This window comes from Gordionus sp. m RMFG-2023, chromosome 4, assembly GCF_954871325.1.
Source record: "Gordionus sp. m RMFG-2023 chromosome 4, tfGorSpeb1-WG-v2, whole genome shotgun sequence".
In the NCBI taxonomy this organism is placed as follows: domain Eukaryota; kingdom Metazoa; phylum Nematomorpha; class Gordioida; order Chordodea; family Parachordodidae; genus Gordionus; species Gordionus sp. m RMFG-2023.
The window spans coordinates 12944732-13077362 of NC_088778.1; the positions used below are offsets into that span (position 1 = coordinate 12944732).

General features: G+C 26.8%; 4 protein-coding genes and 1 long non-coding RNA gene across 9 annotated transcripts; 1 reads left to right on the forward strand and 4 right to left on the reverse strand.

The window, feature by feature from the left end:
* Window positions 1-7072: 7072 nt before the first annotated feature.
* LOC135927772 (malate dehydrogenase, cytoplasmic-like) lies at window positions 7073-9112 on the reverse strand. Its single transcript, XM_065463946.1, has 6 exons — window positions 9081-9112; window positions 8844-9036; window positions 8211-8386; window positions 7856-8158; window positions 7523-7636; window positions 7073-7463 (listed from the first exon to the last, which is right to left on the reverse strand). The coding sequence occupies exons 1-6, from the start codon at window positions 9081-9083 to the stop codon at window positions 7248-7250; spliced, it is 1005 nt and encodes a 334-aa protein (XP_065320018.1). The 5' UTR covers window positions 9084-9112; the 3' UTR covers window positions 7073-7247.
* Window positions 9113-14241: 5129 nt separating this feature from the next.
* On the reverse strand, window positions 14242-30278 carry LOC135927994 (uncharacterized). The gene is made up of 10 exons (XM_065464289.1): window positions 30113-30278; window positions 29826-29906; window positions 29682-29785; window positions 29483-29637; window positions 26734-26823; window positions 15533-15619; window positions 15318-15472; window positions 14948-15181; window positions 14510-14700; window positions 14242-14458 (listed from the first exon to the last, which is right to left on the reverse strand). Exons 1-10 carry the CDS (start codon window positions 30225-30227, stop codon window positions 14300-14302), a joined length of 1371 nt encoding a protein of 456 aa, XP_065320361.1. The 5' UTR covers window positions 30228-30278; the 3' UTR covers window positions 14242-14299.
* Window positions 30279-42235: 11957 nt separating this feature from the next.
* Window positions 42236-50778, reverse strand: LOC135928896 (uncharacterized). The gene is made up of 7 exons (XM_065465351.1): window positions 50682-50778; window positions 44224-44279; window positions 43892-44036; window positions 42654-42752; window positions 42569-42603; window positions 42496-42523; window positions 42236-42443 (listed from the first exon to the last, which is right to left on the reverse strand). The coding sequence occupies exons 1-7, from the start codon at window positions 50734-50736 to the stop codon at window positions 42313-42315; spliced, it is 549 nt and encodes a 182-aa protein (XP_065321423.1). The 5' UTR covers window positions 50737-50778; the 3' UTR covers window positions 42236-42312.
* Window positions 50779-82497: 31719 nt separating this feature from the next.
* LOC135929148 (uncharacterized) lies at window positions 82498-94363 on the reverse strand. Its single transcript, XR_010572495.1, has 3 exons — window positions 94248-94363; window positions 82617-82704; window positions 82498-82551 (listed from the first exon to the last, which is right to left on the reverse strand). It is a non-coding gene; the product is annotated as an uncharacterized LOC135929148 (long non-coding RNA).
* Window positions 94364-103379: 9016 nt separating this feature from the next.
* On the forward strand, window positions 103380-123599 carry LOC135928178 (BTB/POZ domain-containing protein KCTD12-like). 5 transcript variants are annotated; one of them, XM_065464550.1, is made up of 5 exons: window positions 103397-103492; window positions 103759-104033; window positions 104106-104374; window positions 104426-104563; window positions 123216-123589. In XM_065464550.1, exons 2-5 carry the CDS (start codon window positions 103760-103762, stop codon window positions 123468-123470), a joined length of 936 nt encoding a protein of 311 aa, XP_065320622.1. In that variant the 5' UTR covers window positions 103397-103492; window position 103759; the 3' UTR covers window positions 123471-123589. The 5 variants fall into 5 exon arrangements, with proteins under 5 accessions (XP_065320623.1, XP_065320622.1, XP_065320621.1 ...); XM_065464551.1 differs by having other exon boundaries at window positions 103380-103492; window positions 103772-104374; window positions 123216-123583; XM_065464549.1 differs by having other exon boundaries at window positions 103759-104371; window positions 123216-123599.
* Window positions 123600-132631: the final 9032 nt, after the last annotated feature.

Below are 132631 nucleotides of genomic sequence, written 5' to 3' on the forward strand. Positions count from 1 at the left end.
AGCGCATTTTTAGCCTGATGAGGATTGCCTGGAAAAAGGAGAGAAATCGGATTGCTTTAACAACATTAGAGGCCGAGCTAATGATTAAAGCCAGGAATTTTATAAATATCTCAATAACGACGGTAAACATTTAGTTCTATTATTTAAATCTCAAATAAAATATAATTAAGTTTTAGCAATGGCGCCATAAAATTTATTGTCAATTTTAAGTGTAAAGATGAACACATCTGCAGCATAATTTTGTGAATCTTTGTTAAGATTCTTCTGATTGCAGCTACACATTAACAGTAAGTAGTAGATTTATGAAATCATTCCTAAATATACCTCTGCCATTCATTATTTAAAAAAATTTTCAAAATATTAGGACAGCTTTTATAATCTTTATTTAGAAATATTTTTTTAAAGGTTTATAAAATTTTAAAATTCCGATGGCGGGTATTAGGAACATATTGCAACCAACATTGTGCTGACTCAATTCTGTAAATACACTCTGTTTTTACCAAACTGAGGCATTATCAAATCAGAAAGCTGACATACAATTTATTGTTAATCTCGAATCTGCTATATTTACCATTATATGGTTAGCTATGTCTTTGGATCTTTCACTATTTGAGGGGAAAAAATTTAATAGTTTAATTGAAACGACCTTAATTTTGATGAAATAGCGGAGGATCAAGGGAAATATTCCCTTATTAGATCATCTGTTAGAATTGCATATGTATGCCCTAGTTTTCATTTATATTAGAGTCGTTAAATATTATGGGAAATGATTCTACCAACATTGTGATGATAAGTATCTCTGTGAATGTTGTACTACAAGATAAGTGATTACAATTGCCGCAATTGTAGTTTCATCTGTATTATTTCTTATTTTTGGAGTACCTTATTATGTATTTAAAGTGATACGTGATAATTAAGCGCCTATCCCTATAATGTTATACACAGACACGTTAGATTTCCAATTGCGGTCGTTTTATGGGACATTTGCATAAAATATATTTTTAATTGTAAAATTAAAATCTTAGTTTTTATATTTCTACCGCAATTTTTATTCTCACGCATAATACCAAATTTCTCACGCAATTTGAAAATTTTGACGTCTCCCCCATCAGCGGGAGACTCCTGCAATTTTTTATTTTACACGCAGACATCTCTCTCCCGCAAAACTTCCGCAATTGGAAATCTCTCGCAAAAATCTACCGCAATTTTTTAATTTCTCTCGCAATTTTTTTTTTTAGTATTTTAACATTTTTAATATATAAATAATAATTTTGAGAGACATTAATTAATGATTTTTATATTTTAAAAATAAATTTTAAATATTTATTCGAAAAACATGTCTAGTTTGTAAATTTCTTTTTATCCTGTTATAATCCAAAAATATATATACATCATTTCATTAATATAAGTTAGTACAGGGGAGTATATCGTATATCAACATCGATTGCAATACAAAAATATTCTCCATAATAATATGGTCGAATTTTTTCCCCATATTTAATGACTCCAATATAAGTGCAAACCTAACTTGTGGTAGAACACAAATGAGCAAGACTCTCACAAGTATTTTAGTACCTGAATCCTAGAGGTCAATTCTAGACGATTTAAAAGATGGGCATCCATATGCAATTCTAACAGATGTATCTAATAAGGGAAATATTAAAACATTTCATCTTCGCTATTTCACAAGAATAAGAACATTTCAATAAAACTGTTAAAAAAATTTTCCTCGGATAGTGAAAAATCTAACGATGTAGCTAACCACATAAAGTAAATATAGCTGATTCAGGGTTAACAATGAATTACATGTCAGCTATCTGCGCTGATAATTCCTATGTAAATTTTGGCAAAAACCAAAGTGTATTTACCGAATTCAGGCAGCACAATAATGAATTATTACCAATTGGCTGTATATGCCATATACAACATGATTCTTGCAAGAAGGCAATGAATTTACTATCTGTGAATGTCGAAATAATTATGATGAAATGTTTTAACGAATTTAGTTCATCAACTAAAAGAGTTAATTAATTAAAAGAGTTGGTGGAGTGGTCTGACTTGGAATGGTGTGAGTTGTTGCGATATATACCTATCAGGTGGTTATCATTAATACCTGCATCGATAAAATTTTAAAATTTTACAAACCCTTAAAAAAATACTTTTCTTAAATAAAGATTTTAAAAGCTGTCCTAAAATTTTGAAAAATTTTTTCGAGTATGAAATGGCAGAAGCATATTTGGGATTCGTTTCACATGTAGGAAATCTACTTGCAATCAGAAAATTTTTTATTAAAAAAGGTTCACAAAATCATGCTACAGCTCTGTTCATCTCTACAGTTAAAAATTGATAATAAATTTTATGGCGTATTGCTAAAAATATTATATTAAAATGTTCAAATAATAATCTAATTTTACATTTTTAAATGAATCAGATATTTTTATTAATTTTAGAATATTTACAATCAAAATTTGATTTTAATAAATATTATGACCTTGGAACAGAAACCATCAATTTATGGTTTTTGTAATTTAATAAATATATAAAAATACCAAAACACATTGATGTCTTGTTTGAGGAGATTGTAATACTCTCTATTTTTTATGATTAGCCTGAATACTTAAAGTTAGATGGTCTAAAAGCAAAGGAGAAATGGGTTGAGTTTTTTCGTAATAACAATAAATGCTTGGAAAAAATATACGATATGTCTTCTCTTTACCTCATTCTAATGCTTCATCCGAGCGCATTTTTAGATGAGGACTGCCTGGAAAAAGGAGAGAAATCAAATTGCTTTAACAACATTAGAGGCCGAGCTAATGGTTAAACAAATTTATCCAGGAATTTTAGAAATATCTCAAATAACGACGGTAAACGTTTAGTTCCATTATTTAAATCTTAAATAAAATATAATTAACATTATAACTATTTAATTTTCCATATTTTTTTTATATTTTATAAAATCTTATTATAATATAAATATATTTTTTACATAGTAAAAATAGAGAGCATTACAATCTCCTCAAACAAGACATCAATGTCTATAGGTATTTTTAAAATATTTGAACATTTTAATATAGTTTTATCAATGGCGCCATAAAATTTATTGTCAATTTTAACTGTAAAGGTGAACACATCTGCAGCATAATTTTGTGAATCTTTGCTAAGATTCTTCTAATTGCAACTGCACATTAACAGCATGTAGTAGATTTCCTACATGTGAAATCAATCCTAAATATACCTCTGCATTCATTATTGAAAAATTTTTCAAAATGTTAGGACAGCTTTTTAATCTTTATTTAAGAAATATTTTGTTAAAGGTTTATAAAATTTTAAGATTCCATCGATGGCGGGTATTAGGAACATATCGCAACCAACATTGTACTGACTCAATTCTGTATATACACTCTGGTTTTTTCCAAATTCACTGTGGCATTATCAGATCAGAAAGCTGACATGGAATTTATTGATAATCCCGAATCTGATATATTAACCAATATATGGAAAACTATGTCTTTGGATTTTTCACTATTTACAGCCCGGCCCGGATTTTTTTTTCAAAAATTCGGCAATTTCGAGAATGGGCAGGCGGGCGGGTTAAAAAATTTGAAACTATGGGAGGGTGGGTGGGTTAAGAAATTAAAAATTTTTGTTCAAAAACAAACTAAAGAAAAATCATAATTAATTTAATGATCAATATTAATATTTCTTTTTTTATAGTATCAATCGTTTTTTTAAGTGTAGAACACTTTACTAGTTTTTCTACATCTTTATCTAATTCTTCCCATATATATATAATGTCTCGTAATGGATTTCATGATTTAATACCCAGATGTCCCGTATGCAATATATGTAAAACTCTTTTTTGAAATGAGTACGGAATGATTAATCTGCCATTCCAAAATAAAATACCGTCATCATTTTCTATTTCATCTATTCTTGTTCTAAAAGCTTGTAATTCTGGTGCTTGATTTTGTAAATTTGTACCATTTATTAATATTTTTTACTTTCTTAAAATTGGATCTTTTGCGGTTTCCTCTAAGTTTTTTTCTTGATAAAGTTAATGTGTCATAAGTAAGATTTCTTATATTTTTTACTGTTTTATTTTCGCTTGTTATTATATCATCATTTTTCTCTAATGGGTTTCGCTATAAAGCATCTTCAATTATATTATTAGCACCATTCTTGTACATTATATCATAATCTTATGCAGATAATTTATAAGCCCAACGTAATAATCTTTGGTTTGTTAATGAGCTTAAATCTCTGCTATTACCAGGTTTGTGGTCTGTTCGTATTTTAAATTTTGGTCCATACAAATAGTTATGAAATTTTTCTACGCCGTTTATTATTGCTTTTGCTTCTTTGTCTATTTTAGAATAATTCTTTTCAGCGTCTTGTAAAATTCTTGAGGCGTAAGCTATTGGAAATTCGTTACCATTATCATATTTTTGCATGAGTACAGCTCCAAATCCTTGGTTAGGTGCATCTGTTTCTAATATTAACTCGAGGTCCGGTTTATAAAACTGTATAGTTTTTGTTCTGTTACTATTCTGAATAGCATGAAAATGATTACAAAAATAGCATGGTGTTTTATTTTGGAATGGCAGATTAATCATTTAGTACTCACTTCAAATAAGAGTTTTGCATATATTGCATACGGGACATCCGGATCTCACTTGAGGAAGAGGATATACTTCAAACGGATATCCTACTTTGGTGGAAACGACAAGAGATTTGCCAAAGCTATCAAAAATAGCAAGAAAAATATGGCACTTGAGCGAGGATTTAGCATTGCTGGAAGGTTTTCAGAACAAAGAACGTGTTTGAATCCAGAAAAATGTCGATTAATTATTATTTCTGCATTATAATTATATATAATATCAATTTTATATTTATATTTTTTACATAAATATTCTATTTGATCAAATAAATTGTCCATAATTTAAATTGATTATTTTTTTAATTAAATTTATTGCCTAAATTATAAACTTTTTGTAGAGGTATAATGCTAAAATAATTTAATTAAATGCTTAAATAATTAAAAGAATGGCCATAATTAAATTTTATAAGCGGACTTGGGTTAAAAAATAATGGGCGGGAGGGTAAAAAATTTTAACTAATGGGCGGGCGAGCAGGTAAGGAATTTTAGATATTTTTCTGAAAACTATGGGCGGGCTGGGCGAGCGGGTTAAAATTTTTTAAAAACATTGAGTGGTCGGGCTTTTGGTCCAAAAACCCCCCCAATTCAGACCTCTAGTATGTATGATCAATTGCGAGAAAAAATTAGTGAAAATTTTTTTTTGAGGGAGAATTATGAAAATTGATTTTGTGAAAAGAAGTTTAGTTAACCCCCCCCCCCCCCCCCATTTATTCTTAAATACTTAAATAATAACAAATTTAGTAACGTTTTGTAATATTTTTCAAAGAAAATACATGTTCGCATTTTTTTAGGTATGGCGATTAAAGGTGTGAACCCCGGGTCTCGTGATCAGAGCAGGTTTAGTCAAGTTTTAGACCCCAACTCCGGACTTGTGGGTTACACAACTAACCAATTAACAAAACTTAATCCTTTTTTAAAATTTAAATAGTTTTTAAATCAAGAAATTTATTTATACGTATAATTTTAGATTTACAAATCAATCTTCTTACTTTCAAATTTAAATGTTATGTAATTAAAGTGTGCTCTCCCCCTTCTGTTGTGATTTAATCTTGACATGGATACTACCCATTTTAAACATTGCATTTAAAATTTAATTTTCTTTGCTTTTGGGAAAACGGGTGAAATCATATTTTTATTCACGTCGATGTTATATTCTTCCATGCAAATCAAATCTAAGAACTTTTTTTAATCTCGTTAGCTTTTCCCAACGATAACATCCTCAACAGTTATCTGTACTTTGGTATTAAAAATGTTAAAATTTTATGAATATTTTTTAATAAATAACAAATAAAAGTAAATACTTTTTAACCGGTCCGCTTGCAATTTTTAATATTTAGCTAGCCCGCCCAACACTTTTCTATGGTACATCTTCACTGAAATTTTAATTTAACATGTTTACAATACCATATATACTTTACCAGTGTGCTTCAAAAAAGTTCAAAAAATAAATATTATGTATGACAATTGTCACATTTCTTATTCACTGAAATTTTAACTTAACATGTTTACAATAAATATTTTTACCTATTTGCTTTGAAAAAATTCAAAAAAGTTCAAAAATAACGATTATACAATTGTCACTTTTATCTTCACTGAAATTTTAATTTAACATGTTTACAATATATATTTACCAAGTTTGCTTTTAAAAAATCAAAAAAATTGAAAAATAAATATTATTACAATTGTCACTTTTCTATGGTATTCACTGAAATTTTAACTTAACATGTTTACAATAAATATTTTTACCCATTTTTTTTAAAAAAATTCAAAATAGTTCACAAATAACGATTATGACAATTATCACTTTTCTATGGTACATCCTAATTTAAATTTTAATTTAACATGTATATTTTTGCCCATTTGATCCAAAAAAATTAAGAAAACAAAAAAATTAAAAATAACGAATACGATATTTGTGACTTTTCTATGGTTTATTTTCTCTGATATCCCAAGTAGTTGGAAGAACTAGACAAATTAAGTGGCCAGGTAGGCTCAAAAATTTGATTTAGTCGAGTAAATTAGTCGAGTAAATTAGTCGATTAAGCAAGTAGACTAAATGGGTCGACTAAATAGATCAACTTAGTCAGCTAATTTAGTCGTTTTTGTAGACTAAATCTAATTAACAACACTATTCTCAATCATAAAATTTATTCTTTATCCCATAATTTGACAAAAGAGAATCTTGAAAATATTTTAATTGTCTATAACTCAATATTATTTTAAATAATAATGATTTTTTTTTATTAAATGTACTAATTCAAAAAGTTTGTGACAAAAGGTTTGAACCAGTTTTTGAAGGTTCAAACTAGTTTATTTATTTCATAAACCAAATCTTATAAAAAAATTATTTTCAATGTTCAGATTGAAAAATGTTATGTAAGCAAAGTTATTTCTATAACATTTATTCAATGGGATAAAAAAAGAAAAATATTTTTTTTAAATATAATTTTAATCAAATATATTTATTAAATATTTAAATAAAATGTTTTAATGATTGTTTCTTTGACACCTAATCACAATTATCAGAACCACAGCAAAATATAATTTATGTATAAGTGCAATCATTAATTTTGAGTTTTATTAAAAGTTATCAATCTTTAATAAAAGACAAAGCATCATTTCTTTCTTCCATAAGCTCTTTAGCAGACAAATCCATTTTACCATGAGAAAATTCTGTTATAGGCAACCCATCAACTATTTTCCAATGTTTATTTTCATCTATTGTCACAGGGAAACTGTAACATATTCCTTTGGGTATAGAATAATGATCACCATCTGACAATACAGCCATTGACACTATTACCCCCTTGAGATTGAATCAATAAAAATAGTTTAAAAAATATATAGTATTTTATTTTGTGCTACCTTTTTAGTTCCAAACCACCAATCTCTCATGTGATCACAAGCTGCCTTGGCAGCAGACATTGCACTTGATAATTTTCTTGCACTAATAATAGCTGCACCTCTTTGTTGAACCAACTATTTCAAGTTATAAAATAAATAATTAAACTTTAAATGTATTTACAAAGTATGATAAAATTTAATTAAATAGTGGAAGATAATTTTTTATGGGAAAACCCCTCATTTTTTTCTGAGTGGGAGGTTTATTTGCAATATATTTTTAAAATATTATTAGGAGAATTATTTTCTATGATTCTAAAATTACAATAATATTAAAAACCAATTCATAAATTATACCTTAATAAAATCATTCTCAATCCAATTTGATTGATCTTTCAATGCCTCTCTAGCAGGTTGATAGGCTTCACCTAATAATATTTCTGCCGAATCAATACAAGGGTACTGAGTTGAGGAGTGATTTCCCCAAATTACAACATTTTTAACTTGAGAAGCCAGGATATTAAGTTTGCCAGATACAAATGCAGTAGCTCTATTTTGATCAAGACGTGTCATTGCTGTAAAATTTTCCTTAGGTATTGAAGGAGCAAACTTTGCACATATCATAGCATTAGTGTTTGCTGGATTACCAACTACTAATATCTATAGTGTAATTAACAAATTTTAATATATAACTTTATATAATAAAACTAACCTTAACATTTTTTTTTGCATATTTATCTAATGCTACACCTTGTGATTGAAAAATTTTGCCATTTATTTTTAACAATTCTTTTCTTTCCATCCCTTCTTTTCTTGGCATAGATCCTACAAGAAAGGCTACATCAATATCTTTAAATGCTGCTTCTTCCAAATCAGTAGCTATCAACTCTAAAAATAATTTTTTAAAGGAATAATTATAGCAGTACTTCAATGTGCATATTTTAAATGAAAATGATCAGCTAATCAATATATAATATCATAGGTGTAAGAGGGGTGTGGTACAGAAATGTGCTTGTTTTTGTAAATATCATTTTACGCTAATAAGAAATTCACCTTATACACCCAACACTCATGTTATAGAATTTATATAATATATATAAACAATAATTTGAAAGAAAATTTAGCAAAAGGTAATAATTTTTCAAAATAAGATTAAATATAAATTTTCCGAAATAAGTATTTTAAAAAAGTGACAAATAAATATTGTTTTGATAAAAATGTAACATAGCCAAAGGTAAAATTTATGGGGAAAAACTGCCTTCCCTCCTAGTAAAATTATGGCTATCCCTTCATATATTAGATATAAATTAATAAAAATTAACAATTCAACTTAATGGCTTAATACCTTTAATATTAGGAAAAGCACAATCTTGTAATTCCATTAAAACTCCATTCAGGACACTCATCATAGGTTTAATATCAAGCATTACTAAATCGAGGGTTTGATTCGATCCAAAAACATCCCCTTTAGCAATTGAATACAATAGTGAATACGCTATTTGACCAGCTGCACCTGTTACTAATACTCTTATGCTAGTCTATATAAATATGTAGTAAACGTGTAAACTACTTCAAAAACTACCATGTGGTCAATTTGAATAGATGCAATAATCAAAAAAGTGATGTGAACAAGTTTTTGATGCCAATCATAATAAATATTATGGATTAAACGGTATCGTCCCTCTAGTTCGTATTTTTTTAATAGGTGTTTTGTCATATTGCTAAAACCTAAAAAATTTCCAATTGATTCCCAAAATTTCCAATAGATTCCCAAAGTTAATTAATTTTATAAATTCCCAAATATATTGTTAGTTAATTTAATAGATTTCCAAATATATTGTTAGTTAATTTAATAGATTCCCAAATATATTGTTAGTTAATTTAATAGATTCCCAAATATATTGTTAGTTAATTAAATAGATTCCCAAATATATTGTTAGTTAATTTAATAGATTCCTATAATATATTGTTAGTTAATTTAATAGATAAAGATATTGTTAGTTAATTGAAGTAACTATGAAGATTCAAGAGGTTAGAGAGAAATCAGAACAAATATCAAAGCTTATATATTTAGAAATTAAAGTATATATCATTTAATTTACATATAATAATTTATTTTTTAAGAAAACTAAACAAAATAAAGATTGTATATTTTATGGAGGATATGATTATGTGTTCCAAATATCTGGAAAGAAAGCAATCTATTACACCTGTAGAAGAATGAGGAGGAAGAGCTAAACTTACTGTTACATACATAGTATGATATCAGGGGCGTCACTAGCCTTTACAATCTCAGGGGGCTCAACTAAAAAATTTTTATGAGGTGTAAAGTGTTATGAATTATTATTCTCGGAATTGATGTCATTTATCGATATTTAGAATTGTTATTATTTTTATTTTTTTATCGATTTTTTTTGAATTGTTACTATTTTTGATCGATTCTCGGAATTGTATTTATTTTTATTTTAATATATTTATCAATTTTTTCCAATTTTTACATTTTTTCAAAAAATATATAAGAACAATTATTTTGATTATTATAGTTGTTGGATTATTATAGAAATAAAGATGAAAATGAAAAATAAAGTTATACGTTAGAAAAATAAAATAAATTTAACATTGACGAAATTTAACACAAAGCCCTCCATATTAGTGTTGTTAAATGGCTCGTTTTGAGCCGATTTTTAAAAACGGCTCATCTATATTTTTTCCAGAAAAATATTACGCAAGTTTGAAGATTTTGCCCATAGAAGGAACAAAGGTCTAGGCATATATTGTCGAAATCTCGAGGCTTAGGCAATATTTTTCTGGCTAAAATATTGAGTTAGCCGTTTTAAAAAATCGGCTCAAAATTAGCCGTTTAACAACACTACCCCATACTCTCTAACATGCGGGCCTTCGGCTAGGTTTTATATTAATATATTATACTTTTTTAAATTTTGCTCACTATGAACAATTATTCTGAATTTCATATTTTGTCATTTATTATTTATGCATACAAAATAAACAGGCATATAAATAATTAAAACAATACAAGACATTTCTAAAAATAATATCTTTTAATACAAAATCTATTTGTTACAGTATAAAATATTTTCGATTGCTGATATAAAATTATTTGCATATAAAGAATTACAAGTGATAAAAAAAATGTTAATTAATTCATACATATGCCTCAATTGATAATGGTTTTTAAAAACCCATATAATAATATAACTCTTAGCAACTTACATTGTCATTAAACTAAAATAACTCTCTGCTACCATTTTAGACAATGTTTTATAGAATGGACTAATAAGGAAAAATTTATAGGCTAACCAAATTATAAATTCTTGAAGAAGAGATTATAAACGACCAATCTAAATCATAAAACTCTATGGTGGTTAGAGCCTATTCTTATATGATATGATAGCTAGATAAGTTATTGAGAAAATTATTGTGAGATATTAAATTTTTAAAATATTATCTTTCATTTTTAAAAATTTATAAAAGACTACACATTTGACCATTATTGCTTATCTAAAATATGCAATCATATGCTCTCAGCAGCTGTAGTAATAATCTTAATTTACATTGCCACACAAATTGTGGTTAATTTGCAGTCATAAACATGATGTTAACCCATAGAATTTATTATGTTAAATGAATTGATAAAACAAAAACACTAAAAATCTTTATAAGAAATTATGTAAATATATTGAAACCTTAAGTTATTTACACCGCAAGGATGCCATATTAGAAATGAAACATTTTAAACAGAGTGATATGATGAAGCAATTAAGATTTTATATATTATTGTCTCATCACCTCAAGTTGTTAAATTATATCTTAAAATGTAATAATATCAAAAATATACTCGTATAAAAAATTTAACTCGAAACCTTTTTTCAAATAAGAAAAAAATAGCTTTCCTAAAAACATGTAAAAAAAGAGAAGAAAAGATATCTAATTAATTATATCCATTGTGGGATGAATAACAAGATGTTTAATCTTTAATAATATTTTCAAATTTAAATAGATGACGTTAAAGAATTGAATGCAAATTGTTACTTATTATTATATTTTTTATCAAAAGCATTTATTAGTAAAATTTATCTGTAATATATTATATAACTGTCAAATACGTCTGCAAAAGTGACATTTTACCTAATATTTTATAACAAATTATATACTAAAGAATTATAAACTATATGTCTACGTTTTTATAAAGAAATCTACTATACTTATTTGAACCTTGAAAATATTTTTAGAAAGAGTCATGGTAGTTAAATTTATAAAAGAATATAGCTGATTAGCAGGCGTGTACGCAGCGGGAGGGGGGGGGGGCAAGCCAAAAAATGCAGATGCCAGATTATATTTTTCAAAAATTTTATTGTTAATATTAATTTACATTTGTTAACATTTATTCCTATCTCACATATATATTTAATTATATTTATTTATCACATTCATCTACTAGTTATTTTATCAATTAATTTCGATTTCAAGTTTTCCTTGTGGTAATTTACCTATTATTTTCAAATTTTAGTGGCGTATTATTTATCTAAATTATAGTCTAATAATAATTATCTCTGAAACTCCTTGTCCAACAGGGAGAAAGAAATTGCAAGTTTGTCCAACGAGATCGTCTCCACTAGTAACAGCTTTTATGGAGTTAGAAGAGCCGATTATTAATACTATTACTGAAATGGCTTGAAAAAAATATTTCCCCAGAAGCAAGTATTGGATTCAATACCTATTTCAAAATATTTTTCTCATTAGAATGTATTATTTAATTATACAACTATTTTATGTAACACTTTTCAAAAACATGACATTGACTTGATTAAGAAGAAATGAATAGCAGAGAGCATTTTATTAGAACTCAAGGAAATTAGAGCTAATGTTGATGAAGAATTTCATATTTTATATGTTATTGTTGAGTCAAAATCAGAGCTATACGTGTTTAATATTTGTTCCACTCGACTTGCAGCAAGCAAGCTCATCGTCAAAACATTAATATAGGATCAGTAGAAGAGTATTAAAAAACAAATGTCCCCTCTCTTAGATACATTTATAACCCAAATAAATGAATGGTTTTTAATTAATCATGCAGCACTTACAAATTCGCAGATATTACTTCCACAAAAGCCTTTCCAACCTTTTTCAGATGGTGATAGAAAATAAAAAAAATATTTGCTAGATTTTTATCATGGAGATGTTAAAATATCTTAAGATGCCTTATTAGCTGAATAACTATGATTAAAAGATTAACTAAGGTTGATACAGTCCCCAAAAATGCTATGGATGCGTTGCATTACAAACACATTTTAGATTTTATTCCCAATGTATTAAAATGATTATATATATTAGCAAATAGCAACTCTTCCCATTAATAAACTAATGAGAACCTTCTCTTTTTTAAGAAAAATAACAGAGCCATGCAAAGGTACCATTTGCAGGGCACGGTCCAGATTTTTTTTTTAAATTTTTGTCGGGATAGGTTTATTTTAAAAAAATTTTCAGGCCCGACCTGGCTTTTTTGAATTTAAAAAAATTAAAACACCGTCTGGCAAGGGGGCTGGTCCTGCAAGTCTCTGAAAAACATACCTATGAAATACAACTTCTGAAAGTAGATTGAATGATTTGGATCTTTTGAATATTCATAGGCATATAGATAATTGAAAAATTAGCTCAAAACATACAAAATATAATTATTCCTAAGAAACTTTTTGTGTTTTATTTCCAACATTTAAATTTTTTATACTTTATATATTTTAAAGGCTCAAAAAATTCAAATTTTAATTTTGGGTCATTTAAGTGATTCATATCTTGGTTATATCATTTTATAATTGACATTTATTTTATAGTTTTTCAATGCTGGTTTATATATATAATTTTTTTTATAATTCACATTAATTTAAAATTGTGTATTAGAAAAGTTATTAGTCCTAATAAATTTGTGTTTAGTATTTTTAATTAAAAATAATATTTCTTAAAAAATTTTATCCCCCCCCCCCCAGACCAAATTCCCGCGTACGCGCCTGCTGATTAGTGATTTTGAACTAGGCTAATTACAATATGAAATTTGTTATTTTAAATTAATAAATGTTTATATTTATTTAATTAGGGTTATATAATAATTTAAATAGTAAAAGTCAATTAAGCTTCAACTGTTAATGCTAAATTAATATTTAGTGAGTGATATTGATATTCTATTCTTAACATAGAATTTGCTTGCAAGCTGACATAGTGAAAATATATTAACTTATATGTATTAATCTAATTTAATAATAAAAATAGTATTCATTTAATAAAAATTTAGATAGTCTTATTAATTTTTAAATAATAAAATTAAATCTATAATATATTACGTAATAGAATTATAAAAAAATCGTTCAGGGGGCAATCAAACAATTTATTTTTAGTTCAAGAGGATATTAAGGAGCTATTAAAAAAAATTTTTTGCTTCAGGAGGTTATTCAAATTTTTCAGGGGGCTCAAGCCCCTGCGCTCCCCTCCCTAGTGACGCTACTGTATGACATCAGAGATAAAAAGGCTTATTGTGGCTCCAAAAAATGGTTAGCTTTAAAAATGGTAGGATCCTTAAGAATATCGGAGATAAAAGGGCATATTGTTTGGCAAGACAAAATTAGCTTCAAAAAATAAGAATCCTTAAGAATAGATATATAAATTTATTTAAATATAAAAATATACTATATATTGTACTTTCAATATGATAAAAATAGTGAACAATATATAGTTTTCTATTGAATTAATATATTCCAATAATTAATGCATTAATGATATAAGATCTATTTATTATTCTTCTTTTTCACAAGATTGATCATCACCTTTATCCGACAAAAGAGGAATCACAACTTCATTCCAGTTATCAGCCCAATAAGTTTTATTGGATTCAATATACTTTTTAAGCCATTTAAGTTTTGTTGATGCATTAGGAAATCCCCGTAATAAATCCTAAAATAGTAATTTTAAATTTGATTTAAAGTAAATATATATGTCTAAAACGGTTAATTGAACAAAAAGGTCCTCTTTATTAGTAAATAACATTCCATTTTCTCCAGGTGTAACTAATTCCAATATAGTTGGGTAATAATAAGCTAAGACGGGTAAATTGCAACCGTACATATCTAAAATCTTCATCGGTAAATCTAGACCACTCGAAGAGTTATGTAAGCATACCCCTAAATCGGAGGAGGCTTTCGTTTTTTAAAATTTGAATTAATTGAATTATTTTATATTAGGTTAGGTTCAAACTTGATGTTTTGCTCCTAATGTATTAAGATACAATTATCTTAACTGATTTATTTATTCAAATTTTTTAGGTGCAGAAATTGTTATTTGAAAACTTTTTTACACTTATTTTACATATAATAAATTTCCTCATTCTACTTGATCCATAGTTTGAGTAATTTACTAGAGTTTGAAAGTAGCCTTATAAATTACTTAAAAGTGTGAGGTAATCCGATGAATCTAACCATATAAAACGAAATGTAATAAATTCGTAATTTTTGTTTGTTATCATAGATTCGTAGTATTCTCGGAGAGGACCCCTGCCAGTTAAAACGCATACAATCATAGGATAACTGTTAGAAGATGATGGAACATTGGTTTGAACCGATTTTAATTTTAGCTCGTACATATCCATAGCATGTATTAAATATGAAAAATCTTCGTCCTCTAATCGAATGTATAAACGTTATTTAAATATAATTATAATATATTAGATTAATTAGTAAGATATTTTAGAGTTAATAAATGAATGGACACTAGCATTTTTTTAAAATTATTTGCAAATATAGGTTTATCAAAATACCTGTCCAACTAGAGCTGCTTATAATTAATGCTGGGCGATCACGCTTGTACTCGGTTATAATTGATTCATCTTCTTTAACAGTTTGGAAGGTAAATAGAGTTTCGGTCACTGAGATATTAGATACGTTGGAGCTTTTATGAATTAAGTCTATAGGACTTTAACATGAACGAGATGAATAAATTATGTTATAAAAAGAAAAGTAATAAAGTGATTACAATAATTTAAGGAAAAGTGTATGCTTGTCTTCTATCGAAATTGGCGCTGAGAAAAACATTTGAGGAAAATCGTATAAAATTTTAGCGCTTTAGAATAATTATTTTTTTTAATTTAAAAAAAAATATAATAATATATACAAAGATTAATGCCGATTTTAGCTTAAAATTAAAAATGTTTTATTTTGTTCAGGATATTTTGAACACATCTATGTTAGTTTGTTCTGGGTTAGAAATTAATATCAGTTTGATCTAGTTAAGTTTTTATACTTTTTTAAAATGTGCTAATATATATTTTTAATTGAATCATAATTTTAATAACTATTGATTATTTTTATTAGTATTTTCCATATGATTTATTAATTTATTTTATAATCAATATATCAGGTAATTAATTATATAATAACATTAAAACCAAATATATTTTTAAATACTAGTAATAGGAGAGGCCAGGGATAATTGACGCAAGGGGTTTATCGGTTCAACGGATTTCATTTTAAAAAGTAACGATTATAAATTAAATTTGTTCTAAAATAGAATTCTATGATAAAATAATTTATATTATTTAGTTATTTAAATTTTTATTTGTTATGACATGTTTTTGATGTGAAAATTACAAACATGACAAAATGGACAATATATGAAAGTTAAAACTCTATTTTAAAATTTCGGAAAGTTTCAGATTGATATGTAAGGCTTAAACATATGTTAAGATAAGATCATATTAGTAATATTACAACCATTGGGGTTAGAGAATCGTTGCTGGTCGGCGCAATCAATCCATTAATTTTTATAATATTATTATGGTACTACTCATATATATAAAAATTCTAAAGAAGCAATAATATTGTATGAAAATGATATGTCATCAAGAAAAGTAACATCTATTACAGTTAAATATAATATTTTATAAATTTAATATATAAAATGATAATTATTATCTAAATAAATCAAATAATATGTCAATCACAATATATATTTATATATATCACATTCACAATATATATTTATATATATCACATTCACAATATATATTTATATATATCACATTTACAATATACATATTTATATATATCACAATATATATAAGATTTGAGTTTGTTAGATATTTATTTAGGTCTGATATTATATTAAAATTGAAATGTCATGAAGTAAAACTTTTCATGGTTAAGAAGCTACTTCTATTAAAACAGCAGAATAAAAAATCAAGAAAACACATTGTTAAGATATTAATAACAGATGTTTGTATAATATGTAAACTGAACTATAAAATTTTCATAATTTTGAAAATTGGTTTCAATGCAGAATGTATAAAGGTTGGACGCATACTTGCCATGGGTTTGGGGCTACTAGGTACAAAAAATTATTTTAAACTTTTTTCGAAGAACTATTAAATATTTAAATAATACAGTGTATATTTATAGGTAAGTATTTAAGGTGTAGATTGGTATTTTGCAAGATCTTATGATCATTATTTTTGGAGCTATGATGATTTTAACAAAAATTGTGACTAGCCCTGGTTTTCCCTTTCATATAAAATAGTAAAAAAAAAATCAATGATTTAATATAATAAATTTAAATTTTTATGAGTCCACTTATCTTAAAAAATAAATCATTCAATAACAAATTTTATCAATTAACAAAATATTTTGATATTAAATTTATAATATTACGATAAAATCCTCATTCCAATGATAATTTAAGAAATCTTCTTAACTACTTTCTTAAGAATGTCAAGAATCCGTCTGAGGTATTAAATATAAATATAATATAAAACTAAATCAAATACCGTAAATTAATTCGGTAGTGGCGCCGATTTTATAAATGTAAAAATCTTTTTATTTATAATAACTTAAGTTTTCTTTAACATATTCCAAAAAGATGTATATATATTTTAGATTCACGACTTGTCACCCTATTAAACACCCTTCTCCCCATAAAGCAAAATGACTATTTTATATAACTAGTTACATATTTACTCATCTAACCTTTCCCAAACCAAATAAAAGTTATAATTATAAAAAAGGATCTTAAATGATAAAACTTTAAATAAAGATAATGATTTCTATAAAATTATATTGTTTCATCTTTTTAACTCCTCCCCCCCCCCCCTCTCCTTCAAAAAATAAATAATTATATATGTTTTTAAACGGAAGATAACATGTGAAAAAATAAATGCTTCGGATTCTCTCTTTATGATCAATAAACTGTTCTCATTGAGTTTATGGATAATATTCATTGAAGTCTGTCTATGGGTAAGTGCTCCCTTAAATTCATACTTTAGTAAAATCTTTCAATAGGTTGTTATTTAATGAAGCGTTATTGGAGGAAGATGAGAATGTAGGAATGATGGAAATATCAGCATTAACTTCAACGGGAGAATATGCGGAGATATCCATAATCAGTCTCCACAATTTTAAATTACATCGGTCATTTAGACCTTTAACTAAATTGCGTGTTATATCAGACAAATGGGTGGAGTTTTAATAACCATATGCGGCAAAATATTAGTAGAGGCGGTTATCAGTAATTATCTAAAAGGTTAGTTCTGTGGATGGTTAAAGATACTATCGTCATGGGATGGGAATGGATCAAAGAATGGATTGATAATATTGATTGGGGAAAGGTTTTTAATAATGTTGTTTTGTGAACAAAGTTCCGTTTTTTTGTAAAAAATGATGAACAACCTTCCTTTTATTTTTAAAACTTTGAACGTGAACGCGTTTTTTTTGATGAACGCATTTGTTTTTTATGTTCGTTCAATTATAAAATATTTTTATTCATTTGAATATAAAAAATATTAATCTAAATTTTTTAAGAAAAATGAGTTATTTTTTAATTAACTGTTTCCTTTATCATATTTGAATTTTTTTAACCAGCCACTATTTCAGTCCTATAGTATAGTTTAGCGTAAGCATGGAAGTTGATATTACATCATCCATCTGATTCTGAAAATTCAAGATTAGATTAATTAACATTACTGTAGTAATATAATAAATATTAATCTTTTTGTACATTGTTTGCTGCTATAAGTTAATATAATGAAAAATTTATATATTAACTTTCTTTTTGTTAAATAATAATATATACTAAATTGATTAAACATATATATATATGAAAAATAATATACGAAAGATTACTTTTTGAATCATCACGCTTTTTTTAAATATAATTCAATCTTGATTATTTGTTTTACTAAATAAATTGTTGTTCACGTTTAATTCTTATACCAAGCATTATAGTTGTACTGAGCGAATCCCTAACTTAAATTACAAAAATTACCATGGCCCAAATATAACAAATGGGGTTATTAAATTAATGATTATTTTAATAGATACATAAAGTAAAAATCATTAAATATTATATATACAGATATAAAATAGTTAATATCTTTAAAAAAAATTTATTTTTAGTGTGATTATTTGAAATTTCGCTATTATTTTTAAGTTTCTACAAAGGGATTTACATTTTAATAGTTGAACATAGTGTTGTTAATCGACTGAGTCGAGTCGACTGAGTCGAAAACTGAGTCAAGTTTTGGGTGAAAAAAATCGACCCAAACTGACTTGAGTTATAAACTCAGGTCATGAACTCAAGTCGACTCAAGTTATGAACTCAAGTCATCAACTCAAGTTCATAAAATATTCGTCCTCTAGTATTTTATGGACTTGAGTCGTCGACTAGAGGACGAATATTTTATGAACTTGAGTCGTCGACTAGAGGACGAATATTTCAGATCTATTATTAATTTTGATAGTTTTTGTATTTTACTACTTTCGACTTCCAACTTGAGTCGTGACTCGTGAATATAATTATATAGTTAGTTAAGTCGACTAGAGGACGAATATTTTTATAAACTTGAGTCGTCGATTAGAGGACGAATATTTCAAATTAGATATTATTATTTAAGATATTTGTTGTTATTTACTTTTTAATTTAGACCTCCAACTTGAGTTGTGAATACAAAATATATAGTTGTCGACTAGAGGACGAATAGTTCTCTGAACTTGAGTCTAGTGTTCTTAATTTGCTTGTAAAATTTACGATCCTTTTATATGCTCAGGCCGACCCTAGGTCCAGACTCGGGGTTCAGACCCGAGGTCGTGTCGTGTAACGATTTAATGAACAAGTTGATAATTAAATATTTTTTTATTGTAATAATAATAATCACTGATAGAGGGCGGGTCTAGGTCTTGGGGGGGTCAGGAATAATTTATCATAACAAAATATCGATATATGGGTTCTTTAGATTGAAAGTATTCATTTTTTATTATTGTATATATTTTTTATTATAATAAAATTTTGAAAATAAATATATTTGTACTCGTAACCCCAATGTTAATATTCTTGGTCATACTCGGGAAAAATTTGTCCATAAAAAATTGAAGTGCTATAAAAAATGGACAAAGCAATTTTTCTAAAATGTTTTAACGTAATTTTATTCTTTACATATATTTATAAGGTAAAAATTAATATTTAAGAAAAAAATCATTTTGTTTTTAATTAATGCGAAATTTAAAAAAATGAAAATTTAAGTTTATGAAAAACATACGGGGTATCTATTATCCTTTCACGTTTTATTTTTAGATTTTTGAATTTTTTTTATATATAGGTGTTAATTCTAAGTAAATAAATATAAATAAATCGTCAAATATGTTAAATTAATTAGGGTTCATCTATATCACGTATATCACCTGGAACTGGAAGTACTTGTTGTCACTTAAATCTGTCATATAATTAAAAAAATAAGTCAATCATAAACATCTTTATATTGTCATTAGTGGTAGTCCTAGACAAACTAGTGACTTCTAATTTGCCCATCAGATTCGATATAAAATGGCATCTTTAACAAAAATAAAATGTTAAAAATTTTTTAAAAAAAGTTATATCTAAAATCATTTATTTTTATAAATAAAATCGAAATCCATATTTTTTTAATATTAATAATTAATTAATAAACATTCTGCCATATTGTTATTTTTTGCGCATTCTGTTTATAAAAGTGTGCGATAATCTCTTCAGAATCTGTTTTTAGTGAATTTGGTGATATTGACTTGACACATCGCCGTAAACGTAAACTGATTTCTGATAAATAAGTAAATTTTGGTATTTCTAATAAGAAATCTTCGATTTATTAATGTTAAATATTGTTTAAAATATTTATTCTAATTTCATAATATATTTGTTTATTATTTATTATATATATAGATTAATGTTACTTATTACTTATATAAAAGTTATTTAACAATAAAAATATTTATATACTTTTAGAATTGCAATAGAATTGAATATAAACTATAACTGATCATTATAATATATTTAAATAAATGACATAAAAATTAGAAATGATATCGGATCGGTAATTGGTCGATATCAATTTAATATCGGGAATATCGGATCGGGCCTCCAAAAAGTGATATCGGTACATACCTACTTAAAACCCAAATTTATTAGTTATACCTTTAAAACCCGTGATGATCCTGGATAGTTGACATCCCTTTAAAAATTATGACATATATAATATTGGGAATATAACTTTAATATAATAAAGAAAAACTTTTTATTGGCCATTATTTCATCACAAATTATAAATTTACATTTCTTTTTATTATTTATACATGCATGAATGACGTTGAATTTTCATATTGGTCCACATTTAATTACAATATCAATATGTGTTAAAATAAAATTTTACTTTTTTATTTTTTTTCCGTCATGCATGGGTTACTCTTTTTGAATATTTACTGATATTTTTATTTTACCATAAAAATTTTTGATCAAAAGAAAGTCCCCAAAAATGGTAAGAAAATGAGAATAAAAAAAAAGCTTTATTAATTTAGAATGAATAAGATAAGAATAAGATTTAATTTAAGATTAGAAAATGAAATTTTTTTTTTTACTTTTCATTTATCCGAGCCCCAGGTGTAATTCATAGGTGGGTCTGAACCCCAAGTCTGAACCGCGGGTCTGGACCCCGGGTCTGAACTCCAGGTCTGGACCCCGGGTCTGTGCTCGGGGTTCGTGCTCAGAGCTTGTTTGGTCGATTATATAGACCCAAACCCCGGGTCTGGGTTTTACACAACCAACCAATTAACAACACTAGCATTATGTCTAGATTTAATAGTATCGCTATGTCCTATCATAGTTCAGAATTAAGTACAAACTTTCTGGCCAGATTTGTTTAATTTTATCGCTATTTTAAACACGTATATTTATTTTTTTCTTTTTATTTTATATATGTATCTACAAGTACATTTGATATTATTAAAATATTTTAATAGTTATTAACCATTAATGACTAAATAAAATAATTACCTAAAAGAGGTACTATAAATATACTTAATATATATTAAATACAGATGAGGAGGAATGCTAAAGAAGATCCACCCGTCATCTCTAGTTTTGATTATTATCACATGTCTGTCTTATATAAAATTCAAAATATGGTTGAGATATAATTTCAAAATATTCAGATACCTGCAAAATATATTATTATTTGAGAATTTTATTCAATCAAAAAAATGTAAATAAGAATTTTTTTGAGTATTCAATCAAAAAATGTTAATAAGAATTTATTTGATCAAGTAAAATGAGGAATAAGTTAATGAAGTAAATAATTGGTATTCATGATTCAAGTTGGAAGTCTTAAAATAAAATGTAAATAACAGATCAAATATCTTAATAATTAATTTAAAATATTCGTCCTCTAGTCGACACAAATTGACGACTCAAGTTGAAATTTTTAAGTACAAAATGTAAATAATAGAATCTTAAATAATAACATTTGATTTGAACTATTCGTTCTCTAATCTACTCAACTATATAATTTGTATTCACGACTCAACTGGAAGTCTAAAGTAAAAAATGTAAAAACAAAAAATATCTTAATTAATAATATTAAAAATATTCGTCCTCTAGTCGACTCATGTTCAAAGAACTTTTCTTCCTCTAGTCGACTCAACTTCAACTATATAATTCTTATTCACGTCAAGACTCAAGTTGGAAGTCTAAAGTAAAAAAATATAAAAACAAAAAATATTTTCATAATAACTAATTTGGAATATTCATCATCTAGTCGACTAATTTATATAATTCTTCTCAGTTTTCACAATTCAAATTAGAAGTCTAAAGTAAAAAAATGTAAAAAGCAGAAAAAATATTTTAAATAAATTAATAATTAATTTGAAATATTCGTCCTCTAATCGACTTAAATTGACGACTCAAGTTCAGAGAACTATTCGTCCTCTAATCGACTTAAATTGACGACTCAAGTTCAGAGAACTATTCGTCCTCTAGTCAATAACTATATATTTTGTATTCACAACTCAAGTTTGGGGTTTAAAGTAAAAAGTAAATAACAACAAATATCTTAAATAATAACTAATTTGAAATATTCGTCCTCTAGTTAACTCAAGTTCATAGAACTATTGGTCCTCTAGTCGACTCAATTATTTAATTATATTCACGAGTCACGACTCAAGTTGGAAGTCGAAAAAAATACAAAAACTATCTTAATTAATAATAATAAATCTGAAATATTCGTCCTCTAGTCGACTCAAGTTGACAACTCAAGTTCACAACTTGGGTCGACTTGAGTTCACGACTTGGGTCGACTTGAGTTCACGACTCGAGTCGACTTGAGCTCACGACTCGAGTCGACTTGAGCTCACGACTCGAGTCGACTTAAGTTCACGACTCGAGTTCACGACTTGAGTTTGAGTTAGTCGACATATTCGACTAACGACTCGAGACTCTGAGTCGGAGTCGGATGAACTCGACTTTTTAACAACACTAATTATATGGTATTTATTTATTTATTTTAATAAAATATTAAATTAAATTTAAAAAAAATTAATTCATAAAGTTTTGAACATGAACGCGTTCCTTTTCTTGAAAGTGAACGTGTTCTATTTCTGTCAATAAACGTTGAATGAGTTCGATTTTTTTAGAAATGTTTACAGCACTAGTTTTTAGCAATAATAGGAATATTCCCATTATTCCGGTATTATCATCTTCTTCCTATAAAGATTATGCTGATATTCCCATCAATCCGACATTATCATCTTCCTCCGATAACGTTCCACTAAATAAAAACCTATATAGGTCCATCAATGGCTATAACTTGAAGTATGATAAAATAATTACACCTAAAGATAGCAGTAAAGGTAGAACAAATCGGGGCGAACATGTTTGTAGTTTTAAAGAAATCTTTTATTTTAAGATTTATAATTCGGAGATTTTTTAATTATAGATTATTTGGATGCAAATAGCTGTAAAAAATTATTCTGTTGAGGGGGGAGGGGTTTCTAAGAGGGTGGCATGTCGTAGATTTAAAATATTTACATCATTTTGGTATAATATTTAAATTTGCTAAAGTTAAGTGGCGCTGATTTTATAAAATGTACAAATCAATTGTTTTTAATATTTTAAATGTTTTAAGTTAAATTTTACCGACGTTATAAATATTTTCATTTATAATAGTTTAAGTTTTTTAGGGAGTTGTGCCGAATTAACTTCCGGTATTGATTTAGTTTTAATTTTTTAACTTTCCCATATGGAATTCTCGAAATCTCAAATAAGTTAAAAAGATTTTTTAAATTATCATTTGGAATGAGGATTTTTATCATAATATTAAACATTTGATCTCAAAAAATTTTGCTAAATGATAAATTTATTATTAAATGATTAATTATTTAAGGTCTATATATGTGGGCTCGTAAAAATTTAGGTTAATTATTTGTAGATACTTAAAAATTATTTTACTATTTTCAATGATATAATAAAAGTATCTATAATTATATTTGGTTTTATTGTCATAATATAATTGCCTAGTTTATTGATTATAAAATGAATAATCTTATGGAAAGTAACAATACAAAATTATGAATATGGTTATAAAAAAGATGTATATTGGATTCCATATCTAATAAAATTACTTTAAAAATAAAAACCAAATAAAAACTTAGGAAAATAGGTTGAATTTCTTTATTTTATTATAAAACATTAATAAGAAATAACAACTAACTAACATACGTATATATAACCCCTAGAAATTTAGAACTATGCAGTGGCGTAGACAAGTGGGGGGGGGGCCCTCATAACCTCCGAAAATTTTTTTCTTATTGCGAATAATTTTATTTAAAAATGGTTTCAATTTATAAATAAAATTATATAAGATATGAAAATGAAATATATTTAAAAAAACATAAGAATTTTCAATTTTAAATGTTAACATGGTTTAAAAATATATATTAAAAATTATATATAAAATATTAAATAACAATAAAATTATATTGTAAATTTTTTCTAGCATAGTTAAATTAGATATTTATAAATTTAATAATAAAATTAATATTGTTAAACTAATTAGATTTTAAAAATTTTAATTAATTTTTTATAATTTTTAAATAAAAGAAAAATCATTTAATTTGGTAAATATAATGATAAAGGTGATAACTAATATGTTTGGGATTAAAAAATTTAAAAATAGAGTAGTTTCTAGATAGTCCAATCGCTTAAATTATGATGCATCTACGATTAAGAATTTTTATAAAATAAATATTTTTATTCCCCTTATTGATACATTTTTATTTCAATTAAAGGAAAGATTTATTAGTCACAATTTTATTTTAAACAGCTTTTATTTTCTTTTGCCGGTTGAGTCTGAATACACTTGAAAAGCGAGAGGATATTAAGACTCAGATTTTATTCTGATGAATTATCAAGATCGTATGTTAAGTTACTTTGTGATGTCGAATTTTGGTATACAAATTTTGACAGAATAGAGTACTCTTTGAGACCAAAAAATGCTTTGCAGGACCTTTCCATGTGTAAACTTTAATTTCCTACCCAATATCAAAAAATTGCTATTTATTTTAGCTACCTTACCGATTAGCACCTGCACTAATGAAATGTCTTTTTAAACTTTGAAAAGGTTAAAAACCTATTTAAGAAATAGGACCGGTGAAAGCCGTTTAAATGGATTCGCAATATTAAATATTTATAAGGGGATTATTCTAGATAAAAATTTAATTCTAGATAAATTAGTCAAATCTCAGAGAAAAATAGACCTCTCTTTATAAATTAAAATCATAAAATTGCAATATTATTATAATATATTCTTAGTCATAAAATTTTTATATTCAAAACCGAATGAATTCTTAGTCATACTATTTATATTTTTAATAAAAATATTGTATTTGCAATAAGAATTAGTTGCATCAAGCCTAATTTTTCAAGCCCGGCCCAGCCCGAAATTGTTTTAAAAAATTTTTGCCGGCCCGGCCCGAACTTTTAAAAAAAAAGTTTTGTCTGCCTGGCCCGAATTTATTTAAATATAGAAATTCATTTATACATTTACTCAAAATAAAAGATATATGTTATATGCCGTCTACTTTTTATAAATAAAATCAAATATTTTTATTTTACATAAAAATGTTAACATAAAATTAATATATTTAGATATTTTAAAAATTTCCAAAACTCAACACAACCCAGCCGAAATTTTTAAAAAAATATTAGGCCCGACCCAGCCCCAACTCGATTTTCCTACTTTTGCAGATCTCTAATAAGAATTATTTATGTTTTTTAATATACTCATTTGTATTAATTATAATTGTTAAATTAGATTTTTTTAAATACAAGTGCAAGAATTACTCATATTTTATTGTAATTTTATTTTTTTTAAATATAGTTATTTAGAATAATTTTTTAATATAATCTGTATAAAATTTCTACCATTTGAAATTTATTTTATTGTATATTATCATTAAAATAAATACATAGTTAAATAAAGGGGTGTTATTTATACTAAAGTATTTTAATAATAAATAAAATCTAATGCAAAAATTTTATTAAAATAATTACTTTCATAGATAAAGATATATTGAGTGATCATAAAAAATGGGAGGTTTGGAGGGCGATATTTTTCTTCTTTCTATACCAAATGGATTGAATTAATTTACAATTGACTAAACATTGATAAAATTTTCAGAATTATGCTTTTTGGCAAAAATTTAGTTACTAATATTTTTTCACCCCCCCCCCCCCCCCCCCATGGATCAATCCTGGCTACGCATAAAATAAAATACCCGGTATATGACTTATAATAAAATTTTGAGTTGAATCTACGTTGGAAATATGCAAATCAATTTTATATCGTTTTATTTATGAAAATTAAATTTTATAAAAGATTTATAAATTACTTGATATTATAATTTTCTATTAAGTCCATTTTCAAGGCATTTGATACACATAAATTGTAATCAGTCCATAAGCCCATTTTGATTTCTAGGCTAGATAAAAAATTGTAATATCATTATAATTAATTATTATTAAATGTAGGTTTATATGTCATAGGGGATAAGAAATTAAGTGTAATCCAATATTTCACTAGAGGTAAGGAGTAGCTAAAAATATTCAGAATTAAATCGAACCGTGAACGGTAAAGACCAAACTGAACCGATCACCACAATATAAAGACCGACAGGACTGTGGCCAGAACCGATTTTTATTTTGGTTTTACACATCTGTATAATATAATTATTAAACTAAAAATTCCGTTCATTTGTAAATATCAAAATAAGATAAAATCTGATAACTAACATAGCAGTAACAATCATTGGCTTGAGGGAGGGAAGGGGGGTTCTTGGCATAAAATAAAAATTATTAATTTTCATATTATTATACCCTAAGGTAATTTTATAAAAATCAAATGTATCTAGTTTCTAAAGCATTTATTGGCAGTAGCACTTATTTATAACAAAGGTAAAAAATTAAACTTTTTTTAAAAAAAAATCATTGTATGAGAAGCCCATAAATAAAAAAACTTAGACTTTAAGCACTCCCTTAATAAAAAGTTAGTGAAAATCAGCTTCACTAAGACCAAATTGATAATTTCAATTAAATAATTATGATAGACTGTATCCTCTTGCTTTATAATCTATTTCGCTTCTTTTTTTATAAGTCATCTGCTTGGAAATAATGGTAACAAGGAACTGAACTGATTCAGATTTAATTAGTTAACTATATAAAAAATTTGGCCCAGACTGAACCAAAGATAGAACCTAACCTATTGCAAAGACCAAACTATCGTTTCGGCATTACCCGTGGTGCAGAGAAAGACCATTAAATTCCCCTAATAAGGAGGAATCGTTAAAATTTAAATCATTTATAGTGCCATATTTGTTAAATTTTAAAGACTTGATTTTGCCGGAATTGCATGCCACAAATTGAAATTTCAGACTTCGCAGTGAAATTTTGAATCAATATTGATAACTCTCCATAAATATATTGTTAATAAATAAATAAAGTTAACCCCAAAATTTCATGAAAAAGTTGTCTAAAATTGATAGGGTAAGACCCTATACATAATATGGGGAACAATTCTGGTAAAATTAGGTTTATCAAAATCGAATAACTAAACTCCAAAATGATTTAAATATTCTACCAAACCCTCGATCATGATTAAGGCAAAAAAAAGGATAAATTAGTCTCTATTTATGCATATTATAATAGGATAAATCGCGGGTTCCTTAACCTATTAATATTTTCGTAGGTCTTGGTTAGTTCTATTATTATAATTATCACAAATAAAGCAAAATAATCATGGCTTCTAATGGGTCAATTTTTTTTGCGTTAATCAGTCCTGCCTACGATTACGACACATTTAATACATTTATAGTATTTCATATGTAATAAATATTTTTTATATTGTTGTTTTAGATAATTGAGTTTTAATTAGAACTTGACTTTAGGATCTAAAATCCAAGCTTTTAAAGGCTATTTTTAAGGTAACGCACTAAATCGGGTATAATTTCAAAAAATAGTTATTGACTGAAAACTGATCCAAAAAACCAACCAGAACATTGGTTGACAATCAATATACACTATTTTTTTTTCAAGTATTGCTATTTTATTTAGAAATAGTATACTATCGTGATTGCTATTTTTTGGTATACTAATATATATTTTTTAACTAGCACACCACCACTAAGTTTTTTTAAAGTAAAAAGTTAATCTTTAATATAGATACCACTTAATAAAACTAACATTTGCACGTTATTTATTCTTTGTTACAAATAAAATCATTTATAAATTATGACCACTCCCTACCCAATTCTAGAGTGTCAATTATTTAGTATAAATTTTATACTTAATAATCCTTCAAAACTAATGTAGTAATTGAGTTATATTAAATTTTATAATAAATTTTAATATAAAATTATAATAATTTTCAGGAACATTGGTCAAATTTTTATCCCTTCCTGGAAAAGTACTAGAGTCTAGACCTAGATTTCCAAAGAAATTTTCCAATGTAAAAAGGTCCTCTTATGAAATTAGTGAAGATTCCTGGTTTTGGCCCAAAATGTGATATAAAATATTTTTAATACAAATGTTAAGCAAAAACAAAAATAATATTGCCCTTTAAATTATTGTCTCTGAAATTTTGAAATTTGTTCAGAGAGGCGAAAAAATAATTTAAATTTCTATTTATTATAATAGAATTTTTGCACCTAAAAAAACACTTTGTATTGTTATTAAGCATGGGATATGAACTTTTGGCATAATACTAGATATTCCTATGTCATGATAAACTCATTACAAAAAATGTTTTGTGGCCATGCCCATAATATTTTAAGCCCTACACAAAAAATAATTAAACACAAGCTGCCCACTAGAATTTTTTTTAGCCCAGAATTATTTTTATTTTTTGTGAAGAAATAATCATAAATTTGAGGGTGGCCAACAAAAAAATATTTGCTTAACCTGAATTTTTATCGTCCCAGACTATATATATCTTTATTTTATAGTGAAGCCAATATTTTTGAGCTTGAATATACTAAATTTTTAGTTATAATTTATTCCAAATAAAATATTATTAACTCTTAATATTTTTAATACTAATCATATTTTAAGGCTAGATAAAATTAAATAATTTTATGTTTTTATTACCATTTATATAACTTATATAAATATAAATGTGTAGGATATTTTAAAGCAAATATAGTATGACCATAATTATGCCAATCCAAGATGATTTTACAATGCTTCCAATAAAATTTTGTATACAATTTTATAATAGGTAATACAAAAATGGCAGGAGGATTCTAAAGTAATATATTTAGTAAATAATTTGAAAAACATAATCTACTTGAATAAAAATAATATCCGGATTTTTTATTTTAGAGAGAATAATAAATACATTTACAATTGTCCATAGGAAATTTAAAATGAGTAATATCACATAAAATAAATCTATAAAAAAAGTTAGATATATAATGTTATATTTTATGACTCAGTTCAAGATTTGGAAATCTTCTTAGTGAATATACATGTATTAAGGAATTATTTGAAATTTCTTTATATGGAGAGGACTCTAAAAATAGTATAAATTAATTTATCATTAATATTAGTGTTATTTGAAAACCTCCAAGATTTTAGCCTAAAAAATATTACCTAAGCCTTTGGATTTTGCTAAAATGATGTATTAACGAAATCTAGAGGTTTAAATAATGATTTTTTAAAAAAAATCTTGATTTTATTGTCTAAAAATTATTTAAATTGAGGTACTAATTAATATACTTGCATGACAAATAAAATCAACATGGTAGCCTATTTCAGCTAAAGAAAGAGCGTGAAACTGCATCCGTGGACTTTGACTAATTTCACCAAGAACTATAACGCAGGCTTTTTTCATATTTCTTAAACGTAAAAACAGCTGATTTTGGATAACTAATTTAAATGCCAAATGCAAATTCTAGGTTAATGTTAATTACTGACCAGTCTAAACATACTTGCCAGCTCTGCTGTAACTTGATAAAACGAGACCAGACATGGGAAAAATATTCTAACAGAAGTATTTCGTTAAAAGCTTTTTTAAATTTTAAGATTTCTTTCAAAATACATAGGTTAGGCACCATACATAACTTATCACTATAAAAAATTTTAAACTACACTAAAAATTTTGCATAAATTCTTAAATAAAATTATTATTTTTATAGTTTATATAGGATAGTTCCTCCTACAGTATATTGATACTAATCAAATAAAAGAAAAATTATAAATTTAAGCTTATATTTATCAGCGGATACTTTTAAACATATTTAAACCAATACCAATACGAATCTAAAACACCGTGGAAAAATATATTCGATACTTATATACATATTTTTCAATACATTTCAGATATACATTTTTTTAAAATTTTTTTTAATAATAATTAACAAATACATATATCTATATTAAAAAACAAAATATGTAATAAATTTTCCAAAATATTATTGCCAAATACTATTATTTGTTTCTAAAATACCTTTAGGAACATTTTAAATCTTGATCAATAAAAAAAATTACCTGTTAATTGACTTTTATTGTAATGTTATCCATAATAATTGGTTTAAGTGGTAAAGGCAGACAGTCAAAACCAACCCCGCGATTTTGATAAAAATTACTATGGCATAATGTTAATACATTTATAATTGCGAATTGGTTAACGAAATATAGGATAATTGCGAAATTTTTTAGGTTCCATTTATATGACAATAACGTTGACTAACCCTAACCCTTACCCTACCCTAATTTAATCGGATAAGTGAGAAAATAAAAAAAATTTTATCGAAAAAAATTATTCGTGATTTATTATGCATGAACTGCACCTTTAACTCTTTTAATATTAAAATGGTAATTATAATATAATATAATAATGTTAAAATTATTTTTAAAATAAAACATCATTCCAAACGTTAACCCTCAAGCAAAAGGGAGAAATCATTGAAAAATTAAGCACTACTTCAAAAACACAAATAGCGTTAAATTATAAATGTCATGTTCAGATTGGAAGCTAATAAAGCAAGTAGGCTCACAATTTCTAAGGATAAACCTCCTGCAACAAAATGAGTGGAATAAGTTGTTACCTAAAGATAGAAGCAGCTTTATTGGTTTGGTTTATTCAAATGCGAAGTAAAAATTGCAATCCAAATAGGCCAGTGATTTTAGAAAAAGTTATGTTTTTTAGCCAAACATTCAATGAAGGTAATTATAAGTTTCTATAAATATTTATAGAATTATGTTGATATTTCATGTTTTTAACAATAATAAAAAAAAGAAAAACAATTAAATAATAATATTTACAAAATAAGAATCTTAATTTTACCATAAAGTAACCTATGATTGTTTAATTTAATAGTTTGTTTTTAATATTATTAACACTGCGAACGAGTAGTGTTGTTAAAAGGCCCGATTTGGGTCGATTTTTCAAAACGGCTCGATTAAGATTTTAGTTAAAATACCATTATGCAAGCATCGAGATTTGGCAAATAAATGCCTAAGCATTTCTGCCAGCTATGTGCAAAATCTTTAGGCTTACGTAATATTATTTTGGTTAAAATATTTATCGGGCCATTTTTTAATATCGAATCGGGCTTTTTAACAACACTAAGAACGACTGTTAAGATGATTAACACTGTAAAATTTTTGTAATATCATATATAAAAGAGGATGAATAGTGATAAGGACAGCATAAAATGTTATTCATATATTAACTCGCGCGAAATATATATATAAATATGATGCTCCATATTATTATAATATAATAAAATTAATGATGAATCTTATAAAACATATAAATATTCAGACGTTATATATGATTATTAAATAAAGAATCAAATGATGATTCTAATAAAATGTATCTATATACACTATACTTCTCACCAACACATCATGGAGGTAAAGCTATGTGTGCTACTTCCGCGTCTTCGCGTAATCCTTATCTCAAAATTGATCTTGATTTTGTATGTTACATGCATTCTCTATAACGCTTTTATCTGAATATAATTCTTTAACGATGGATGCCTCGAACAATTCCACCTATAAGACCGAATTTGTCAAAGGGAATTTCCCAAATTTAGTAGCGATGACAGTGCCTTAGGGAAATTGCAAAGCTTCTTCGATACAAGCAAGATTTCCAACGGGAAAAAGGCTCTTTGTTTCTTCGAAGTTTATTTGATAATGAGTTAAACAACATTGGAGAAATCTGTACGGAAGCAGATCTCCTGGGCCCTATCGCTCTTCTTTGCAAATTGAAGTATCAACATCCTTCAAGGACCGAGAATGCTAAGCTCTCTGTATACTACGCCGCCACGCAAGGCAACGAGGATACATTCACAGTATGGATCACACGCGTAGCCAGACTTAAAAAAGAATGCAAATTCGATGGCATTCAACGCATTATCGAGAAGGTGAGAGTTGCTCCGATTTCCGAAGATATTAGGAGAGCGGTCAGGAACTCTATGATGATAGAAGATATTTACAATCTAGGTCTAGATGAAGACATCAGGAAATGACATCAAGGGCGTGTTGAAAGTAGAAGCCATACATTTGGATGAATCACCTGTGGAATACAATAATCACATGGGCAGAGCTAAAAATAGCAACGAGACCATAAAACCCATACAGAACTCTAATGCACATGGTAAATCTCTTGTAAAATATAATGCTTTCACCAAGAAACCCCAGCACATGTATGACAAACTCCAAGAACAACATTTCGATGGACGCTACGATAATTACCGCGAAAAACGCTTCGATGAACGTTACGATATACGCTATGACAACTGCCGCCCACAAACGATTTGACGGACGCCACGACAACTACCGCGACAAACGTTTCGATAAACGCTACGATATTCGTCAGGATAACCGCAACCGTTTCGACAATCACTACGACGATCAATACAAAAATCGCCAACTGGCGATTGTTGTACTGGTACAACATCCATGACAACCACCACGACTATCGTTGTGACCATCGTCAAAGCCTTGATCAACGCGATGATTGCCATAGAGGCGATTAACCGAACCATCTATCCACGTACGGTCAGCATAGACATGACCCTCAAAATAGTAATGGTTTTCCGAAATATTCGCCGAGGTCCAATCATTACAATAATGACAATTATACCAATTAGTGATCTGCATCGGGCCTAATTTTTTAAGCCTGGCCCAGAAATTTTTTTTAAAAAGTTTTGCCGGCCCGGCCCGAATCAGAAATTTTTTAAAAAAGTTTTGCCGGTCCGCCCGAACCCGAAATTTTTTTAAAAAAATTTACCGGCCCCGCTGGAATTTATTTAAATATAGAAATTAATTTTTATAATTACTCAAAATAAAAGACATATGTTATATGTCGTATAGTTTCAATAAATAAAATCAAATATTTTTATTTTACATAAAAATCAATATAAAATTGATAAATTTAGATATAATTAAAAAAATTCCCAAAATCCGACCCGACCCGGCCAACCCAATTATTTTAAATAGAATTAGACCCGATTCCGGCCCGAATCCTATTCGAGCCGGGCCTAACTTTGCAGATCTCTAATACCAATAACAGATCTTATGATTATAAAGATCGTGATTGTCAATCGAACACCAACTATACTATGAACATCCAAGAAATCGATGATGAGGACGTCATAAACACCGATGTTAAAGAGTACAATCTTCAGAATCTGGAGATGAACAATTTGGAGGTCAGCGACACCAGATATAATGCGTACAACATCATGATAATGCGTACAACATCATGGTGAGCATTAACGATATACCCACGTTGATGCATGTGGACACCGGCACTAGGTACAAGATATTACCGAGGCACACAACTAAGGTTGTATTAGGCTGACAGTGTACGACGGCAGCGCTATCAAAATCATAGGCATAGTAAATGTTAACCTGATGTTTGAAGGAATCACACAAACGCTGGAGACTATAGTGGTAGATAGTGATAAGTGCTCCCTGTTAGGACGTGTATGGCTCCACGCTTTCAATAATATATTAAAAACGTTTATTGTGGGTAATGTAGATGATCATCTCGAGAAGATGATTTCGACTATGAAAAATGACCTTTAGGCAACCCCTTCCAACAAACTCAAAATGATCAGGCAAGTGAAAATATACTTGAAGCATATGGCGGTATCTAGAATCATATCCCCTAGAGAGCGCCATATGCCAGGATTGACGCAATGAGTCGTGGGTTGGACGTCTGGACAAAAGATAACATCATAGAAGCTGTATCTCAGGCAGATGGGCAAGTCCACTAACACCTGTTATCAAGAGAGACGGCACCAGGAGGGTGTGCCCTGACAAAAAATACCATAAACCCTGTTCTAAAGATAAACTATTATAGATACCCCTTATAGCGCACAAGCTATATGATTGAGAAGTTAGCTATGGGCAGAAAATTTACCAAAATAAAATTATAAGCAAACTTTTCTGCAGATTCCTACATATGAGGACTCCAAGGATTTACTCACGTTCTCTACCCACAAATGCTACCAAGCTACCGTTCGTTTTAAAAAGAAAACCATATCATGAGCATGAATGGCATAACGTGATGTAGATAGAGAAAGAGGCTTATTGAAAAACACCGTGACAGGTTCTAGGGAACGCTCGACCTATCAGAATCAAACAACCTAAGCATATAGAAAACGTTATCATGAACGTCAATGGTGTTTTCTACTAACATGTCCAAGGAAAACTAGATTTCTTTGGTGGGAGGAATGTGGATATGTCACGTTTTTAACAATAATAAAAAAAGAAAAAGAAATAAATAATAATATTTTAAAAAAGAATATTAATTTTACCATAAAGTAACCTGTGATTGTTTAATTTAATAGTTTGTTTTAAAATTTTATTAACACTGCGAGCGACTGTTAAGATGATTAACACTGAAATGATTGTTTTTTATTTTCATATTGTTGCATAATATATTATTTAATTTAATCGATATTCACAAAATAATATATTATTGTATTTTTATTTACGAAGCCTTTAGCCACAATTGATTGAACACAAATTGATTTACGATAGATATATTTATCCGGATTTTGTGTAAAAAGAATATATATAATTGAGAAAACGAATTTAATTGTATTATAAAAAGAACATATAATTTTTACGTTAAAAAAATGAACGATTTTCTTTATATGATAATTAATTTTGTTCATTATGTTTTATTAATAAATAAAGAAACCAGACTTACAGATTATCTACTACTTATTCTTTTTAGCGCGATTATTCTTTAGATTCTTATTCTACTACTTATTAATTTTTAGCGCAATTATTCTTTATTTGCGTCACATATGAAACTAATATCATATATAAAGGAGAATGAATAGTGATAAGGACAGCATAAAATGTGATTCATTTATTAACTCAGGCGAAATATATATATAAAAATGAGATGCTCCAAATTATTATAATACAATGAAATTAATGATGAATCTAATAAAACATTTTTATATCTAGACGTTATATATGATTATTATATAAAGAATCAAATGATGAATCTAATAAAAGATATCTATATACACCATACTTCTCACCAATTTTTCAAATTATAAGTTATAGGCATTCCTACTAACAGCTGGTCACAGAGAATTAGGTAAAGACAGAATATAAATTTTCATAATGTTTGCAATGAAAAAGGGAGTGCAGATATTATTATTGCAAATGAATGAAGCAAAAATACACTCCCATCTCTATTAAAGATTATCAAAGGAGTAATATTTAAAATTGTGATGAGACAGGACTATAATAGCAAGCATTACCAAACATTGGAATTTTATGTAATATAGGATGATCAGGATATTTTTAATCAATAAGATTAGAATTGGAAGGTTTAATTTACTTCAAAAATTAATTAATCTTATTTTTTATTAATGGCTATGAAAGCTCTGAGAATGACAAAGGGCATCTAGAGATATCTGATCATTCAATTACAGAAAATCAGGCTATTAATAGTTATTATACTTTTCTTGATTATGCCTATTATCATCTAAGGGACTAAAATTAACTAAGAAAGCTAGAGAATATAGTAGAAAAAGAATTATTTACTACACAATCTAGCCAAACTCTTAGCACGAAATATTTTTATTAAATCTTACATTATTTTATAATAAATGTTTGCATGTATAAAAAAATAAGCTCAAATAAAATATTATGTTAACAAAGTATTAATAAACTTTTATTCCAGCATGGCCTGTATACTTTTACATTTATAATATTAGAATTCATAAGTTTATTTTAAAAAGATTAGTTTACTTTTTAGAGGGTAATAAAAGCTCTGAAATGGTTAAGGGAATCTATAGATTTGATAATTTATAAAAAAATCAAGCTATTTATGGATAAACCTTCTTTAAATAGGCACAGGATAATCCAAGGGAACAGGATTCACTATGAAAGCTAGAAAATATAATAAAAATAATTAACCATCAAGTCTGATAACTCTTATCACAAAATATTCTTTATAAGTAGCAAAAAAATTATCTTTATTATATAATCATATTATGAATCCAGTAAAATAATTTTAAATCAAATATCATGTGAATTAAAACAAAACACTTTTAATAAACTTAAATTTTCAGGTCTGGCCTGCTTTTTAATATTTCTAATTGGCCACTAGATATTTTAAATAAATCAACAAATATTAAAGAAAATAAATTGAACATCTTTATTATCAAAGGTGGTATTTATAAAAATTATTGTTTGAATTTCGAATAATCCTTATATTTAAAATTCTTGATATTTACGTTGGAAAAATCAAATTCATATGTTTAAACATACTAGATAAATTTTTAAAATTTATGTTTTTTATTCGTTTTAAAACTTATTCATATTTAAATATAAAGTTATTACATTAAATAAAAATTGTATTTATTACAAAGTTTGATGGTTTATATGCTTAAATAAATATAGATGATAAATATTTTTATAAAAAACACAAACTGATTTTTAATAAATAAATTATTGATTTTTAATCGTATAATTGCCAATTTTAAAATATTTTGGTCGCAGGCTTTCGCAATTAAACAATTTTGGCTGTATAGTTAAAAAGCCCCATGTGGTTAAAAACGTCCCGATTAAGATTATAACCAAAATAATCTTGTGTAAGTCTTATTTTGTTCACAGATGGCTGAAAGGTGTGGGTTTCTACTTGCCAAATCTTGAGGCTTACATAATATAATTTTGGTTAAAATCATAATCCAGCCGTATTTAAAAATCGACCCAAATCGGGCTTTTTAACACCACTTGGTAAAGGATTATTCAGTATCTATTGAATGATATAGAAATGACTATTTTGTAATAGTATTTTATTTTATAAATTTAAGATCAATATAATAAATTTTTTTATAAAATGAAATGCATAATTACTTGATAATAAAAGTTTTGGCTAATTTTTTATCGATTCACTGATGTGGACAGCTTATTAACCTCTGATTTCTTATATATTCATAGTTTTTATTCTATATTTTAATTTTTTTTGTTTTAAGAACATAGATTTTACTAATAAAGACTTATCTTTTTTATTTTTATATTTTTTTTTGAGGGGGGGGGGGTTGTTGGTTGAGCAATAAAAATTGCTTTCTGATTAAATACCGAATAAAAATTTATTTCTTTCTTTCTTTGGTAATTTTAGCAAAGCATTACTTAGAATAATTTTTAAATTTTAGAGAAAATAGTTATGCGGATTTTATACAATTAAATATTTATTAAAAATTCAATTATACCCATAGTCATCTCCTAGATAATTTTTAAAAATAGGAGTTATTTTATAATCCCTATCTAAAATATTTTTATTGACCGAAACAGTTTCCTCCATGAGAGAAAATATTTTCTTGGGCGCCACTCCTAAATTTACTATCATTTTTTACTCCTATCTCCCCCCCCCCTAGGTACCTACCTAATACCTTTTGAAATATATATGGAGGACCCCCCTCCATTCGTTCATGTGAAGACTGGACAGACTAAATATTAATGTTATCAAAGATGAAGAGTAGTTAAGGAACAAAAGATCATAAGGTAACCCGAAAGCTAAATGGCGAGTCACATCCTAAAAGAAAATAAAATATTAGCGGCGATTCTAGTTTATATTCCAAGTACAAAAAATTTATGATCAAGTTTAGATACACCATTAATAAATGATATCGAATATTTTAAATGCAATTTACTGTTTTTCTTGATCATTGTCATCCACAATTAATATATGAAATTAAATTAATTTACATTTCTCTTAAAGAAATGTCGACAAAATGTGGAAGTGGCTTATACTTTTTAATTTATGAAAGAAATTTTCTTCGAATTCATGACATTTTTTTAAAATTAGGTTTGAATCTATTTGTTATACTTATAACTAGTCCCTACCTCCTTAACCTTTTATTTTTACAATCTTTATAATAAAGTGGTTTTCATGCATATTAAACAATCATCATGCCATAGGCGTAACCAGGATTTTGCTAGGGGGAGGGGTTCCCCCATAAATTTAATTGGAGGTCTTTAGGTCGATTTATTGTATTGGCTATGTTATATTTTAATAAAAATAATTTTGAATTTTTATGTTTTTTCTATAACTTTTTTTCTAAAAATTTTAAATTAAAGTCCTTATTTAAAAATTTATTAATTTTTACTAATTTTTCTTTCTAATTCTTGTTTATAATAATATATTATATACATTTTGGAAGGAGAGGAGGGTGGGGGTGTAGGGGAAAATTTTTTATTGGTTTAAAATGAGAACAGACAAATTTTAAAAGGGAGAATTTCCCTTCCCCCTTTCCCTTCCCTTCCTGGTTACGGCTATGCTTAGCCTACATTAAAAATTTTAAAAATCAAAAATTTTAAAAATCAAAAATTTTAAAAATCAAAAATATTTATAGTTCAAGATGGTCTAGATAGAAAATTGCAAAAGAAACAGTGACAAAGTATTAGAGACAGGGACTCGGAACAAAGACCTACTCATGCTCCTGTTCCATACCCTTCTGGCAAAAATATGTTCCATTGTTCTATTCCTGATTTAGAAACGTTCCCAAACGTGCTTCTGAAACTAATCTAATTATATTAATATATAATTATTTTAATTATTATATCAAAGTGCATCTACAAAAATACAAATCGAATACTGGGATTATTATTTGTATTCGTAAGAATGATAAAAACACTATTCTATTTAATTCGTAGAATATTCGATTTGATTAGAAAATTTTTTAAAAATATTTTTAAAAATGAAAAAATTAGAGTATGAAATAATCTTAAAATTTTTTTTTAAAATAAATATTTAAATATATTTTTTTAAAAAATTTGTGATTTCATCTTGAAAGATTCCTTATGCATGAAAATTAGAAAATATTTAATTATAAAAGTTTTTTTACTAAATATATTAGAAATTTTAGGTAAAATTTGATCAAAAATCTTTTTCCTTTATAAAACCTTCAAAGAGTTTCGCTCAAAAATATTCACTCAAACTCTATAAAAAAGTCATTTTAAAATTCGATGATATGCATTATTTTTAAGTTTTTTAATTCATCTTCGACCCCCCTCCCCCCCCCTCCCCCCCAAAAAAAAAATACCGTAATTAATAAAACATTTAGAGAATTTTTAGATTATTCTTCTGATTCTGATGAAGCGTCAGCATCTACCAATGAAAGGTGTGAGAATGAACTAAAAAGTTCATCGGCCATAAAACAAATAACAATCAAGATAGTTTCAAGTTTTAACAGCAAAAAATTCCTTTTATTCGGCTTCCAGTAAAAAGTATCTTATTAGAGGAAAGACCAACGCAATTTAAATGTAAAAAATTATGGACATTCTTCTTTTTTTAAATAAAAATTTGAATAAATGTTAATCATTTTGTTTTTTATTTATATGGAATTATAGAAATAAATAAGCAGAATTATAATAATTTAATAAATAAAAAATAGAAAGGTAAGATAGAATAAATTCAAAAAGTAGAAATAGCAGAGTTGTTAACGCTACTTTTTAAAAGTAGCTAGCTCCCGCTACCTTCTCAGAAGTATTTACTCCCGCTCCCGCTACTACATTTTTAAAATGAGCTAGCTCCCGCTCCAAATAATGGAGTGCCACTCCATAATCGCTCCTTTGATTTTCATTTTTTTAGAAGATATACGAAACAAAATCATATTTTTTATCAAAAAGTTTTATTTATATTAAATGATCTATCAAAATATTTATAATCTTTTATTAGCTTTTATAAGTAATAAATTTTCTAAATTAGAATCTATCAAACATCCACGCCTCTCCCCTAAGACCAGTTTTGCAATATAGGCGCTCCACAGTAGCACTAGAGGGAAGCGGGGCATTGTATTTTATAAAGATATTTTTTAATTCAGGGAATTTATCAAAAATAGTAATTTTGGTAACATTATTTAAAAAATATTTGTCCAATATATTATCTTCCTGAGATGGATTTCATGGAATCGAAAAAAATCTTCCAAATCATTTTGTATTTAAAAGAAAATTTATTTACTTTTAGATGCTTTTTTAGATTGAAACTGCTCACTTTTGAAAATGAAATAGTTTTATTTAAACATAAAAGGCATTTTGCCCTTAAATTTGTTTGATCATTTGGATCAATATCTTTTAGAAGTTTAAAATATTTTTTGTATGATGGAAATGGTAATTACATTTCTTTTTCTAGATCTCTAAATCCATAATATCTAAAACTATTTTTTATTATATATTTATAAAATGAATATTAATATGACTTACAAGATTTTCCAAAAAATTTTCAACATAAAAAAAAACTTGATGTTTAATATTTAAGATGATCAGATGAAAAACCAATATAAAACTCGGCTCAACATTTAATAATGGATAAATTTAAATAATATAAAATTTCATTTTTATGAATTTTAATTAACAAATATTATTAATAATTAAAAAATTATTTAATTTATACATTAAATTTAAAGAAGCGGTGGAGCGGCGCTCCTCCACTCCAGCTCTAAAAGGAGCTAGCTCCCGTTCCTTATTTTTAAAAAGGAGGTGTTTTTTAAAAAATGTAGCGACTCTCTAGAAGCGCCGCTGCTGTAGTGCCGCTCCTTAAAAATTCCGAAGAATAGTAGTAATCAAGTTTTGAGAAATTTAATAAGAAATTAAAAATATGTGAATTTTTATTAGGCTATTTCTAATATATACCAATAATTCTTACAAGTGTACACTATAAGTTTTTGTATACACAATGTTTCTGTTATTTTTATAATTAACCTACAGTATAGAAGTTCTTTAATATATTTTAAAATGTATAAATCAGATAAAAATAATATTAGAAATGTAATAAATTTAATTAGAATTTTAATATTATTTTTCGGAACAGTCCGAAACTGTATGTTTCATTGATCCTTGATTGTAGATATTTCATCTTAGGAATTTGTACTTACACTAAATACCCCCCCCCCCCTGTCCCGTCCCCTTTCCTAAGCATTCTTAAAAAAAATCTAGTTATTTCTAAATAATTTATTATTAGTGTAGCCAAAGAAATTAATTTCTAACAAAATAAATAACTAATATTGGAGCTGCATAGTGTATACATCTATTTCTTACTGCTCCCTAACAAACATGAGACAATTTTTGCCTCAGTAGAAAAGCCACAAGTTATTATTCTAGTTCACCACCCTCCAACCACATCATTATTTACATTATACCTAATGTGTTCCACCATAAATATCTTAAATATATCTACAAGAATTAATCCGAAGGCATTAATAGTATTGATTGAAGATATTTGCTCTTATTTCGAAATCTGGTCAGATATAAATATAAATGCTCATAATAACTGTCTATATTATTGATATTTTTTTTACATAAACTTTATTCTGTCACGCATTAATAAAATTGGGATTAAATTAAGGGGATTTTGTTTTAATAAATAAGATTGTGTTATTCAGTAAGTATGCGTTAAAAATATTTTTTAAAAAAACAATGAATAAATAATTTCATTTTTTATTTAGATGTTTAGGTAATTTAATTAGATACAGTCTTTTGCCTTTATCCCATTTTGCAGAATACTTGTTATAATTTTCATTATGAAGTATTTTTGGTAAATACATCTTCTTATTTTTTATACCTATAATATACAATACAAGAAGGTTTTCATGTATGTTAAAAGTTTAAGTTACCAATATTAAAATTTTCTGCATCTTTGAACTAGTGGGTGAATAATAAAAATGTGATATTAAATATAAATTATACTCTATAAAGGTCTGATGGCGAATCACAACGACTATCTTTTTGAATCAAATAATTGTAAATATAATAATTTAAATAATATTTATACCTATTCGCTCTTTTAATGCCAACCATACATCGCAATTATTTCTCATGTAAGTTATCAATCTTTTATAAACTTCGGCGTCATTTATTTCTAAAGCAATATCTAAATTAAAAAAGCATATTTAATTTATAGAATAAATAGCAGAGGCATTATAGACCCCCTCATGGCATTAGAATTCGCAAACCAAATTTTTACAGGCCCCAATAGGTCTCAAATTATGGGTAGAACCTTATAGGTTCTTTTGTCGTTAGTAGCAGGGGTCCTCAATATTTTTCATTATTACGCCTCTGATAGATAAAAATGATTAGAGGTGTAAAATAATAATATATTATATGTAATATTAAGGCTAAGCACCTTATTTTTTATAAAGCATTCTAAACCCTATGGTCCATATTATATGTTTTTATATTCTTTAAGTATTAATTTTCCCAAATCGACAAAAGAATGATAATTTAGATACCTTATTTAACAAGAATGCTAATTTAAATCTATACAAGCAAATCTGAAAAATATCTTATAGGCACTATAATACTTGATCATAATATATATTATTATACAACAAGAAATACTATATAATGATAGAACAATTATTTATAACGTTTTTTTTTAAAATTTGAATTGATCTTACAGATAATTTTTAACTGTGATTTATACTTTCGATTTCATATTTTTAAAAATTTTCAAGGTCTTTTAGTACTGCAAATCTATTTATGTTTCGCAATAAATATATAAACTCATAGATTAAAAAGATACCTGGTATAGCTTAGCTAAAGAAGATACTTTGACATTTATATTTTTAAATAAAAGAACATTTACTAATCGAGCTTTTATATTTATTTCACATTAATTTAACATCGAGAACATAAAATACAACCTATAAGAAATCACTTAGTTATGACTGAATCAAATTCTTTTATAGGGAAATATTATGTAGGTAACTTCTGATTTTAGGCACAAATTAAAACTATTCTCCTTTACCAAGACAAGACATATAATAAAAAATATGGGAATTTTTATTATATCATCACTTGAGTACTGGAATACTGAATCCAAAGCTTTTTAACTATAGAATCTATTAGATTTTAAATCTTATATAAAAATTCAAATAATTTGTTGAAAACTTTGTTTATTTTTTAATTTTTTATTAATTAACTTTTATTCTATCAAAAACAGCGCAAACAACTTTGTTATTGTTCATTGTGAATTAAAACACTCCAATATTCAATCGATCATTTTTAAACCTCTGATATCATCATCTTGATCACCATATTTCTTGTCTTGGTTTAACATCTCTATGATTTTATTCTTCGGGTAGTTTACTTGTAAAGATGGTAAAAAAAGTCTCCTAACTTTTCTTGATAGTACCTTACTTCCATAATATTGATTCTATAATTTATTTGACAACAAATGTTTATTCATTAATAACTAGTAATTAATAATTCTACTTATAATTGATTTTTTAAAGAATCAAGGCTATTCAGTATATATTAAATAATAATAATCAGTGACATAATATAATTGAGTAAATTAAAAATGATTTATGTTCTATGGTGTCAAAACTATTAAAATTTACCTTAAAATCAGATTCCATTTTCTCTTCTTCTGATCCTAGGTTCTTATAAAGTCTACCTAATATAAAACAATATTTTGTTTATATATTTATATTGAGATAAAAAGAGCAGTTTGAAGCCCCCCCCCCACCCTCTAATAATATATAAACTTTAATCTAGAGTTAAATATAATTAAGAAAACACTTAGATTAAGTAATAAAAATGACGTTTAATGATTTTGAGGAAGAATGAATTGGATCTTAATTTTTTAGTTTCGGAAGCCATGATAATGATAATTATATTTATTGTTTAATGAATCTTCTTCCCGAATGCAATGCAAATATACAAGTTAGTGCACACTCATTAATAATATAAAAAAAAACTATCATTGAATTTATTATATTATTTATCAAAGGAGGAAAAAAATCAGGATTTTAAATTATTTATGAGTCTTTATTTTTACTATTATTATGAAATTATTTATTTTAAAATGTTAGTTTTAATTCAAATTTTAAATAAATATCAATCATTTGATAATTCACAGTATATGATTAATATTATATATTTTTTATAAACGAGGGAGTGTGGACTAAATACTTTTAGAAAAAAAAGCTTAACTTTAATACTATATAATATTTCCGGCATAATCTGCTTATAATGTTCCTAGATTTAATTCAAAATTCTAACATTTCGAATTGCTAATTTTGTTAGCTTTCCTTTATCTTTCTAGAGGTAGCTTAACCTTAAAAGAGTTAAATTTTAACCCAACTCTTTTTATTCGCTTTAATTGGATATCTATATTAAATTATATTATAAAAGGTATATTCTGACTTCCCATCCCAAACCTCTAAGCCAATGACTATATTACCTTCTACCAAATCAAAATTCGCAAAATAAAAATGAGCAACCCCGCCCCCCCCCTGCAATTATTTTCTCATTATCTACCAGAGTTGTTAAACCATACTTAAAAGTAGAGCGCTATCGCTAGTTATCAAAAAAGTAGTGCGCTACCGCTATCGCTACCCATAAAATAAAGTAGCGCGCTATTAACTAATATTTTTTAAAAGTAGCCTTGGTTACTTTTTAGTGTTGTATTTTTTGCTTTTAATGTAATTGCATAGTATATATAATTTATTAAAATCTAAAATTTATAAATATTTAAACAGTTAGTTTTGATTATAAAAAAATTTATGTAAAAAGACTATAATTTATTAATAAAAATTACTATTTATGGAATATTCTTTTTTTATTTTTGTTGCATTTTGATAATAAAATCATTTCTAATTCTATACTATCAACCTCGAGTCTAGAGCGACGATTATAAAGTATAAATTTCGTCTTACTAAATAATTTCTCAACACTAGCACTTGAGGGAATGGCAGTATTTGATTTTATAAACATATTTTTAATATAAAAAGATTTATCAAAAATACTCATTTGAGTATTTTTAGATTTAAAAAACGCGTTTAGGAGTTCCTATTATATTAGTATCCTTTATTTCAGAAAAATTATCAGTGGAAGTCGTTTTTTGGTTCTAACTAGGACATCTTTATCTGCTATCTCAACCATTAGTGTCTGGCGACAAAAAATTGTTGTACCAGGGAATAGAGTTTTAATCATCATGGTAAATAATGGATTATCAACCTATGACATTGGCTGATTTGTATCAATTATAAAATCGACAATAACTTTATCAGCCAGTTTCTGAGAAATATTGGTATGCAATATTATTAATCAATTTCGCTTGAATTTAATTCGTCTTTTTGGAAGTAGTCTCCTCTATACCAAAATTATTAAGATGTTTTTCTATCTCTTTAAAACTGTTGGCATGAACATTCTTAAATTGATACTACTAAAATTTTAAAATGACTACCTTTAAGTGTTTTTTGAGAGATGCTAGATTTATTTGAGGATATATTTTTTTACAGTTTGAACAAATAAATTTGTAGTCACCTTTTGTTTTTACATTAATTTTAAAATATTTTTCAAATTTTGGAAATGGAAAATTTGTATTATTGTTATCAAGAACATTTTCTTCCAGGGTAACTTCCTTTTCATTAATATCATATTTATCTGACTCACTTACATCGATTTGAATATTCATTTGCCATGACATTTTAAATAATTTGCACCAGATGATTTAGGTTTATAATACAAATTGAAAATATAAATTTTAATTTCAAAATTAAGTAATGAATTATAATTAATTATGATATTATATATAAATTTTCATGTTTATAATTACATTCATTATATTTTTAAAGTAGCGTACCTTCAAAAAAGGAGCACGCTAAAAAAATAAATAATAACGCGCTAATAGCTATCGCTCCAAAAAGAATAGAGCGCTACTTTAACAACTCTGCTACCTACCTGCAATTTTATTTTAATGACGATAGTGTCTTTACAATTCCATATCACCCCCCCCCCCCCCCTCAATTCTAATGGGAACCTTTATTTTATAAAACTCCTAATATACTAAATTTCATTATCCTTAAAATTTGGAAGATTTTTAATATTTAGAACTTAATATAATTTAAAAAACATAGAACAATATGCTTCATAGCAAACTATTTATTCAAGTTATCATTAAAATCTTTAATTCGCATAATAATATAATTCCTTAATAACTTCACCTATAGTACTGCACAAATTGAACTTTTCAACTCAGCGAGCCGGTCGTTATAATTTTAGTGCAAAAATTGGTTCGCTTAATTATGACACTTGTTTAAAAACGTAAGCTTGACTAATATTAACGCATATAGTTAAGAACAAATGTGACGGATCTTATAGCAAAAAATAAATATATATACTTTTCCACAAAATTCGACCTAGAATGACAGATATAATCGAATTAATAAATATATTTACCAAAATATTACATTGTTCAAATTTCAAATGTTTATAAAATTTAACATTTAATTCCAATTCTAGTTATAGAAAAAAGGTATACCTTAAATATATTTTAATTCCTGCCCATTCCTATAACATTAATATTGATAATTTATCAGATATATAGGAACTAAAAAGGGAGACGCCTATCATTGGCAAATACAATTATAATGGATAAACAATTTCAAAGCTCTCTTAAATTGTTAACTAGCGAGATGCGAACAAAAGTATTATTGTTTAGACTTATCAAAAGTAAAATAAAATAATAAAATAATCATATATATTTAATTAAGATAGATTTCATTTGACAATACATTTTCCCTTAATTAGCAACATAATATTATATAATTGTATAATAGTATTGCTTATTGTTTGCTTTTTAGATATAATATTTGATATTTTTATTCGGAATATTATAATATTTATATATTAAACTAAATTCTTCCAATCAAATTTTTTTAAATGGTGGTGACTCAATACCTTTAATACAAAAGTAAATAAAATTTATTCACACTATTTTATTATAGAAATAAAATATTTATAAGAAATCTTCTATTATGATATTTAATTTATTTTTGATTGTTTTTACTACTTATATATGTAGCTAAGCTATTTAAAATAACTAGAAATGAAAATTTAATTTTTTTAAAGTATATTTATTTATATATAAAATTATGATCATAGTGTGTAATGTAATATATTTTTGCATTGTTTGTCATTAACTATTTAATTTTAGCCTATATATCACAAATATTTTATTAATTCTGCAACTGCGAGGCAAAGGATCATTTAAAATCTTTGTATTATAATATGAAATTTATTAAGTGGCGTCCTCGATCCACTTAAATTTATTAAGCAAAAACTTGAATTTTTATCTTGTATCTTTTAGTTTGAAAATGTTTGAGGTTAATGTCAAAAAGATACAAAATAAAAATAAATTAAGTTGTGATAAACAAATCTAAGTAGGATTCAACATTAGTGTTGTTTAAGTAAGTAGTTACATTAACTTCGATTGGAATGTAACTTGAAAAATAGCCATATAATATCCATTAGCTAAATTTAAATATAATAATTTTTTAAATAAATTCAATTAGATTAAAAATCGACTCTGTATGCATACTTTTCTTAAATATCCTGTCCAAGACCAGAATTGAATAACTAAAACAATTTAAAATTAGTGTTTATCAAATATAAGCCCACCTTTTAGATACCAATTTTGAAAATTTTTTTTGTTAAAGTTTGATAAAATTTATTAAGTTTAAATTTTTATGAAAGATTATTTTTTCGGTGCAAATTAATATTATATGATATTTCTTTTCTGTGCAATTATTTTGTTGATTAATAAATTGTATATACATTCAAATTCCTGATTAAATTTGTAAATAGCAAAATTAATTTGCGTAAAAGAATTATATTGAAAAGAATAAGTTATATAAATAATATATGAATAACTTGATGTAACTAGTTACTTTTACGACTTAATTATAGTTATAAATTACTTTAGAAATTCATTATATATCTCAATTTTTATATCAAACTAATTTATTACTATTTAAGGAGACTATTATCTAATGTATTACATTTTTTTTGAATTAATTTATTTTGAATTTATTTTTGATCAACCAATTCCGATCCGGCAAACCAATTCTGATCCGGCCAGACTAATTCCGATAAGAGTCAGTTGTCTATTAAAATTTATTTATAAAAGTTATTATTATATTTTGCTATCTCCCAGATTTGAACCTAAGAACTTTTGTTTCGGAGACGAAGGCTGATTGTGCTATCAAGCTCATTGTAATTTAAAATGGGAATTTTATATTATATTTTAAACAAAACTAAGAAAAAAATTTGGCCATTAATCATATAAAATTATTTATATAGAATGTCGGATAGCTGATTCTGAATTATGTTTTTCTGGAACAAGACTTATGCGAATGATTTAGATGATGACCCAAGCTAAGATATGAATGAAACCCTATATTCAGATGGGCAATGGGAAAAAAGCCTTTGGAAAATCTTAAGGAAAAACTTAGGAATAAAAAACTGCGGAAAAAAATCTCAAGGAAAAAATAGCGAGAGAAAATAAAAAAAAATACGGAAAAAAATCGAAAGGGGAAAAAAAGAATAAAAAACTGAAAAAAAATCTCTATTATTAAAATAAAAAACTTTTAAATAAATTAAAGAAAACATTTTTAAGGTAACTATTAGTTGATAAATTTAAATTGAATAAATGAAGAATACAGATTTTATTAAAAATCTGGTATTATTGCCAACACTTAAGAGTAATTCCAGAATGTTTACAGGCCATCTGAAAACAGATATGCTCGACAATTATCCTAGAATTATTTATATATTTAGATTACATTTTATCATATATAAGAGCTGAATTTAAAAGAAACTATTATTAAAAAAAATAATTTAACATTGTCCACTTATTTTTTAAACATTTATCTCATCAGATATAGTGATATCCAAATATAATGTAGTCATTTTACAAATTTATTTTAAAAATAGTATTATTTGTTGAAGTATTTTCTTTTTAATAATACAGATTTTTTTCCACAATTTTTTATTATTAGGTTTTCTACAGTTTTTTATTTTTAATTTTTTTCCTTGAGTTTTATTATCCTTAGTTTTTTTCTGTCAGTTTTTTTTTCTTTAAGGGTTTTTTTACCAGAGTTTCTTTTATTCCTAATTCTTTTTTTCTGCAGTTTGTTTCCCTTGAAATCTCTTTGAGTAGTTTTTTCCTTTTTTTCCGCAGTTTTAAGTCTAACTTTTTTCACAAGTTTTTTTTCCCTCTATTCATTCAGATGCTGCAACATCTTTACAATTAATATTCCATTCTTATTATGATAGCTAGGTCATGCCGATTTTAATAAAAAGAATAGCACTCCAAATAATTTATGCAAATATAAAAAAAAATCTAAAAAACAAGGCACAAATTTGTTTAGGCTGCTAGAATAACTTTTTCTAGGTAATTTTTTATTTAATATGGAATTTTGTTTAAATACCAGAGTATCTTTTTTCCAGTAGTTATCTTTCAAGTATCTCCAACGTTTTAGCCGAAGTAAGAAATTTAAATATAAATTATTTATCAAACTATTTTATGGAAATTGCTTCTGCTTCTCCTTTAACAAATATCCTGGAGAAAAATACCATAGACAATTCTATGGACAACTTTAGGATTTTAACGATGCTACAAATGTTATTTCAATAATAGATGATTATGAGGAAAAGGTTATGCCGTAAAAAATGTTTGTGTTTAAATAAAGATTATTTCTTTTTACCATAACAGGATATACCAATTTTTCGATTGTTAAGTAAGGAGGACTATATATTGATAAAAATGGTATAACCCATTATAAAATGCTGGTTATATTACGGGGGATTCATTTTATATGATAATTTTAAATTCTCTTGATTAGATTCCTTAGCAGTTTGTATTTAATCAAATATTAGAAGTTAAAAAAGGAGGACATCGGCCTAATTTTAATAATTTAAATTTTTTGGAAGAATATAATTTTTTTTGAAATGCTTTTATAAAAATATTCACTAGTTTTAATAACATAGTTAATAGCTTGATACAATATACCTTGAGTTCCAAGGATAAAGAACATTAGAATGAGGAATTTTATAATGTTGTCCATACTATATAAAAAAAATCTCAATTACTTAATTTTAAAAATTTATAAAATTATAATTTTTAAAAATAATCTATATGCAATATATATTCGTCGGCATATAAACTTCATTAAATATGTATAATATGTCTTAATACCGTCAGAATTAAAATTGTATATTATAAATTATTGATTATTTGAAATTATAATTTAAGCTATTTTAAATATTGCGATCTCTACACATCTCACAGAATAGCTTGTCAGTGAGCCTTTATTACAGAAATTAATTATAAATGAATTATGAGACTCCATTTTTTTTTGTAAAAATATGCTTAATATTTAATTTTATTATGGTAAATTAAATCATTACCATTGACCGCTATATTTGGATCATTTAATAACTACCTTGATTTGGTTGAAAATGTTTTATCTAAAATTGGATATCGTCTCATGATTAAATATTATAAAGCAGTGACATCGCTATAACTTATTTTTTTTTCACATCCAAGGGGGAAATTTTTTTTGAATTTATGCATTCTTAATTATATTTTTCTAGGATATAAAATATTTGAAGTATTGCTCTAATTAAATATAAATGTTCCACTTTTGTAAATGTATAAATTGTTTATGGATAGTTTTTTTAGCAGTCATGAGCGAGTAGTAGATTAATTATAAGATGAAAAAGCTTTAAGAAAAAAATTTTAAGATTATTTAAACTAAAATCGAGATTAGAAGCAAGTGATAAATCTGCAAAAAAGACACTTGCCCAGCATGATTCAACTTAAAACCTTTTTGAATATTTCTAAAGAAAAATAATTTGGACCAACTATGAGTTGGAGCATTACTAAGTGAAAATATATATTTCTTATGAAGATAATTCATGCTGATACTACCTAAAAAATAATCCATTCGAGTGAAGAAATGTAGATTGAAAAATAATTTTATATTGCATTAGTTCACATAATCAATAAATATAAAATGTTTCTTAATCCAACAATGATTAAATAGCGTAAAGGTCAAATATTATATTTTTATTAGTGTTTGCAACGGTTCGATCCCACCGTTAAGTCAATTGAGACCGACCGTGGGGCCATCGGTCCAGTCCGTCAGGTCCCATCTAAAAATTTTTTATTAAGCTACAAAAGTTTTATTTTGTATTAAATTTATTAATAAAAAATGTTAAATTACCAATATTTTAATTATATCATCAAATCATTTTTATTGTATTATACAATACAAATGCCTAATATTTCAAAAGAATATTAAAATACAAATTTATTGAATATAATTTAAATCATTTTGATTTACATATTTAATTAGTTTTTTTTGATATATATAATGCGATAGATATTTGGTTATAAAATATAAATAAATATTTTAATTATTCTTCTAAAAAAATCAAAAATTATTCTATTTTTTATCCATGATTCAAGTGTCATTATAAATTGAACAGATTCATTCTATTTCGTTTTTTTGTTATTATATCATTAGCTTTAGAAAAGATCCGTTCATATGCTACAGATGTAGCCTGCTGTGGGAAATAGTCCATTGCTATTTTGGTTAGAATTGAAAATCGATATTGATTCCCTTCCCACCAATCTAGTATTTTAGAATTGATCGGATATAAAATATCAGATAAATAGCTTTGGATTTCATTTAAATCATCTTTCTCAGCTTTCTCTGCTGATGTCCCGGTTCCCATGAGCCTATCCCTGGCTATTTTCTTATTTCTATTCTTTTTTTTGAATTTAAACCAATATATCATACAAGTAATAGAAAATATTATTCAAACCAATAGCAATATTTTAGACCTATTCCAATAATATTTTGTTAATCTTGGGTTTTTAATAATGGTTCCCAGCCCTAATCATAACTATAAGTATGTTTATTTGATTAAGTTTTTAAAATTTTGAGCTCCATTTATATGCATAATTTACTTGTGCTTGAAGAATTGGAAAATATTTGTAGACATATTTTACATGTTTTTCCAGTATTATCTTCTTTTTTTTTGTATAATTCTTTAACATTTTATGTAAAGAATTTGATGGATTTTTTTCATTTACATCAATAGTCATTCTTTCACCCCCTGAAGAGTGTGGTAGTTCAATAGTTTTATCAACTTCTATGATTTCAATTCTTATTTCTAAAAATAAAAATATAATACTACCTATCCTACTAAATTAAATTACGTGACGACAAATGAATTGAATGAAACGAAAGAATATAAAAATTAAAAGATGAATGAGATATTATAAAGTGTTAGGCATTAAATAATTATGTTTTATGTATTCATGTACATGTACATTTACTAAAAAGCAATTCATAGTATAGTAAACTTTTATCTTCTTTAATCGGTCGTCGGTCGGACCGGACCATCGAATCGTGTTGTCGGACCGAACTGTTCGGTGGGACCTAAGAGTCTGATAAGACCGCCTTGGAGGGACCAATGCAAACACTAATTTTTATAATCATAAAATAGCTATATATGGGTTAAACAAGCATTATTTATATAATTTGGGATAGTATTATAAATAATTTAATAACCAAAATTAGCAATACCTTAAATATGATAATACTATATATTATATAGATTTACTAAAATATTTTTGATATATAGAAATATATTAACATGAAGAAATAATGTGTAACATAAATTTATAATATAGATTTTAATATAAATAACCAGAGAGTTGCTTCTTAATAGCACAATTACTTAAAAATGAGATCTTCATTAAATTTACCTAGCCTATATAAAAAGAAAATAAAAAAATTAATTCAAAATATGAAATCATTTAGTGTCACGTCATAATAAAATTCGAAATAATAATATATAATTGATCACGTGACATAAATCAACATTTAATATGTAATCGGTCACGTGATTTAAAGTAACATTTGAATCTGGATAAAATATATATGGTTGCGCTCACGCATCTAGAGCCAGAATATTTTTATATGTATAAGATATTTATTATATAGACAAAATTTCCAAAGGCAATACGTATTAGAAAGGAAATAAATATTTAAAAATATGAAACGTGGCAAATGTGGAGGAATAACAAATCCTAAAAAAGAGGGGCATTTGCGGTCTGTGGCAAGAATAATATAACTGTAACATTTTGATGTTTTTCTAAGGATTGAGTGATTAGAACCGTTGTCAAATAAAGAAAGGTTAGAACTAAAATGATACTAAATCAGACTAATATCCTCGATTATATATACTTTTATATAATATTCGTCAAATAAGAAAGGTTAGAACTAAAATGATACTAAATCTTTATTAAATAATAAGATAAAAACATAATCAAAATAAATTAATATAAATTAAAATTAAAAATTAAAGATTAAAAAAAATTAAGTTCGTAAAATCATAATTTAATCCTTTATTCAAAATTATAACATTATCAAATTAACAAAATTATAAAAGTCAAAATAATAAAAAAGATTACTAAAAAAAATAAAATAAAATACAAAAAAGTTAATAATTATAAAAGATCTTTCTTGTATGGTAAAAATTGGCCTTTTTATACTTTTTCCAATTTTCTTTATCACTAATATTCATAACTATTCAAATATAATATTTTTATCACGCGTTATAACAATAAATCCAAAAGAATTCTTTATGCAAATTAAATATAAAGTACAAATTTAACTAATCTAAAATTTACAACAATAACAAAAGATCATATCAGATAAGGAACTCTCCAGGTGTCTCCAGGTGATTTGATTAATAATCTCTAGAGATTGGGAAATAATAATGAGGCACTATAACTTCTAAAATAAATGTACTAGCTATTCAATGGGATTACTACTAGTGATCTGCATCGGGCCTAATTTTTCAAGCCCGGCCCGGCCCGAAATTTTTTTTAAAAAAGTTTTGGCGGCCCGGCCCTAATCCGAATATTTTTTAAAAAAATTTACCGACCCGACCCGGCCCGAATTTATTTAAATATAGAAATTAATTTTTTTTAATTACTCAAAATAAAAGACATATGTTATATGTCGTTTAATTTCGATAAATAAAATCAGATATTTTTATTTTACATAAAAAATTCAATATAAAATTGATAAATTTAGATATATTTGAAAAAATTTCTAAGATCCGACCCGACCCGGCTCAATTATTTTAAATAGAATTAGGCCCTCGGGCCGGGTATGGGTCGGACCTAACTTTGCAGATCTCTAATTACTACATCGATGCCAAACCTTCAATATTTTGCCACGATATCTATAAAAAGATCAGTCCTCCTAAGAACACAGCCATGGCAGTCATTCGTTAGAAATAAAGGAAGTAAGACAGGATGAAAAGCTGTGATAAAACTTATGACTAATAAGCTGCCGGCAGTTATAATGTATTTAAACTTTTTGGATTTCCATAAACACTAACGTTTGAAAATGCTAGTAGTTACATCAAACAGTTCCAAAAAACTTAAGAATTTCCTTGCCGACCGGCCATGGATAAATAAATACCCTATGTTGTCCAATAAAAACTGATCCCAACAACGAAATTGTTTCCAGATACAAAGGACAGTTTATAAAAAATATACACTCGATTAAGATGGATTTACCGTTAATCTTCGGGAAAGTAAAGGGGAAATTAAAATTTGTGTCGATTTTGAAATTACTCTAAAACTAGTCTTTTATCACAATCAAATTCCTGTGTTAGGTAATTTTAAAATATACATGATCATAGATCTTAACTAGACTTATTGCCAACATCGAAAAATATCTGATGATTGCCTAACTTCGGGTAGTCCAATGCACCTCCATATCCAACATTTCTTACAGGATTCTGTTGTTTTAGGTTTTACCATCGAAAAATTTGGGATTCATCCAATCTAGAAAGTTCAAAACAATTGTCAAGCGTTTAGGTTTGATTAATCATTATGAACGATTTATATTCCTTATCTTAATTGTAATGATATCACAGAACTGTAGCATCGGTTGACTTGCGTTAAATTACCTTACTAATAAGCTACCGAGGAATAGATAATTAAACGTTTTAATCGGTTGAAGAAACTTCGATATCTCATCCTAGGATACCTATGAGCCAGTTACGAGTTTAAAATGGGTTTTTTGAATAAATACTAAGAATGAGAAAGCACAAAATGTTTCTCGTTAGGATTTAGATAAAAACTATGCACTAATTGACAAGAAGGCGTGTGCTCAAGTCGTTTGAATGTTGGAGAAAAACGCGATCAGGTGAATAAGCATTTTCACGAATGCATAAAGCAGATTACCTATATGAGGCCCAGACCAAAACCATGTCCTAACAGGCTACCTCAATTAACACCTCGGATATTCAATTCTGCTAGAAATCTTCACAAAGTCAACCTGATTTGATATCCAAAGTTGATAGGTATTTGCAGAGTTTTTAAAATTAGATATACATATTTTGTTCCATATAAATACATTTCTATAAAAATATCTGTATCTAGATATATTTTTAGCTGTATGTGGTGTATCTATTGATACATTTTGATACAGTATATTTTAATTTTAATTATATTGTAAATTTTTATAATTTTATTATATTTATTAAATATTTGTCATAGTTTATTTCTTTCTAATTCAATATATGTCTTATTTTACACAATGGATAAAGAAAATATGGTACAATTATCTTATAAATATTACAAATTTTTTGATGGCTTATATTAGTGATACTGATAAGAAGCACTCAACACAGCATCGTCAAATTTTGGAACCTAATTGGACTGACTTCAAATGCCAGAAAGAAATGACATAGTTATTAGTATAAACTTTTAAAGTTTCCAAGTGATATTAACCATAGTAAGAATCAAAATATATATTTATTTTTTTCAACACCTATTAGAAAATATGAATAAGGATAGAAAATTTGACACCCATAAAACTTTGACTGACTTTTCTAAAAATGTGTATGGTGATTTTACTATATTTAAAGATTATCCTAATATTAAGGTGTTATCCATAAATATAGCATTATCCTAACTTCCAGCGCACCAGCTGAAATTAATAGTGTGGTTACAAGTCTTTTTAAAGGTGGGTGTCTCGCGAAAAAAACATCAAGATTGTTTTACTGGTAAAATTTAATATAAAAAAATGTTCTATTTACAATTTGAGTTTCAACAATAGATTTTAAATTTTGGCATTATGCACAATTTACATGATGGGGAATTGTATCTGTATCTAGATATATTTTTAGATTATGTATCTGTCTCTAGGTACATTTTAAGCAATGTATATGGGTATTTCCTTCGATTTAACAAACTGTTGATAGGACTAAACATCGTTGAATGGAATAATCGTGGGAAAAGGTGTATTACTAGTGTCCCAAGTATGACGATGACGTAAAGAATCATATAAAGAACGTGGGTTTGCCAAACAGTGGAAAGTGGTATTAGATTCTTAAACGGAAATATAATAATCCTGATTAAATATGTAAATTAATTATTTCAATTTACATATTTCATTTTAATATAAAAAGTTTCAATATACGATTGAATATGAAGAATTTTATATCTATGTTCATTTATTTCTAATAAAAATTTATTCCAGAGCAATTAATTATTAAAGGTACCTTTTTCAGTTTAAAATTATTTTACCACTTTCCTCTTGGAAATATTAATAAAATAATGTAATAAAAAATTGCTATAAAAATTGCATATTAACCTATCCATCCATCAAGGATGAATGGTGGTACTACAGTTGTCGGATTTTTAACAAATTCATGTAGATTATCCAATACAAACGTAGGCTAACTAAATATATCCCTCACCACGCTTTTTACTTTATTAAAAACACTTCCTTTATTATTCAAAACCAGAGATCAGTATAATTGTGTATACTTAGACTTCCTATCAAATCTTAAAAATCCAATAAAAGCTAGTTTGAAGCGATCTTAAACATTAAATTTACCTTTTAATTATGAATGCAAGTTACCTTTTTCCCAAATCAGGGCATCCCATATTAATAGGGGCCTTCATCTCCTCAAATATTTAATAAACCAAATTTATACAAACCAGAATGTCCAGAAAGCCATCGCAATTAGCTACTTAACACTCTCCGAGACACATCTAGCCCAATTAGCACTAATAAAAAGATTCCGAGTTTCTACTTGCTGCATGTTTTGAATTTTTTTTATTGAACCGGAAATTTCAGTAACCAACCTATTTATATTACATTGACAATATAAATAATATGATCTGTAGTCTATGCAATTCCCATGTAAACAGTAAAAGACATTATCCATTTCCAAGTATATCAAAAGTAGACACTTATTCTTTATTCATAAAGAAATTTGGGCTAAGAGGTTTGATGCACAATTTGACAAGAAACAAATAAATACACAATTTTGGACCCATAAAGATCATTTCATAGGCATAGATTCCTAGATTATTGGAACCCGTGGTAACACTAAAGGCCTGCAGGAAACAAATTTTTTTCCACCCGTAGAAAGAAAAAAAAATTTTCTAAACGAACCGTCCTGAATTTATTTTAAAAATAAATTCCTGACCCAATGGGACTCGAAAACCAAAGTATAAAAAATATTTTTATTTTTTAGTATATGTTATAAAAAATAATCTAAAAATGAACAAAATTTTAAAATAATATATAATCAAACCATGATTTATAAGTATCGCTGAAAATAATATCAAAGATATTATTAAACCAAACCAAACCCGACCCACCCGAAAAAATTTATGGATCCGATCCAATCCTAGATAAAGATTAATTACAATATCCCATATCAACCCACAGTTGGGTCCTTAAACTGGGGTTTTGGGCTAGTTTGGTTTTGCAGACACTTATTATGTTAGATAATAAAAGACCCAATCGTATTAATTTACGTCTAAGGACATCATTTAATTTTGGATTCATAAAACGCTAATAGTGAGTCACCAAAGATATATATCCTAGTTTAAAAACTATGAATTTCTTATCGATTGTTACAAACTATTCAGTCAGTACCGTAACTAAGGGACAGGGGTTCGAACCTTGAAAAAATTGAGGAACCCCCTGAATTTTTAAAAAATACCTTAAAAAAGTAATTTTGAAATTATTTCCCTAAAAAAAGAAGTTATTATGAGATTATACCTGAATAGACTGAATCAATTGCGGCTGCCTAATAATCTAAACATAACAAATATTCTCAATTAGATAACACATTTTTTTATCCTTCCCTTACTACCACCATAGGGAACATCGGTGAAGAAGTGATCCTCTTTTTAAAAACGTTAGGTATAGCTAACAACAATCACTGGAAATCCCAAAGAAAATTTATACCTTAGACATTTCTTGAGATATGCAGGTCAAATTTTATATTCATCCTCGATTCTATGCCGGACAATATTTAAAATATATCTTTCTAATCTCCTGTTTTTTTTTTAAATTTTAGTCATATAATTTTTAAAACACATATATTTATTGAAAATAATTTTTTCTATTATAAGGCCATTTCCAGACAGAACGTTATTTCAAAGCGGTTTTGGGTAATATTTCTAGCGATTTTTTTTTATTTCCAAAAAAGGATACTAACTTGACAAATTAATTTTTTTTATATAATATTATATTTTTAAAAAAAACTCCGGAGCCCCATTTTAAGACGCCATTTAATGAATATTTAAATCAAACCAGTTTGTTTTCTATTTCCGATTAAAAAAATGGGAATCTGGATTGTTTTTTTTAAATATAATATTATATAACAAAAATTAATTTGTCAAGTTAGTATCCTTTATTTGGAAATAAAAAAAAAAGAATACTGGAAAAATTACCCAGCTTTGAAAAAACGTTCTGTCTGGAAATGGCCTAATAAATTTTTTAATATATTTTTTTAAATTATGCTATTTTTCGAAAGAATTTAAGTTGAGCTATAGCTCCTTCGTAATTGTAATGGTTAGGGACGCCACTGCAATTACCTTAAGGAACTTTAGAAAAAAGTTACTCTATTTTTTAAAATATCAGGAAATATATTAACCATCATACGTGAGACTCGACAATAATTTTTTACCCTTAAAGAAAAAAATTAAAGTTAAAATCAGGGCGTCGAAGTAAAATTTTTAGCCAGGTTCGGTTCGGGTTCATAGCCTCAAAATTGTAACCGGTTTTGTTTAAATTGAGTTCAGTCAATGTTCGGGATATGTTAAGTGTTTCAGAAGCCTCAATCAATTCTTAAAAGTCAATTAAAATTTTTAAATTTCAATAAAAAATTATTTTTAATTTTAAGGCCTCATTTATAGTGATAAAATGTCGCGATGTTTTTCCAGCGATGCATAATTTAATATGAAGCTATTTAACTGATGTATTTTGTAAGTTGTTGATATATAATATTTAATTTAAACTATACTGAATTAAAATACATTACACAATAACAATGTCATAAAATTTATATTATTATTTATTGAACTAAAAATAAAATATTCATATTTACTATTGATAAAAAAATTAAGTAAATTTCTTAAATTTAATTAATATCACTCATAAGTTGGAAGAAAGAAGAAACCAAATCGTTGATAAAATATTATTAATATATATCTAGAAAATTATGGATTAGTGGAATTATATGATATGAAAATCTAAAATTGTATAATTGAAGCAGAGGTCTTAAATTTAAATTCTCGGGGGAAGTTTTATTGTGAAGCGCATAACTTTCTCCTATATATTTTTTTTAAATTTACTTATTATATATATATTTATTCAATTGTGTATATATATTTTTTTTAAATTTGTCAAATTTTTTGAATAATTTAATATTATAATTAATTTTTTTATATGATATCAATATTTGATAAATTTTAATAAAAATTTTAATTTATAAAAGAAATTAGCATTGATCCGCGAATCCGATTCAAAAATGCCAGGTTCACAAGGAGTTTGAAAACGGAATCGGGGTGGCAAGGAATTTGGAAACAGTTTCAGGTTTAATTTCCCCAAAAATGTCATCTAAACCTGGTTAACACCTTTGGACTTCGATGCCCTTCTTCAAATATAATTGCATTTCTATTCACGAATCGGGTTTTACCTACATAATAAATATATTTTTCCAATGATAGCTTTTGTTTTTTCCGTGTTGCACCAATATTTAAAATATGATTTGTATACTTACTAATTTACAAAAATGTTTTTTCAGTCAATAATTCAATTTTGAATCGCGATTTAAAAATCTATGTGTTTATTTTTCGCCGATTCAAAATATTATTGGACATATTTCTTTTCGGTTTATTTAATTAATATAGAAGTAGTTAAAATCTCATTATATTTTAGATCGAGCTACTAAAAAATTGATATGAATCTTATATTAAGACGCAGTTCTATATATAAAGTTTGTAAAACTTTTGAAGCACTAATCTAAAGCTTAGGTCAATATAAAATGCTTAACTAGCAGGCGCGCACGCAGGAATTTGGTATGATGGGGGGGGGGGGATAATTAAATTTTTTTAAGATAAAATTATTATTTAAAAATATCAAGCATAAATTTATTAGGACTAATAACTATTTCTAAAACACAATTGCAAAATTAATATGAATTATAAAAAATTAAATATATAACCGGCATATAAAAAACTATATAATAAATGTGAATTACAAAAAATTAAATATATAACCGGCACATAAAATACTATAAAATAAATGTGAATTAAAAAATATTAAGTGGATATAACCAGTATATGAATCACTATAAAATAAATGACCCAAAATAGAAATTTAAATTTTTTGAGCCTTTTAAGATGACTAAGATTTTCATCATCATTAAGTTTAAAAAAAATTCATATGTCCATAATTATTATTTGACTAGTAATTTGAAAATTATCTATAATATATATAAAAGCCTTGTCACATTGTTACCGTCACGCTGTCACAGTCACACTTTCATCTATAATATATATATTTAAAAAATCGTTAATTTTGAAAAGTGCCTGTGGCCCAATCGACAAGAACGTCGCTTACAAATCTAATAGATTTAGGTTCGAATCCCGGCAAAGGTTTTTTCTTCTTAATCTGGCAAAATGATTTTTTTTCTTCTTAATCTGGCAAAATTAATCAAATAGAAGGTACGATTCAAAGTATGTAGCTACTTTAAAATTCTAACTATTAAATAGGTATTCTGATATTTTTAAATTTTTTACATTCTTTTTAAAAATCACCATAGAACATATTAAACATTCATTCATCTTCCATTACCACAAAACAAATAAGAACCAACTGATACATCATCATATATATACTAGAACTAACAACTGAACTGATATATTCATATTAGAACTAACTGATACATCATCACATATATACTAGAACTAACAACTGAACTGATATATTATAGATATTCTTACACATAGTTTTTAACCGCTCCTTTGATTTTCATTTTTTTAGAAGGTACACGAAACAAAATCATATTTTTGAAAGGATTTTAAGATTATCTCTAAGGCATATCTTAAATTTTTTGATTTAATTATTATTTTATTATATTTTTAGATTCCTGCACAAGATACCATTCAACAAAAAGATACTGAAAATCAACAATCAAATTGTAGTACTGAAAATCAAGAGCAATGTATTATTGTTTCAAGATCTTTAACAGTAAATTTTGGTTTCAAATTTAGACATAACTGATACATTATCATAAATACACTAGAACTAACAATTGAACCTGATATATTCATTCATCTAAGAACTAACTGATACATCATCATATATATATTAGACAGTCAATATTTGTTATGAATTCAAATTCAACTTATATTTATTCAAATTATATTTTTATTTTTGTTACAATTTTATTTTATATGTTAACCTTTTTAATATTATGTCTAATTTTAGTTTGTAAAAAAAATATATATAGTCGATTAAAAAAGAGAAAAGTTAGTTAATAAAATATATTTTTACTTACTCGCACGTTTATCATGATTCTCTTCATGGTGCTCCCAGTTTGGCAAAAAAAACTCGCCTTATGGAAATTTTTTTTTTTTTAAATAAAATTTTTTTCCTCTCTGTAAATATGAATAATTATAAAACGATACAAATAAATTCTATATAAAAAAAAAAGGTGAAATCATTTTGATATTATTTCCATCATGTTTGCTTTTAAACTCATCAATTTTCCTTATGAAATTTCCATTTACGATATATTGTTCAATTTGACTTATAACTGTGATGTACACTACTCTAGAATACTGGGTAGTGAGGATGTTTTGTTTGAGTTCGCGAACCTCAAAAATATGATAAATTGTTTTAAATCATTAAATGGCAAATATTACGTGTATAAGGAATCAGAATTTATTCAATTAAATTGTATGTTTGTTAAAATATGAAATGTTATAATTTCCAATACATATGATTTACTAATAAAATATGGAAATAAAACCTGAATTAATATACAAAATTCCTAAATTAGTTGGACCACTTACTGAGATTTACTTAGACAGAATATTAAGTTATTTTTCGAACAGCACATTATCCGACTTTATTAAAATAAATACTTTGCTTAATAATTTATCAGACGAGGTCTTTGACAACATTAAATCAATTTGTTCCGATACCGACATACTAGATCTTAAAATTGTTACTAAAAAGTTAACTTATCTTTTACCTGTGCAAGATAAAAACATTTTAATAAATAATTATAGAGGTAGTGACAATAATCAGAGAAAGCAAATACAATATAACAATAAGTCAAATAATTATAGAGGTAGCGACAACAATAATAGAAAGCAAATACAATACAACAATGATTACAATATGAATATTGAAAAAATTATTGAAGAGAAAGTTGACTCTACAAAGAACAAAAATGATAACGATTTCAATGTTAACAACTTATCTGGCGACATGCTCAATGACAATGATAGTGCATTTATGACTACTTTAAAAGTGAACGATATTGTTACATGTATGCAAGTCGATACAGGCTCCAAACATACTATTATACCTCATGGTCTGGCTAAAAAACTTGGTATTAGAGATGTTAAGAAATCCGAGTTACAACTTACCGCTTATGACGGAAATTTAATCAAAATCATCAGCATCACTCAAGTTAAAGTGACGTATGTAGGTATCTCAAATTATTTACAAGCGGTAGTCGTTGAATCAAGAAAAAATGCCTTGTTGGGACGTACATGGATCAATGCTTTCAAAAACATTTTAAATAAATTTATAGCAAATGTTGACACTAATTACGAAGATGAAATAAAAAAATTGATTAAAGAGTGTGAATCTAAATTAACTAATGAGCCAATCAACAAAGCAAGTGTCAAGTTACATTTAAGAAGAGATGCCCAACCTAAAATTATACCGCCTAGACGTATTCCTTATTCAAAAATTGATCTTGTTAGCAATGAACTTAAAAAATGGATACATAATAAAATTATTGAGCCGGTGAAGGATGTCCGATGGGCAAGTCCTGTTACCGCTGTCTACAAAGATGATGGGAGCATTAGGCTTTGTGCTGATTTTAAGGACACTGTAAACTCAGTTCTAGAAGATTTCAGATACCCTCTACCACGAATCAATGATCTAATAGCTAAACTTTCAGAAGGAAAGAAATTTACGAAGATTGACTTTAAAAATGCTTTCTTACAGATACCAATTGATAAAAGTTGCAGAAATATTTTAACCATATCTACGCACAAGGGATATTACCAATTTACTAGACTTCCTTTTGGGCTTAAGACCTCATCTGCAATTTTTCAACAGATCATGGATCAAATCTTCGGTGATATGGATGATGTCATATTTTATATTGTTGATTTACTTATAACTGGAAAAAACGATGAAGCCCACCTTAACAACATAAAAAAGTGTTTGATAGAATATCATCGTTTGGGCTAATACCTAACTTCAATAAAAGTGTGTATATTTAAAAACAAAGTGAGGTTCCTGGGTCATGATATTGACGCTAAGGGGATTGATGCTAATCACGACAAAATTGAAGCAATAATTAATATGCCAGAACCAAAATCAGCTGCTGAATTATCAACATTTCTGGGAATGGCTGGCTACTATATAAAATTTTTGAACAATTTTGCAGAGATTGCCGATCCTCTATATAAGATTGTCAATAAAGAAAAATGGGCTTGGAACCTTGAACACTCTAAAAGTTTTAATGATCTTAAGAAGTTGATTAGTCTTCCACCTGCTTTGACATATTTTAACCCTGAATTACCTATAGGGATAGCCACTGACGCATCGAAATGTGGTTTAGGAGCTGTACTATTTCATACTGAAAAAGATGGTAAAGAAAAACCTATAGCTTTCGCGTCAAGAACTTTATTAAAATCCGAAATGAACTATACCAATATTGAGCGTGAGGCTCTCGCCATTATGTTCGCTATAAGGAGGTTCCAGGATTACTTAATCGGCACAAAATTTACAATTATTACTGACCATAAACCTCTAGTTCACATCTTTACCAAGGGTCTTAAGGATAATAGCACCATGTCCTTGAGACTCCAGAAGTGGAATATTACATTAGGAGGATATGATTTTAATATAAAGTATAAAGCCAGTAAATATAACGTTGTTCCTGATTATCTCTCGAGATTACCACAAGAATGTCATGATGAAACTATTGAAAATATCACTATAATAAATGAATATGGGGATTTACCTATTAATTTTAATCAAATTCGTGACGGAACTTTGAAAGATATGGAATTAAAACAAGTTATAGATGATATTAAAAATAACAGGCCTATAATGAATAATATTTATAAAAACATTGAATTGGAATTAAGTATAATTAAGGATTGTCTATACAAAAGCAACAGAATCATAATTCCGTCTTCTATGAGAAAAAATATACTACAGTCATTACATGAAGGTCACTTGGGAGCAGGAAAAATCAAATCCTTAGCCAAAGATTACATGTGGTGGCCTGGTATAAATAATGAAATAGTAATGGAAGTGAAAAGTTGTGACGATTGTAACATATATCATGATAATCCTATAAAGATACAAAAACCATGGGTTTCGGCAACCAAACCGTTTGAAAGGATACATATAGATTACGCGGGTCCGTTTTTCACAAAAAATTGGTTGATAATAGTCGATGCCTACAGCAAATTTCCAATTATTATTCCTGTTAAAAATATTACGACTGATGTTACTTTAAAAGAAATCTTTAAAACTATTACACTATATGGAATACCTGAAACTATAGTTACTGATAACGGCACTAACTTTACGAGTAACGATTTTGAAAAATTTTGCAACAATTTCGGTATTAAACATGTGCTCACATCTGCTTATCACCAGCAATTCAATGGCCAGGTAGAACGCATGGTGAGAACGTTCAAAACACTATATGAAAAGGAATATTAAAATTGACCTAGATATCGCACTTGGCAAATTTTTATTTAATTACAGAAATACGCGTAATGAAACTACAGGAGTTACACCATCTCAGATAATGTTTAATCGAGATATTAGAATTAAATGGGACTTATAAAACCGTTGGAGGAGAAGGAGAATAAAATAAACGTTACTTTACCACGAAATAGAACCTTTAACGTAGGAGATTTAGTTTGGTACAAAGTACAAGGTGATGATAAATGGTGCAAAGGTATGATCACACATAAAGAAAGTGACATGATGTTCCAAATTAAGACAGAGAAAGGTATTTTGAGGAGACATTTAGATCAAATAAGAATTAGAAACTGTTTTAACACAATTGTTAACTATGACTCTAAGGATTCTTTTAAGGAGGGAAGTGTGGACAAAAATATAAAAATTACTGATAATAACGATATAACACCTATTTCTAGACCTGTGCGAATTAAACAAAAACCTGTTTATTTAAAAGACTACATAACTTAAAATATAAAATAAATATTAAATTGCATAAAGTAAATTAAATATTAAAACGCTTACACTAAAACGCAAAAAAATTAAAACGCTAAAAATTTTATATAACAATTTTATTGATTTATCATTCTTCGTTTATTCTTATATCCAATATGATGAACTGTTATTTCTTATTATTGGTAACTTACTGATGATAATAACAATTTTGAAAAATGATAATAATAACAACTGAGTGTGACAAGCAAGCTAATATGACAAAGTAACGATTTATAAGGACAACTTACGATAAGGATATCAAGCTTGCGATTTAAACAAACCAACGTGCAAAATCGATTTAAACAAACCAACGATTTGAGACAAGCCAACGATATGATGATTTGTGAAACAACTTGATGAACAAACTAACTACATAATTATAGTGTGAAGGCTTTTTAGAAGAAGGAGAATGTTAAGAATTCAAATTCAACTCATATTTATTCAAATTATATTTTTATTTTTGTTACAATTTTATTTTATATGTTAACCTTTTTAATATTATAGTCTAATTTTAGTTTGTAAAAAATATATATATAGACGATTAAAAAAGAGAAAAGTTAGTTAATAAAATATATTTTTACTTACTCGCACGTTTATCATGATTCTCTCTAATATTATAACATACAACTCCTTGGATTTTTCTTCTATGGGGGCTAAAAATGTTAATTTACAAAAATAAGTTATGCATAACCTTTAATTGTAAATAAGTTAAAATTCAAACCATTAAATAGGTATTCTTATATTAAATTTTAGATGCAGGAAGGTCCTGTTTTATTCTACATTTTCATAATTAATACATATATATTAAATAAGTTTTTTTTACCATAAAACCATTACTATCTTATATATTATAGATATTCTTACTATTTAATAGGTATAATTTTTAAATTTTAATAACTTACCAGCCCCAGGAGAAAGCCAGACAGAGACAGAAACTTTGTCGAAGCAAGAAAAGGCAAAAGCAAAGTCTTATTTCATTAATATCAAAGTGTAGTAGTACTGAAAATCAAGATCAATGTAGTATTGCTTCAACATCCTTAATAGTAAATTTTATAGACTCTTTATTTTTTATTATATAAACTGTTTATGTTTACAAGTCTGTCCTGATAAAAAAATCCAAGACCTAAATTCATTTCTTATTTTGATTTTATTTTTAGTTTTTTAAGGATATCTCTAAGCAATGGAAGTTAAATTTTTTAATTTAATTACTATTTTATTATATTTTTAGATTCCTGCACAAGATACCATTCAACAAAAAGATATTGAAAATCAACAATCAAATTGTAGTACTGAAAGTCAGAAGCAATGTATTATTGCTTCAACATCCTTAACAGTAAATTTTTATTATTTTTATATATAACAGTTCCTTGGATTTATCTTCTATGGGGGCTAAAATGATAATTTACAAAAATAAGTTATGCATAACTTTTAATGTTAAATCTACGGAACTGTTGTATGTTACAATAATGATTGTCTATCTATGAATGTTAATCTTTTAAAAAATAATTTAGACAATCATTATTATAAGATACAACTCCTAAGATTTTTCTTCTATGGGGGCTAAATGATAATTTTCAAAAATAAGTTATGCATAACTTTTTAGTGAATAAGTTATGCATAACTTTTTAGTGAATAAGTTATGCATAACTTTTTAGTGAATAAGTTATGCATAAATTTTTAGTGTATATAAGTTAAAATTCAAACTATTTAATAGATATATATTTAAAAATTTTAATAACATATCAGCATAAGGAGAAAGCCAGACGGAGACAGGAACTTTGTCAAAACAAGAAAAGACAAGAGCAAAATCTTATTGCATCAATATCAAAATGTAGTAGTACTGAAAATCAAGATCAAGGTAATATTGCTTAACATCTTTAACAGTAAATTTTATTATCTCTTTATTTTTTATTATATAAACTTGTTTCAAGTTTGTCCTGATAAAAAAAACCAAGACCTAAATAAATTTCTTATTTTCAATATATTTTAATGCTTTTCATTTCTGATCATGGAAAATTAAAAAATTGCTGCCATGAAGATCATGTTTTATTGTCTTCTCTACATTTTACATAATTAATACATATATATTAAATAAGTTTTTTTACCATAAAAATCATCATATATATACTAGAACTAACTGATATATTATAGATATTCTTACTATTTAATAGGTATATATTTTTAAATTTTAATAACATAGCAGCCCCAGGAGAAAGCCAGACGGAGACAGAAACTTTATCGAAGCAAGAAAAGGCAAGAACAAAGTCTTATTGCATCAACATCAAAGTGTAGTAGTACTGAAAATCAAGATCAGTGTAATATGCTTCAACATCCTTAATAGTAAATTTTATAGATGTTTACAAGTCTGTCCTGATAAAAAAACCAAGAAAATTTCTTATTTTGATTATATTTTTAAATGCTTAATAATTTTTTTCTGAAAAACCATTTCATAGAAAATTTAAAAATTGTTGCCATGAAGGTCCTGTTTTATTGCCTTCTCTACAATATCCAGATTTTTTTAAAGATTTGCTTTCAAATTTGGATAATCCTTATTATAAAAATTTCTCTCATAATATTCGTTCATACAACAATTCCTTGGCTTTTGCTTCGATGGGGGCTAAAAATGATAATTTATTAAATAAAGGTCCATACTGTTTTAGGGTTTATGGTCAAATTTATCATCGAACTTCACATTTATATCCTCCTAATGGAGTTTCCCCAAAATATACACAATTATATGTTCTTGAAACATCTCAGACTAATGTAAATAGTTTACTTTTAAAAGAAAATTCAGCCTGTGATATTCATTTGTTAGAAAAAACTTGATATTTTAATTCGTTAAATAAATCCTTATGCTATTAGCTTTAAAACATTAAGTGAGGTTGAGAAGTCCGAAGAAATGAAGGTTCAGTTAGAAAACCGTCCTATATCAAAGGTAAATATGATTTTTCGCCGTGATCGTGACAATGATAGAAGAAGATTTAATATTCCTACTATTTATAAAGCAATGATTTTTAACAACGATGATGGAGAAACACCTTTTCAACGTGATGTTAAAATTTATCCACGAAATGATGATTCCAATTTAGTTATCTTAAATATTCTTGGCCCAAATTTAGATCCTATGGTGTATCCTTAACTATTTCCTTATGGTGATCATGGATGGCATACTGATACTATTTAATTAATTTTGCCAGATTAAGTAAAAAAAAATCTTTACTGGGATTCGAACCCAATATAGCCTACTAACCATTTTAACAGAGAATTGATATTTAGATTTTCACATCAATGTTTAAATTATCAAATATTTCTTACAATAAAGATTTTATTGAAGAATGGATATATTTGAATTTTATACAATTATATATCTTTTAATAAGGAAATTTTTATGCATAAGTAAATATTTGCATTTATATGATTACTAACTGATAGTTTAACAAAAATTAGAATTTTCTCCTTAATTTGATGATGGATGAATTAAATTAAAAGCCATACTTTATGAATTATCACTTTTATGAAATAACTTAGGTCTGTAATTTTGCAACTTGGTAAATCAATGGAATTTTTATTATGGAAGCAGATTTTGGTTTTGTTATTTAATACAACTCAATTGCCATTAGCATAGCTGATACTAAAATTTTGCCATTATTGGTTTCGTATAGGATATTCCATGTTATTCATGCAACTTTCAACTACCTCTTTTATCTTTTCTGAAGATGCCTTTTTATATGCATTCCATAGTTTTGTATATTTTCATCACTTCATAATTGTTGAATGTAAGTTATTCATATAACTTATTATAAAATTTTTGATTAAATGTATAACCTTTTTGTTTTACTTATATATAATTTGACTATGATTAAATGAACCTCCTATTATTTGTTAACTTAGAATAATCTTTTTATTTTTTAATTTAATAACAAGGTCTTAAATTTAATTTTATATTTTGTACCTAAGTAATAAATCATATATTATTTGGAGAAGTGGTTGTCTGTTTAAAATTTAAATTAGGATGAACATTTTTAACTAATTTATAAAAGGCATGGTACTTTATTATGTATTCATGAATTTCATAAATATGCCAGGAGTTAAACAGTAGGGGTGGTAAATCAGATATATCCCCTGCATTTGATAATAAATTATTTTGAAAAATTTTCTCAATAATATAGAATGGCAAAAAAATGTACATATAGGAAGACAGATTTAATTCTTATAAACCCCTTACATTGGACCTATTTTTCTGGATTCAAGGAAAAAATTAATTATTATGGGTTTCGCTGGGCTTGGGAAATATTTTCCACAATTAATATGGGCTTGGACCTGGCTTGGGAAAAAATTTTCATTATTATAATCATATGCTTAAAATTTTTTTAATTTTAATTATGGGTTAGACATTGGCCTGAAATTTTTTTTGAAGACATGGCCAGGCCTGATCAAAAAACCAAGGCTCATGCTCAAAAAAATAGTACATTCACTCTTAGTCTTAATGGGTTGGCCTTGGTCTAAATTAGGGGTGAGCGGGGTTAAAAAGAATAAAAAATAGAGATGATTTTTAGAGATTACCTATCACCAGGCTGGGAACAAATTTTGAAAATTATTATGGGTTGGGCTGGACTTAGAAAATATTTTTATAAATTATTTTGGGCTGGACTTGGGGAAAATTATTCAAAATTATTATAAGCTTGGACGCCTGGGAATTTTTTTATTATTAACTAAGGGTCAGACAGTGGCCTAAAATAAATTTTTTTGCAGGCTTTTCTGATTCCCCGTCATTCTTGACGGGTTATCAGCTAGTAGATTGATAAAACGGCAACGTAATTAATTGATAAAATAACTCAGTAAATGAATGTGATAAATAAATATAATTAAATATATATTTAAAAAGAAAGAGATAGGAATTAATATCATAAAACATAAATTAATATAAACAATAATATTATAATATTTTTGAAAAATATATCCGGCATCTGCATTTTTTGACTTGGGGGAAGGATTTGTCCCCTGCCCCCCCCCCCCACACACTGCGTATACGCCTGTTAACTAGTAAACACTAGTTTAATGCGTCAATTCGTTTGGTAAACAGTATAATTAAAAAAGTTATTAGTAAAATAATATTTTTAAAATTGGTATCAAGATTCAAGATAGAACGAAAAATATAGAAGCACTAAAAATAATTAGAATAAGAAATTGAATAAACAAAAAAATACATAAAAAAATTACTATCATCATTATAAAATAAATCAACTTTTTATCATATTTTTAAATATGAGACTCGATGTCGCTGGTGGTGGTATTGATACTTTGTTATTTTTTCCTTATCTTTATTTGCACGTTGGTCATAGACTGCCCAAAGGTGAGTGTACGTGAATTATATAAGGCCCATCCTCCATATAATTATGCCAAATTTTTTACTTAAGGATACCAACAAACTTTGTAACCCAGATATGAAGTATATGAGGAGAACTACACCCGAGCCATATATGTTAGTAGTGAGTATTAGAGGTCTGCATTGGGCGGGTTTTTGGACCAAAAGCCCGCCTACCCTAGTTTAAAAAAATTAACCCGCCAGCCCAACCCGCCCATAGTTTTCAAAAAAATATATATCCACCCGCCCACTATTTATAAAAAATTTTAACCCAAGTCCACTTATAAAATTTAATAATGGCCATTCTTTCAATTTTTTAAGCATCTAGTAAAAATATTTCAGCATTACACCTCTACAAAAAGTTTATAATTTAGGAAATTAATTTAAGCATAAAAAAAAAATTCAATTTAAATTGAACAATTTATTAGATCAAATATAATATTTATGAAATAAATATAAAATTAATATTATAAATAAGTAATTATAATGCAAAAATAATATTGAATCGACATTTTCTGGATTCAAACACGTTCTTCTTTGTTCTAAAAACCTTTCAGCAATGCTAAATCCTTGTTTAGAAGAAGCACTAGTTGCAGGAATTGCCAATTTGCTAATCTTGATAGCTTTGGCAAATCTCTTGTCGTTTCCACCAAAGTAGGATATCCGTCTGAAGTATATCCTCTTCCTCAAGTGAGATCCGGATGTCCCGTATGCAATATATATAAAACTCTTTTTTGAAGTGAGTACGAAGATTAATCTGCTATTCCAAAATAAAATACCGTGTTATTTTCGTAATCGTTTCATGCTATAAATACTATACAGTTTTTTAACCAGACCTCGAGTTACTATTAGACACAGATGCATCTAACCAAGGATTTGGAGCTGTATTCATGCAAAAATATGATAATGGTAACGAATTTCCAATAGCTTACACCTCAAGAACTTTAGAAGACGTTGAAAAGAATTATTCTACAATAGACAAAGAAGCAAAAGCAATAATAAACGGTTTAGAAAAATCTCATAACTATTTGTATGGACGAAAATTTAAAATTTGAACAGACTACAAACCTTTAATAAAGATATATGGTAATAACAGAGATTTAAGCTCATTAACAAACCAAAGATTATTACGTTGGGCTTATAAATTATCTTCATATGATTATAATATAATGTACAAAAATTAATAATATAATTGCAATCGCGAAACCCAATAAAGAAAAATGATGATAGAATAACAAATGAAAATAAAACAGTGAAATATATAAGAAATCTTACTTATGACACATTAACTCTATCAAGAAAAGAAATGGTACAAATATACAAAATCAAGCACCAGTATTACAAGCTTTTAGAACAAGAATAGATGAAATAGAAAATGGTGACGGTATTTTATTTTGGAATGGTAGATTAATCATTCCGTACTCACTTCAAAAAAGGGTTTTGCATATATTGCATACGGGACATCCACGATATTACATCAATGAAATCCATTACGAGACATTATATATGGTGGGAAAAATTAGATAAAGATGTCGAAAAACTAGTAACGTGTTCTTCACTTAAAAAAACGATTGGTACAATAAAAAAAGAAATATTGTTATTAATCATTTAATTAATTATGATTTTTCATTAGTTTGTTTTTGAACAAAAATTTTAAATTTCCTTAACCCGCCCGCCATTGTTTAAAATTCTTTACCCACCCACCCGCCCGCCCATAGTTTCAAATTTTTTTTAACCCGCCCGCCCGCTTGCCCATTCTCAAAAAATTTTTTACCCGCCCATCCGCCCGCCAACTTAGATGGGCGGGTGTGGGCGGGCGGGCCGAAACCCCGCCCAATGCAGACCTCTAGTGAGTATATCAAAGGGAAATATAATATAAGAATAACATACAAAAAAAGTAATCAAAAGCCTCTTGTAACATTTTTGAAAAATGTGATACCAAATAAGATTGATTGGTTACGATGAAATTGAAAATGAATACAATAGATAATTTTTACTCTCAAGCGCTAATTTTAATAATAAAGTAACACTATATTATGTGCGCTTTTACACTTGAAAATAGAAAAGATTAAACATCCCATGAATTATGGCATCTTTAGGAAGCATCCCTTTTTGTTAATTTTTTTGAAATAATTTAATAAGTTTTTTTAAATGTTAAATTGTTAATAAAAAATTAAATATGCCTATAATATTATTTATCAGAAGATTTTTACATGCATCTTTTTAAATAGAAGAGGAATAAGTTGATTTTATGGTTTTAACTATTTAAAAAAAAGAGCAAATTTTCGTCTAGATATCAAGATAAAAGTATTGATTTTACCCTATTATACTTCCTTTTTTTATTTTACTTTTGCAAACCTTCTAAAGTTAACTCCAATGATTTATTTCATTTATAACCATTTTAATTTCAAATAACTTTTAAAAACTATAGTATTTCACTTTTTAAAAGTGTGCCTATATTTATTTTGTCTAAAATATTTTATATAAAACCAACCATATCGTTGAAAAATTTTTCTTCGTAAATTAGACAAAATATTTAATCTTACCTCTTCTTTATATTATCAAATCGTTTTTAATTGGAAATTTTTTATTGCGAACACTGCAATTATCAAAACTCATTAAACTCTCTTAAAAGGAGAGTCCTTAATGATAAGTATACTAGTTTCTTTAAATTTAAAAAAAGTAACAATAAGTGAGGAATATTTTTAAAATATAAAATTGATTCAAAGAACCACTTTAGTTTAAATTTCATTGCTATAAACTTAAGCTATTGGACTAATTTTCCATATTTTATATATAAATAATAAATTGTTTAGTGTTTCATACAATCAAATTATAGTGCCGCGCATAAATTCTTGTAGGGTGTGGACGAGGATGCCCTTAACCCCCCACCCCCATCTCCCCTAAAGATCGGAAAACGCTTTGCAATTTTTTTCCCCAAAAAATCTCACTTTATACCTTAAAATAACATAGGTAATTCTATTATATATTTTTTTTTTTTTAAATTTATATTATTTTATTTATATTATAATTTCAAGTTTTACAATAAACCACTTATTAATACAATCCTATAAGACATAGATAAAAAGTACAATATTGTTTACAATTTTTAAATATTATATTAAATTATATATAAATAAATTATTCATTACGCGATTAAAATAGTATAAAATATATTCTAATCATCATGTGAGATGAGGCTGCCAATGAAGCTGATGTAATTGGCCCTGTGAATTGCTATTGCGAGTCTTTGTCTTAAGAAGAAGCCTTCGCGAGGTTCATCTGTTAGTTTGCGGAATAGCAATCCAAGTTCCTTGAAGAAAGAAAGAGCACGATTTCCAAAGGTAGTCAAGGTAGTGGAAATAATGGGAATGAATAAGTGATCTTGGGATATCTCTGAATATTTTGCAATTTTTAGAAGCTCCTTGTTCTCCAGAATGTTAAGGAATTGATTGGAAGGAGCCAATGGATCAATACAAGAGTAATCCCAGACCAAGAATTGACCTCGCTTCCAGGGAATTTGAGAGATCCCGTCAGGGCGTTTCCCATCAGATCTGAAAAGACCAGAGGGTTCGAGAATAGAAGGAATTTGAGCGGTTCTCAGAGCTCTAAGAATTATAGAATTGCAATTGTTATGTCTAACGATGCGGCCTTTACATGAACGACAATGTAGACTATGCCTTCCATTACTCAAAACAGCAGAACTGCAGCCGGCACAGATGTGGGGTTGGGTTACTAAGCAATTTAAACGGATGTATTATTATATATATAATATTTAAGGAGTTAACAAAGGAAAAGTGACATGGATTGTTATGGTTGTGTTTTTTCAAAAAATGGAGTTAAAATTAGGATTAATCGAACAAATTTAATATCATAGCTCATTTTTCTTTATAATAAAAAAATCGAAAGAGTTGTTAACAACTTTTCTAGGGATCTTGTCGCAAAAATTGTTTTTGGTGTTTATATGAAGTCTGTTTGTGGAACTGCAATTCAATTTATTTAATTAAGAAGTTGTTAAATTAATTTTAAATCTTTATTAACAAGTTTATCACAAAAAATATTGAATGAATTTATAACACGTTTCTTGTAAAAAAATTATAGTTCAATTTATAATAGAAGATATATTAAATTATTATTTTAATTTACATATTCAAAATAAAATAATTATAATATTATGCATAATTAGCGTGCATGAATAATTCTAGCAAAATATTTTATATAATAAATGGACTACCCTAAAACAATCTTAAAATTATGTAAATTAAAAATATATAAATAATTTGATTCATTCAAAACGTATTTTTATTTTAATACCTTTTCCCTAAAGGAGAACTTCCTTAGTTAGTCTGGTTGTCTTTGATAGTAACCATAGTAATCAAGCGAATTGTCTCGTCTTGTTGGGTAGTAACGCTTCTGTTTTCGAACGACGCATTCAGGCAAAATCTTATCAAGTGATTTCTCTTACAAGCTCAGCATTTTAATTAACATTGTCTTAATAAGGTTCCTTTCTTTCTGTCTGTTTAATTTCGATTTTTTTCTTGAGCTCGGTGTCCCTCTTATCGTCTCCTAAATAATCTCGTCATGAATTCTGACCGCTTATTCCCTTATCATATTTATTATATTTCTGGACTCCGTTAAAGCATAGATTTTTCTAACCTCAATTTTTATCACTTTATTGCACAATAAAATCGGACGCCGTCTTCAAATATAATTAGACAGCATACTCTTTCCCATTCTTCCCCTTTTCTCTTTCATTTTATTTCCATTCTAACATATTTTTAATTTATTTTTCTCCATCAAAACAACAACCGAAATACATATTTATCTTCCTTACTATGGGTATCTCACACTGTTAAACACCAATTATAATATTTTTTCTTTTCATTACTCTTTCGTGGATCTCAAACATTGACAACAATCGCAGTATATTTTTCTTTTCCTCACCCTCGGGGATGCCATGCGCCGTAACAATCGAAATATATATTTCTTTTCATCACCTTTTAGAGAATCACATGTGTTAACTACTGAAATATATATTTCTTTTCATAATCCATTTTGGGATCTCTAGGCTTTTGATTATCCTTCTATTTTTACCTCCACTTTATATATTTCCATATTTTTTATGTCACTATTCCTTTCATCCAACCTTCAAAAACCAGTGCCCATACTAACCTACCTGTTCGAAATAATTTTCACAAATTCTCTGCTACTTTTGCTTCATTTTTTTTAAAAAAATTCAAATATCATCTCTCTTTTCTTTCAGAGAATATCTCGGATGGAAATATTTCCATGATTATTTTAGTATTGTTGTAACTTAACATTAACAGCAAACATTTACCTTCCCTAAATTTCTCTTACTTCAACTAGTTTTAGTATGGCTACCTACAATTCTCTGATAGTGCGATGGCGAAACTAAATGTAGAATATTCCATCTTTCCTAAAAGTTCTTCCTTTAAAAGCAAGATCTCCATCCGATACCAGGATTATTATTAAACCATATTTAAAACAAAAATCTTTAATCTTGTTTAAAGCTACTTTAGCAGATAAACCTGACATTCTTTGGAAGTCTATCCATTTAGAACTACCATAAAACCTTCTCTCTTCTCATGCTCTTGAAAAAACATATATGTAGCGTTTCGCCCGGAATATTGGTTTTAGTCTATTTATTTTCCTTACTCCTAACTACTTCTCAATTTCTTTATTCAAATTGAGACACCAAACATATTCTCATGTCTTATTTTTCAACTTTCTAAGCTTTGATAACCTTCATACATTGATGTCAAAATCTTATTCCTCTCAGAATCCGGAATTACTAGTCGTAATACTCTCATTAAAAAGTTTTCCTCGCATTTTGTTCTCCTAGCTTAGTTCAAAATTTGTTTTACCATAATATTATATCTACATCTTGGTCCAGCAGATCTAATATATTAATCCTGAGCTCTTTTTCTTCGTTTTCTATTTAAACGAAGTTTTGATAATACATCTGAATTTTTTTTTACCTGTCTAAATCTGATTTAACAATTTGAAGACCTTATTATCTTTCTTAAACAGGTAAACTAATGGCTTCTAATGATGGGTGTTCGACCCAAATCTACGTCCTATTAAGTATTCTATGCATTTAGTCAAACCATATTTTCCCGCTTAAGCTTCCTTTTCAATTGTAGATTAATTTTCCTCAGCATTAGTAAATTGTTTAGATAAGAATAATGTAGATCTTAAAATATCATCGAATATAATTGTAGTAAAGATTCTTTTATTCCTTTATTAGATGCATACACGACCAATGCGATATCTAAAGCCTTATTAAAACAATCAGAACGGACTTCTTTACGATTATCTTCTTTAATATATATTTTGTGTTTCTTACCATTCAAATCTAATATTTTTACTTAAAAATTATACATTGGTGTAGCTACCTTTGCGAATTTTGACTATAAAACTATGGTAAAAGTTACCCGCATCTAAAAAAGCCTATAATTCTATTTTATTAATCGGTACTATCATGCTAGTAATCCTAATATTCTTCATAATGGTAGTAATCCCTTACATTAATCACGTAATATATAATTGCTTCTTTTACTCCAAAAACACCCTTTTACATATTCACTAGCAGACTCTTTCACACCTAAAAATTTAATTAACCGCATATTGTGTTTTTCTTTGACTGATAACAATACATCATTTAAATAAGACATTGTGTCACTTAATTCTTAAAAATAACAGACATAGTTTGAAAATATAGTACTTTTAACCCAAAAGACAATTTCCACAACTAAAACAAACGTCTATGCGTTGTAATAGTTCATTCCTCAATGGCCTTCTCATTCACTTTAATTTGCAGGTAGGGGTTAGAAAAGTTTAATTTAGAAAATAGTTGATCCTTTCAAATTACCCAGCATCTACCCTGAATGCTTTATTATCATATAATCCATAGGGATACTCCGCACACATCAAGCTACCATTATTCTTTCTCATCGGTATCACTGGTGTTGCCTATTACTATGATCAATTAGCCTTATACTTACCTTTAATCATTTATCTAACCCTCTGTCTATCTCTTCTATTCACTGCAATGGCGATTTTCTAATATACCAAGAAGTCATTAATAGATAAAAAAATATTTGCTCATTTAAGCCAATTAGAAATTGAACCCGTGCAACTTCCACTACTGTGGTAGATGTATGTTTTATTTCTTGATTCTTCTAGATATGCATCCACATTAATTAAGGAATCCAAATCACAGTTCTGACAGAATATGTTATCCGTTTTTTAGGATATAACCTGATTAATGAATTTTTCTATATATGTTCAAATTTTTATGATTATAATAAATTTTTCAAATGATCTATTAATAAACTATTTAAAACAATTCAATTTTAGCCGTGGATCTATCTTATTGCATAATATTTTAATTTAATAATATATATTTTGATTGTTTTTAGAAAACTTTAATTCGTGTATACTAGTGATCTGAGACAAATAAAATTCTGGTTTTAATGAAAATTATTTGTCGTTTGATAAATTAAAACAAGTGATAGGTATGGCTTTGTGGTTTTAGATCTGAACTGTTGGGACGCAGCACTGGCCCATTTTTTTTTGAAGGAAACCTCTAAAATGTGCCACTTCCTGGGCGCTAAGGAAAAGAGCTAGAGTTGAAATGTTAAAGTATGTTAAGGCATAACTTAAAATGGTTTAATAAAAATTAATGGCTGTTTAGTAAATTGCTATACAATTAGGCCTAAAACGAATTATTTGTTATTTGATATTCGATTGGATTCAATTCGATTCGATTCGTATTTTACGAATACGAATAACACAATTATTCGATTCGAAATTTCGAATCGAATATGAATAATGAGGAAAATTATTCGTATTATTCGAAATTATTCGAAATTATTTATATATAAATATTCGTAATTATTCGCAAATATCCATCAGTGCGATTGAGAAAATATAAACTTATTATAACTTAACAAATATTCACACTATAATATCAACAATACTGGATCCTAGACTAAAAATGGAATTTTTTGAGCAACTACCAACTACATATAACATAGGCACGACAAATCTATTAGAAAAATTTAAAGATGTATATAATGATTACAAAATATAATATCAAATCAACATCAGTTAACCCAATACGAACATGGATAGAATTTTTAAACAAAATAACATCGCATCAGTATGTGAGGTGGAGACATATCTTAACGAAATAAGAATCAGTTCTAATAAGAGTCCCTTAGAATGGTGGAGATTGCATGGGGATCGTTTTCCTGTGTTGTCGAAAATGGCAACTGATATATTGTCAATTCAGGGATCTTTGGCTTCATGTGAGCGGTTGTTCTCAATAGGAACAAATATGATAATGAAAAATAGAATGTCTTTGAAAGAGGAAACTATTAGAAAGACTTTATGATTAAAAAATTGGATATTATCAAATTCGGATTTACTATAATTTTATATTTTTGTGTATTATTTTCTATTTTTATAAAATGAGATTATTGTACATTAGCGCAATTATTCGATTCGATTCGTTTTTTTGTAGGCCTATATACAATGTCCCAGGTTACCAATATCATTACCCCTTTAAGTCTCTATCACATAAAAAAATATCAATACTACAAGTGCCAGAAAAAATATATACTATAGTTTAAAAATTACTAATATTTGCAAATAAATCAAAGAATTTTGAATATCTTACAAATTACAAAAATTTTACTACTGATTCAAATAATATGAAAGAAATTTAAATTTATTATTCGCCAATCTTGTTATTATAATTCACAAATGAATAATTTGTTTTTCATATATTCGTAAATTTTATATTGAATCAAATTTAGCAGATTACAATTAGAATTTAACCAAAATTTATAATTACTAAGGAATAACTCGTGACTTAGGTAGAGATTTGCAAACTCGGCTTATACCTGGCCTAAGGCGGCCCAATTTTTAGGGCTTAGAATTTTTAAAAAAATATCGGGCTGGGCCTTAATTTTTAAATGTAATATCATTCAATATTGTGAAATAAATTGATATATTTTAAAAATTTTGAAAGAAATAACCAACATTTATTATTTGTAAAATATTTTTTCTACAATGAAAAAAAAAATTTAGTTTTTCTACATTAAAATAAATCCGGGTCGGGCCAGCAAATAATTTTTCTCGGGTTATATTTTTCGGAACAAATAAAAAAAAATTGATTCGGGATGACCGGGCTGGGATTGTAAAATTAGACCTTATGCAGGCACTAATTTGAATATATCGATAAACCACCTATTATACTATACATAATTAATTAAAAGCAGGGGCATGCTGTTACAGAAAATATCATATTTTGGAGAAACAAAGGAATAAAAAGGAAACATTATTTTAAAAATTTTTCGGGATTATCTTCCGAAAGTTCTAGAAAGGTTTCCAGTTCCCCGATTTTTCGAGTTTTTAAAACATTCCAGCTTCTCGAAAAGTTTTGAATATGAAAATATAAAAATAGCAGAAAGGAGCAACTGGAATGTAGAATTAAAAAAATCGTCTTGAACAGGGTCTCCAATTAAATAAATATACGCTTTTGAATTCTTTTATAGTTTTTTTTTGTTCTACCACTCTGTAATATTATGAAATTTTCAAATTAGTCCTTCTCTTAAAGATCTGCAAAAATTCGGGCCAATTTTTTAAAAAGAAATCGGGTTCAGGCTGGGCCGGGCCTAATATTTTTTTTAAAAATTCGAACCGGGCTTTGGAAATTTTATTTAATATATCTAAATTTATCAATTTTATGTTGAATTTTTAATGTAAAATAAAAATATTTGATTTTATTTATAGAAACTAGAAGCCATATAACATATATCATTTATTTTGAGTAATTATAAAAATTAATTTCTATATTTAAATAATATTGGGCCGGGCTGAACCGGGCTGGTAAATTATTTTAAAAAAATTTCGGGTCGGGCCGGCAAAAATTTTAAAAAAATATTTCGGGTTCGGGTCGGGCCGGCAAAATTTTTTAAAAACATTTCGGACCGGGTCGGGCTTGAAAAATTAAGCCCGATGCAGATCACTACTTTCTCTACCAAAATCCTAGCACAAACCTTGTTTTGTTATAAAATTAAAATGCTTACTGATCAATTCTGGGTCAGAATAACATAAGAGATTTGTAACATAATGACTTTATGTCTGACACAATTATAATTATGCAATGGTAAAGTTTAAAAGAGACATCAAAGGAATGAAAGTGAAATTTAATTTAATTAAAAATAATTGGCAAAAATATGGTCTACAAAAACTAGGAAAATACATAAATATAAAATCTAGTGACGGTAGTTCTTTTAAAAAAAAGATTCTAAGCTTTTTTTTTAAATAACATCTTTCTTACTAGATTTTTTTTAAAAAGGATCAATACCAAAAATATTTTTTTATGATACCAATAAAATTTTATTAAATAATAAATATTTTAATGGAATTTAAATTAGTTGATTTTGGTTTATTATCTGATAATCAATTATAAAAGAAACAATTCTTCTTTTCTTTTTTCATAGAAGGGTTGGAAAATTTTTCATTTCTAAATACTTATCTAAAATTCTTCATGATAGATATCTAGGCTTGAGGAACCATTACTTCTACTTATACCATGATCTTGAGACCACAAATATGGCACCTAGGAACTTTTAAATTATTAATGCAAAAAATATTTAAAAAATGATATGGAAATTTTTTTATTTCTAAATACTTGTCCAAAATCTTCATGATTGATATCTAGGCTTGAGGAACCATCACTTCGATTTATACCATGATTTTGTGGCCACAAGTATGGCAGCCTAGAAGTTTTTAAATTATTAATGCAAAAAGCAAAAATTTTAAAAAATGATAATTACGCTTAATAATAATTAAAACTATTAAAAAAATTCACAAAATTAAGGTTTGGATAGGCCACCATTTAAATATTTATCCTAATTATGATAATGTTTATATATTTAGAGCGTTTTTTTTATATGATACAAAGGTAATTCGATGTGTATAATTTATAAAGTAAAATAAAATACTAAGTTTTTAGTAAAAATGTTAAAATCTAATAGTGCTACCCCTCGCTCCTTTAGCAACATCCTAGTTATGACTACGTGGGTATTCAGAATAATAATCAGCCTATGGTTAGTAGATCGGACTCGTTACGTGATTCCGTTAATATATATTAAAAAATAAATGAGTCTTTTTTTTTAATATATCGATTTGTTTAATTCATAATGTATAACTATATTCCAATCATAAACTAAAATATAATAAAAATAAAAACGCTCATTATATACGGAATTGTAGGACTACAAGTCCCAAAAAACACGAATAATTATATTTTAAAATAATATAATTTGCATTTTTTGTTTTAGAAAATAAAATTCCCTGCTGATTTAAGGGCTCTTATTTTACCCTCTATATATTTTTAAAAATTTTAAGTTCCGCTTGCAGCAGGGAAGAGATAACGATCGGTAAAAACATAATTTGTTAATTTATAATTTATTTTTTCTCGGCTATATAAACTATATTTTTTGGAAATGAAGAGACGCACGTTTTCAAATTAAGGAATTACCCAAGGACCAAGGTACAGAAGTTAAATTATTTGGCTTTAGGCCTTCATTGATGATAAATTAGCAGGCTTCAAGATGTGTGGTATTCCGACTCTTGTAAAAGAACTGCTGATAACTGAATTAATCGCTGCATGCCTTGCATGTCAGCCTTAAATATATATACAATTTTGCATTTTAATAAATTATGGTCGTTTTTATTAGCAAATGGTCATGTAGTGTTGTTAAACTTTTGAGCCGATTTTTAAAAACGGCTAACTCAATATTACATCCAGAAAAATATTAGGGCTGGCCTGAAGATTTTGCTCATAGAAGCGACAAAGGTCTAGACATATAATATCGAAATCTCGAGGCTTGGCAATATTTTTCTGGCTAAAATATTGAGTTAGCTGTTTTAAATTATCGGCTAAAAACGAGCCGTTTAACAATACTTATGTCGATCAACGTCATATATCATTACCTATATTTACCAATTATATTTGTAATAACTGTTCTAGATGAGAAATCAATTGGATTACATTATTCCTAATAATACCCAAATTCTGATATAGGTTTCTGAATAGCGGATGAGTCTATAGCCAATTCGCTATCTAATCATGATAGGATGGTAAACCATCTGTCACGAAGATAATGCAAAATCGTCATTGAAATATAATAGGAGGGGAAGGGAGGTAAGAGGATATAGGGATGGATGAGGGTAGTATATTTTTTTCGAAATTAACTTTGATGAATTAGATTTATTTTTTTCTAAAATATATTTAGGGGGCATATATAAATGGGGAGGGCAAAAATATTGTTATTCGGTAAAAAGGGCAAATATTTGATATAATGCACTAATTGTTACGAATAGTATTCTATTCAGTACTATGAACCGTTAAATATAACGGTTTGGTTTTTAGTTTAAAATTTTATAAACGTTTTGTTCCATTTAGGTTTTTTATTGAAGAAATTCATATCGGTTCGGTTTAGAATTTATAATGGTTTTTTGGTTCGTTCCGGTTTTTATAAATTTGATTTTTTAAATCTTTTTATTAAATCTTGAGAAAAATCTTTATAATTATATATTTTTTTAATACCTTATTTAATTTAATCAGGAAGATATTTCTTATTTAATTAACTAGTAATTTGCCTAATCTCTATAAATTAAGTATATAAAGTAAAAACAATAAACTTGGTATTGATATGAAGATAATGGCGATTTAATTGTAAAATGAAAAAAATCACTAATTTAAATTGTTCCCAAGGAAAATTAAAATTTCAAATCTAGGTTAAATTTTTTAAATTAATTATTTTTAAAACCCAGTATAAACTGGTTTAAACCGGGTCAAATATCTATAACAGTTCGGTTCGATCTTTTTAATTCTCTTTATAACGGTTCAGTTCCTGTTCAGAAAGAAGCCCTGATTCTATTTGTACCAAGAATGATCTATTTTATGGTGTCTTTATTGTGAAGACTTTTTTAAAAATATATAATTTGGTTTAATTATGTATTAATTATAACAATAAAAATTGTGTTTTTGTTGGTTAAAATTGATATTTGCTATCTTAGCCAGAAGGGCTTGACATTTTACACAGGGTCGTTAGTAAATAGTAACAAAAAACACCAATTTCAATCCTAAGTAGCGATTACAGTATTATTTAATATTTATTTTTAAAAAATAATCATAGTATCAAAGGAAATTCGAAACATGACCCTCTGAAGATGAACTTCTATAAAACATGTGGCTTTTTTATTTATTAATATTTTGAGATTCAGCAGATTAATATGGGTTTGTGTAATATTTTATTATTTTGTGCAAGACTCAATTAAATAAAATTTTAATAAACGTTAAATTTATAGAGAAGATCTTCATATCTTAAAAAACCACTGATTATTACTCTTATCTTTCAAGGTTACTTATTTATCTTTTTTTTATCAGAAGTCTATTAATAATATATAAATTATTCGCTTGATTTTATTTAAAAGATTATTTTAGTTTTGATTATATCTTTAACGATGTGTTATCTTTGAATGTGGTCATCTCATTGCTTTCTATCTCATATAAAAAAAATTACTATGAAGTTCATTATGTTTATAAGAATCAACAAAGCAACAAATGTATTGAATTTGTGATTTCGTTCTTTGATAAAATCGTATAGTAAAATTTAAAATTTTCATGCATTCATTTCCCAAGAAAGTATTTATCACTTTCTTATTTTCATGGATTATAGCCCGGGCCTTTGATATAGATGTTATCATAAAGTATACTATCAAATGTTATAGAATAATTTTAAAAAAAATTGAATTGCACTCAGATAAATGAGTGGTTACTAATTTATCATATAGGAATTTGAAGCGCAGGGTGTTAAATTAACAAATAAATACCCTTGAGTATGCCAATATATACTCGTTACACAATATTTATCCACTTTATAAAATATTTTTATATTAAAAATTATATGAACTAAAATATTTAAAAAAGGGGGAGGGGATTAAAAAGATACATTTTATATATTGTCTGGCATAGAATCAGGGATGGAGATAAAATTGGAATTGCATATCTGGAAAGATATTCTCTGTCCAAGGTATAAATTTTCTTTGGGATCTCCAGTGATTGTTAATTTTTTTATCAAAAGTTTTAAAAAGAGGATTGCTTCTTTGCCGAATTTCCTTAAAGTGGCAGTAACGAAGGGTAAAATACGTTTTCTAATTATGATTCGACAGTGGCGGTGAGTGCTTATTGTGCTTTTAATTTTGCAAGCGCATCTATACAGGTATAATCCTATGCCAAGGATTGATCTTTCTAGGGCATGAGAGTGGTACTGTCTGGTTTTTCATGTGACAAACTGGTTCTAAGGTAGAAGGAATGTTGGCTGATAGTCCCGCCTTCTGGATTACGTTGTTAATTGCCCGGTGGCGTGAATACCTACCTTTTGAGTATTTACAAGTAAAGAATGGTTTCTTTTACTATCGACCTGGATCTTGCATAAACAGCTGTGAGGGTGACTCTATTTGGGTTGAGAAAAGACCAATTGAGATTAGTAGTTCTTCTGGGATAGATAGGTATCTAGGCTCTAGCCTAGCCATTCGTAACTATGATGATTGTGGATAAATTGAAAGTTGATAATTTCCTCGGCTTGTGAGTTTGAGTGGCTTATGGATAGAGGTGTGTCTGGAGAGTGTGTTAAGATCATAAATTGTTAAGACTCTCTGGAGATTCTGGTCATTTAAAAAAGTTAATTGGTTAATTGAAACTTCATGTGATAGATGTTAGATATAAAAGGTGCCAGGGATAGGGAAAAGATTATATAAAGGTTGTAAATGATTGCAGGACATGTATTTTAGGAATATATAGGAAGATTTTGATAAGAAAAAGGTGTGGTGAGGAAACAGCTTAGTTAAAAAATGTTTGAGGTCTTTGATTATTGATGAATGTTTAAATACGCTTAGCAGGGTTAGTTCTGATTTGTAGGTTGAAAGTCATCTTGAGATTTTGATAAGTTAAGTGTAAGATCTATTATAGGAGAGACTAGGGCTAGTAGAACCGATTTTTGCAAAATCGATTCTAACTCCTGTGTTTTTTTTAGATATTATAAAGAACTATATATGAATCGATACCTATAACTATACTCTATAGAGGTGCCTTATAAACATTTTTAAAAATATAATCTATTTTTGAAATATTATTTTTTGCAAAAGTTAAATTTTGTCAAACAAGCCCCAATAGCGGGGTTAGCCAAACCACTGCAAAGGGCTTCCTAAAGATTAGTTTTTTTAATCTATAATGATTTGAAATGAATTTTTATTTATTAATAATGATACGTATAGAATAATTTTATTATTTTATTATTCAAAATATCTTAATACTTTTAAATTGCAGCTAATTATATATAAATTGAAACTTAATTAATTTAATAAATATTTTGGATATATAAAAATAAGGATCTTAAGGAGAGATTATGACTTCTTTTCATAAATTCCAAATATAAATCATACACAGCCAAAATTTTCTTTCCAAGGTTTTTATATATTTTTTTATATTAAGTACCAAATTGACATGTATGGTTTAGCAAGCCCTGCTAGCGCTAAATTGACCAATCATGATTGAAATAATATCTAGAAAAAATAAATACTCATAAAACTTTCTCAAATTATAAAAGAGGGTTAAAACTTTGTTTTTAAATTTTATTTATTATATATAAATGTTCATATAACATAATAAATATTAAAATTCTATCATGCAAAAATCTTTTAAATTTGAATACAATATCTTATTTCTTAAATAAAATTTTTAATAATTAATTATTTCAAAATATATTTTGCCTATAAAGGCATACTAATAAAATCTATATTAGGAAAAAATGTAAACTTTCTAGTCTATGTAATTTTAAAAGGAGATAAATTGGTTTGCCAACCCCCGGTGGGTTTACTTAACTCCACTCTCCCCTAATAGTTAAATTGTTAGATGATGGGGTCTTTCAATATTTTAGAAAGATAGTGAGAACATTGTGTACCTACACACCTATTTCTCATCACTACAGCCACATAAAATTTTAAAATAAAGTTCTTCTTTGCCAAATTAAAATTTTAAATTAAACTTTTGGTCTAAATTTATTTTCACAAAAATGGTTAAATAAGACAAGTTTAATTTTTAAATATTTTGAATTCGATTTCTTCTTCGTTTTACCGCTATATAATTTTTCTTTAAAATGAAGAACGCGCGTCTATTGTTACTAAATAATACATTACATCTTCCAAATATTTATCTCAAAAAATTTATTTTTATTTTTTTTAAAAATAAAATTGCTATTTATATAAATAAAATATAGTTTAAGTATCTCACTGAAAAATAAAATGATAAATAAAAATAGATAAATGCTCCCCTTGAATTCAGCTGGAGCTATTTTTGTACAATTTGATTATATAACCTCTAATAATATTACTCAAAATTTTAATCATTATAATAACTCTTTTTATCCAATCAATATTATAATTTATATTGTATTATAATATTACATAAGAGAATTTTTTATTATTTTAGAATCCTATTATTAATATCGAGACCATGAAAGAGAGAAGAGTTTACGTATGATTTCTTTTATGTTTTATTTATTTTTTTTATTCACAATCATTCACTTAAAATTATTGGAAATATTTACACTAGTTAATCACTAAGCTAAGTATTGGATAGTTTAATATTTATTATTTAGATTTGCTAAGTGCATTATGCAGGTAACATTTTCAATAAAATTCTTCTTCTTTTTGCCTGATTCTATATCACAATTATAAAATGAATTTTAAAAATAAGAAAAGTTTAAATAATCAGGAGGGAAATATTTACGATTATTTTCTTAAAATATTTTGTAATAAGTAGAATAAAATAGATAAACATCAATATATGATCAAAGTTATTGTTTAATATTTAAATTTAAATAACATTAAAAATATAAAATAAAATATCTTTAAAAATAATTAACTTTAAATTTTATAAATTAAAATTATACATAAACAGCTAATTATTTTATTTCTTTTTATCACTAGTTGAAATATTAGCATTAGAACCCTTATTTAATTTAAATAATTTCACTGAGAGAAGGATGCTTTCGCGATCAACGTGACCATGATTTGTTTGTTTCGCTTGCCTACATATCAGATTTCTAGGTACTTATAGAAGGACATAAAATTTACAAAATAGTCATTGATAGCGTGTTGCTCTCGCAAATAGTAGAAGTTTTTTTTATTATGTAGAAATTTAAATTTTAAACTGCAGTTTGGCATAGGAACAGCAATGTCCTTGTTCTAAAAATTTGGGATATTCTTAAGATAACCCATATTAGCCCGTGGGAAATACAGGATTCATACGACAATATAATACTAAGAATTTTATTTCTGATTTAAAATTTTATGATTATCCTAAAAATCTAGAGCCCTTAGGCATATTAGTAATAGTTAATATGTCCCAAATTTCTCTCCGGTTTACTTTCATCCTGTTTTTTTGTTCTATAATTTGAATTAATTAAGTCTTCTGGTAGCTACCATGATACCGCAAAGCATCATGGTCTGCAAAGAGTCCCTAATCCATAAAACATTCCATTTATATTTGGTAACCACAAAAAAAAAGAATCTGTTGACCATGCACTTTGAAATTGTAAACATAAAATGAATAGGGGTTTAAACAATCTTACAAGAATTGCCACAAACAACTTAAAACCTTTACAAGTAATATTATAAATTTTAAAATTAGTTTCTGGCAACAAAGTTAAATATGCTGGCTTGTAAATAGGATATAAAATGTTTCAAACATAGTTTCAAGGGTTGAATTATATTTAGTAGATATTTTAAGTCATCATGGCCTAGCGCATTCTAAATTAATAAACTGTTTTGTCTAAATCTCTTATTTCAGAAGATCCCTATAACTCTCTTAAAAACTCTGGTATGCGTTTGATGAATAAAATGAATAAATAAGCGTTAAATATTGGCATTTCAACATTTATGACTTACTCAACTTACAAGTCTAAGTTTTTCATGTTTCATTGATAAAGCTAATTATAAAAATGAGGTTGCAAATGTTGAAATATAAAATTACAAAGAAAAGGGAAAAATTTTGGATATTTAATCTGAAAACTCGCTGAAATAAATTAAATTGTTTAATTTACAAAATTTTAAAAATATATAAAATAATTGCGCATTTTTTATAAAAAGAATAAAATAATGATTATATGTAAAACAATAACGAATGAATTCCCTTTTCCAAAAAGAAATAATGCCGTTACTAATAACTTTAATTTCATCTATCTTATTTATATATTTTTTAAATATTATACATTATTTTTCTATTATATTACATAAAATATATTACAATATTTATGTTATATGATTATGAATATCTTGGCATTTATTACTCGATTAGAAACAAAATTCCTCTTTTAATTAAATAATTATTAAAGTTGTAAAATATAAATTTTGGGATTTTTTTATACTAAATGATACTTTTTTTATATATATTATAAGAATATAAAAATTAATCCTTATTTATATTTATAAAAATAGAAAACTATCTTTAAATTTTTTTTATTTTATTTTGCTGGTTTATGGAATGCAACAAAAAATAAGGAAAGAAAACTATTCGAAATAATACTTATTTGGTCTATATATCAACGAGTTCATTTATAAAATGAAGAAGACTTGTGAGTTGTAGGAAATCATTTTTTATCATTTTAATTTCTTTATTGTCGGTTTAACGAGAATAAATAAATATTAGTTAAATTAGTGTGTTTAGTCAAAGGGCCAAATCTTTCCGACATCAATGTGAAATCTTGAGGCTTAATATAATATTTTTTTGGCTAAAATCTTGATTTATTCATTTTATAAAAAATTGGCCAAATCGAATTTTTCGACAACACTATTATCAAGTGATGCTTAGTAAAATTTACACAAAGAGCTCGCAGCTATTTAACGTAGGAGGTTGAATTATTATTATATATAAAATCAATCACATATTTTGTATGCGAGCTGTTACTTTGAGGGTTTTAGATATAGATTGAAAAAATCTAGCTGCAACGCAGCAAACCATGTTCGATTCCTAGCGAGATCAGTTATTTTTCTGAAACCAATTTTTCGAACCAAGTTAGGGTTAAAGGGTTGCCTGATGTTAATATATTAAAAATGGGTAATAACAGGTGATCGTTTTTTAGTAAATTTCTATATGATATCTACTTGCTATATCTAATCACAGCCTGAATATTATATTTTGCTTTTATACTTTACCATTTTCCGTATATTTTAATTTACTAAGTTAATTTTTGTTTTCCGCATTCATTTTAAACTTATATAAGTATAATAGCACATAATAATTTCATATAACATATAAAAATTAAGATTTCACTGTATTATTGGGTCACAAGTAATGGACAGAAGAATATTATTCTCTACTATTCATTTAACACAATGCATACTCATAATAAGTTTCAAAATAGGTTAAAGTTGACACATCCTTAAGAGAGCCGAAATATATACGTTGCCTTTTTGGAATTGGCTCAAATAAAAGGATTTATCAACACTACTCAGCAAGAACAAAATTAAACAGACCCAAAACTATGAGGGATGGGGGTGGTCTATTTTTCATTCCCTAAATGATATTATTTGCAAATTAAATATTTTTATTTTATTAAAATACTATTAAAAATATTTTTTAATTAAAAGAATGCGCAAATATTATATAAACAAGTCCAATTTATTTATTTAAATGACTGAAACATAAACTTAAAATCTTCAAAAATGGAAACAAAATTTAGACCCTCTCTTAAAATTTTAAGGAACCAAAACCAATTTGAGAATTTCCAATACTTCGGAACTTTTAATCAAAATGCAACTAATTAATATATATTGTTCAAAATGGTTTTTGCTTTATTTTAGAAGGTTTATTTATTGTTTAAAAAATTTTTACTGCTTATTAACAAGAGTTTAGAACCGGAAAAAAAACCTGAAACCATCGGAATTACGTCAAATATAAGAACTATGAACCCCTTTGGGAAAAAAATTTCAGAACACGAAACTGGAAAGCATTTTAGGTTTCAAAGTCTGATTTTAATTTACTATAGGAAATGAATATTCTTCATTTCTATTTTAAAATTGATACGATGTTAAAATAGTATTTGTCTTTAAGAGCTCGTATAGAAGTAATATTGCCCTTGTATAAGCTAGATATAAATTTATAATACCCCCCCCCCCCCCAATCCCAATTTATTTTCCATTTAAAGGAAAGTTTATACGGCCCGGCCCTATCATTAATTCTTTAACGAATATGAATATAATATATAACGCTGTTATTTGTTTTTTATTGATTTATATATTGCCATTATTTTGTAAAAATTTAAGAATTTTCAGTTGAGTTTTTATTATGATCTAAACTATTTTTGATAAATTTTTATATATAATAAAAATTGATGGCCTATTTTTTTTTTTATTAAAAAAATTAAAATATTTTTTAAGAATATAATTATGAATATTTTAAATATAAAAAAAAATATGTTGTTTAATCATATAATGGATATTGAAATAAGGAGGGACTTATAAAAATGAATAATGAAAAATGTGAATAATATTTTTATAAAGTTGAGAAATTATTTAAATTCAAAAAATTCTTAATAAAATCCAATATTGGTATAGATTTTATTGGATCTTTTACACATTTTTATTGCAAAAAAAATTGTATCAAAAGCCAATAAAATCTGTAACGTAAAAACTTCACCTTTTATATAAATCAAATATATTTGATTGTATTGTATAAAATACTCTATCAAAAAAAAAACCTAATATATTTTACAAACTATTAGGTTACTTACTTATAACAAGCCAATCTCACTTCAAGAATGATGAAATTTGAAGAATTGATATTTATCCAATGTAAAATTACCCCGATATCTCAACTAGAGATCTGCAAAATAGACTTTTTTCGGCCTGAACCCTCCCGAAGCCTAGTGGTAAAAACTACATAACCCTAGATTCGGCCCGTGGCTAAAATGTTTACAAATGGAATTAAAACATATAATATCTCAAATCAAAAATAATTAATTTATTCCCTATTTTAATTTTGAACATTAAATTTAAATATTCAGTGGTTACTTTAATTTAATTTATGGGTTTTTTTAAAAAAAAAAATCTATTTTATTCTATTATGAAATATTACATGAAACTGAATACAAAATATTTTCCACCTTATGTTTGTTTTTTATAACTATTATTTTTTGAAATTCATTTTGTAATTGCGATATTCAGTTAGGCAAAAAAGAACGAAGAATAAGACAAAATATTCACGGGCTTGGCCTATATTTTATTGATGATGTGACAGACCATGATTGGACTTAATATCAACACTAAAATAACATTTATTCTTATATATTTTATTAATTGGAATTTGATTCATCTCAGCATTTATTAAAATAAATTATCCTTTTGATATATTTAAGAGATCAATACATCCTATACTCGGTATTCATTCTGTACGGGAAGCTAAACCAAATATACATTATCATTTAAATTCGTCTATTTTTTTTTCTTTAATGATTACAATTAACATATCAGTGAATACGGAGGATGGGGTGTTACTCCATTATCTTTTAAAGCCAGTAACAAAATATTTGGTTACTGACACCTAGAGAAGACCGGGGTAAAACGATTGACGGTGAGGTTACAATGTTAACGCGAATAACTTTTTAGACCTTGAGCATAAATGCTTTAAATTTGGTATAAAGATAGATTTTTAATTTTTTACCAATGTTCTAATGTTCCTTTTTAAATATATTTTGCTAAAAGTCGGTTTTTTACACATAAATTATAAAAATTTTCCTTCTAGTATCTTTTGCTTTTAAAAAATTTATCAGAATGATTCAAAATTTTGTACACATGCTCCTTAAAATCATCTTAGTTACAAAATAAAGGTTATTCGAAGTTTATATCTTACTTAGAAGTCATGCAATAACTATTAGCAAATTCCTTGGTAAAGTAGCTATGTCTGATGAAAGCAGTAAATAAAATATTTAAAATATTGATGGCTACAACATATAAAAAAAAATAGTTTGTGTTATATGGAAGAAAAAAATTAAAAAAACAGTCACAAGGATAAGAATAATTGGAATGTACTATGTTCCTAAAATGGGCAAAATCAAAATGGAAATTTTTGATAATTTCTTTAAATTCCCTTATTGCATTGATTAGTTTATAATTAAAATTAATAAATAGAAGCCAGAATTGCTAATATTTTGTTAAATAAAACAATAAAATTGCGTTTAATTTTATTTCTTACCTTGGTGCTTAGTCATAAGGGCGGACTGGCGATGCTTCAACCTTGTGAACAGTTTTCTTCTTGTGACCTCATTTATATGGGGCCTTCGCCCCCAAGCTCCTTTAGCTTCTACTCGGGGTGACTCCCTTATAACATAATACAATAATATTTTAACTTTTAAGACATCAGAAAATTATTTAAGAAAGCTTGCTTACTAGTTACTAGAATAAAAGGAACAAAAATGTGACATACATTTGACTAAATCGATATTTCATTTAATTTTTTTAAAATCATATTCTCGTAAATGTAAGTTGCAACTTTATAGTAAAAAGTTGTTTAATTATTTTTTTTTAAATAATGATATGCCTTTTTTAAATAAAAATATATCAGCCACCCCCCCCCCCCCCCACAGGCTGTGTTTTAGAAATGTTTATTAGACTGTGAATTTTTCTTTTCGTATAAATATAGACTGTCATAATAAAAAAAGATTATCTTAGTTTTTTTTCGGGCAACAATAATATCTTCAAAATTAAAAAAAATATAGGAAGTAGAGGTGAGGGCTGCCCTAATTTTTATTCATGGCCCATCCACTCGTGGACATAAACAAATTCACACCCTTTCACGCTTACTACTAAAAAAAATTTGACCCGATCCGTCTGCTCAGGACAGACAATATTTTGATCACGCCCAAATTTCACAATTTTAAAATTTTTGATTGCTATACTTTTACACTTTTTTGAATTTATTCTATCATAGTTTTTATTTCTTTTATTCCATATTAACAACGCTAAATAATTACCATTTATAAATAAAAAATTTTAATTATAATTTTTTATTCTAATTGTGTTCGCCTTTACTCTAATAAGAAAATGGCTATAAACATATCCTTTCACTTGAAGTCGAACTTGGGGGCTGACAAAATTTCACTAGCTAATTTTCTCAAAAAGGAAATGAATTTTCCTGCTTTTAAAACTTCAAAATATTGATATTATGTTTTGAGAGATAAATCTTTTACGTTCATCCTTATAACTATAATCGCTATATGTTGATCAGAATCATCAAGAAATTCTCTAAATTTTACATTTAGAGTATACGGTTATTTATGTGTGCAGGATGAATTAAAAAAGTTATAAATGAAAGTTGGCATTGACTTATGCATATCATCTAATTATATTTCATTTCGCAATTTTAATGTAGTTTTATTTTCGTGGTCTATTAAAAACTTAAGACTTTAGAAATTTGGTTCTAAAATTAAGCCTACCCTATGTAGTGGCATTTAAAAGAAATTCAGTACTGTTTTTAAGGTTATTATTGTATCACCTTCAGAAGATTGACAAGTTTTTACTAATTTTTGTTTCCATAGATAAACTTCATTTATTGTGGGACGAGAATCTGAGCTCAGATTATCCGAGCATTCTTTGAATATTGATAAAAATTTATTAAGGCGATATGAAAATATAACATATTTAAATTAAATTTATTATTACCAAATTTCCATTGCTGAACGAGAGTTGAGAGATTTATTATTTTTTATTCAATTGAACTTTTATAAGACTGGGAAAAAAATGTTATTTATAAAATGCGAAAGTTTTTTTGTTTTAAAAAAGAACTAAATTAAATAAGAAAATATATATTATATTATAAAATTGCAAATTCATATTCATAAAAAAGTTTAAAAATTAAAATTTCCGTGATTCACGGGAAATAGGTTCACACCCAATCACGCCCGGTAAAAATTTTGGGAAGGCCCGTCACGCCCAGTCATGCCCAATAATTTAAATTTATTCACACTCACGCCATGGCCCACGGTGGTCCATCGTGTCACGCGTAATTTCACGGATGCCCACCTCTAATAGGAAGAAATTAATTTTTTTTAAAGAATCTTTAAGAAATTATACACATGAAGAGAAGAAGGGTATTTCGCTGAAAAATTGTCTGATATTTACAGTGCAGGTATTCTATACATGTTGAAATACGATTCCGGTAAAATCATATCTTCCCAAATTAAAAAACAGGCGCTATAAATGATTTAAGTTTTAAAGATATACTAAAAACACCAATCTCCTAAATCCTTAGAATATATATTGAGATAAGTTAATAGGACTTCATGATCCATGGAAATGAAACTAAAGGTGTAGCTAAGATTCATCCAAGGGGAAGGGGTTATTGCAAACATTTTTAATGGAATTTATTCCTAAACCCCGACTTCTCTGGATTTCGGCCGAGTCCCACCTTGTTAAAATTCTGATCAGGTATTCATCATTCCCAGATTATTTTCATTTTTTAAAAAAAAATATATTTATATCATCTCCATTAAAGTTGGCTGGGGAATTGAAAGCACTAACATTATGACTAAAGGTCGATTGATTTTACTTATAAATTTTATCAATGCTAAGTGCTTAATTGTATATAATTTTAACCCATTTGGTAGACTATAATTTATAGAAAGTTAATAGCAAAAGAAAAATTTCCCAAAATTGACATCATGCCAAAATAAAGTAGAAGAACAAAATATCTAATTTGTGCTAATATTTAGTGGCCCCTACAAAGAGAGGAGGGGGGGGGGGAGTTTAAAGCAACTGCTTCCTACTTTTTTAAAAGGAAATTTAAATTTTATTTCATTTTTTGTTTTATCACACCCATCCATAACCAAAATTTTCTTGTCTGATAAAATTATTTTTACAATTTCAAAATATGCCTAAAAATATTAATCAAAAAGAAATACAAGAGACCTGCAGGCTGGGCCTTATTTTAAATTATTAAAATATACCCGGGCCGGGCCGTAAAAAAAATGTATACAACATGAATTATTATATTCATCAATTAGATATGGTTAAAATGATCATATATAGTTATGATTAATATAATGTTGGGTGAAATTTAACATTAGCTAATATAGTATTACACAATATAATTATAGTTTTCCTGCCATGGAATAAATACGCAAAGGATAATATGTAATAAATACATTATTATAAATATGTCGTATGGGGTTTCGGAATTCGTGGGGATTCGGAATCTCTCAATTTTAAATAATTTACTAAGGGCGATTTTTTGATTTTAAAAATCTGATTTTGTATTCCAGCATGTGTAGAGTATTTACCCTATATATTTCAGCCAATTTCAGCGATAGACATTTTAGTATTTTTTAATTTATATGAAAAATTCATATAAAAATTAATATAAATTAGAAGTAGTTCTAAAGTTCATGGCAAAATTGTGTGAAATTTACAGTATGGGTACTCTACTCATGCTAGAATACATTTTCGGTTAAATAATTTTTTTAAATCGCACTCGGTAAAGGATTTAAAATCAAGAGATTCCGAATCCCCATTCCGAATCCCAATACGACTTATATGTTATATTTTTTATTTAAAATATCAGTTTTATTTTTTTTATAAATACAATTAATATAGTATATTCTCAAAATATTATTTACACAAATTTTTTTTATAGTATCAATTTGTAATATAATAAATATCTGTTTAGAAAAAAAAAATGTAATATTATGCTTGCTTATTAAATGATAATACTCGCCGAAAAATATGATAAAATACCGAATAGGTGAATTTTTTATATATCGAATATAATTTTAAAAAAATTCCGAGCCGGGCCTAAAAAAAATTTTTTTTAAAAATCCGGGCCGGGCCCAAAAATTTTTTTTTAAATATCCGGGCCGGGCCTAAAATTCCTTAAAAAAATTTTTGAAAAAAAATCCGGGCCGTGCAAATGGTACCTCTGCATATCTCTGAGAAATACAAATGCTTAATTAAATTGCACACGGCATAATATAAGAAATGATAAATGGACAATAATAGAAAAAACATGGTGTGCAAAATTTTAACAATTTAGTAGTTTTTGACATTATTAAACTAATTGCAGATTTGGTACCTGTCCTCAAATTGTATGTTCAAAGAATGAAAATAAAAGAAGGGAGATTCTATCTATTGTCCAATAATAGTATAAATATTCTCATTGAAACCATAAAAATATGGTTATAATAAAAATTTTAAAATGAGATTGAATTTAACTGGTGTTTTTCAATTATAGTTGATTATCATTTATCGAAATCAGAAGCAATAGTTTTGTTAGTAAGATATATGGTATCACGACTGGTATTGTTATTAAAAACTATATAATATGAAAGCTTAGTTCCATGAATCTATCCCTTCTTAGTTGGGTAAAGCTATGGAATCTTTTTATTATCATATTTAAAATAAAGTTAATATTGACTTAAAAAACATATATTTGAATTTGACCATATTTGACCGGTCAAATGCACAACCCTGTAACTGAGTAATAAATAAAATAAAAATTATGACGGCACGCTTTAATCTTGAAATGAGACATATTTTGGAAGCACTAATTCAGAAACTTATGCCAAATCATTAAGGATTTAATTACTTTATATATCATGGCTTATATGTTAGGTAGATGAGTTTAAGGGGAAGCAATTTATTGAAAGAAAAAGTTGCCAAAATTGGCATTTTGCAAGAACGGAGAATATTTGAATTTCTAAATATCTGGTTTACGTTATTATTTAGAGCCTTACTTACTAATTATTCTATTAATTTCGCCAACCTCAAAAAATCAACCGAATTATGAGCCAAATAAAAACTATAATATCACATCTTAAGCGTGAAGTCAGCCAAATTCAGGAAGCATTATCTCTGAAATTTATATCAATACTTATTACTTATTTATTGATAGTTGAAGTTAAACGTATTATTAGCAAAATAAGAAAAAATTGCCAAGGTTGACATCATGCCAGAACAAAAATTACGCACTGCTGGACATGCCAATTTACAATGCTTGATCAGTATTTACTAATGCATTAATCAGTTTTGCCAATAACTAAACAGAAACCCAGTTACATCTTAACATCGGATTTTGAATCGCGATTCAAAAATCTATTACATCTAAATACTAAGAATGGGTCTTATTACATTTAGAAATATGATCTTTTTTTATAGCAAATTTGGTTGTTATATAGAAAATGGCTATATTATATGTTGACTAAGCATCGCTTAGCATTAACCAAAATATCATAGACCTGAAACTCAAAAGAGATTATAAAAGCCGGTTTAATGTGATAAATGATTTAATTTTTATATTCTGATCAGTATAATTTTAAAAACCATGGACTTCATCCATTTCTGTTTCAGACATTTTTAATCGTTTACATCAGTATTTAAAATTGATTGAATTTAATACTAAGTTCGAAGGTATAAATTTGTAAAAGTTCAAGTCCTTGCATACATTTTAATATGTTTATAAAAACATTTTACTTTCTTTTACTTTTATTGAATATTCTCTAATAAAAATTAATTTTCTCTCTTTCGTGGCTTATGAATTTTGGGTATCTTTTTTCCAAAACCATATTCAATCTAATTAGTCCATTAAAAAAGATAAAACTGCTAGGAGTAAAAGGAAAGGATACTAACTAAATAAATTTATGATAGCCTTAGGGAATTCATTTTAGTCATATAATTAATCTTATAACTATACGAATTAAATTGCCTTTATCTGCTATACTAATAATATCTAATGTATTATTTTTTTCTTCCTTAGTTAAGTTTGATGGTGAAAGCATAGCTTTTATAAATTTACATTTATGAAAATTCTTTCTCCTGGAATATATAAAGCTGTTAGAGTAAATTTCAATCTTTTTATTGATAAAGATTCAAGTTCTTTATCTGTTGTTTTATTAAAGAGATTAAGAATTGTATTAATGTTGATATTGGTATAATTTATCATTTTTAATGTTTAGTTTAAAAATCATCCACTAAAAATAAAATAACGCTAAAATTTTTTATTAATAATATTAAATTTATAACTCGAAATTATATTATTCTTCTTTCAAAATTAAATAATTATAAAAAATAAAATTTCAAACATAATTATGAAATTATAAATTATTTTTCTTATTTTTATAGTTAATATCTATTTTCAGATATTTAATTTAAAAATCGGCGCAAAAATGATAGCGCGATGCAACTCTTCCCGTGAGCAAGGTTTCCAAATAAAAATTTTCAAAATGTGTTAAATAATTTTAATGGGTGGGGGGGGGGGTTCTCTTTTTGCATGCCTGCGTGCCCGCTTTTGCCCCTTCAGGTTCCCTACCTTTTGCTTATTTACTATCATTCTCATTTATTAAAAAAAAACAATAAAATCTTATCATTTAATAATAGATAATTAATCTCTTCTGGCGAAATCGTAAGTTAGATAATGTTCTTAGCTAAAATCTTGTTTTAGCCATTTTTAAAAAAATCAACTTAAATCGAGATTTTATACAACACTGTTTTTATTAGAGTGTGAAAATTATTTTGATACATTATAAATTTTTTGTTATATGATATGGAAGATTCATTGATTGATATATTTTTGAGATATATATTTCCGATAACTGCAATTTTTTGAAGAAAGAATACAGTCATTCGTAATATCAAAAATTTATCTTTATTAAGAAATTGATAAAATCTTTGTCAATTTATAACACAAACTATTGACTCTGCTTTTAATGCCAGCAGTAGGAGTCTATTTCGAGTCTCTCTCCATGCATTTTCAGATTAAATATACGCCTGATGATGATTTGGAATGAGATAGATAAATAAGATATTTTATTCTGGGAATGGACAATTATCGTTTTTATTTAAAAAAAATTCATTTTTGAGTTACTAAATCTATAATTTTTAATATTTCGGAATCAAAGATATTCGATAATTCTACCATGGCTTGAAACAAATTATCTTGATCTACATTTGTAATTTTAATCTGACCAAGGAAATTTCTATTCCTCAGACAGAATATACAAATCAATATTTTCAAATTTAACTATCGTTATTTTTTAGGAACTTAATTATGTTTTTCTTAAAATTAAATAATTTTTTTTTACATTTTTATAGATATTATATATAATAGTTTTAATATATGATTTTAATGATAAAAGTTATATTTGGATTCTAAATACTTTACGATTTTATAAATTTGTTAGCTCAATATAAAAGCGTTTTATTATTTTTGTTATCTCTAGATTTGGAAATAACAGCTCCAGCTATCGTTATCCATGAAATATTTCGTCTATCTATTTAAGTGACTAATGATGAATATAATTTGTTAATAATTTTATCAATGCTAATTAATACAGCATCTTCCGATTGAAGTTAAATATGGTCAACTCGATTTTCAAAGTGGGAAACTATGCCCAAATAAGTTTCCACTAAATTATATACTCTCTCCATTATTCTTTATTATATTTACAAAAACATTGTGTTTTCCTTTCTCTTGAATTATTGACATCCATTGCATTTTTGCTCTTGCCATCATTCTCTATATCTAATGGTACATCTCTTTAAGGTGAAATAACTAAATATATTTTTCTAATATTTTTTTTAAGCAATTCAATAATTAAAATGCACTTCCCTCGGAAAATACTAAATAAGATTAATCTTTATTTAAAAATTGATATCTCTTTTTTTTAACCTTTATATCTGAATATTCTTCATCATAAAAATTTCTTGTTATCCAATCAAATAATAAAATTTACATCAAAAACGTTTTTATACTGCAAAGTTTTCCTCTTGAATAATTTTATAATTATATATCTTCAGGATAATTGGAAATTTTAAAATATTTTTATAAAAAGCTAAAGATATGTACTTTAATATATAAGTCTTACTAAATAGCTTTTGCATTTTGACCTTTTTAACGATAACCAGGAAAACTTACACCCCCCCCCCTCCCCTCCCCGGAGTAGTTGTATTGAGCAATCATTCTGATTGTCAGTAAAATTTAAGCCTTTGTATAAATTTATACGGTTTATTAAGATGACAATTTTCTGAATCATTAATTTTAACTATATAATAATTTTATATTGCTTTTTTATGTATAAGTTTACATTTGGTATCATTATTATATTAAATTCACGTCTATTATTTAAAAATGAATGTAAAATGATTTCATTATATAAAAAAATTCATATTAAAGGAGTAATCATAAATTTATACGAGATTATAAACTGTTAGTCAGTTCATATATAAGAATATATTGATTATTTTTGCAGGATATAAGAAGCTCCTGTGGCAAGAATGTGTAGACGGATGCGTGAATTTTTCAAAAGCTGTTAGTATCTGTAGTTGAAATGATATAAAACTATTATCAGAAATAAAATTAGAATGAAATCACGACATTACATTTTCATAATAGATTTTGCTTATCAAAATACTAAACTATAGTTATATTTTCTTGACTACTGGGTAAACTTAAAAAAATATAAATCAAAATATATGTTGACGATCATCTTTTTTAGCTAAATCACCTTTAAAGGCGATTAGCTATTCGCAAGCTTGGTTTAAGAGGGACGCTCTAATGTTTATATTCTTTCGATTATTGTTGCATATCATCATTACTGTCCTTAACCAAACCCCCCTCCCCCTCCTACCACCAATTTCAAATTTAGGATTGGAACTGGAAATAACTATCATTTCTATATAACGATATATAGATATAATATATAATATATAAGAAACTAAAATATTCGCTACGTTTCATCAATTAAACTTTGTTGCTTAATATTTGATATAGGGTTATAGCAACACTATAAAATACTAAATTCGAAGGGCCAATTTTATCACCTAATGGACAACAAATAAATTTCTTATAATATGAATGTGACTTTAAACCTTAAAAATAAAGAGTATATAAGACATTTTTTCTGCTAAAAAATTTAATATTATTATAGACTAAGTAAAAGCAACAAAATACACAGTTTTCTTTTAAAAACAATCAGTGCATACTTTTATTTATGCTAACTTTTGTCTTTTAAAGCTTGCCATAACTCAGGTGTTCCTTAACCAATTATGACGAATATATTAACCATTTCTATAATGTTAAAGTTTACAATTTGTAAAATATTGTATATTATCCATTGTTGATTATGTTATTAAACTTAAAAGGTTTTTTAAGCAAATTGTACAATATTATTTATATAACATTTTCTAAAATATTTTTATGACAGTTTAGCGTATTATAATACAAGTAATTTAATAATGGCGTTTTTTTTAGATAATGATCATTTTTAAACTCAAAAACAATACAACACATATATATAAATCATTCTTCTTTTTTTTTAAATAAAATAATCATAATTATACTAAGCATTTTATTAGAGAGAAAATTTTTTTATTGCCAAAATTTGTTCTTTTCAAAAAATAAATTTTTTTAATTTTATAATTCCCAAAATCGATAATATTCATAATTTTGAAAAGGTAAAAAAAAACTATTCTTTGTTAAATTCCTTAGTTAAATTTTTGTAAAATAAAATTTTAAATATTGTTTTTTTATTTCATAGATATATTTTTTTTACTAATTTTATAGATTAACTTTCTATTAAAATAATAATTTTTAGAGACACAAAATTATAAATAACATAAAAATTATTGTTAAATTTTATTAAGGAAATATGAACACTTGAAAATTATTTAAAAGAAAAATGGGAGAATATAATTAAATTTAAGAACTTTTTTTTAAATAGTATGAATATTCAGCACATAGGTAAACACTCACCCTCGGATAAAGGAGTAGTGATAGATCTAAACGTTGGTGGCATTCTATACAATACGTTAAAGAGTACTCTGTTGGGAAAGAATCTCAAATTTTACCATAGAAATATAGAAGAAGGTACTAATAAGAATGCTTTGGATCACATGGCGCAACAATTAATGGCTCCGACCCCAATGCCAATCACTCTTCCAACCCTATTCGACGATATATTTCACGATATCGAGTTGAATGAAACCAAAAATCCTAGTAATCACACCATACACAATATAACACACGTTAAAAATACACCATTGACTTTTATGTTAATATCGTCCAAAGAAAATGAAAAGGTTATATTCTTGGATAGGGACGGACAACTATTCCGCTACATACTAGATTACATGCGAACTGGGGAACTCGCATTACCTTTAAATTTCGCTGATTTTTCGGCTCTCTCAAATGAAGCCAAATTTTATCGCTTACCTCATATGGAGATGTTAATAGCCAATATTATGGATGAAAAGACACATCTGTTACAAAAATTATCTTTAGCAGCTCCGAGTCGAGACGAGTTTAGGATGACCGATGCTAAAGGAGGAATCGACGTGGTAATATTGTCTTATAACTAATAAATATATTATAATAACAAACTGATATAGTTAAATTATCGAGAAAATGGTTATGTAACTTTGGGTTATAGAGGCACTTTTGCTTTTGGTAGAGATGGTCAAGCTGATGTCAAGTTTAGGAAGATGACAAGAATTTTAGTCTGCGGGAGAGTTAGCCTATGTCGTGAGGTATATTTTTTTATTGTTATAATTTTATTTGTATAACATAATCTTATAACAAATCTCAATATAAGCTTCCTTTTTTTTAAAATATGTTTTTTTTTTGAATATTGAAGATTACAAAAAAAGATCAATAGAAAGAGATTAATAATCATTTTTTAATCATCATTATAATTAACGCTTTTTGAATTAATCCCCTTTATATTTAACCAATCCATATTATTTATAGATCTATCTTGAACCCCTCTTTCTATCATTATTCTTTGTGTATAAACTTAACAGAAATATTAATTATTCGTTATCTCTATGAATTAGTTGTCGTTTTTTTTTTCAAGGTGAAAAGGATTAAACCATAACTTGTGTCAATTGTTATATGCATCTTTACTTAACGTAAATATGTTAGTTAGAAAATATTTGTAATTTTTAAATATTTTATTGTTACTTCTTCTTTAAGAGTTTAATTGCATTATGTAAAAACTATTTTGCATACAAATTAATCTATAAAAATTTTACATTTTATTACCACATTCACACCATAGAACTTTATACACATCAAAAAATTATTTAGTACGTGAAAAAAATTAATTATTCTATCATTTGCCTTTGCTTAAATGTGTAATAGCTCGTATAATTATATATCGTAAATAGATTAGTCATAGGGCTGTGGCCATGGAGGGGATGGGGGCCCTGGTTATCCCAAAAGTGTTTGGCCCTCAAGTCTGTCCTTCAAGTTTTTTTTGGCACCCTAAAATGGTCAAAAAATATTTCTCTCCCTCAAATTCTTCAATATTAATTATGACATTTTCATTCTCCCATTTACCGTTAAATAGAATAAAAACAAACGATATCACATTTTTTTATCCCTCTAGCTCTCTTTCGGTGGGTTTTAATTACAATATTTGATGCAGATTAGAATTTAATTTATTCTCGAGGACTTAAGCATAAACTTTGACCTTCTAGAATTTAAGAAGAAAACATTTTAGAATTAAAATAAAAAAATGCTTTGAAATACTTAAGAAAATATAGTAAAGAAATATTCTGATTAGGGGAGATCGGGGATAAGTGACAATTCTTTTGTTCGTGGTAGATAAAAGATTTTAAGAAAATACTATTAATCAAATAAATTTAATATGAGTGGGTATTACAAACGTTACTCTGTAAAATAAAGTTAAAATCAAAACTGTGTCTATTATAGTTTTCTAGCTAGATTATTCTAAGTAAAAGTCATTTTTTGACTAGCCAACACCTGCATATGTTGAATAGTCACATAAACAATTTTTCATTTATATGAATTATAAAGATATAAAACAACCAAACCTGAACTCTTAGTTTTATCTGAACTCGAACTTAAAATATTAAAAATTTATATGTTTAATACAAGTATTTTAAATATTTTTTTTTTCCTTTTTAGCTTTCACCTTTTTCTGGTGGTAAGCTCCTTCAATATCTCTCACCACTTTATTACCATGCTATCTCTTTTGTTTAATTTATATTTCTAATATCCCACCGGAGTATTTTTATCAATTCCATTTGGGTTTCCAACCGGAGTATCGCTATCGAGGGCATTGAATCTTGATCTCACACCGAAGTAACAATATCGACAGATATCTCACCGGAGATCAATTCCATTGTAAGCTTGATCTCCCACCGGCGTATCAATCTCAATGGATCTCCCACCTGAGTATCGTTATCAAGTCCCTTGTAGATTGGTAGACATTGTGCTCGAACGGCCCCCGAAGTCACCATTATCCTAGAGCTGGCCAAGAGATCGCTATCATCCTTAAATGGCCCCAGTTAGGCTGGTCATCTTTTATTTGGTTTATTGGACAAGTATCCTAGCACCCGGCTGTCCAAGCCTGTCGGTGACCGGGGTGGCATTTCTCAACTCAGAAATTTATCTTATCATATGTCTTTACACATCAGTAATCGAAGAAAACCCTGAAATTTTTTAGTTCCTTACCAGGATTGAACCTGGGACCTTCGGTTTCCAAGCATACATTATACACCACTAGGCCACCCCGGCGATTTTAAATATTATAATTAAAAAGGAATAATAGTCATTTCTAATCTTAAATTAATAAAATTTTACATTATGATTATTATGACTACTTAACCCATGGATACTTATTATTTTTTAATTTTTTTATCATTAAGTGGTCCTTTATATAGTGATAAATAGCATTTAAATTCCATTTTTTTGTAAATATAACTAGAGTATAAGGATTCTATCTATATAAAATATTAAGAAATTTGAATGTATAAATTCTCCGTTAGACAAAAAAATCTAGAACATTTTGGTTTAATGGGGTATTACAACTCAACTGCCTTTTCATTAAATTAATCAATCGATATATTGAACGATTCTCAGATAAAATAATCCAATAGATATTTAGTTATAGTGGGTGGCCAGTCACTCCGTTGGCCACTTATTCCCAGTAATAATAACATTAACAAACAATTTATAAATAAACAATCGGTATCCGATCAGTTTTTAAAAAGTATTTTTTTTATTGAATGGGTTAAAAAATTGAGAATCGGACAATTTTGCTCCAATAAAGCCTCACCTATTTAATAAGCGAGGTAATAAAAGGATTCAATTTAATCATATATTTCGAATTCTCAATTTACTTAATCTAAATTCTATTTTAAAATATTTTATTTATACATTATAAATATTTAGAAATACGATAACTAATTATAAATCAACATTGCCATAATATATTATACGCTTGGCAGTCCACATCTATTTGAAAGATTATAATGTTGATATAAGAAATTAATATTATATGAAAGAAAATATTAAGAAATACACTATATTCCATATCCCTCATCCTTGGTTGTTGTTGATATTGACATATGGATTTAAACCGTCTTAATAGAAATGATATTTAAAAAGGTATCTTGATATCTGAAATAATAAACTATTCACTATCTTCATTCTTTACTGATATTGGCACAAGAGATTAAACCAACTAATAAATATCTTTATATAATATGAGGAAAATTACACTATTTACTAGCCACATTCTTTCGCACTTAAATAAAATATTTGTTAGCCAAGGGGAGTAAGGTAAATCTCTTTTTGTATTGATAACACCGTGTTTTTCTCCCCAATTAACTTAAATTATCCATTAACCTTTTTTAGTTTGGGCCCTCATTTCTTCTTTTACCATCTATATTATATAATCAATGGCTAATTTAACTCTATAAATCACCGATCTTATTTAAACATGACCAAACAATCAGTTTTGGAGCCATCCATGTTTACTCTTCTTATATTCTCGTTCTAATAAATGTTGTTTTTCTACTAATATGACACCCTTCAGCATTCTCATATCAAATTTTAAAAGATATTCTTACTATTTTCTTATAGCTCAGGTCTCTAAACTTTATATTATCGTGAGCAGTTGTATCGTTTGTCTATATAGTATATACCTTTCAATTTGAGTAGTATATATATCCTCATGAATATACATACTTAGAAGCGAATATATAAACTTAGAAAATATACAAACTAGAGAGATTCATTACTAGCAGAATCTATATGATAAAATTTAAACATATTTTTAGAAACATCCTTAGCCATCCTAAGACAATAAAATCCAACTTCTTGATCCTAAGTACTATCAGCATATTTTGTGATTCTCTGTTTTATGATAAAAATCTGGAACCCAAATTGAACCATATTTCTTCTTCCTCAAAGATTAAAGGGAAATTAGATGTTGCAAATATATTCTCAGATGTTTTAGAATATTTGCTCACACATTTTTTGAATTCTAAAAGATGATCAAAGGGGAGAATATATATAATAAAAAAGATCAATAAAAAAAACTCCAAATACATGAGAAGGTAAAAATTAATACCAGGCTAAAAAATTATTAAATACTCACTCAAAAATGTGTGGAGAAAATTTTAGCGACATATGAAAATTAAGTTAAAAAATTGTAAAATACCAAAAACAATGGATGGAAAAATTTATAGGTGTATATATTAGTGATCTGCATCGGACCTATCAAGCCCGGCCCGGCCCAAAATTTTTTTAAAAAATGTTTTGCTGGCCCGGCCCGAACCCGAAATTTTTTTAAAAAGTTTTGCCTGCCCAGCCCGAACCCGAAATTTTTTTTAAAAATTTACCAGCCAGGCCCGGCCCGAATTTATTTAAATATAGAAATTAATTTTTATAATTACTCAAAATAAAAGACATATGTTATATGGCGTCTAGTTTCTATAAATAAAATCAAATATTTTTATTTTATATAAAAAATTCAATATAAAATTAATAAATTTAGATATATTTTAAAAAAAATTCCAAGGCCCGATCCGACCCGGCCCGAATTTTTTAAAAATATTAGGCCCACCCGGCCCGAACCCTACTTATTTTAAAAAATTAGGCCCGAACCCGGCCCCGTGCAGATCTCTAATATATATAACTGAAACCGGAAAAAAAATCAAATTAAATTTTTAAGAAATTAATAAAATGCTTTAAAATAGGGGGAAAAAATTAAAAAATTATGGAAATGAGGTAAAAGGTAATTTTTTTTACGTGATACGTGATATTAAGCACACTAGCCCTAAGATGTCATATATATATCAAAGATATATATATAACAGAGCAACGCTTGGTTCTCTTATAAGAGCACATCTAACTGGGATAAAAAGGGGAAATATTTAACTAAATAAGAGAAAACCATCCACGTTTTTTGGGCAGGCCGCAGTTACCTGTGCGCGCAAGAGGCAAAGCCCCTTACTTAAACTCCCATGGGAAAGTAAAAGGAGAGGTCAAAAGGCCCATGCCCGATTAAATAAAAGTTTATTTATGGAGGGGCTATTATGGCTATGTTAATTTTACTTTCAATTTGCATTGTGAGAAACCTAGAAATAATAACCTAGAAATAAGAAATGATTATAATATTCATCTATCGTAAATAAAAAGCATGGAAGGATAATATTGGCTATATTGATTTTATTTGAAATAATATTGAGAAATAAATAATAACTCAGCTTAAATAAATATAATAACATAATGTTAGAGTAGTATGCTAAAACTAAGGTTAAAGAAAACTTACGTTGAGCAATAATAAATCGAATAACCATCCAATGAGTGTACAGTATTAGGTTTAGGAATATAAAGGTTATGTAGAAAAAATTTTGTTAAAATCAAAAAATTAAGAATAGGTTGAAAGAATTTAACTGGTAGACAAAATGGAAAAATGTTAAAATTTTATAAAAATAATTGAATAATCAAAAATAACAAAAATAATAGGAGAAAAGTCATAAAACATTTGAAAACCTGGAAAAAATTCATAAATCAAAAATTATCCAGCTAGTTTCTATATTAGTTATTAAACCTTCTAGTCTATTTATTAAGAAGCTAGTTTGTCCATTAGCTTGCTAGTTTGTAAACTAGCTGGTTAACTTATAAATAGCTAGACTAGTTAAGCCTAGATAGTCTGCATACTAGAGCTAGTTACCAAAGCTTGTGTATTTACTGTAAGATATATATATTCTTATATCATATATTATGCAACGTAACTCATATCATGTCATTTAATCCACCCTGCATTAATTCTTACTTTAGGATCATAATAATTTACTTTAAACCTAGACTAATATTAAATATTAGTGTTATCAACCACTAACTTTCTCAATTAAAATTTACTCATTTTTTATATCCTAAGGAGGGCTTCATTTACTTGAAAATAAGAAAATGTAGTCATTCCATTTTAAAGTTATGATTGCTATTCTAGTATTAATATTTCACTTTTAAATATATCTATAACGTTTGGATTTTATGGTTGAATATTTCATGAAGTAAAACTTTTTATGGTTTTGTTAAAAAGGTATTAAAAAACTTATTGCCATATTTTTACCTCACATCCCCATTCAAGATGCAGCTTCTATTAAAATTGCAGAATAAAAAATAAAAAAAACACATTGTAAAAATATTAATAAAAGATGTTTGTATTCGAGATCTGCAAATAGGCCCGGCTCGAGTCCGGCCCGGCCCAATCGGGTTTCGGGCCGGGCTTAATTCTATTTAAAATAATAGGGTTTGGGCCTGGCCTAATATTTTAAAAAAATTCGGGTTCGGGCCGGGCCGGTAAAACTTTTATAAAAAATTTCGGGTACGGGCCGGGTCGGCAAAACTTCTCTAAAAAGAATTTTGGGCCGGGTCGGGTTTGAAAAATTAGGCCCGATGCAGATCACTAGTTTGTATTATGTGTAAACAGGACTATAAATTTTCATAATTTTGAAGATTGCTTTCAATGCAGAGTGTGTAAAGATTGGACGCATGGGTTCTGTGCCAAAAAAGATTGCTATTTTGATATAATTATAAATAGTATATAATATAAATAAAGCATATATGAAAATCTGAAAAAAAAATTGTATCTCATAGGAAGCCTAATAAACCACTTGATTTGACTAGCCCCATCGATTAACCGACAAGCCACTGATTTGGGGCTACTAGGTTCAAAAAATTACTTTTATTAAAACTTTTTTAGAGAAAAATGATTAATTATTTAAAAGATATAACTGTGTTTATTTATAGATAGGTGTTTAAGTTATCGATTAGTATTTTGCAAGGTCTTATATGATCATTATTTTCGGAGCTATGATAATTTTGACAAAAATTGCGACGACTAGCACTGGTCTCCCCTATATATTTTAAAAGAATAATTTATCATGGGCAATTATTTTTATTTTATTGATCATAATAATTTAATAGAATTATTTTATAGAAATTTTTTAAAAAAATGAAAATTAAAATAAATATATTATTTATAAAACGAAATTAAATACTGTATAAACTGAGGATTGCCTTGTCCTCCATCACGGGGTATGACGAAATAGATTCAATAAAATTTAATAGTGACCAGTTGGTGCAATATCGCTTTAATGGTGGAGAGAGGGTGCGGTACCCTCCCTCTCCAAAAAAAATTTCCCACAATAAAACTAATTAACATTTTTTAGATAATTTTTTTATTCAAATTAATTGGAATTTATATAGACATTTAAATCTATTGATTTTATATAAATTCTTAGTAATTTCCTTTCAACCCAGAATTTCTAGGTGTTTTTTATTTGAAATCTTGAAACTTTTATTTTACTTTATGGGGGGGGGCGTCTCCCCCCATACCTTTTTTTAGGAAATCCTTAGCCCACTCTTCTTAGATCATTTCTTGATAAAGTATTGTTATTTCAGGAGAGATTCTGATCATTGGTAAGAACAGCAGAAATACAAATAAAAGAGCACACAAATCCAACAATAAACCATCTGTCAACAATATATTGCTTTGCTGCACACCGCTTAGAAATCAATCCAACCATAATATAAATTTTGTCATAACAAAATTATTATTCCATAATTTTAAATTATTTCCTAGAATAATAAGGGAATATTGAAATTATAAAAAGACTTAATAAGGGAATCTATTTAAATTATAAAAAGATTAATGCTTGTAGCGAATACTGGCATGCTCTAATAAAATATTTAACTCTCAATAATTTGTTTATTCTAATTTTTTCCAAAATTGTTATATTTTTCATTTTTTTTCAAATTTATTTTAACATAAATTAAAATTGAAAATGGGTTATAATTTTCATATCCACATATTTAATAAGTAGTAATTACTAATTATCTTATTTAATATACAAAGAATTTTGGTTAATATTATTATACTGGTTTGTTTATATATAAATATTAGATTTATGTTACTAGCAATGTTGCATAAAAAAGTAAAGTAAATTTAACATTCACATGTTTAATCCATTTTTACCCAAATTTTATTTTATGACTAATTTATTTTGTTGAACTTTATTAATTCTTCAGAAAATTGTTATTCTTTTATGAGAACATTAGGAATTTAAACTTGTGAAACGGCAATTTAAAAAAATTCAAATTAATTTTTAAATAGAAGCATACATACTAAATTATATAGTTTTATTTAATATAATATGTAAAGTTTCATAGATGTTACTTTTAAATTGGCTGATGTGAGAAGAATTATATAAATCATGTTAATCTTGGTGAGATTAAATAAATAAATCAAATAACGGCTAATCTTAATAAAAAATCAGACAACATAGGGGAAAAAAATTAAATTCCCCAAATAAAAAAAATTAAGCTGTTCCGATATCGAAACATAGGCAAGAATAGGATATAAAAATTAACACGATCAAATAAAATCTTTATAGAGGGAGTGGTGTCTCAAAGATAATTACTTGTACTAAGGTGAACTTATTTCGATTGCTATCGATCCCAACTTGGGGAAAGAAATTCATGTTTTTTAATGATAATTAGACGCGAAATGAAACTGATAACGTAGGGCTGAAATAAAAAAATTATTCTGACTTGCATGATTCCAGCACTTTCAGACCCTACCAAGGCATTATATGGATAAAGATTTGTTTTATAAATATGAGTACAAATAAAATGTAAGCCTTATTTAGTAAATGCTATATGCTATCCCTTGCTACATGTCAACAGTTTTTTTTAACAATCTGAATTATCAACTGAAATGAATATATTGACTTATATAAAATACTTTAGTATTTATAAATTGATATCAAACGATAAAACAATCTACCATACCATAGCTAAGTATTTGGCCATGTAATTAATGAAAAATATTTTTATCATAATTTAACTTTTTTTATAAATTAAATATTAAAATATTTATGATCGGTTTGGATTTAGTAGCGAAAAACTATCATTTTTTTGAAATCAAAACATTTGATTTTTTTAAAGTTTCATATTTTTTGAATAAATAATTAAAAATTTATATTTTTTTTTGCATAAATAATTTAAAAATTGTTATATATTTTGGAAAATATTATATTTATTTATAAAACGTAATATAAAATGTGAGAAAAGAGTGATTATTTCAAAATGATCAAAAACTTTGAGAAAAAGTGAAAGGCTTAAAATTTTGAAAATCATGGTTTGCGATTTTCCCTTATCCGTGAGATCTAGAAACCCAGATTTAATCTTATGCCAATCTGAATTAAAGAATTATTAATATTTTTTGATACGCCAATTATGGTTGTATAGTTGGGAAGGATGGAGGGAGAGAGGGAGGGGCGCAAATGTGTTGACTTCTGGCCCAAAGCTAAAATGGGTATCGCATAAGTAAATCTATGTGGCATTGGTTAAGGGTGAATAGAAGGCATCGTAACAAACACTCGTATGAATAGAATTGCGAGACCATTTTGAAGTTCGGTATAATTGCTATATAAATTTACGGAAATGGATAAAAATGAAAGCCAGTATAGAAAAAACTAAAACCTTTTGGCAAGTTTTATTCCAAATTAGCCAGAAATAAAGTTTTTTTTGACAGCAGCATATCTTAAACTTGATTCATGACGGGTATGTATCTTTTTAAACTTAAAAATTTAGGATAAATAAATGAATTAAAATTCTATTTCCTTAAATTTATATAGCCATCATTATACCATGCTAATTAAAAAAAACTATATTGTTGTGTCATTCGTTAATTGTAAGATAATATGTGTATAAAAACCCGTTACAAACCTCTTGATTTTGCTATGTTTGGTCTTACTAAAGATACTTATAAGGGCTCGTTTCAATTTTTGGTTGGACCCTAATTTTAAAATATTCTTCGAGAAGGAAGAATACTTAAATTTTTCTTTTAATATTGGAATAACTGATGTAGATGTTGTTACTACAAATCATTACAATTTTAAGCATTTTCTATTTGTAATATAAATTTTTATAAACATAAAATAGATGTCTAAACAAATAATTTTCTCATTTTATTCCTATGAAATAATAAAGTTATTTAATGCGTATATTGGTAATAGTTTAGTTTGGTGGGTAGGGGAGACTGGGGCTAGTCGAACTGATTTTTAAAAATCGGCATTAACTCCTATGTTTTTTTTAGATTTTATAAAGAACAATATATGAATCAATCTTATATCTATACTCTATGAATGTGCCTTTTAAATATTTTTAAGTATATAATAATATTTTTGAAATTTTATTTTTTGTGGTTGACCAATAGTGGGATTAAGCAAACTACTGCAAGGGGCTTCCTAAAGCATTAGTCTTTTATAGACTATAATGAATTGAAATGCATTTTAATTATTAATAATGATACGTATAGAATAATTTTATTATTCCATTGTTCAAAATATCCTAATACTTTAAATTAAAACTAATTATATATAATAATTATAACTTAATTTTATTAATTTAATAAACATTTTGGATATATAAAAATAAGATTATGATTCTTAGCATAAATTCTAAATACCAATCATACTCAGCCGTGAAATTTCTTTCCAAGATTTTGGAATATTTGCCATAATTGACGATGGTTTATCAAGCCCCGCTAGCTCTAAATTGACTAATCATGATTGGAATAATATCTAGACAAAATAAATACTCATTACTCAAATTACAAAATAGGGTTAAAACTTTGCTATAAAATTCAATTCATATATAAATGATTAATTATATAACTTAATAAAAAATTAAAATTCTGTCATGTAAAAATCTTTTAAATTATATATCAAAATTTTTCTTAAATTAAATTTTTAATAATTATTTCAAAAGATTTTTTGCCCATAGATGAATGCTAATAAAATTTATATTAGAATAAAATTTAATCCCTCTAGATTATTTAATTTTAAAATGAGATAAAAAGGTCTGCCAAGCCCCGGTGTTATCCTCCCCAGTCTCCTCTAAACATATTTCCTGCCATTTAGTGAACATAAATATCATTTTTATTGCTTAAGATAAGACTGATATTCAGAGAATAATGTTAATCCTTTATTGTTTAAATTATAACTATCAATAATATTTGGATTATATTTTATCCAAATATTATTGATAGTTATAAATAGATTTAGAACATATAAAATACTTGATACTTTGCATTTTTTATAATATCTTATGAAATTTAATAATAATCTACAAAATAATCAAAGATAAATAAAAATTCAAAAGAATATATTATAATAATGATATATTTATTCGCCGTTCAAATTACCCTCATTTTGCAAGCCCCTGAGAGGGTTTCAATTTTGCTAAAAAAGTTAAATTTTTTATTAATATTTTTTAAATTTAATAAAAATTAAAATCTTTTGCAAATATTTTTCATATTTGGCAATATTAATAGTCAATTATATCAAAATAAAATGTGTAAAAATGCATACCACCAAAATCAAAATTAAATATCTTCGCGTCTTTAATTTAAAAATGGGATCACGCTTTATGGTTAAACACCCCGGCCTCCCTTATCCCACAAATCTACATAATAAAGGAAGAAATGACGAAACAAAAAGAATTTCAACTGTAAAACCCGATGGGTCGAGAATTCTGATTTATTTTTGGGGTGAATAAGGTCGAGAATATTTTTTATTCGGGTGGGTCGGACTTGGAATAATTCTTTTACAATTTTATTATTTATTGACATCAATAAATCATGTCTTGATTGTATAAATATTTCACAATTTCATACATATTTCTAAATAACATATTAAAAAATAATTAAATTACAGGGTAAAATTTTTTATATGATTTTCCGGGTTGGGTGAATATAAAATAATTTTATGTTAGGTTGTGTCGGGTACAAATTTTTATTTTTTGGGGTTAGATTGGGTCGGGTAGAGAGCGTATTTTTTATCTCACGTGTAGGGTTGTTAGTTTGAAAATATTCTCTAATTCGAATCCTGTCATAAATGGGAACAAGCTCAAAATGAAATGTATTTAGCTAGAATCTTTCCCTTCATATTACTAGAATACTTTAAAATTTTCATAAAAAATTGAGTATTTATATTAAAATGATCTCACACATGCTATACTACATTACGTCACAGTTGTTAAGATATCGTGATCCAAGGATTAACGAACTTGTCCACTCTAATTTTGGCAATTGCCTGTATCCTTTTTTAAAAAAAGGATCATGATCTAGATCTTTTTACTATTGATCGATCATCCGATCTCTTTTTTTTAAAAAAATTTTTTTTTACAAATGATAAATAGATGAAATAATTTAGTAACACAAATTGAATTGAAATATTATTTCTAAAAAAACTTTTTCATAGGAAATTGAAATATATGATTTTCCTCAAGTTTTTTTATATTGATTTCACTGCAATCTAAATCTAATCGAAAGGAGCGATTCAACGAAAAAATTTGCATTTTATCTCTCAGTAATGTAAAAGGATTGGAATCAAGATTTGTTTTTTTTAAAGTTTGGATCATTGATCACAATCCTATTTATAATCAGAATTCAGTCTTTTTAAAAGGATAGTTTAACAAGCCTGCATCATGTCTTAAGCGAGATGAAGAATTCGATAAAAACATGTTTTTTATAGCGTAAGTATATCGCTATTCATAGTTAGAAAATCTTGTTTGCATAACCTAAAATAAAATGATGGTACCTGATAATATTTTTGTATTATAAAAGATAATTGTATCAAATTCACAAAAATAATTTGCGTGAATATTTAATAAGGATAATACCAAGGTTACAATATTTGAATAACTTTTCAAAGTAAAATAATTAATATACAATTTAACTTTTAACAGTATAGGTATATATTACAGTAGTAAGCGTTGTTACGGCAGAACAAGGATCTCAAACTCTAGGGAAACTTTGGAGGTCTCCTTGAAAATGTTGAATTTTATTTTATTTTATATCAATATCATTTATTCTTTTTCAAACTAATTATAGATAAAATTTTCTTTTTTATTGTAAGCCCTCTCGATGAAAAAGCTAGCGATACCACTAGTAATAGTAATCTTCTCGTAAGTATCTTGAAAAAATATAATTCTAGCAGGGCTATAACTATGAAGAAGTATTTCGGGGCCTTGTTAGGCAGGGCATTCACGAATCCATTTTAAAAATGACGAATTTAATATAATAGACCATGAGAAAAAAATAATATCATAACTCAGAAAGAATATGAACTAAATATGCATTTTTAAATATTTTTCTCTCCCTCCCCCCTTCCCCTCCCAATAAGCGGAAATTTTTAATACGGCCCTTAATTATAGTATATTATAATTCAAATAAGGGGAAAAAGTATTTATAAATATAGATTTATGTATATAAGTATAAGTATAATATTTTTTTAAAACCAAAATATTACCTGTCCTATATTTATAAAAAAAAATATATGCATTTTTAGCATGCCTAAGGCTATGTCTATAACCGCGAAAAGGGAGCGATATCTTCTTTTTATAACAATTTTAAAACTTAACTTATCAAATAATATAAAACTTAAATAAATTTTAATGAATAATCGTCGCAAGAATATTTTTTTTGAAATAAGACATATGTCTCTACCTATCACGACACGGCGATTAACAAAATCGATTATTATCAATTTTTAAATAATTATAGATAATGTGTAGGTATACCGAAGAATAAAAATTTATAATTTTGGATCTATTATATATATAATAATATAATATAATATAATATAAAGTAGGTTGTGTCACTTGAGAAGAGAGGCAGAAATGGGTTTGGCTAGTTTAAATTTAATTTGAACTAATTATAATACCCTCTATTTGAGTAAAACGTTTATTATAAATAATAAGTGCTAGTGACCTCAAAGGTGGCAGCAAATGATAAATAATTAAATGAACAGTAACAATGCTGGTCAACAGAAGAAGATAAACTAAAGTTACTATCAATGTATAATTATAATTTTAGAGGTTAATTATGATAATGGCATATTACATCTTTAACGGCTAAAAAATGATATTACTGAAATAAATATAATTATTGAAGAATCATGATTTCTTTAAATTTAGTTATTGGTCCCCATATCTATACTTTATTTATTATATACTTGGAATCTAAAACAAAACTAGAGTTTTAGTCTGATCCAATTATATATAAAAAATTATGGCTGGTGGCTGCATATAAAATATTTTTTTGGTAATATGATTACCATTTATTTAATACTTTAGAAGAAAGCCATAGGGCAAGAACCCCAGGCTAATACGGCAGACCCCCTACTGTATATTTCTAAAAGGAATGAAGGAATATTTTTGCATTTCGTTATATCAATTTTTAGGAAAAATTATTTTCTTTAAATTTGTATACACATTTAAATTGCAAAATATAATTGTGTAATTTGTAACTACTTCCATATAATTTTGGCAATAATATACTTATGTAATTTAACAATGCTTGTTTAATTTGAGCAATATGCTATAAATTTATTTATCTAAGATTTGTTTATATTAGGTAATTAATTTTAAAAATTTTTTTCCGAAATCTAAAATAATCCTTAAATCATTTACCTCCTTCTAATATAATCATATTATTACTTATTAATTCACAACTAAAATTTTAAAAATAGGAAATTTACATCTGTCATTTTTTTATAAATTAATTACCGTTTCTTAAATTCACCCTAACGTCCATTTGCATAAAAATTATTAAAAAATTGCGGAGAAATCGAAAGACCAATAATTTTATCAGAGAATAGTGATAAATGCTATGATTACGAATACCTTTCAGAATATGAATACATATTAAAGGTCACCCACGTCTGCCCATGCTTCGGGCGAGCGTGCTCGGGTTTTCTAAAATATTTTTAACATTGGGCCTGTGGCGGGCAGGTTATTTTTAAAGTAATGGGCGGGCGTGGTTTGTTGAAAAAATAATAGTCTTGTTTCATAATGTTGCATATTATATATGTTTATTTAAAAATACATGAAAATAAATGAATAAAGAGCCAAACCAGCCTTAAAATAATTTTTAACAAAATTTATAGAATAATGGGTGGACGGGCGGGTAAATTTTATAAATAAATTATAAGTGGGCGGGCCGGTTAAAAAATTCCAAACAACAAGTGGGCGGGCTTTTTGGCTAAAACCCCGCCCATTGCAGATCTCTAATACTTATCCTGCGTATCAAGATTTTGGTAAGAACGGGGGAGAGGGCTTTAGCTGGTTATTTCCGTCATCAACTTTATTGATTATTCTTGTACTCATATTTGGGAAAAGAGGGCAGGGAAAGTTATGGGGAATTTTTTTATTAGTTTTATTTAAAATAGTACTTAAGAAAACTGACAATTTTGCTAAAGAGGTTTGTCGCTTACACCCCCCCCCCCACTCTCCCTTCTGGTTACGCCAGTGATATCAGATTAATTAAAATTATAATAACGAATTTGGCAAAAATTTGTTATAAAGCAAAAAATAAATCAGAGACCTGCAGAGGTAATATTTGTACGGCCCGGTCCGGATTTTTTTAAAATATATTTTATTTATTTTTGATTTTTATAGCTAATAATGGCGATTTCAATTTGGTTTTAAAGTATTCGGCCCGGCCCTGGTATATTTAAACACGGGTCGAGCCAGGCTTAGGGTCGGGCCTGAAGGTCTCTGAAATAAATAAAACCCAATTCTTCTATTTATTATTAAAAAAATTTATGAAAATTACCAAAACCGTAGATTTTGAATTTAAACAATGAGACCGTGGCCTGTTTCGACTTATTTTTTATATTTATTTCTGTTTAACCTATGCTAAACAGCTATTGAACTAGGGAACACTATTTTGGCTTGTTTTTAAGTGTTTGATGGCATTATTATTTTTCTCTTACTTTTAGGCTTTTTTTATTCAAAGCTATATAGCAGGCTGTGTAATAAGTCAAACCAGGACATATCTGACATATTTTGAGTTTAGTTTAAATGTGCATATCAGAGACTTGCATACCCGGCCCTAAGTCAGGCCTGGATACACGGACCGAGCTGTATTTTAATTTTTAAATTTACCCGAGCAAGGCGGGGCCTGAAATTTTTTTTTAAAAAAATACCCAGGCTGGGCCGTATATTTTAATTTTAAATCATCATTATTAGCTATAAAAATTTTAAAAAAATTCAATAAATTTAAAAAATACACGTGCCAGGCCTTATAAAAACCAAATATTTTTAATCACCATTATTAGCTATAAAAATTTTAAATATATATAATATATATTTAAAAAATCGTCCGGGTCTGAAATTTTTAATTTAAAAAAAATTCCTCTGCAGGTCTCGGGTATATTTTAAATAAATATTATTTATATATTTTTTCGGTACAAATAAAACAAAGGCAATTTACCGTTTACTTAAATCTAAATAGCTTCAAACTATTAAGTGGAAACTATATAGTCGGCTAGATAAACGACTGTTTTGAAATATGACGAAACGGGACATGACCTAAATCATTTCTATTTGGGTGTTATAAAATACCAATTAATGATGAAATAATATAATGAATTATATAAAACGGTACCGATAAATTCGAAATATTATAATTTCCTGATGGAAATAAGTAAAGTGGAAGTTCCCAAACCTTAGTGCATATATGAATTTGATTGAAAAGAAATAAAAACATATGATTAAAAGAATATTTTATCTTATTATTATGTCCATTAAAAAGCAATAAGCTTATTTTTGTTATATTGTTGTTTCCTTTGACTATTAAAAAGCTTATTTTCTATTATATTCATTAATCGAGAATATGTAGCTAAGTTAATTTGTTTTAACAATGTTTCGGCTCATCTTCTGCCAAAAGCAATATCCCTCGTTGGAATCATCGTCTTAGATGTTATCCGTTGTCCTAACTCTTTAAAAAGAGGCTAATGTGTGAGAGCCGAACGAAAATTATTTTATTAAAATCAAAATTGAACAAAAACAAAAGTAAAGAAAACTAAAAGCAAAACAAGTTAATAAATGTTAGAATTTTTTTAAATACAAAATTAAAAATGCCAATAATTCCTGGAAATTAAAATAGATTTTTTTAAATAACGAAATAATATCAAATTCCGTTTTCCTAAAATATAAATGGTTAACGTTTTTTTGTGTAAGCTTTCTAAGTGTGAAAATTTTTTGATAAATAATTGATATATTAATCATTGTTAATTTAATCTGTTATTAATTTATATCAATCATATCATAAACTTATAATTGAGATTGAGAATAAACTTGGATTATAATATTAGGCGTTTTCTATAAAAATAAAGGCTTAATATTGTCAATATTCTCTTGAGATAATCTAACCATAATGATGTTTGTTTAAAATATGTTTTGAATCGATAAAAAATTTTTTGGCTATCACTATCTTGTTTTGAAATTCATTTTAACCTAACTAATTACAACGATTGCCAATTATATGAAAGATGTTCGTTTTAAAAAAAAATATAACGATATACTTCTGAAATGTATTTGAAATGATGTATATATTTTTTTCAAACTTTTTTTTGATAATTATGTTCACGATTTCGATTATTATATAATCAGCATAAATAATATTTTTAGGTGGGAACGGGATCTTATGAGCCCGAGGATCTTGCGAGCCTTGGGGTTTTCTACTAGAGTACTCAACTTTTTAAAACTAAATATTTTATCTATATTATGCAAATGCGCTATAATTTTTAAATATCGGATTACATACAATATATGCTTTACTCTCAAAAGTTACTTTTTTAAATGATGCAATTTATTAAAAAAATAATAAAGGTTTTAATTATCCTATAACTATCTTATATAAAAGATTATACCTTATCCTATATAAAATTACTATTATTTGAACAAAAAATGTTTAAATCATTAATTAATTTTAAAGATATTGAGGGTCTGGGGCTCATATGAGCTTTTTGAGCGTTATTTTTAAAATTTATTTTTGCTTATCGAAACTTGAATATGGTAATAAATTATATTAGAAAATGGAAACAAATAACAAATGATGAAATTATTAATATATTCAATCAAAATCCGTCCTTGCTAGTCATTATGAAGAAAACAAACTTGGTCAGTAAAAAGATATAAATCAATATTAATAAAACAACAATATTTTAAATTGTCTACTTCAAGACAAATATTTAAGAAAGAGCAAGAAACAATATTTTACAATTGTCTAATAAATGCATATAAAATTTTTATGGGTCTTTGTCTCAGGCAAATGCTCTTGGGCACATAGATCCTGTTGCAATTTCAATCTATTCTTTACTATTTAAATTGTCATTAAATTTCACTAATTTTTTATAATTATTTTCCATTATGGCTTATTTTCATCCATAAAGTAGTGCAATAATATAATCATTTCTATATTTAAAATTAATCAATATTTTACAGCTCAAAAGGGCCTCATGGGAAAGCTCATCCTTCCCCGGGTGTAGCTCATCCTTTCCCAAATTTCTTTTCCTAATTAATACTGTTAAAAAAAGTATTTTTTTAAAAAAATCATTTTTATATATATAGTATAAAAGTAAATTTAAAAAATGAGATATTATTTATTAAATATTAAGAAGTTTTAATTTTATTGACATTTGCCTTTTAAGGCTCGCATGCTCCCCGGTCTTCCCTATTATAGATTTTATAAGAAATCCAATTATACAACTCAAAAGTTTGTTTGTAATTTAACTTATTTAAATTTGAAAAAAATAGGTTAAGTGTGGCAATCCAAAACTCAATAGACCCTAATTAAGCCATCGACGCTGAGACTCCCTCCCCCGTGCATTATAAATTATTATATTTAAAAAAATATATATTAAATCTAATTTTCAGTTACCTACAGGCCCTTCCCCGTATCTGGGCCATAAAATAGTTTAATTTTTAATCCAGGCCAAACTTAAGAATAAAATTAATTTCCGGGCTGGACAGAATAAATTCAACAAATATAATATAATATTTTAGATTTTTGGTGATACTCTAAATGAAAGCAGGGATCCCGACAGAGGTCATTATGAGAGATACAGCTCGCGATTTTTCTTAAAACATAACTTTTTGGAGCAAGCCTTCGATGATCTTCAAAGATGTGGTTTTAAGTGCGTGTGCGCGTGTGGATCATCAACTTCATCCGCTTGCAAAGTTGATTTGGGTAAACCATCCATGGATAACGAAGAAAATAAATGGAATCATTACAATGAATTCGTTTTCTGTAGACCTTAATTTATATTTATACTTTTTTCGTAAAAAATTTTTTTTTTTACTACGTTCGAAAAAAATAAGTATAATTATAAAATATGATAATGCAATGATTCTTGTCATTTTCAATAAATAATGTCTTCTCAATTGGTTAAAATATTTAATTAATGATGATTTCATGTTTTATAAATTATATATAATATAATAAATGTGATATAAGTAAGTTTAATAAAAAGATTTATGTGTAAATTGAGCCTTATGAAATATGTGTATGTTTTCGGTGTTAATTATATTTGTTATATATTATAATACTTATATTGTGTATTAGCAACTGATTAGATAATCTAAATTAGGTTGGATAGTCTAAACTAAATTAAGAAGCAATATCTTAAAATGATTCTAAAGGTAGGAACATAGGCTTTATGATAATAAGTATTATTTGTTTTAACGAATTTAATTTTACCAAGCTTTCAACCTCAAATATTTCTTTATTTTATTTTTCTAAAAAAAAATTAAGTGCATGATATAATTTAGGGGATGACTTGGGAACTAAGTTCTGAATTCTAGCTGGCCCGAGCTAGGGTCTATTTTTTAAAAATTTCGGGTTGGTTTTAAATTTTTAAATATGATATCATTACATTTTGTCAAATAAATTGATATATTATAAAACTCATGCAAGAAACAAGGTGCTAATATTTTTTATTTGTAGAAAATCTTTTTTACAATAAAATAATATATAATTTTCTATATTTAAATATATTTGGGTCGTGCCTGGCGTATAAATAATTTTTATTTTGGGTCGATCTTTTCGAAATTTATAAAAAAATTCGTTTGGGATCGGGTCGGGGACAAATTAAAAAAAAATGTGCCAGGCAGGCTTGAAAAATAAAGCCCGATGCAGATCACTTATTCTAACATCTTAACCTTATGAAAAATCGGAGATAGACCTAGACTAATATTAACCACCTTGTTTATTATGGATGTTTTCAATTATATATATCATTCTAAACAATTTCGTCTCAATACCCCCTTCCCCATGATCTGCTGATTTGAATTTTATGCTATTAGTATCATTGTGTTAGTTATAAAAACTTCAACTATCCATAAACAGCTTATTACAAAACAACATTCCCGCTTATATCATCTTTACGCTTTAATATTGATTTCTGGTTTTGCTAAACATTTATAAACTGGTTATTTATTTGAATAATTGATAAAATAAAATAATATTGGAAAATTATTTCAATGATGAGGATTGTAGTGTAGAATTGCTCTATTTTAACCATTTTAGCCGGCTAAACTTAGTTTTTAACTGAAAATTTATTTCAGTTTTCGGTTTTTTTGGAAATATAGCTCGCAACGCATACAAAAGTTAAAATAATGTATATAAAACAAAAGATAACCAGATTATTGTGAAATGTATTAGATATACAAATTATTAATTTGTTTTTATTGCAAAAAATATTATAAACGTTTTTTAATATTATAAATTTAATGTGATAATTTTTAATATCAAACGATATAATATAATGAGAAAATAAAAACCGATTGTAGGCAAATATGTCCTTTTCTTTTTTTAATACTCTTAAAATTTATATTACGTTTACAAAATTTGCAGAAGTCTTATTATGATTTATAATTAGGGTCATCTCTTGACTTATCTTAGTTAGGCACTGTCTAAGGTAGGCTCGATAATTATATTATAGACAGACTAGAATGACGAAAATGTTAAAACACTAAAGGCACATCCTTTATTAGGTTTTTCAACAAATATAAATTTTTACTTATTTATGAACAACACTCATTGGCCTACGCAGCGGGGGGGGGGGGGGGGGGATAATGCAGATGCCGGACATATTTTTCAAAAATATTATTTTTTATATTTTTATATTTTATTATAATTATTCATATCTATTTCTTTTAAATTTTTATATTATTACCTTTTTTATTTACTAATTTACTTTATCAATTAATTTCATTTTCAAGCTTTCTTTGTGGCGTAATATTTATCTATTATTTTTAAATTTCCCGGTATTATAATTTTTAAATTTCTAGTCATGGATATTAGACTTTTTTTAAAAAACGCTGAAGGTCAAAATCATGCCAAAAAGCAAAAAAGTATAGTATGATAATTTAATAAACAAAAGCTGTGAACTGTTGATTTCCTCAAAAGAATTCAAAAGGGGGATATGATTCCCATTTCATCAATAATTGATAAAAATAGGGTTAAAATTACAAAAGAAAATAGAGGCAAGATAAAACTAACTATTGAGGCTATTTTATATTGTGGCTTGCAAGGCCTAGCACTTCGTGGCCACAAGGATTCAAGAAGCTTAAATTTTAATAATAATGATAACGAAGGTAATTTCCGTGGACTTTTAAAATTTAAAGCATCAGGAGATCCTGTATTAATGGAGAGCCTCATTAGTACCAATAAAAATGCTACTTATCTCAGCCCTAGGATATAAAATGAGATAATTGATATTTGCAACAATATCATTTTAGAAAAATTGATTGTTGAAATCAATTCTGCCCCATGCTTCTCAATTTTGGCAAATGAGACCACGGACATTGCTGGCATTGAGCAGATGTCGTTGTGTGCGCGATATGTAGATACTCATAAAAACATTATCAAGGAAATGTTTCTTCAATTTATTCCTGTTTTAAGCATGACTGGGTCTGCTTTAGCTGATGTAATATTTGTGAATCTTAAAAAATTAAAAGTAATTATTAATCTTATTATATAATTATTTTAAAAAATATAGCTAAATATAAATATAATACGTGGGCAAGGGTATGATGGAGCACGTGCAATGAGACAATTCAATGGGCTTCAGGCATTTATTTAAAAAAAATGTCCAACAGCTATATATGTCCACTGTGCTGCCCATTCACTCAACTTAGCAATATAGGATTCATGTTCTTTACCATTGATATCAAATTGCTTAGGTTTTTAATTATTAAATTAAATTTTTTATATTTATATCAGATAAAATATCTAGCATCTATGAGATGTTTAGATACCCCAAGCGTCAAAATATTTTGAACAGAATTATATCTGAAACTCCTTGCCCAACAAGGAGAAAAAAATTGCAAAAAGCTTGTCCAACAAGATGGAGTCTTCGACATCAAGCAGTAACAGCTTTTATCGAGTTAGAAGAGCCGATTATTAATGCTCTTATAGAAATATCACAATATCTGAAAAAGATATTTCTTCAGAAGCAAGCAAGTTACTGGATTCAATACTTATACCAAATTTTTTTTTCGCATTAGAATGTATTAATAAATTATTTAATTATACAACTATTTTATGTAATACTTTTCAAAAACCTGATATTGATTTGATTGAGATGATGAGAATAGCAGAGACAATTTTATTAGAATTCAAAGAAATTAGAGCTAATGCTGATGGGGAATTTCATATTTTATATGTTAATGTTGAATCAAAAGCAGAGCTATACGAGTTCAATATTTGTCTCCCTCGACTTACAGTAAGGCAAACTTATCCTCCAAATATTAATATAGGGTCAATAGAAGAATATTATAAAATAAATGTCTTTATATCTCTTTTGGATACATTTATAACCCAAGTAAATGAAAGGTTTTTAATTTATCAAGAAACACTTATCAATCTGCAGATATTACTTCCGCAAAAGCCCTCTGAACCTTTTTCAGATGGTGATAGAAAAAAAATTAAATATTTGGAAGATTTTTATCATGAAGACATTAATGTATCTCATGATGCTTTATTAGCTGAATGCCAACTATGGTATAAAAGATTAACTATGGTTGATATAGTCCCAAAAAATGCTATGATGCTCTGCATCATTTCAAACATCTTTTAGATTATTTTCCCAATATATTGAAATTATTATATATATTAGCAACTCTTCCCATTAGTACTGCAAATAATGAGAGAACATTCTCTTCTTTAAGAAGATTAAAAACGTACCTAAGAAGTACAACTTCTGAAAGTAGGTTGAATGGTCTGGCCCTTTTGAATATTCATAGGCATTTGACGCCAAACACGGATGAGATAATTGAAAAATTAGCTCCCTCCCAACGAAGATTGGATTTTACATAATAAAAATATGTTTCTATAATATTTTTTGTGCTATCATTTTTAAATGTCTTATATATTTTTCTTTTACATAAAAAATATAATTATTCATATTTCCAACATTTAGATTTTTTATACTTTATATATAAATTTTAAAAGCTCAAAAAAATTTAAATTTCTATTATGGATTATTTATTTTAAAGTCATCATATCCTGGTTATATCCACTTAATATTTTATAATTCAGATTTATTTAAAGTATTTATATGCCGCCGGTTATATTCGTTTAATATTTTTTAAATCAAATTTATTTTTATATATCGGTTTATATATTTAATTTTTTATAATTCATATTAATTTAAATTTGTATATTAGAAATAGTTATTAGTCCTAATAAATTTATGCTTGATATTTTTAAATAACAATAATTTTATTTAAAAAAATTTTAATTACCCCCCCCCACACCAAATTCCTGCGGACGCTACTGACAACACTGTAATTAATACATCCTATAACCGAACATTGATAAAGAAAGATGAGTAATCGGACAAAATGTCCTGGGACTAAATTTTCTAAAAATTTAACCTTTTAATTTTTTCGATTTCTAAATACTTTAAAATTTTTGAAAATTTTAACTAATTTTTCATATTTCTAATATTCTGACATGGCTGAAAAAGGAAGATAAAACAAGATTTGATAAATACTAATAACTTTATGTAAGGTGAAATACATTATAAGTATAATTGTCTCTAGCGTTGAATAACACTGAGGCTGTAAAATATAAATCGAGAATATTATGAAGGAACATTTGAAATTAAATATTATTTTGATCTCATTATTTATAATAAATTTAATAGAGATGTGAATTATTTCATTGGCCCCTTAATTCCTAAAATATTTCTATCAGAGATGTGCCTACGCGCATAAAAGCTCGACCTCGTTCGGATAGCCCGGATTAGGTCTGAGTCCTCGTTCTTACCGGATTTTTTTTTACGACTAGGATTGAATAGATTAAATTTAACTAGTTGCACGATGAATCTTTTAGACATCATACACCATATTTTTTCCTGAAAAACCATAGAAAATAACAACAAAATTTTAAATTCTGGCCATAAAATAGCAATTTTAAAAACATGTCTGATGGGGAAAAATAATATTTTTCTTTAAACCATCCACGAATATTTTATCTGAAGACATGCTGTCTCATATGTTGAGAAGATGATGATGATTAATATCAGAGAACTATAGCAAAAAATTTTAGGCCTTTTTAAAAATTGATTATTTAACGGTCTGGCCCAAAATTTTCAAAATTTCATTATTTTTGGCTTTATTTTGAAAGTTTCTGTGGGAAATTATAAAATTGAAAAGTGAATTAGTGATCTGCATCGGGCTTAATTTTTCAAACCCGGCCCTTATTTTTTTTAAAAAAAGTTATGCCGGCCCGAACCTGAAACATTTTCTAAAAAGTTTTGCGGCCCGGCCCAAAATCTTTTTAAGAAAATTTACCGGCCCGGCCTGAACTTATTTAAATATAGAAGTTAATATTTATAATTACTCAAAGTAAAAGACATATGTTATATGGCATCTAGTTCCATAAATAAAATAAAATATTTTTATTTTACATAAAAAATTCAATATAAAATTGATAAATTTAATTATATTTTAAAAAATTTCCAAGGCCCGACCCGGCCCAAATTTTACTTAAAAATATTAGACCCGACCGGCCCGAACCCGATTTTTTAAAAAAAATTAGGCCCGAGACCGGCAGGCTGGTCTACTTTTGCAGATCTCTAAAGTGAATATTATAAACTTCAATATACAATTTTCCAACTGATTAATTTGATCTATTAAAACAATTTTTTTTTAATCGGCCCATATTTTCAATTTTTAATCCTGGTCTGGATGTTTTAAATCATACCATCTTTCTGCTCAAGGTGGGTTACTGGCCGGGCCTGCAAGGCTATATAGCATTGACAGTATATATGATTTGCTGATATGTATAAATGAAAACTTTCTCGCTTTTGTAAAATATTCAACATAAAATTTTTGTTATTTATTATATTGTTAGTATAATTATTGCTTGTAGAGTAGTGAAGGTCAATGGTCCGGTCCTATCGGTCTTAGACCGGGACCGATTGTCGAACCGATCTTTTTGTTGAGGACCGTGGTCCGGACCGGTCTTTTTATTTTTTACGGTCCGGACCTATTAATATATAAGTTTACTTTACTATTCAATTAATATAATTTTTTTGTATATTTTATTTTATGATATTTTTCTAGAGGAGTTATTTTAGATTTTGTTAATTTTTTTTTACAATATGAAAACCATAAAATTGGGTTCGGTTCATCCGGTGGTAAATATTATTTTATTTTAATCCTATTTATTTACAAATATAACTTACATTAAAGAAATTAAGCTTAAAATCAGCCATCACCCACCTTTAAAGTAATTAAATTATACTGTAGTTCTCGGGTATAGGCTTTTTCTTTGTCCCACTCCTTTTAAATTAAAGCCTATAGAGGTTTAAGCAACATTTTTCGAAATGTTGTGCCTACAAGTACGTATGGCTTGCCCACAAACGTGTAAAGGGCTTCTCATCTTTTTCCCAAATTTTATTTAATCCAATTAGATGGAAATGAGAAATACCTAGCGTAGCTCTGTTGTACCTACAACGTAAAAGGAGTGGGACAAAGAAAAAGCCTATACCCGAGAACTACAGTATAATTTAATTACTTTAAAGGTGGGTGATGGCTGATTTTAAGCTTAATTTCTTTAATGTAAGTTATATTTGTAAATAAATAGGATTAAAATAAAATAATATTTACCACCGGATGAACCGAACCCAATTTTATGGTTTTCATATTGTAAAAAAAAATTAACAAAATCTAAAATAACTCCTCTAGAAAAATATCATAAAATAAAATATACAAAAAAATTATATTAATTGAATAGTAAAGTAAACTTATATATTAATAGGTCCGGACCGTAAAAAATAAAAAGACCGGTCCGGACCACGGTCCTCAACAAAAAGATCGGTTCGACAATCGGTCCCGGTCTAAGACCGATAGGACCGGACCGTTGACCTTCACTACTCTACAAGCAATAATTATACTAACAATATAATAAATAACAAAAATTTTATGTTGAATATTTTACAAAAGCGAGAAAGTTTTCATTTATACATATCAGCAAATCATATATACTGTCAATGCTATATAGCCTTGCAGGCCCGGCCAGTAACCCACCTTGAGCAGAAAGATGGTATGATTTAAAACATCCAGACCAGGATTAAAAATTGAAAATATGGGCCGATTAAAAAAAAATTGTTTTAATAGATCAAATTAATCAGTTGGAAAATTGTATATTGAAGTTTATAATATTCACTTTAGAGATCTGCAAAAGTAGACCAGCCTGCCGGTCTCGGGCCTAATTTTTTTTAAAAAATCGGGTTCGGGCCGGTCGGGTCTAATATTTTTAAGTAAAATTTGGGCCGGGTCGGGCCTTGGAAATTTTTTAAAATATAATTAAATTTATCAATTTTATATTGAATTATGCGCTTTATGACGTATGACTTATAGTCCTAATAAAAAACATAGAATATGTGTTCACTGTAATACCAAATTTAACATATCGTCAGCAACAAGTAACAAAATAATTGTTTATAATTTTTTAAGCAATAAATTAATCAAAATAAGCAGTATTATTATTAATATTTTGGTTATTATTTATATATCTATTTTTTCTTAAGAAACTGTCTGAATAATTCATTGTCAAAATAATTTAACCTTATTCTTAATAAAATAAAGGTACCTTAAGCAGACATTTGATAAAACATAAAATTTATACTTCTAATAATGAAAATATCTCAAAAACACAATCTACTCTTAATTTAAATATGCCCTCCACAAGTACAAAATCACTTTCTTCAATACCATTGGATAAATTCCAAACAGATCATATGAACCAACTCATTATAAAATGGGTAATAATGGACTCTCTGCCAATGAAGACTTTTGAAAGTTCAGGTCTTCATAATTTAATCAAATATTTAAACTCAACTGCTACAATTTGGTCAAAAAAAAAAGTTAAAAATTTTTATACAGCTAATTTGCGATATTGTTATAGGTGCTATTTATTTTTGGTTTTTCTGCTGTGATATTTATCTGGCCCTGGAGCTTTGCTTTTTCTTAATGTTTTTTTCTTAGTCTTTGCTCACTTGTTATTTTCATTTATGGAGAAACCAGTCGTCAGGGGGGTGGCGAGGTTTTGTAAATATGTTTTGTTGGTAGAGTCTTTCCGTGAGTGATAGACTATCATATAACAATCAAGCCAAAATGCCTTTTGTTAATCCTGGCCAACAATTACTTTTCCATTTCCTAAAACTTATGGAGCTGGTTCCTATTTCTGCGTCATAGTTTCCTTTCTCTCATATCTTTATCATTATCAAAGACCTTTTTCGCTATATAATCTATCTATCACTCCATAGAGTATTTTGTTTCTCTGAAAAAAGAAAAAAAATAACCGTTTGTTGTGTGGTGTTCGTTGCTGGATAGTCATAAACCGATTACTGACTAGTTTTTGCCTATTCACTGGAATCTTCACCTATTTTAAACAATTTGTGGTAAACCCATTTAGCTTTTCCTTATTTTCATGAATAAATTCTAATCTCAATTGATATGAACACATTCTCAATTATTGTTAGTAACTATCAAGGCTTACATTAGATGTTAAACTTAAAATTAGCCACCACCCACCCTTAAAGTAATTAAATTATTTTGGCAGTTCATGGGTATAGGCTTTTGTTTTGCCCATTTCTTTTTGTTGATTAGCCTATAGACGTTTAAGCAACAGTTCTCGGACTGTTGCGCGTACAAGTACGTGCGGCTTGCCCACAAACGTGTGAAGGGCTCCTCATTTTTTTCTCTCCCCTTAATTAACTATCCAGTTTGATGGATTTTTGAGGAAAACCTAGCGTAGCTCTGTTGTATCCACAACCAGAGGGCGAAAACGCTTTTATCACGTATCACGTAATTTTGAGAAACTAAGAAATTCTCTAAAAAATATTTTAAATAAAAATAATTCTTTAATAAGCTTTACCACAGATATGTGGAGCAATATAAATAAA

Bases quoted from the DNA above. Each gene is read 5' to 3' on its own strand.
- LOC135927772 (XM_065463946.1), bottom strand. The intron at 8,387-8,843 runs GTATTAAGCCAT...AATTATTTTTAG, and splicing joins TGCTTTTCCTAATATTAAAG to AGTTGATAGCTACTGATTTG. The intron at 7,637-7,855 runs GTATAATTTATG...AACTTGAAATAG, and splicing joins TTGAGAATGATTTTATTAAG to TTGGTTCAACAAAGAGGTGC.
- LOC135927994 (XM_065464289.1), bottom strand. From the start codon at position 30,227: ATGAAAAAAGCCTGCGTTATAGTTCTTGGTGAAATTAGTCAAAGTCCA. The intron at 29,907-30,112 runs GTATATTAATTA...TACTATTTTTAG, and splicing joins TGATTTTATTTGTCATGCAA to AGTCCTCTCCATATAAAGAA. The intron at 15,620-26,733 runs GTAATTTATAAA...ATTATTCTAAAG, and splicing joins ATAGAAAATTATAATATCAA to CGCTAAAATTTTATACGATT.
- LOC135928896 (XM_065465351.1), bottom strand. From the start codon at position 50,736: ATGGACAACATTATAAAATTCCTCATTCTAATGTTCTTTATCCTTGGA. The intron at 44,037-44,223 runs GTAAATTTTAAT...AATAAATTATAG, and splicing joins AAATGGAATCTGATTTTAAG to AATCAATATTATGGAAGTAA. The intron at 42,524-42,568 runs GTATAATTTATA...TTCACCCACTAG, and splicing joins CGCCATCAGACCTTTATAGA to TTCAAAGATGCAGAAAATTT.
- LOC135928178 (XM_065464548.1), top strand. From the start codon at position 103,760: ATGAATATTCAGCACATAGGTAAACACTCACCCTCGGATAAAGGAGTA. The intron at 104,375-104,425 runs GTAATATTGTCT...AAACTGATATAG, and splicing joins CTAAAGGAGGAATCGACGTG to TTAAATTATCGAGAAAATGG. The intron at 104,564-123,215 runs GTATATTTTTTT...ATAATATTTTAG, and splicing joins GAGTTAGCCTATGTCGTGAG to ATTTTTGGTGATACTCTAAA.